The 141,743-nt window shown below is 50.6% G+C and overlaps 3 protein-coding genes across 3 annotated transcripts; all 3 read left to right on the forward strand.

The window, feature by feature from the left end:
* Positions 1 to 319: 319 nt before the first annotated feature.
* Positions 320 to 6,096, forward strand: COQ7 (coenzyme Q7, hydroxylase). The gene is made up of 6 exons (XM_004586784.3): positions 320 to 489; positions 2,168 to 2,346; positions 3,918 to 4,032; positions 4,372 to 4,511; positions 5,419 to 5,487; positions 5,875 to 6,096. Exons 1-6 carry the CDS (start codon positions 417 to 419, stop codon positions 5,950 to 5,952), a joined length of 654 nt encoding a protein of 217 aa, XP_004586841.2. The 5' UTR covers positions 320 to 416; the 3' UTR covers positions 5,953 to 6,096.
* Positions 6,097 to 20,933: 14,837 nt separating this feature from the next.
* On the forward strand, positions 20,934 to 25,301 carry ITPRIPL2 (ITPRIP like 2). Its single transcript, XM_004586785.3, has one exon. It carries the CDS (start codon positions 21,734 to 21,736, stop codon positions 23,339 to 23,341), a length of 1,608 nt encoding a protein of 535 aa, XP_004586842.2. The 5' UTR covers positions 20,934 to 21,733; the 3' UTR covers positions 23,342 to 25,301.
* Positions 25,302 to 54,668: 29,367 nt separating this feature from the next.
* On the forward strand, positions 54,669 to 118,674 carry SYT17 (synaptotagmin 17). Its single transcript, XM_004586786.3, has 8 exons — positions 54,669 to 54,823; positions 58,818 to 58,835; positions 59,467 to 59,615; positions 67,296 to 67,444; positions 69,282 to 69,901; positions 94,295 to 94,415; positions 96,050 to 96,205; positions 118,469 to 118,674. Exons 1-8 carry the CDS (start codon positions 54,809 to 54,811, stop codon positions 118,663 to 118,665), a joined length of 1,425 nt encoding a protein of 474 aa, XP_004586843.2. The 5' UTR covers positions 54,669 to 54,808; the 3' UTR covers positions 118,666 to 118,674.
* The last annotated feature ends 23,069 nt before the right edge of the window (positions 118,675 to 141,743 follow it).

The following is a 141,743-nucleotide window of genomic DNA, read 5'->3' on the forward strand; positions in this document are numbered from 1 at the left end:
ACATCAGAAAAATAACGTGTTCTCTGTAAAAAATCAGAAAGTCGCTTGAGGTTTCTACTATTTTAAAGAACATCTAGAACATAAATAGAGAAGAATCTGCTTCCATAAGTAATTTTCTGATAGGCCCGTCCGCTTTCCTAGGAACGTAAGGAAGAAATCTCCATACCTTGGGCATCGTGGACGTAGCAATTTAGCATCATTGCCGTGGCAACTGCAGGCTCCACCACGTGATTGACGGGACTCCCACCCAATATATTTTTGGCATGGGTCGTTTCTAGCCAATAGAATGGAAGCAAAGACCTAATGGTGACTTGGGCGGTGACTTGCGGCTTACTTCTGCCAAGCGTCATCAGCTTGAGCCACGAGCGCGATTGGCCCACTGTGCCCGGCGGACTGGCTGCTCGGCCGTCCCCGCGATGACTTGCGCTAGGGCGGCGGCGGCTGGCGGCCTGTGGCGGCTGCGCCCTGGCGCCCGGCGACCCCTCCCAGGTACAGACGCGGGTGTGTGTGGTCGTGCTCCGCGCTGGCCCGGCGTGCCAGAGAATGTTCGCTCGGTCCTTGAGATCGGAGAGGTCGCGGGGAGGCGTCACAGCCCTGCGACCGGTTGCGTGACGCCAGACCTGGGGGCGGGGTCACTTGAGTGGCGGGTTCCTCTCCGGGGGATGACGTCTTCGCAGCGTTAAACGCTTTGACGTCACGGGAGGAGGGGTTGGCATTCTGGGCTGAGGAACGGTGTACGATGGTGGAAGTGGGGTGTCCCCGGCTGGGTGACACCGAAGCCCGGCAGCCTGGGCTCGGGGTTGGTTAGAAGTGCGGGTCCAGGCGGCCCGTCCCTGACGTGCAGCAACCGGGAGCCTCTTCGGGTGGTTTGACGTGCCCGGGAGGGAGCCCGAAAACAAAACCAGCCGACCCCAGGTCGGGTGCTGGCGACACCCACTCAGCTGCCCCACAGGGGCGTCAGACCCTGCGATCGCCAGCTTTCACCCACACAGCCTGTTGTACATTCCTATTCCAGTGCGTGTTTTCCAGTTAAATCCGTGGAAACAATACCCATGATCCAAGGTATTCTCGAATACCTGCCGTGGATAGGCATAATTAAATGCCGCACCACAACGCCCTGTCCCCTCCTCATCTACTTACCAAAGCACTCAGGTCTTTTTTTTTTTTTTGTAAGATTTATTTTTATTGAAAAAGTCAGATATACAGAGAGGAGGAGAGAAGATCCTCTCTCCGCTGATGCCCCAAGCGGCTGCAAAGGCTGGAGTTGAGCCAATCTGGAGCCAGGAGCTTCTTCCGGGTCTCCCCTGTTGGCGCAGGTCCCAAGGCATTGGGCCATCCTCGACTGCTTTCCCAGGCCACAAGCAGGAAGCTGGATGGGAAGCAGGGCTGCCGGGATATGAACCGGCGGCCCCAATGTGGAATCCCTGCACGTGCAAGATGAGGATTTTAGCTGCTAGGCTACGGCGCAAGGCCCACATTCAGGCCTTCGTAATGAAAGAACCAAAAATGTGTACCCCGCATGCATCTTCCCTCTGCTTATTTTTCTATGAAATACAAGTGAAAAGAAGTACCTGGAAGTGACATGGCTGTGAGCTGTGAAATACGTTAGCAAATGATTCCTGTGCAGGTTGAGGCTGACTTTGGGAACTAAGTACCTTTTGAAGTCTCCATTTCTCCATCTGCAAAGTGGACCCTGCACCTGTGGGAGACTGGAGGAAGCTCCCGTCTCCTGGCTTCGGGATTGGCTCAGCTCCAGCCATTGTGACCACTTGGGGAGAGAACCAACGGATGGAAGATTTTTCTCTCTGTTTTTCCTCTCTGTAGATCTGCCTTTCTAATAAAAATAAATGAATCTTTTAAAAAATTATGGGGAGGGACCTGGCATTTTTAGAGCCGCCCAGGGGCTTCTGCGATGCAGCCTGGCTTGAGAAAAACCTCCAGGAGGGCTTAGTGCTGGACACAAGCTCTGCTCCTGCCACTGTAGCACATGCGATCTGTGTAGATTTAAAGTGTGTTCACCCTGCAGGGTGAATGAGTGCACTCGGGTGTCCCTCTGGTCACTCTGTGCCAGCTCATAGACAGTCTCTGTGCTCGGGCATTCCTTTCTTCCACCTGGGAAGGAAAACCCCCAGTCCTTGCAGAGAATGACAGACATGTGGTGTTGCAGCTTGCGGGAGAAGAATCGGCGTGAGATTCGGCAGTTCGGGAATGACCTTGGACAGCGTCAACCGGGCGGCCGTGGATCGGATCATCCGTGTGGATCACGCTGGGGAGTATGGTGCGAACCGCATCTACGCGGGGCAGATGGCTGTGCTGGGTCGGACGAGCGTCGGGCCCATCATTCAGGTGGGTGCTGGTGTGCTGGCTCTCACAAACAGGTGTCCCTGAGAGTCCTCGAGAGGGCCGAATCGCAGAAGGTCGCTAGCTGTCTCCCAGGGGATGGAATTGGTTTGGAGGAGAGAGGGAGAAGCAGAAGATTAGAGAGTTGTGTTTCTGTAACAAAGGTGGAGAAGCAGATGCACCATGGACTGAGGGTGTTACCATATCCTGATGGGGCAGGCAATGATGAAACAAAGGGTGAGCATCGTGTCACTGGGTCTTTGCACTGAGAGCTCGTGGCACCCTGTCCTGGGCAGTGCCAGGCAGCAGGTGTGTCCACTTTGTGGTCTTGAGGGCGTGGATTCACATCCTGTCCTCTCCCCCAGCCTTGATCTGCCAGACAGACTGGAAACACCTCCCCGCTTGGGTTTGAGTACAGAATACTTGAGCTGGTACCAGACAAGTTAGTGCGCATCACATTGTCTGCTCTGAGTCCCTGAGCGAGTGCCATTATCTTTCTGGCCCTCCCTTGGTTCATCTTTGTTATGGACATAGCTATCATTTGCCCTCAACAGGTGGCTATGTGGCCTGGACAACCTGCCTAGCAGCTGGTTGGCTCCTGGCACTTAGGAGGTGGCCACTAATGTTGGCTGTTGCTGCCCTCCTTTGCCTTCAGTTATAAATGATAACATTCTCAAAAGAAATGACACAGCAGGGCCTGGCACGTAGCCTGGTGGCTAGAGTCCTCACCTTGCATGCACTGGGATCCCATGTGGGCGCCAGTTTGTATCCCGGCTGCTCTGCTTTGTTTCCAGCTCTCTGCTTGTGGCCTGGAAAAGCAGTAGAGAATGGCCTAAAGCCTTGGGACCCTGCACCTGCATGGGAAACCTGTAGGAAGCTCCTGGTTCCTGGCTTCAGATCAATGCAGCTTTGGCCATTGCAGCCATTTGAGGAGTAAACCAGTGGGTGGAAGATCTTTCTCTCTGTCTCTCCTTCTCTCTGCAAATCTGACTTTCCATCAAAAAATAAAATAATAATAAATGTTTTAAAAAATAAAGGAAATTACACAGCAGCTAGCATTCTGCCTCTCAGGTCCAAAGCAGGTTCAGTCTCATTCCCATGTGTGCGCTTCTCTTGGTTGTTGAATGGGCACCTTGTGGGCCCCAGGGACTGGCCCTGCTGGCATTCCTGTCCTGTGTTGAGATCCTGGACTCTCCTGCAGCTTGTTGGCACTCTCTTCTGTGTCAGAGGTTCCTTTGGGTCTGATGTTTCACTTCACTTTTTTTTAATTAAAAAGAAGTTATTTGGACCCAGGGAGAGATCGCTCATCCACTGGCTCGCTCCCCTGAAGCCCACACCAGCCAGGGCGGGGCCGGGCGGAAGCCAGGAGTGCTATAACCTAGGTCAGGTCTCCCCTGGGGGTAGCAAGCACCCTCATCCTTAAGCCATCTCCCGCTGCCTGCATTAGTGTGCGTATGTATACAGCAGTTGTCATTTTTCCCATTTCCCACTAGCTTCCTGTGTGCCTTGGCATCGGCTTGCTGCGTTGCAGGTGGCCTCTGTGAGTTATCACGTGTTTATCTCTGTGTCCCTTGCAGAAAATGTGGGATCAGGAAAAGGAGCATTTGAAGAAGTTCAACGAGCTGATGGTGACGCTCAGGGTGCGGCCGACTGTCCTGCTGCCCTTCTGGAATGTGGTGGGCTTTGCGCTGGGTACGTAGGCACCTGTTGAGCAGAGTCCGGGCAAGCCCAAGCCTGGGAGATGAATCCATCAGGTACAATGGGGGCAGTTGCTGCCGGTCTGATGGTGTGACTGCGGGTTCTGTCCTGAGCGGACCCCAGAGGACATGTGGCAATAGCTGGAGACACGTTTGGTGGTGATGGGTTAGGAGATGCCGCTGGTGTCGAGGGGGCAGAGGTGAGGGAAGCCATTAGACATCCCACAGTGCCCTGTGCCTGCACTGATGACACAGCAGTGACGAATCCAGCCCCACATGTCAGTGGGGCGAGGACTAGCTGTGGACCTGACCGCCCTGGGCGTGGCCATTTCAGGGGCAGGCACGGCCTTGCTGGGGAAGGAGGGCGCCATGGCCTGTACCGTTGCCGTGGAGGAGTCCATAGCTCATCACTACAACAATCAGATCAGGACGCTGATGGAGGAGGATCCCGAGAGATACGAGGAGCTCCTACAGGTAGCGGACCGTCCTTGGGAAGGGAAGTGGAGGACCTGCAGGAGGGGGGTGGGGAAAGTGGGTGAGAAGAGGGGGAGGGGAGGTGGGAGCACCTCATGCTAAAGGCGAGTGAACAGAGGCACAGAGAGGGAAAGCTGTGAGCCCTAGTCACACAGCTGGGGCGGGGTTGGGACTAGGACTACTGCCTGCTGCACTTGGAGCTGCCCATGTCTGTCACTACACCCCACATCCCAGGCAGAGTGTGCAGAAATTCTCTGAGCATGAACCCTTCAGGTTAAAAAATGGATAGTCTCTGATTTTTTTTTCACATCAAATAAAGCAGCAGGTTTTTTTTTTTGTTGTTGTTTGTTTGTTTGTTTTAGTTTGAGAAAAGAGAAGAGAGTGAGTTCCCTTGCACTGGTTCCTGCCGGGATGCTCGCAGTCACTGTGACGGGGCAGGGGCCAGGCACTCCATGCAGGTCTCCCGTGGGCTAGCAGGAGTCTAGTCTTGTCACCTGAGCCATCACTGCTAGCTCCCGGGGTGCTGGAGTGATTGGCAGGAGCCAAGTATTGAACCCAACTATTCCAGTATGGGATACGAGCATCCTAACTGACATCTTAATTACCAGGCTACATGCCCGACTGTTTCTTTTTTTTTCTTTTTTAAGGACAGGTTGGTAGACTGGCCTGCAGCAGACCACCTCATAAATAAAAGTTTTATTGTAACAGTCCATGCCCACCTGTTGGCATGTCTCCGGCTGCCACCACAGGGGCAGCATTGAGTGGTGGCAGTGGTCACTTCTCACTGGCGAGGCTTTGAGTATTTATTCTCCAGCCAAAGCCTTGCCTGGGGCCTCAGCTTGCCCGGTGAGCCTGCCCAGCAGGTGAGTTGCCACATGCCCCACTCTGCCTGCCCCTATCTGACCAGGTGATAAGGAAATTTCGGGACGAAGAGCTGGAGCACCATGACATCGGCCTGGACCATGATGCGGAACTGGTAGGGACCTGCTTGCTGCTGCCCATGCCTGGGATGCCGTGATTCGAGGGTTAGGGGTGGCAGGTGTCTGTCCTGGGAAAACAAATCTTCAACCTGGCAGTCAAAGGGAGCAAAGTGGCCAGGCGGCTTTAAGGAAAAGCCAGCAGATGCGTTACTCTGGGGGTGGGGGTGGTCTTCTTGCTGATTGACCCCCCCAGATCCTCCTGCCCTTGTTTCAGCAGGAGGAAAAGCCTCCTGCCCGTAACTGCCCCCCCCCCCGCCACATTAGGGTAAATTGGTTCCCAAGTGTCACTTCTCACCCAATCCCTGCCCGGCTAGCCCCCCCATTATCCCAAGTGAAAGGTGACACATTTCTCCCCGGCTCATTCACCTCTCGCCGTGCCACAGGCCCCAGCCTACACCGTCCTAAAGCGCATCATCCAAGCCGGCTGCAGCGTGGCTATATCCTTGTCAGAAAGATTCTGAGCCGCATCCACTCGGGCCTGTCGGGGCAGATGGTGACAGCCGCACAGAGAGGGGACGTGTGCAGTTTGCACTGTATGCATTTCTCTTTGTCTCTCCTTCTCTGTGTAAATTTGACTTTCCAATAAAAAATATATCTTTTTTTTTAAGTGATTTATTTTTTTAAAAAGTGATTTATTTGAAAGGCATTACAAAAAGACAATGAGAGATGTTCCATCTGCTGTTTTACTTCTCAAATGGCCGCAAGGGCCAGGGCTGGGCCAGGCTGAAGCCAGGAGCCTGGAACTCCATCCAGGTCTCTCACATGTGTGGCAGAGGCCTAAGCACTTGGAACATCTTCCACTGCCTTCCCAGGTGCATTAGCGGAGAGCTGGACCAGAAGCGGAGCAGCCAGGACTCAAACTGGTGCCCATGTCAGTGTGTCAGACCAAGGCTTAATCCAAACTTTCTAATTTTTTTTTTTTTAATCTCACCATCCTTCAGGCCAGCAGAGAGTGTGGAAGTCCTGCTCTCATGAGCTGCCCGTGCTGTCTTGCCTGCTGCCTCCCAGCTCAGTGTGCAGGCTTTGCAGCCGGGAGCTCTAGGCCCAGGAAGGCACTCCCAGGGCCCTTGTTCAAAGCCCGGATTTGCTGCTGTTTGTCTAGCGTGTGTCAGAGCAGAAGGCTGTTTTTGTGCTTTCCAAACAAAGCCAGGAAGATTTCCTGAAATCCCTTTTGATTGCTTTAATTCCAAGACAGCTTGTCCTCGTGTGTGAACAAGGGGATATTGTCTCTGACTCCTTTCTATCATTCTGGGAAACGTGGTTCTAGAATTGGACAGCATCCGAACCGAGCCTGGGTTGTTACTTCAGCAAGCTGCATCGTTCCCAAGACACGATTGGAGCCGTAGTCTCCTGGCCCGTGTGTGATTCCCTGGCCACGCAGAGGCTGGCCTGTGTGGGCTAGTCGTGTGCTGTCCTCTGGGAGCATGGTAGGAATGCAGGACTTAGGGCTGCTCTGAGACCTACTCAGCATTTTAGCCAGAGGTGGTCATGGGCGCTTCAGGCCACACAGTCCTTGAGGTGCCTCTGTTTGCTGCAGCTTCATTTTCCGCGCCTCAAGCCTGGGCTGTACTTGGCAACTTGTTTGTATCTAAAGAATATGTACTCCAGACTGGGGGCCTTGTAATGAAGGGCAGTGTCTCTGACTCCTGACTCGGCCAAGTCTAACCTGTGAGGCGGTCACCTCTGGCGAGGGCTGTGTCACAACAGCAGATGGCATCACGTGCCAGGCACGCATGGTGGGAATGTGTGAGAGAGCTCTTTGTTGTTCTTGTTGTTACTGAATTTATTTTGGCTCATGCTTCTAATCTAAGGTTTAGGGACCACATCTGGCGATAGCTTTGTTTTGTTTTTAAAGATAGATTTATTTTTACTTGGAAGGCAGAGTCAAACAGAGAAGGAGAGACACAGAGAGGTCTCATTTGCTGGTTCGTTCTCCAAATGGCCAGAGCTGAGCCGATTTGAAGCCAGGAACCTCGTCTGGGGCTTTTCCCCACGTAGGTGCAGGGCCCAAGGACTTGAGCCGGCCAACCTCTGCTGCTTTTTTCCCAAGCCATCAGCAGGGATCTGGATGGGAAGCAGAGCAGCCAGGACATGAACAGGCACCCATATGGGATACTGGTGTAGCAAGAAGAGGCTTAGGTGCACAGTTGGTCCCTTATGCATGGACGGACCTCTTTGAACAGAAATGCCTGTGGACCATTGGGGAGGAGCTACTGGTGGGAGACATTTAACCTCGGAGCTCACCCGGGCGTCCCTTTAAGAACTTTGGACCCGGATGAATTGAGAATGGGAAAAACAGGATCTTTCCCAAACCACTTGACTCTAACGGGCTCTTCCGGAATGTCCCGGGGCTCAGAGTTCGCCCCTGCTGAAAAGGCGCCTCCAGGCCTCAATGGCTGTGTCCTTCCTTCTGCCTCCTGGGAACACACCCCAGCCGGGACAGGACCCCAGAGGGCGCCCGCGTGCAGAGAGCTGAGCTCACCTCCAGCCAGGCCGCCACTGGTTTCCTGCAGAGGGACCCCGCCTCGGCAAGAGGCTAAGCCTACCAGCTGAGCTCTGGTCCTGCAGCGTCCCTTCATCGCAGCTGAATGCAAGCGGAGCAGCGCCGGCCCCTTGCCAAGTGCGCAGTAGCTTTCTGCGCTGCACACTGGACTTGGGCATCCTGACCTGGGGGGAAACATTTGGGTTTTCAGAAGCAAGAAGAATTGGGCAAACCCCCGGAGGCCGACTGTCTGCCAGGAGGGAGTCCTGAGCAGCAACCAGGTCAGAGGGCAGCACCGAGTCTCTGCTGGGCTGGGCTCCTGCGCCCTGGCACACGCGCCTTCCCCTTGTGCCTGAGCCTCCTGAAGCCTTTTTGCAAATTGCTTTCTCTCTCAGCTGAAACCATCTCACATCCTTCTTTCCTCGCGCCCCAACCTTGGCTGCTTGCCTCTCCTTTGCCTTCTCTTTGCACGGTCACTGCCTGGCCTCCTGACAGCCAGGCAGTGTGATCCTCAAGGTCAAGTCCAGCCCCAGGTCTCCAATGAGCAAGCCCTGTATTTCTGCTAACCAAGTCCAGTAGACTCAGAATGCATCAGGATTACTAAAACGTGACTGGCCCTCTTGGTCTCAAGGTTAACACACCCAGAAATGTTTGGATGAGAGTGTAATGTGGGGAGGGAGGGTCAGCCTTGGCAGTGGCCTTCCCTCTTCTGTCCCTCTGCACCTGAGCCCAAACCCAGCCATGACTCACCTTGGCAAATGTCTAGTCCACAGCCAGGGTCAACTGTTCTCCTTCAATGCTTTTGTGTGTGTGTGTGTGTGTGTGTGTGTGTGCTTCATCTTCTGAGAATTCTTCCACTCCTTTCCGTCAGTTGTTCTTGCAATAAGTTTTTAATTTCAATTCTATTTCTAGGACTAGGCAGAACTCCCCAGTGCTAAATGCTGTATTTTTTTGAAGGATTATTTTATTTTTATTTGAAAGGCACAGTTATATATAGAGGAGGAGAGACAGAGAAAGAAATCCGCTATTTACTAGTTCACTCTCCAGATGGCTCCAATGGCAGCAGCCTGGAGTTTCTTGTGGGTCTGCCACATGGGTGCAAGGGCCCAGGCACTTGATCCATTCTCCATTGCATTTCCAGGCGCATTAGCAGGGAGCTGGGTTGGAAGTGGAGCAAATGGGATGCATGCTGGTGCTCAAATGAGTTGCTGGACGGCAAACATAGCTTTAGTGTGCTATGCCACAGTGCCAGTCTCAAATCCTGCAGTTGTTAATTGGATATGTGTATCAGAATAAACTCTTGATATATACACACATGGTCCACTCCACAGATATTTTTATCCTGATTCTGCCTGTTGTTGTGTGGTTCTCATGCCTCCAAGCCTGCTTCCTGGGCTGATTCAAGATCCCTTTTCTATCCCATTTTCTTCACTGAACTCTTCTCTGATGTGACCAGTTCATTCAGAGCTGTGACAACTGGTAACACATGACCGCAGTGTCTTCAGGCAGTGGAAACTGTGGCAAAAAAGCACAGTCCCCATTCTGGGGAGAGGAGGGAAAAAACAGCCTTCGTGCACTATTTTCCATGCCTCATTTCCAGGCGGCCTTCTAGTCACTACAAAACCACGTGGAGTTTGCCACCTGTCACACTTCCTGGAGGTGGCTCTGTGTGTGTTTCAGTAAGATCGCATGGGTGTTGAAAAGATAATTATCCCTGTCATTCACCTGACTGCTGTGAAGGCACACAGCGGAGAATTTGGCACATGACAGTCACACTCCTATCTTTTTCTTTCTTTTAAAAAAAAAAAAAAAAAAGATTTAATGGGCTCAGCAGCGTGGCCTAGTGGCTAAGGTCCTCGCCTTGATCCCATATGGCCGCTGGTTCTAATCCCGGCAGCTCCACTTCCTCTCTGTCTCTCCTCCTCTCAGTATATCTGACTTTGTAATAAAAATAAAATAAATCTAAAAAAAAAGATTTATTTATTTTTATTGGAAAGTCAAATTTACAGAGAGAAGGAGAGACAGAGAAAAAGATCTTCCATCCTCTGGTTCACTCCCCAAATGGCTGCAGTAGCTGGAGTTGGGCCAGTCTGAAGCCAGGAGTCTCCCACGTGGGTGCAGAGATTCAAGCACATGGACCATGCTCCACTGCTTTCCCAGGCGTATTAGCAGGGAGCTGGAGGGAAGTGGAGCAGCCGGGACTTATTCGAACTGGCGCCTCTATGGGATGCCAGTGTCACAGGTGGAAGCTTTACCCGTTGTGCCATAGCACTGGTCCTGGTCAAACATTACTTTGCATGTGTTTGTGTGGGTGGTTCGGGATGAGTTTAATGTTTAAGTCAATAGATTGAGTAAATCAAATCGCTGTCCCTAAAGGGGTGGAACTTACCCCATCAGTTGAAGGTCTGAATAGAACAAAAACACTGAGCAAAAGAGAAATCCTCCTGTCTGAGTAACGAGAGCAGGGCCATGGGTCTTTCCTGACACTCTCTCTCTCTCTCTCTCTCGCTCTCTCTCTCCCACACACACTTCCTGCATTCCCCCACACATTTCATGCATTCCTGTTTCTCTCTCTCTTTCTCATCTTCTACTGATTCCATTTCTCTGGAGAACCCTGACCAACACAGGATCTCCGAGGAAAGATGAGTCAGTGGTGGGAGTTTCACACTGAACTCTTAGGAAAATGTTAAAAATACAGGGCAGACAGAAGGAAGTCATGGGAAGTGACTGGCTTTGGCGGGGTGGAATGGGAGAGGAAGTTTTTTTCCCAACACACTATTTTAGTTATTTTTAGCAGTTTTTTCCCCAGGGACACATTTATTTAGCATTTGCTCCTAGAGTTCAGAAGTTGCAGCCCAAATCCTGCCTCGCTTTGAGACGTGAAGTGTTCGGTAGTGACCTCACTGAGGAACCAGGGAGACAGTGGGAACATGTATGGTATCGGGAGGAGGTGTCTGTGTGTGTTGATGTGATGTGTTTTCTGTACCTATCAGGCTCCTGTCATTGTAACAAACACCCAAGAGGAGCTACGTGGGGAGGAAGGGGGTGCACTTTGTTTGTAGCTTTGGAGACTCATGTCCAAAGTCAGGCAACACCATTAGTCTGGTGTCTGATGAAGATAGAACTGGAAGTTATGGGCCGGGTGCGGTAGCGTCGTGGGTAAAGTCCTCTACTTAAACGTGCCAGGATCCCCAGCATCCCTGCTTCCCATCCAGCTCCCTGCTTGTTTGTGGCCTGGGAAAGCAGTAGAGGATGGCCCAAGGCCTTGGGACCCTGCACCGATGTGGGAGACCCGGAAGAGGCTCTGGGCTCCTGGCTTCAGACTGGCTCAGCTCCAGTCATTGCAGCCACTTGGGGAGTGAATCAACGGCTGGAATATCTTTCTCTCTGTGTCTCCTCCTCTCTGTATATCTGACTTTGCAATAATAATAATAATAATAATAAAGAACTGGTAGTTATGTGGAATGTATGAGGAAGACCAGTGATGCAGCAAGCCAGGAAGGAAGAGAGAGAGAAGCAGAGACTGAGACAAAGAGAGAGAAAGAAAAAAAGTTTGATCTAGACATAAATAACCAAGCTTCGCCAAGAACCACCTTCCCGGGGCATGTGCTGCAGCAGCATCAGAGGGCTCCCCCACTAGCCCCATCTCCCAGACTCCAAGATGGAATCAAGTTTCGACCCCTTCACCTATCAGGCCATTGCTTTGGGCTTTAACCATTCCCAGGGGCCTGGGAGCCAGGTCAGGTTCAGCAACAGCATCTTGTACCTCCATATCACACAAAGGTGACCTGGAGGGAGTGAGGAAGCGGGGTCTGCCAAAGCCTCATCCTCAGTGTTTCTATATGATTCCATTTGTCAGAGCAAGACTTGGGTAGAAGAGGAATGGGAAGAGAGAGAAACAGCCCCTGTCCTGGGCAGTAGCCGTAGGAGATCCAGGAAGAAAACTCTTGGCTCCTGGCTTCCGGCCAACTGTCCCACTTCCGTGACTTTTCTCAGGAGTGAGTTCGAAGTGGATGTTATGGTGTGCCGCCTGTGTGTACGAGCCTTTCAACCATCAGCTCAGTGAGGCCCGAGGGCTTTGTTTCATCCACTAAGTGTACCCCACGCGTGGGACACACAGTAGGTGGCCAAGCAGCGGCTGTTGAATCAGTGAATGCTGAATGAATGATGTATAATGTGCAGAAATCCCCTCTGCGGGACCAGGGTCGTGCTGTTAGCGGGATGCACTGGAGCCTGCCTCTGTCTGCCGCATTTGCATTGTGTGCTGTTCCCTGGGCAGCAAGAATGTTTGCTTCCTCCTGCGTACGGTATGGACGGGGCATCCCACTTGGATGCAGGTGAGGGTTCCTGGGGGACCCCTAAAGGACAGTTTTCATGCAGGGTCAGAAATAAAACACATCAAAGCAAACCCGCAGAGATAAGCCAAAGGCAAGGGCATAAATGGCTCCCTGCAGCCCTCTAGGGCTGAGAGGCCACCCTCTCGTGCATACAGTGCCCCGCGGGCCCCTCCGGGCTGACCTTTGGATAGTGCTATAAAAAGGCAGCCAGAGTCACGGCGTCTTTGCTCATAATGCTTCTTCAACCCAGGAGGAACATAATGAAGGGCTTTTGTGTTCAAGTGCACGGTGCACATAGGCCGCTTGGGGTCTGGCCACGCTGCTGGACAGAGCCTAAAGTGAACAAAAGAGCAGAAGCTCTGGGCAGCCTGGCATTGCCAGCGCGGCGTCTGCCAGGTGAAGCTCAGCACACCACTCCCTTCCGCCCTGCCCCACATCCTTTGTTTTTTAAGGTTTATTTTATTTTTGTTGGAAAGTCAGACATACAGAGAGGAGGAGAGACAGAGAGGAAGATCCTTCATTGGATGATTCACTCCCCAGGTGGCCACAACGACTGGAGCTATGTGGATCTTTGGAGCCTCCTCCAAGCCTCCCACGCGGGTGCAGGGTCCCAAGGCTTTGGGCCATCCTCTACTGCTTTCCCAGGCCACAAGCAGAGAGCTGGACATGAACCAGTGCCCATATGAGACCCCAGCAGATGCAAGGAGAGGATTTAACATTAGGTCGTCACACCGGGCCCTACATTTTGAACTTTAAAAGAATAATTATTTATGGTCACTTTATTTGGAAGGCAGAGGGACAGACAGGACTAAATCTCCCATTCTCTGGCTCATTCTGCAAGTACCCCACCCCCGCCATAGCCAGGGCTGAACCATGCTAAAAGCCAGGAGCCAAGAACTCCAGTCCGGTCAGAGGCCCACCATCAGCTGTCTCTCAGGGACGCAACAGCAGGAAGCTAGAGACGGAAGTAGAGGAGCTGAGACTTGAACCAGCCTGATAAGAGTAGCAGGTGACTTCTGAGTTTTGAAATTTGTTCTTTTCCCAGGAGAGTGCTCAGGGGCCTGACCTTCCATCTTAATGCAGGCAGTGACTGGAGCCACAGCTCCCAGCCAACCCTGTGGTCTTGGGAGGAAGCCATGGGGAGCATGTAGTTCTCTGGGGGGCTAAGTGAGAATGTTCAGTAGAACGTCCACTTACAACATTTCTGACCTAACAACGGCTTACTGAGACACAACCTGACTGTGAGCTGAGATGCACCTGTATTCCAGAGCCCAGCGATCCCCATCGTTTCCTTACAGTCCACATTCATCCAAGTATTTCCTTCCGAAAGGTCTTCAAGGTACAGACGGGCAAACTGGAAACACTGTGGTTAGGCTGAGGGGTGAGGCTTCCTGAAAATTGCTGAGATTTCATTTCTGTTTCTGGAAAACCTGATAGATCAGAAGTGGCTGCTGAAGGCCGATGAAAGAGGTGGGCAAACCCAGGATTACACCAAGTGTAACTAACTAGAGGGATTTAGGACAGGCCCTGAGAGATGCTGTGTCCCTGCACCTGCACTTAGGAGCGAAGGGTCAGTAGCTTCAGCTTGGCCAAGGTGGCGGTAGCTTCAGCTTGGCCAAGGTGGCTGTAGCTAACCTAGGTGCACCTGGAATTTCTCCAGAAGCATCAACATTCCAGGCATTGGGTAAGGCACATTCCAGGGTCCTCCCAGCAAGACCAGCCTAGCAGCTTATCTTACTGACTTGGTTTCTTTCCTATGGTTAGGGGATGCCCTTCAAAGCCATCTGAAGAGCGAGAAGATGGTAATGCCCAGGTCAGGCTGAATCCCTACACTGATGTGATACGCCGGGTCAGGACTGTCCTCCTTCTTCTTTTTAAAAAAAGATTTATTTGTTTGTTTATTTTACTTGAAAAGCAGAATTACAGAGAAACAGGCACAGATCTTCCATGTATTGGTTCACTCCCCAAGTGACTGCAATGGCTGAGGCTGAGGCGATCCAAAGCCAGCAGCCAGAGCCTCTTCTGATTCTCCCATGCGGGTGCAGGGGTCAAGGACTTGTACCATCCTCCACTGCTTTCCCAGGCACATTAGCAGGGAGAACGACTGGAAATGGGGCAGCTGGGACTTGAACTGATGCCCACGCCCACATGGGATGCTGACAGCTCAGGCAGAGGCTCAGCCTGCTAGAACATGATGTTGGCCCCAGGGCTGTCTTTTTATATCTCCTTACTTCTGTCTCCGGGACTGGGCTGTTTTATTAGAAGGATAACCAAAGCTGGCCCAAGAGCTCCAGCAAAATGCAAGGCAACACCTGTTATGAAGAAGAGCCATTGCCATTATTTCAGGGATGGGCTTTGGGGTGCTTGAGGAAACCCAGAAAGGGGTTAAGGGGACAGAGGTCTACAGTCCCTTGAAGGTGCAACTGGGGCCGCAGGAGCCCTTGCAGGGAGGTCCCCCACGTGCCTGTCACCTTAACCTGCGTTGCTGGAAGGTGGTCTTGTTTCTTCACTTTGTGGGCATGTTGTGGGGCAGAGAGAGAGAAAGAGAGAGAGAGAGCGTGCACAAAAAGTAATGTGAGGTTATGTCTTGAGGAGGATTCAGAGTCCAACCTCATGTAAATGTATGAACCCCAGCGTTGGAGTTTTGTGGTCCTAAGAAGTTGGAAACTTAACCGATGAAGGAGTGTGGGAGGTGGGCCTGGTGGGTTGGTGCACACCCTCAGAGGTGTTTCTTACAAGGGCTTTGCTTATGAAGCCTGAATGAGGCCCAGGTGTTCTCGCCCTGCTTCCTGGCTCAGTGGATAAGCCTTGTTGAGCCTGACTATGCTGCACCATTGCCAACCTCAGCAGCAGCAGCAGCAGCAGCAGCCAAGCCAACGAGCCGGTCTTGTACTGTACACTACGGTCTCGTACACACTACCCGTCCCTTCCCTTCATGAGCAGCCTGTGTCTGGACTCTTGTAGCAGGGGTACAAGGCTGACTAATGCGTGCAGGTAACCTCCTTCACCCCTTTACTGCAGGTGCTGGCCCGACAGCATCTCACCCCAGCACCTCACCATGCTGAACGCTGACAGTGTGTCTGATTTGCACAGCTGGTCTTCTTGGCTTCCTCAGATGTGCGACTCATGACACTTTGGCTTTGATGTTGGAGGAAAAAAAAAATCTGACCTCTCTAGTCCATGAGAGGCAGAATATCAATTTTCAGCATGGCAATTTCCTGATATTTTTAGTGTATTGTTTTCTTCTCCAAAATGGGATGGAATATCTCTTTCCTAAGCATAAGGAGAAATTGAGTGAATTATTTGGGCAGTATTCATAAATCCAATACACAGATTGTACCTTTAGTGTTTAGCTTTACTGATTTCTCTCACCTGGATGCATCCATCTACCCCTCTGTGCATGTGACTTGATGGGACATTTCTGAACACTTGACCCCGAACCCCACAGCATACACATCACTCATGAGAGTCCAATATGTGCTCATGATACTTGGAGGGAAAATTTGGATGCCGTGAAACACACATGTCAGGAAGCGGATCACTGAATGAGTTTTGACAAATGTGTAATCCAGACCCATCCGCCTGCATATGCGGGGTAATGGGAACCAAACACAATTTGCTGCCAGTTTGGAGATGTCCCTGCCCCGAGAGATGAGACCTCATTGTGCAAAGAGCTTTGTGAAAAATTCCCTTCATCCATCTTCTTTTGCTCCGAAGAATGTAGGCCAAAAAAAAAAAAAAAAAAATCACCAAAATGAGCCCAGAACTTTGGACATGACTGGCTTGAGGCCATGTGTGACATGTGGGAGAAATGGGTTTGAATCCCAGCTTTCCCGCTCTTTGTCTACATGATCTGGGGCAATGATGGTATCTTGCCCATGCCTTGTTTCCCCTATGTACAGAATGGGGAGAAGACAGAGCCTAACTTGTGGGTGTGTTCTGCGCTGTGAGGGCCTGAATGAGTAGCCCACTGTCTGCAACACTGCTTGTTGTTCAGTAAACACTCAAGGTGGGCTGACCCTGAATAGCACAGCGCAGGCAGAGGACAGGGAAGGGACGGTCTCGTTTCTGACATTTCTACCGCCTAGACAGGGGACTTGATGATCTTAGGACCCACTTACTCCTGAGCCTGCTGACCCCCTAGCAAGATATCTAATAATGACTGTCAAAATCCTCCCCCATGACATCACCAGTTGATGTCAGCAGGAAGCTGGCATCCAGAAGGAAAATGACTCAAACTTAGAAGCACAGGAGGGGGTGGAGATTGGGTTCTCAGTCTGTGCTGGCTTTACAGTGTGAATGCCATGCCTTGAATTTAATAGTGCACTATTTTACTGGCACCAAATCACAGCGGAGGCTCCTTAGCTCTCTCGCAGCCCTTCATCTTGCCAGCCCCAGGCTCATCCTTGACTGATGTTGTTTGCATTATTCATGACTCCTATGCAGCCAGTGGCCTCTAAAAGGGAGATCCGAGAAGAGCTGTTTCTGATGCAAGTCTCTGTCATCCAGGGCTCTTCGCTGGACACGTCTGCATTCAGACTTAGTCTTTCCTTTTTTCATTCAGTCACTCATCCAACAGTTAGTCTCCAGGTGCCTGTAAGATGCACAGGGAACTCACACTCAGAAATCCCAACCATGTGCTTGGGGATACAGACGTTTAATGAGAAGTTGCATAAATAGCTCAACACAATGAACAGGAATGACCCAACAGCAGCCCATGGAGCAGGTCCGGTTGGTTGGCTCGGGTGATAAAGGCTGATGACCCTCTCCCCATGTCGACCCTCTTTCTTTTCCACAGTAGGAAAACACTTGATGTTTAGTAGAACACATAGAACCCAGGATCATGACTAATTTCTCAGTCTCCTTTGCTGTGATGTGTGGCCTTGTGACATGTCCTGAGATTTCTGCAACATGTTTCCATGCTCTTAAAATAGGGGCCCACGGCCTGGCATGGTGGTCTAGAAGCTGAAGTCCTCGCCTTGAACGCACCAAGATCCCATATGGGCAACGGTTCTAATCCCGGCAGCCCCGCTTTCCATCCAGCTCCCTGCTTGTGGCCTGGGAAAGCAGTCGGGGGCGCCCCAAAGCCTTGAGGCACTGCACCCGTGTGGGAGACCTGGAAGAAGCTCCTGGCTCCTGGCTTTGGATCGGCTCAGCTCTGGCTGTTGCGGTCACTTGGAGAGTGAACCATCGGATGGAAGATCTTCCTCTCTGTCTCTCTTCCTCTCTATATATCTGACTTTGCAATAAAAATAAAGCAAATCTTTAAAAAACAATAGGGGCCCAGAGTGGGGCACATGGAGAAACTGTGAAGATGCCGCTGGGAACGCCTGCGTCCCAGGTCCAAGGCTCTGCTTCAGGCTCTAGCTTCCTGCTGATGCTCAGGCAGGTAGGCAGCAGGGATGGCTTGAGAGCTTGGCTCCCTATCTCTTGCATAGCAGGCCTGGATTAAATTCTGGGTACTTGAGCTTCAACCTAGCCCAGCCCTGGCTGTCGTGGGGGCATTTGGGGAATAAATCAGTAGCTGGGGGATCTCTCCTTATCTCTCTCTCTCTCTTTTTCTCTCTCTCTTACTTTTTTTTTTCTAAAGATTTATTTGTTTTTTATTACAAAGTCAGATATACAGAGAGGAGGAGAGACAGAGAGGAAGATCTTCCGTCCGATGATTCACTCCCCAAGTGAGCCGCAATGGGCTGGTGCGCGCCGATCTGATGCCGGGAACCAGGAACCTCTTCCGGGTCTCCTACGCGGGTGCAGGGTCCCAAGGCTTTGGGCCATCCTCCACTGCTTTCCCAGGCCACAAGCAGGGAGCTGGATGGGAAGCGGAGCTGCTGGGATTAGAACTGGTGCCCATATGGGATCCTGGTGCGTTCAAGGCGAGAACTTTAGCTGCTAAGCCACGGCGCCAGGCCCTCGCCTTCTCTCTCTTACCTCTGCAAGAAATAAAAATGATATAAAAATGTTTGTTTTAAATAAAGATAAATAAAAATGTTTGTTTTAAAAATGAAATAGAAGCCCAAAGGAAAGACAGTACCAAGTGTAGCACCTGATTCATTTTCTGATGGATGCTGCTGTGACACCTGGAGTCATGGCAGCTGTTTTATATCCAGAGGTGCAGAGAGCTAGTCTGCAGAATGTAGAGCAGGAAGATGGAAGGAACCTGACACCAAGGTTGAGCCACTGCATGAAGTAAGCATGGAGCCATGCCACCTCCAGACTTCCTGTTAGCCAAGGTTGTAACATGCCCTTCCTGCTTAAATGGGATGACTCAGTGTCTTCTGCTGCTTGCAGTCAAGAGCATCCTAAGAAAACCACATGATAGAGTGTGTTGTGATGTAACTCAGGATCAGCTCTCTAGTTCATTTTGTTTTTTATTTATCTTTTATTGGAAAGTCAGATTTACAGAGAGAAGGAGAGACAGAGAGGAAAGATCTTCCATCTGCTGATTCACTCCCCAAGTTGTCACAACAGCCAGAGCTGAGCCGATATGAAGCCAGGAGCCAGTAGTTTCTTCCAGGTCTCCCACGCGGGTGCAGGGTTCCAAGACTTTGGACCATCCTCTGTTGCTTTCCCAGGCCACAAGCAGAGAGCTAGATGAGAAGTGGAGCAACTGGGATACAAACTGGTGCCCTTCTGGGATCCTGGTAGGCACAAGGTGAGGATTAAGCCACTAGGCTGCTGCACTGGGCCTTCTCCGGTTCATTTCTCAAGCACTTTCTCCATAGCACAGACCTCAGAACCACTGAAATCCCAACCATTCTCTTTCATTTCTTCAGACCTAAGTGAGCAGCTCAGCTGATGTCCCCTGTCCTCTCTAGGAAACGTTTTGACAGCCGACCCTGCTTCAGGGACCAGCCCAGATCCATTTGGCCACCCTGAGCCTTGGCCCCTTGCCTTGTTTCCTTGCTTTCTGCCCTGACCTTGAGGTCATCACCTAGTCTACGGCTTCTGTGTATTTATGGCTTCTGCTTACATTTGACTTCTGCTTCCTCAGGGCTTCGATGTCTCACTCAGGCTCTGCCAGAGGATATCACCTTGGGTCACTCAGTCACCACCTAGCTGGCAATGAGACTGGGTGGCGTTAGGTGGCATTGTGGGTCCCCTTTGTTACCAGCTGTCCTGATCCAGACACTTAGAGGCTGAAAGAGTTGCCTCTTATCCATGTGGGGAGTTTGTGTCAAGACTCCTTGTCGATGCCTGAAATTGTGGGCAGTTACGGACCCTGTTTGAATGCCCTGATTGTCACAACTAAGCGCTGTGTGCCACGGCTGTGACTTTGGTTGTGATGCGCACAGCAAGCACAGCACACATTTCTTTTTCCTTCTTGACAATTTCACCTGTGCAAGAGTCATTCTTGCCCTCTAGATCTGCACAACTTCAGCCCAAGATGCTTTTTTTAAAATAAGATTTTATTTATTTTTATTGGAAAGTCCGATATACAGAGAGGAGGAGAGACAGAGAGGATAATCTTCCATCTGCTGATTCACTCCCTAAGTGGCCACAATGGCCGGTGCTGAGCCTGTCTGAAGCCAGGAGAAAGAAGCTTCTTCCAGGTCTCCTATGCAGGTGCAGGGTCCCAAGGCTTTTGGGCCATCCTCAACTGCTTTCCCAGGCCACCAACAAGGAACTAAATGGGAAGTAGAGCCAGTGGCACACAAACTGGTGCCCACATGGGATCCTGGTGCATGCAAGGCAGACTTTAACTGCTAGACTACTTAATTTCCAGAAATGACTCCTAAGCCCCGAAGCTGGGAGCTGCTTCCTCTGTCACCACCAGGGAACTGGCGCTGGAATCTGGGCTCCTGTTCTATCTGTGGGTTGCAGAGCCATCCCCCTGGAGACCAGCCATACTAGCAAAGCAGATGTCTCAGGCAGCTCCTGTCCTTGTACCAGGGAATACGGGACTGTGTTTTGCTTTTCAGCTCCTGCAGCTGAGGAAGCCTCCCTGTGGGACAGAGTTGGGATGAATGTCCAACGATCAGAGTCACAGTGTCCCTTAGCAGAGGAACAGTGTCCTGCTCCTGGAATTCATGTGCTCCTAGACCATGTGTGATTACATCATCTTGAACAGCTTCCCTGCACTGCTGCTGATTGCCATTCATTCACGCACTCAACAAAAGTCTATAGAAGTGCCAGGCAGGCATGGCTCAGGATACTGGAGATACCCAGATAGATGCCCATGGCAAATTCCTGGCCTTTGAGAACCTCTTCTCTTGGTGAGGAATAGAGGTGCTCAGAAATCAACCTGCTTTCCCAGAATGCTCCCTTCTGTCCCCTAAAGCCCTTTGCAGTGTGAAAGAGGTGAAGCCCAGGGGTCAGAAGCCCAGGTTTGGAATCAGACTCACCAGCTGTGTGGCTTTGAATAAGTTCCTTAACCTCTCTCAGTCTCACTTCTGATATTAAAGCAAACAACAATAACAAAAAGCACACATTCACCCTTGTTCTCTTACAATGGCAGTGGAGGCAGGCAAGGGCAACAAGCCTTAGAGGGTTTTTTCAACCAATCCAGATTACTTCAGGAGGAAGCTCCCTGTAATAAAACTCAGAGTCTCCCAGGCCTGCCATCCCGGGGTAGGGCCAGCCAAGTTCCCAGAATGGTGTGTGGACAGTAGGTGCTCGGGAACCCCGACTTGAAATCAAAGAGTGGGGCTAACAACGCGGGACACTTCCGTCCCCTGGTCCTGCCACGCCACCACCACGAGGGGTAACCCGGCTGTAGGCACTGTTCTTCCTCCTCCTCCTCCCAGCAGGCCAGGGCAGCTCCTGGCTCCTGGGCCTCCCCGGCCCAGGCCACCGCCCCAGCATCGGGGCTGTTCTGCCTTCGGGGCGGGGAGGCCCGCGGGAGGCTGCATCCAGGCAAGTCCCTCCCGCCGCCTGGCGTGGCTCGAAGGCGGAGGCCTGGCAGGGGCCGCCCCCGCCGCGCTCTCAACTCCAGACTTCGGCATTTCCTCCCTCCCCGCTAGCTGGCGCGGCCTTCCTCGCCTCCCCCTCGGAAGAGGAAACTTAGGGGGCTTCGGGTAACGGGATCCACCGCGCGAGGAGGGGAGCAGCCGGAGAGCCGGGAGGGCCGCCCCGGGAAGGAAGAGGAGGCGAGCCGAGCCGGGGCTAAAAGCTGGCCGAGGACAGCGCGCCGGAGAGGGCCGCCGAGTGGGACGCGGCACGCCCTGAGCGCAGGGCGCGGCCAGGAGCCGGCGAGTGCAGGGCGGGCCGCAGCTGGAAGGAAAACTTGAGCTGGGAGAGGAGGAGGAGGCCGAGCTGGAGGAGGGCGTCTTCCCCCGGCCCTGCGAGGGGGGAGTCGCCGCTGCGGAGACCAAGGAGACGGGGACAGCCGGGCCGCCCGGGCGTTGCGCGCATGCTGGGCCGGGGGCGCTGCCGGGGCTGGCGGCCTGGGCTGCTGGGCCACCCCGGCCCCGGACGCCCAGGATGTCAGTTCACTACACCCTGAATCTGCGCGTCTTCTGGCCTCTGGTGACCGGCCTGTGCACGGCTCTCGTGTGCCTCTACCATGTCCTTCGTGGTAGCGGGGAAGCCCCGGCCGAGCCCCCAGACGGTGCAGCCAGCGGTTTCCCGCTGCTCAAGGCCATCGTGCTGCTGCTGCTGGGCTACGTCCTCCTGCGCTGTCGCCACGCTGTCCGGCAGCGCTTCCTGCCCGGGGCCTCGCGCGTTGGGGGCCACTCCACCTTCTCCCCGAGGCCCTTCGAAGAGCCGGGCCTCGGGGTCTTGCTGGGGAGTTACTACGAGCACGAGGTGCGCCTGTCACCGCACGTGCTGGGCCACAGTAAGGCCCACGTGAGCCGGATTGTGGGCGAGCTGGTGCAGGCTGGCCGTGTCCAGGGGTCTCCAGGCACCATCCCCAGAGGAGCCCTGGCCTTAGCCTTCCGCGGAGACTTCATCCAAGTGGGCAGCGCCTACGAGCAGCATAAAATCCGCCGGCCAGACAGCTTCGACGTGCTGGTGCCGCTGCGCCTGCCCCCGCTCGTGGCTCTGGAGCCCCGGAGCCTGGGTCAGGAGCCCGAGCTCGCCCCGGCTTTCCGCAGCTGCTTCGTGTGCGCCCTCAAGGCTCCACCGTCGCCGTCAGGGACCTCCGGGAACCAGTGGCTTCGGGACTGCAAACCCTTCGCAGATGGCTTCTGCGTGGACGTGCGTGGGCGGCGTCACCTCTCTGCCACGCTGGTGCTGCGCTGGTTCCAGGCACACCTGCAGCGCTCGCTGGCCACGGTGCGCTACAGTCTGGAGGGGCGCTGTCGGGTGAGCCTGACCCCCGGCGGCCTGGAACATCCGCCCACCTTGCACATCCTACCCTGCCGCACCGACTACGGCTGCTGTCGCCTCTCCATGGCCGTGCGTCTCATCCCCGCCGTCCATCTTGGAGACGGCGTCTTCCTTGTGGTGCCACCACCATCCCCCTCGCCCGGCGGGCCCCTGGCAGAGCTCCCCGGAGGCCTGCGCGCGGAGGCTCTGTGGGGTGTGAACACAGCACGCCAGGAGCAGAAGCTGCTGAGCTGGCTGCAGGAACGGGCTCCTCCAGGGGCCTGCTACCTCAAGTGCCTGCAGTTGCTGAAGGCTGTGCGAGACCTGGGCGCCCGCGGGCTGGACCCCATGGCTGCCGCTCAGTGGAGACGCATCCTGTCCTCCTATGTGCTGAAGACGGTGCTGCTGGCAGCGCTGCTGCGCGACAGTGGTCCTGTAAAAGACTGGGACGATGCGCACCTAGGAGAGTGCTTGGAGCAGTTGATTGAGTTCCTGAGAGGCTGCCTGCTGCGACGCCACACGCTGTTCCACTGCGTCCTGGGCCCTGGAGGCACGGCCGCCGAGGTGGGCCCCTTGCCAAAGGTGCTGCGCGAAGCCGCCCCTGTGGACCTCCTGGCAGCCTTCGACAGTCACACCCGGGAGCTGACCGCAGCACGCTTGCTGTCCACGTGGCGAAGGTTGCCCCAGCTTCTCCGGGCCTACGGGGGTCCCCGCTACCTTGCCAGGTGCCCTCCACCCCGGAGTCAGCGTACCCTGGGGTTCCCGGAAGGTGAACCCTAAACCCTGAGGGCACCTCCTCCCACCCGCAAACCGGGCTCCCAGTGGGTGGGAGGTCAGTTAAATCCTAATAAGCTGCAGAAAGTGTGGGGTATTTGGGGGGAGGATGCTTCAAGCTTTGGTGGCTTAAGTGTCTCTCCGTGGCTTCACCGTTTAGTAGAGTTAGGCCATCTTCACGCCCACTGCAGTGTCCAGAACCAGCTAGGGAAATAACGGCAGTGCAGTCACTAATTTGGCCCAGATGTTGGTGTGTGGGGGGAGGTCTGGGTAGAAGATCCCGCTTGTAGGGAAGTAGAGAGAGGAAACTGGCTGCAGGCACCTGTCCCCTGTCGGGTTTCAGGCACAGATTGTTCTGCCCCATCCCCCCTCAATCCAGTGTTTCTGACATAATTCCTTGCTAGGTACTGCGCTCCTGAATGTTTTTGTTGTTGCTGTTTTCATTTTTGTTTTCCTAAAGTGATTCTTCAGCCCCAGCTGGCCTGGAAGTTCTTCTCCAGCACTTCATGTTCTGAGGCATATAATTTCCACTCTCTGCATTCATATTCATGTCTTTTTTTTTTAATGATGCAATCTTGGGCACCTGGCCGGACTGTGGACCATTATGTCACGTGTGTTGTATGACCCCAGGGGACTCAGTGGCCATGCTGACACAACTGGTAGCACTTTATTCCAGTCAGCGCTCTCCCGTGGTGGTCATTGCTGGCGCCCGGAGTGTTGCCTATGTAAGACAGGCCAGCTCCATTTCCTGCTGGTTTACCCCCACCTCCAGGCCACCAGCTAACAGGTACTGCCGTCGGTCCACACCCGTTCACTGAGCATGCACCGTGTGAGCCAGCCAGCTGCTGTACAAAGTGACACACTGTGGAGACAGCGCCGCCAAAGGCATGCAGCGTGCTGGAGAAAGACGGGTATCAGTCTTCGATTGTAAAGATGTTCTCTTCAGAGCTGCTTCTGGCTGGAAGCAGAAGCCTTTGGTTTGGTTTGGTTTCAGCAGACCTCTTGGCTGAGTAGGTTCTCCCTGGCTTTAAGAAGCAGTACAGGCAGTGTGGGTTGCCCTGCCTAGCAGGTGGGCACTGCTCTCTGTCAATGCGCACTGCTGTGTAGGGGGACAGAGGGTCTCCTCCCCCGCCCCAAGCCTTACACCATCTCCCCCGCAGATGCTAAGGGTGAGGAGCTAGCCCACATCGAGCAAAACATCTCAGTGTGAGAGGCTCCAGGCTGGCTGGCCAGTGAACTCCCTGATGGGCCAGCAGAGGAAGTGAATATGGCTAAGGGCCAGGAGACCGCCCTGGATGCTCGCCAGCTGTCTTTGGGCGGGAATGTCCCCAAGCTCAGTGTGCCTTGCGACTAGGAGGAGCCCTGTGGGAAGACTGTCCGGATTTCAGACAGCTCATTTCTTAGCTCAAGTTCAGAAGGGCCGGTCTTCGCCCTTTCTAAGCATTATACTTTGGGATTCTTTTTCTGTTTTGTTTTGTTTTTCTCTAAAACAAGACATGTACTTCCTTTGCCTCTTAAAGGTAAAATTTGGAAGACAAACATGGTTAGATGAACAGGCCCATCATTTAATTTCCAAGCTGTTTTTTTTCCTGGGGGGTGGGGCAGACGACTTTAACCTTTTTTCCTTGAGGAGGCTCTATTTGGTACCTGTGGGAAATCATTGTGAAGAAGTCATTGATAAGGCATCCCTCTCATCAGGGCTGCCTGGATGCCTGTGCCCCTTCTGGCCTAGGACCAACAAACACCTGCGAATGTTGTGCTGGCTCTTAGGGGTTGTTTTGGGGAGTGGTTCCCCCTGCCACCACAAAGGTCATGCCTAGCTTTAGAGGCCACTGTTGAGTTTTAAGGTACCGCATGAAGTAAAGCAATCAGTCTGCCGACTTCTTGCAAAGATCTAAACTGCACAGGTTTTTTTTTAAGCTTACTTTTTAAAATGAGTGCCAAAGTATATCGTATATGTATGTGTGTGTGTGTGTGCATATATATATATACACATATACATATATATTCTGTATCTCCCCGTATTCTGCCATGACTCCTGTGCAGTTATTAAGCTGGCTGCATTCGGGGGTAATGATAAGAAGCTTTAAAAGCTGAGTTTTCCAAATATTTCTGACTTGATGGCTTCCTTTTTTTTTTTAATCTTGATATTTTAAAGTATAAGTCTGGTAACATATCATTATTGTAGTTTATTATTATTATTATTATTTGTTTCAGGTTAATTACCCCAAGCCTCATCCATCCTCAAGATTCTTTAAGTTTTATTTTTTTAAATTAATGGGCATTGTGTTTGTGATTCTTTTTTCTAAATATTAATGTTTTATTTAAATGCCATGTCGAGCAATTGTTCTGTATGTGGTAACCAAAATGTAAGAGATTTTTGATCAATTTTGGTCCATGTGTAGTAATTCAAAACATGTACTGTGTACAAATTGAATAATATGGGCCTATTAACCAGGCGTGATGGCCGACTGAGGCACTTCAGCTAAACTCAATTTATGTCCTGTTTGGGCTGCATCATGTCCTTCATTTAAATGTACACATTTTTGATGTGTGATTGGTACTGGAAACTCTTAATTACAAATGTTCTTGTACCAAGAAGGCTTATTGTTCATCCAGTGCCCGAAGAAAACATTTTGGGGAAGATGACTCAGGCGTTGGGAGGCGAATAGCCTGCAGTCCCTCCCCTGGCCAGGCTGGCCAGCCTCGCAGAGCTCTGGCCCCGGGGGTGGAGAGGAGGAGATGGGATCTTTTTGCAAAAATGAAACTGAAGCTGAAAGAAAAGGAGGGTGCGAGGCAGCCACAGAAATAGGAGGATTTTAGGAAAGCAAAAGGGAGATAGGAGAAGGGCACGGAGGGGAATTGTACGAGGGTGTGAGAAAGGTTTGGGTGAGGAACCACGTTTTTTTTTTTAAAGTATGTGCTATTTCCTGCCAGGGGTCGCAAACTCAGCAGCCAACAGAAAAAGGGGTGGGATGAGGGGGAGTAAATTAGGAAAGGGGTGTGTGGGTGGGGTTGCCTGTGCCTGCCTGCCGGCTTCATGGAGAAAAGGAGAGAGAAATGGTTAGAAAACATAATTTTTTAAAAGGTTAAATTTGCTGATTTTTCATCGGATAACTAAAAGTTATTCAAAACACAGGGTGTACCAGATAAAAACCTGGAGGCCACCAGTTTGCGACCCCTACCTTACACGTAGGTGAACTTGAACTCCCCAAGTATGTATACGGCTATCTTTTCTGTGACAGATATGGTGGTATTATATATAGTTGGGGGTGTGATGTTTCAAATCTTCTCCATCCCTCAGGCTTTATTGTAGAAAAAAAAAAAAATTAACCCAGCCACAGCTAACACTTAACTCACAGGTCCCTCCAGACCCACTCCTGCCAAACTGCCTTGCTATCAGTGAGCACAGATTGGTGATGAGGAAGAATTGCAGAGCAGTGCTTCTGTTATAGTAAAATTCATCATTATTGTTCATTTGGGAGCAGTGGTGTTCTAATCTATACTTTAACCCTCGCTGGTGCCTGGGAGCCCTAGAGGAGCAGCACCAAAGTCTTTGAACCGAGTGTGCCAGCCTTGCGCCCTGCTCACTGCCAAGCACACAGATCTGATCAGACATCCTTGACTGTCTCAGTTGCTTTCTGACTCAATGGCTCCTGTCGCCATGGGCTTCCCAGCACTGGAGGAGTTAATCCAGCTCACTGCCAAAGCATCTCACTTACCCTCACCGGGGTTATCTGTAGTATGGCTTTGACCTTGGTGAAGTCCTTCTCTCATCTCTCATCTCCCACATGAAGGAAAATTGTTTTTCCCTCTCCAGTGGTAGAGAAAATGAACCTCATGCATGAACAATTCAAGAGGGAAACCAGTTCAGTGTTATCGTGGTGGTGTGGGTTGAATTTTTTTTTTTTTTTTTTTTTGTGATTGCTTGTCTATTACTTAGACTCGGCTCTTTTTAAAATATCTATGTAGCACATGATTGGGTGGGACTAAAGCAAGTATAAGTTGTAAGAGGGTGAAGAATATGGGAACATAGACTAAAATGTGCAGCTAGATGATTTATAATCTGGTTTTTGCAGTATCAGAGAATCAGGAATAATTTAGTGTCTTTTGCTATAAAAAAAAAAGTGCCTTGATTCAATCGCTTGACTTACAACATTCCTCCTATTTGATTATAATTTTGAATGTGTCTTCTGACCCCAAACTGTGTATTATCAAAACAGAAGTGTTGTTCCAATAACCGAGACCAAAGAGCTCATCCAAACGGTATAGCTGCTACAGCCTGTGTGATTCTGTATTTCGGAATCGCACCATACATCCTTGGCCCAACTGGCCAAGGCCTGCCATTCGTGTTCTCTTTCAGGTTGGAGTCAATTTGCACTTTCTCATCATAGTGGTCATTTAGGGACCTTGTTCTTTTATACATACATATATATATATTTGCTGTATTAATAAAGAAAGTTGGAAAAAGCTCTGGACTGAACCACAGACTTGGGGATGGGGGAAATTACTGGGGTTCTGCATGTGGTATGGGGGAGGACAGCTTTGCCAGCCCTGGATGGCAATTCTTTGCCCAAACCTCACCTGCTTGTAGTGGGGTGCAGTTCCCGTGCTGGAAAGCTGGGGGTTTTGACTGTTTTGGCAGAATTGGCCCCGTGTGCAGGTGAGAAATGATGCCAGGTCAGAGTGTGCAGGTGTGCGGCCAGGTTCCAGCCTTCAAGTTTCTGTCCTTACCTGGAAGTGCCAGCCCTCTACCCTTCCTCTCTGCACTTCCTTTTCCTATGCACCCCTAGCACAATTCAAGTCTTGGCTAGTGGCTTCTTCCTGACTCAAGAATTTGACCCAGAGGTTTCTGAGGCCCACAGGCCCGCTCAAGATGATAAACCCTGCAAACAGGAAAACCCACCAGGCTTCAAGTGGGATGGATCTTGGAGAACCCAGTGCAGTGTTCACAGCCTCAGGGGCCAGGCAGCCGCGGAAGGCACCTGCAGCCCCAGGGCGCTTGTCCAGGGTAAAGGGCATAGTTAGCTTCCTTTTCCACCAGTCTTACAGCCCTTGGGTCCTGGGGACACACAGCATGGTGGCCACAAGGACATGGCTTTTCTCCTCAGCTCCCACACAATGAGAGGGGCCGAGAACTGAGCGTGTGTTTGCATGCAGTATAGCGTGTGCTGCTTTGGGCAAACAAACAAGAAGCACTTTCTGCCGCTGAGGACTGTCAGGGAAGTGGGCTGCTCGGAGGAAGTAGCCTCTAGGTTGAGATCCAAAGGCGAGTGTGGAGGGGCTTGGTGAGGGGAGTGGCTGGGACACGCAGAGATGAGGGGAACTCTTCAGTGTGGCTGGAAAGTGAAAGCAAGTGGGAGGGAGGAGGGTGGGGAAGGTGCTGCTTGAGCCTGGCCCAGCCCTGGCTGGGGAGCCATGTGGCATGTGAACCAGCACACAGAGGATAGCTCTGCGTGTTTCTTCTTCTTCTCTCACTGTAATTCTGACTTTAAAATGAACAATTTTTTTTTTATTAATTACATTGCATTATGTGACACAGTTTCATAGGCTCTGGGATTCCCCCAACCCTCCCCGTGCCCTCCCCCCATGGTGGATTCCTCCACCTTGTTGTACTATTACAGATCAAATTAGTCAACGTTCTTTCTTTGCAAACATATACCAAGCATAGAGTCCAGCATCTTATTGTCCAGATAAATTCAACAGTTTCTTGGGGAGACCATCTCTGGTCTGAAGGTAGAGCTGGCAGAATATCATCCCAATAAATTGAAGGCCCCAGGACAACATCAACAACAATTTACAACATTATGAAATTAATTGACATGGTATTGAGTAATCAATATGTTAAAACCCTGCAAATTCTTAACCACATCCTGTGACTACTTCATTGACATTTCAATTTTTGTTTATACACGGAACCGGCTACTATACACCTTAAAGTGGCTATAGAGTACTATTCAGCTGTCTCGTGTTTATTTTCACAAAATGAACAAATATTAAAGAAAGAAAAATATCTCCTGTCCAGCCATTCCCATATCCCTACCGTTTGCAAAGTGGTTCCCATTGAGGAGAGGTGGGGCTTTCTGACTTTCTTATCAATAGGATTGGCTGCAAGGGACCTGAGGCTAAATACAGGCCTAGGCCTCCAGAGACCTCCCATTCTCACTGCTGTCTGGGAAGGCTTCTGCCGCTGTGTGAATGGCTAGCTACTGCTGATGGACGGGCAGCCATGTGGCTCCACGGATCCTGTCCCCACACCGACCACCCAGCAGCCGTGAGCTAGTTCGACCTCACTGTCCTCACTGTCCCTGCAGTGACCTGATGACTGGGGAAGCAACCAGGCCTAGCCCACATCAGCAGAACCACCTGTCGGCTCACGAACACTCCGTTTAAAGTCACCGAGCGGGTGATAGTTGTTGTTCAGCAATAACTGGCCGATCTTGGATGTGCTGTGGTTTGAACCCTCAGAGGTGGTATATTGGAAACTTACTCCCCAGCACAGCAGTGTGGAACAAGTTTTTTTTTTGTTTGTTTGTTTGTTTGTTTAAAGATTTATTCAGTTTATTACAAAGTCAGATATACAGAGAGGAGGAGAGACAGAGAGGAAGATCTTCCATTCGATGATTCACTCCCCAAGTGAGCCGCAATGGGCCGGTGCGCGCTGATCCGAAGCCGGGAACCTGGAACCTCTTCCAGGTCTCCCACGCGGGTGCAGGGTCCCAATGCATTGGGCCCTCCTCAACTGCTTTTCCAGGCCACAAGCAGGAGCTGGATGGGAAGTGGAGCTGCCGGGATTAGAACTGGCGCCCATATGGGATCCTGGGGCGTTCAAGGCAAGGACTTTAGCCGCTAGGCCACGCCGCCGGGCCCGGAACAAGTTTTTAATTCCATATTTTGTTTTAAAGCAGAGACAGAGGTCTCTCATTTGCTTTCACTTCCCAAACACCTGCAACAGCTTTGGCTGGGCCAGGCTGAAGCTGGCAGCTCCAGGCCTCCCTCGTCTCCCTCATGGGTGTCGGGGCTTCAACTACTTACGCCACTGGGGCTTCTTCTTGGGGTCTGCCTTTGCAGGAAGCTGGAGTCAGGAACCAGAGCTGGGATTCCAAACCAGGCACCCCGATGTGGGATGCATGTGTCTTAACCTGCAGGTCACACAGGCAGACTTTGGTACAGGAGCATGCTTGATGACCCAAGTCACCTGCCCTGCAGTGGACCCAGGCTTCTTCTCACAGTCGTTGAAATGCTTTGGGGGAGGTTGGTTTACTGCTAGACAGTTGAGCTGTGGTGCTGCCCCGTCTTCATGCCAAGTGTTTACACAGCTGCTTGGAGACGTGCCTGCATCTACCTTTGTCTTGTAAATGGAAGCTGTTAGAAATGAGAGTACTGACTGACAAGATGCCTCGGGTCTCAGATGTAACCAACCGAGGTAATGACTCAGGGTACCTAATGCGCTATGCATGGCCTGGGCCACGCTCACTGGTTTAAACCTGTGAGGGTGTATTCAGGTATGAAGGGGAAGAACAGCAATCCAGAGTCTGAAGGAAATCGCATCTGTTAGCAACACATTCGGGCACAATTTGTAAAAACTTCCCCTAACTTCAACAAACAGGGGCATGTTGTGTCATGCAGCCGGGAGCCTGGAGGTAGAGAGCCAGCAGCCAGGGAGGAATCAGGGCCCAGGGATCCTGCTGCAATCTCAGGTGCTCATGCTTTTGGCCGCACGCCCATCAGGCCAGGAGCCTCCCTTGGGTACCACAATTCCAGGCGTGGCCACTGTGTTTAGGGAAAGGAGTAAAGAGAGTGGATTTGGGAACTCAGCAGACTTCCTCTCACATCTCATGGATCAGCATCATGTCACATGACCACTTCCTTGTTGCAAGGGGAAGAAGAGCCTGAAACATGGCCCGTAGTGACCCTGAGCAAGATGTGAAGGAAGAATGGGCATTGGTGGGTAGGTAACAGTTTAATTCAGAAATGCTGGAGGTAAGTAACAAGATTATGCCAAGGGGCTGGTGTAGTGGTACAGTGGAGGCAGCTGCTGCTTCCAATGCCGGCATCCTGCATGGGAGTGTTGGTTCTGGTCCCAGCCGGTTCACTTCTGATCCAGCTTCCTGCTCATGTGCCGGGGACAGCAGCAGAAGATGGATGGCTCAAGGACCTGGACCCCTGCCACCTTGTGAGAGTCCCAGATGGAGTCCCAGGCTCCTGGTGTTGGCCTGGGCTAGCCCTGGCCATTACCGTCATTTGGGGGACACACCAGTGGATGGATGATCCCTCTCTGTCTCTCTTCCTGTAACTCTTCCCTTCAGATAAACAGATGAATAAGTAATAGATGAATAAATAACTATTTTAAAATAAAGATCACATCAAAAAGTGAGAAATTAGGGGGATATATAATTCCATAATTATTCATTCCTACTTGCTTAAACCTTGGCAATCAACCAGGGCTCCATAACTGATAAGGCTGTGATCTCAGCTCCACATTTGGAAAAGTTAATTTGTTTGAAACCTAGTCCCCTCATTTGCAAGACAGGGGTGCCAATTCCTCCCTACATCGGTACCCTGGGAGAATCTGAGAGCAGCACATGTGCGATGGAGTAGCTGTGTTCTCCGGGGAGCAGTGCGCCCCCATCTTGGGAATAACTGGACGAATCCCTGTAAACAGCGGTCATCCTCTGGCACTGTACCCAACATCTGCCTGCCACCAGCTTTCTTCCCGAAGGAGCTATGAACGAGTCTGTGTTGTGAATGCTTGTAGGGTGAGTCCCCGGAAGGAAGGAAACACAGAGAGAGCATCAAACACCCCTAGTTTTCTCTCTCTCTCTCTCTCTTTTTTTTAAACTTTTGAATTATGTCATTTGCTTGCAAATGTTCTGCCTAACTGAATTACCCTTGCTTGACTTCCGGGTAGAAGGCGTAGGCGAAGGTCCCAATTTAGTCCATGATGTTGGGCTGGCAACTAAAAAAACTTGCTTGGAAGCCCCCTAGAATTGAATTTGAGGCTTCAGAGGATGCAGCCGGGCATGGGCCAGGCTCACAGGGCTCTGGATGGTGTTAGAATGTATCCAGGACCATGAACCGTGGACACAGGCCACATGGCGCTTCTGGGAGCTCTTGGCGGAGTGCCGGTGGCCTTGGCAGCATCTGTGTACAGCTGTCAGCTGGGGAGTGGGAGCTTGTGTGGTGGGGACAGACGGGTGAAGGGGCCATGGTGGCAAAGGGGAACAGAATCTCCGCGTGGGGTTCCTTGGCCGCACAGCATTGGGGGGCAGGCTTCGGGGGGGGGTTAGCTCCCCCGGCAGTTCCTCTTTTCTGCGATTCCAGCAAAACGGGAACCCTAGTCATCCTGAAACCAAGCAAAGAAAAGCCTCTCTTTAGAGGAAAAATGCCCTCACTCTTCTTGGCTTCACACCAAAGACAATGCATTAGGGAAATTCAAAAAGTTCATGAATTGCAGAACTAAAAGAGAAGTGTGTTTTGGTGGAAAAAAAAAAAGAAATGAATGCATTGACTTCTTATGCTAATACTATGTATTTTAGTTAAAATTTTTTTTTTAATTGCTAACTATTTGACGGAGGGGTGGGGAGTTCCCATCTGGATTACTCTCCAAATGGTCCACATGGCCAGGACTGGCTCAGAACTTAATCCAGGTTTCCCACAGGGATAGCAGGGGCCTCCTGCTGCCCCCCAGGACGTCAGCAGCAGGAAGCTAAAGCAGCAGTACCAGAACCCAGGCACTCCGACCTGGAGCGCAAGCATTGCCAGCAGCGCCTTCCCCGCTAACCCTAACAGCTTCCCCCAAGATGCATTTTCCAAAGACCCCCCTGCAATGCCTGAGTCCAGGGCTTTCGTTCTTTTTTTTTTTTTTACACCAAAATGGACATTTTAAAATTCTGCTTTCGGTGGATTTCTGCGGTAGCTTGTCCATCAGATGCACACTCTCTGCAGGCCTACCTGGCAGTCTCGCCCACCTTGGTTCACCATCTCCTCCCTCTGCTCTCGTCTTCAGCGGGCACTTAGATCAAAGTCCGTGGAGACACCTCCTGGTAGAGCAAGAACACAGACCTGGGAGTCCGGCTGCTGCCAGGCTCGGGCCAAAAGCTTTTAAGAACTTTATCCCTTTGGAGATTTTTATCTTAGTGGTTTATTTAATCATCGGTCTCCTCGGATTAGGAACTATGCCTCTAATGGGTGATGGTGGAACCTTATCAAAATGAAACCCTTAAAACAGTCCAACCATGGAGACAAACGGTGAGGGGAAGACTTCAGGATCTTGCCTGGCAAGAAATTGCAGCTGAAAACACTGCTGTGTATTTTATGCAGAAAATGGGCAAGGATTTTATTTTTCAAAAAAGATTATTGGATCCGGTGCCATGGCCTGGCAGCTAAAGTCCTTGCCTTGAACGCACCGGGATCTCATATGGGTGCCGGTTCTAATCCCAGCGACCCTGCTTCCATCCAGCTCCCTGCTTGTGGCCTGGAAAAGTGGTCAAGGACGGCCCAAAGCCTTGGGACCCTGCACCTGCATGGGAGACCCGGGAGAAGTTTGTGGTTCCTGACTTCGGATTGGCCTCAGCTCTGGTTGTTGAGGTCATTTGGGAAGTGAATCATTGGACGGAAGATCTTCCTCTCTGTCTCTCCTCCTCTCTGTATATCTGCCTTTCCAATATAAATAAATAAATCTTTTAAAAAGATGTATTTGGAAAGTAGAAAGTCATAGATACAGAGAGATCTTCCAAGAAGGTCTCTGGGAAGAGCACTGGCTCTTTTCCCCAGTGCTGATGACAGCCAGGGCTGGACCAGGCCAAGCAGCTCCATCCAGGTCTCCCCTGTGGGGGCAGGGTTCCAAGGATCTGATCCATCACCTGCTGATTTGCAGGGAGCTCATTAACAGGAAGCAAAGCCGGAACTGGATCCTGGGTGCTCTGGTGTGGCTGTGGGCCTCCCAAGCAGCATGTTCCCTGCTGTGCCAGACGCAGGCTGAGACAGAGGCCGGTTTCTAGGACCCAGGAGATCAGAGGGAGCTCCCTGCAGCCTGCGGGGCTAGGGAAGGCTTGCCTGGTGTCAGGAAGTCCGGTGCTCCAGTCCACAGAGCTGGGGGGGGGGGATGATGCTGGCCCGTGGCCCGTGACTGCAGTCCTAGGGGGCAGTGCTCACACTAGCCCCATTTCCCAGACAGGGAAACTGAGGTTCAGCCAAGAAAGGCCAAATGCCCCAAGGCCATTCAGCCGAGAAGTGCTACCAGGAATCTGAGCATTTGAGTCCACGTCTGCCAGAGAACACGGGTCACTCATGAGTTCCTGGCCCTCCTGCACCCAGCCAAGAGGTGAGTCATGCAGGAAGTGGCCGCCTGGGTCCCAGAGCGCAAACTCGGAATGAGACCAGCACAAAGATGTTTACCAATGGCCTGGAAATGCCACCCGCCCCCACCTTCAACCCATCTTAAAAACTACCAGAATCTTTTTTTCTTTCATTTTTTTTTGTAAAGATTTATTTTGTTTTTATTACAAAGTCAGATATACAGAGAGGAGCAGAGATAGAGAAGAAGATCTTCCGTCCAATTATTCACTCTCCAACTGGCCACAATGGTTGGAGCTGAGCTGATCCGAAGCCAGGAGCTTCTCCTGGGTTTCCCACACAGGTGCAGGGTCCCAAGACTTTGGCCCGTTCTAGACTGCCTTTCCAGGCTACAAGCAGGGAGCTGGATGGGAAGTGGGGCTGCTGGGATTAGAACTGGTGCCTCTATGGAATCCTAGTGTGTGCAAAGTGAGGAATTTAGGCACTAGGCTGCCATGCCAGGCCCGGGATTCCACATTTTATTCAAAGAGTGGAAGAGGCACTCCGGGCCTGGGGTGTGTTCAACTTTCCAAACTCCTTCCTCAAGTGGTCATGTCCTCATTTTGCCCAAGTTTCCATGGATTAACTTAATATGGTGTCCAATCTTCTTAGCCTTCTTCCAACCCAAAATGAAAACTCTTGTAACAGCTTCTCTAGGGAGAATATCATATTTAGGTATCAACACACACTCTCCCCTCCCTCATCCTCTCTCTCGTGTACACACAGTTACTGGTACTGCAGACCCCAGAGCGTGGGCCTCTGACTGCAATGTAATTTCAATGTCAATTTCCTTCATTCCCTTTATGGTTAACATTGGACTGGAGTACAGAAATAGCTCTTGTCATCTTGGCTTCTGCCCCAGATTCACCTCGCGTGCATGGGGACACACGATCTGCAAAGATAAACAGGAAATCCCTTCTGGTCTGGGAAAGTGGAGTGGGCCTCTGTTCCCCCAAAGAGCTGAGGCTCAAGAAAGCTAAGTGTTATGGTGGATGGGTCCAGGAGGCCCAGAGCTGAGCTCAACCTGCCTGCCCACAGCCCCATCTGGGAACAGTCACAATTATGTTCTCTCCTAAATGCTTCATGCGAATAGACTCCACTCTGAAATTAAGGTCGGACAACTTGGCGCCTTTTATCTTTGACATTCAATTCCAGGTGATGCTGTGTCTTTAAATGGTACTCCACGATACTGATGCATAGCTTTTACTTTGCCTATTCAGTAAAAATAGCTGGATGAACAATTTCTTTTAAGTTAATGCTAAATGTCGCTGGAACAAGCAGATCAATGGACTAGAACTGTGAGAGGCAGAGAGGCAGAGAAATGAAGAGACAGAGAGCTGGCTGGAGCTCTCTCATCCGTTGGGTTCACTCCCCAAAGGTCTGCACCAGCCTGGACGGCTCCAGGTTGAGGTCAGGAGTCAGGAACTTGAGCCAGGTGTCCCACGTGGCTGGCAGAGATCGAAATCCTTGTGCCATCACCAGGGGTATGTTTGCTGAAAGCAGGAGGCAGGCTGGGTGTTGTTGAACCCAAGCACTCCAACACGAGATGTGGGCGTCTTAGCTGCTGTGCTAAAAGCCCACCCCCTAGAAATTACAAAATAAATATTACATACCATTACTTTGTGTACGTTAGAGATAAAAAGTGATAAAATACAAATCCTTATCACATAAAAGAAGACTAATATCAGAGGCAGGGTGTGATTAGGCATTGGAATTAGGTCTCACTCTGGACTTTTTAGCAAAGCAATGAGAGAAACACCAGGCATCACCTTTCTTGTTTTCTAATCAAAGGAAAGCACATATCCCGAGCGGAGATGGCTCCCCAGGCCTGGTCCTGAAAGGAGCACCTGGGAACAGTTCTGCCTCCCAGTCACGTTTGTACCTCTGATCTACTTGGCTTTCCCTGGTATGCGGCTGTCTGGCTGACTGCTCACTGTGTGCCAGGGACTCTGGCATGCGCTGTATGCTGGCATGTACACTCTTCCTATTCCCATTTCACAGCCAAGGAGACAGAGGCATGCAGGGCTGTGGAACAGGCTGCACACAATCCACAGGTGAGCAGGAGTGGGATCATGCATAACTGGCCCATGTTCACACAGCTGGGCAATGCCAGAGCTGGGATTCAGGCTACAGAATCAAGTGACCTTATACATCTTTGACAAATGCCCAAGCACATATTGGGACACTCAGAAGAATGATGAAGGTTTAAGAAGGGTAGGTCAGACTTAAGAAAGAAGCTGACAGGGTCCGGCGGCGTGGCCTAGCGGCTAAAGTCCTCGCCTTGAACTCCCCGGGATCCCATATGGGCGCCGGTTCTAATCCCGGCAGCTCCACTTCCCATCCAGCTCCCTGCTTGTGGCCTGGGAAAGCAGTTGAGGACGGCCCAATGCTTTGGGACCCTGCACCCATTTGGGAGACCCGGAAGAGGTTCCTGGTTCCCGGCTTTGGATCGGCGCGCACCGGCCGTTGCGGCTCACTTGGGGAGTGAAACATCGGACGGAAGATCTTCCTCTCTGTCTCTCCTCCTCTCTGTATATCCGGCTTTCCAATAATAATAAATCTTTTTAAAAAAAAGAAAGAAAGAAGCTGACAGTCATGGGCTCAGCCCTGCCTCTTTGCAGCCCAGTGACACGGCCGGTTACTTAACTTCTGAATCTTACTTTCTTTACCTGCAGAATGGGTAGATAAGGGCCTCAATGTTAGGTAGTGTTGCTGGATTTCAGTGAGCTGATGCTTGGGGAGCATTTAGCACCTATCCTGGCAGGGAAGGTGCCTATGGATACCAATTTCCACCAGGGTCAAGGTCAGATGCTCATCAATTCATCACGAAGGCTCAGTGAGCCCCAAACCACCAGCTCTGTGCCTCAGGTAGCCCCTCACTCCCTGTTCCTACTTTTTCCTCCTCTAGCATTGTCTCCCCCAGGTCTGACTGTCCTGGGCTTGGGTCAGCCAGCCCCCTTGGAAACAACCAACTGGCCCCAGTCACCAGTTGTTTGCACAGCTCTGACAGCCACTTCCACAGCCCCACCTAACACTAAGTCCTCTGTCTGCCAGTGGCCTCAGCGACCATCCCTGGGCCTTCTGTGCAGGGCAGGGCAGGGCAGGATTTGATGGGTGAAGAAGTGGGGACTTGGAGGGGGTCCCGTGATCCCCTAAGGTCACTCAGCTGAGCAGAACCAGGTGCTCTGGCTGCGCGTTCAGAGCCTTCACACTGTATCCTGCCGCAGACAGGGAGTTCCTGAGACCCTTCCCGGAAACAGTTAAGAGTCAGATTCAGGAGAAGCACATCTAGAATTGGCCGAGAGAGTGGAAAAATAACAGAGAACCTGGCTTTTCTCCCGATGGGGCCACCGCCCCTCATCTTGTCCCTCCAATCCTGTGGTCCTCTGCGTGTCCTCTCTCACCTAGAAGTGGAGCGCTTGGCTGGCTCCTGCGTCCTCTCACTGTAACAGATGGAATTGTGTTCTCACCCACAATTCTCCTTGTGCGGAAGTCTTGACCTAGGGGGTCTCAGAATGTTACTGTTTTTGGAGATGCAGCCTTGTAAGGGTAATTAAGGCAAACCAAGGTGTTACAGGTGGGCTGTAATCTAATTCGACTATAATCCCCATGAGAAGAGATATGCGCAGGCACAATGAGGAGAGTGAGGATGGCCACACTGGAACACAGACGCAGAGCAGCTGTCCTTAAGCCAAGAAGAAGGGCCACGCGAAGAAGCCTCCTGTGACATCTAGCCCCTAGACTTTCGGCTTCCAGAACCGTGAGAAACGCACCTCTGTGGCTGAAGCCGCCCACCCACATCCCCTCCCCTCAGGCCAAGGTATTTTGATACACAGCTGGAGCACACTGGCGCCCTCAAGCGTTCATGCACATTTTTGTACAACTAACCTCCTGCTAGTCTTTGCTGAACTCTGCTGGCTCATTACTCACTCACCCTCCCCTCAACGGCTGGGGCTGGACAGACCAAAGCTGGCATTCCTCTGGGTCTCCCATGTGGGAGGCAGGTGGTCCAAGCACTCCAAGTACTCCTTCCCAGGCACATCAACAGGAAGCTGGCTCAGCAATGGAGCAGCCAGGACTTGAACGGGCATCTCAAGTGGTGACTTAACCTGCTGTGACCAAGGCCTGTCCACCGCTTCATTTTTTTTTTTCTCTATAGCACTTCCTACTGTAGGGAAATTCATTCTGGGTAAGCCCTTTCACTCCCTCCGGCCCTGACATTGCTACCTCAGCCAGGCAGGACAGGGCTGGACTTGGTTCTGTTTTGATACCACTGCATCCACAGAGCCCAGAACAGAGTGTGTTCACAGCAGGTGCCTCATCACTGTATTCTGAATGAATACAGTCACCCATTTCCTCAGCTATGATTTAGGGCCGGCAACTGTGCCAGTGGCTGGAACAGACCTGGAGACTCGCATTACCTGATCTCCCAATGGAGTGAAGATAGTAGAAGTCAGAAACTCCGACCTGTTGACACTGAAAACCTGAGTCGACCCTAGGCTTGGTCCAAAGGAGAGGGGCTCCACCGTGTTTGCTTTGGGTGGTAAGTGTGTCGGGGAGAAGCCTGCCACCTTGGACATGGGGTGGATGGACTTGGTGTGGGGTCCTGGTGCAGTGGACTGTTAGCATAGGTGTCCCTAAGTAACAGAGCCTTGGAACATGAGGACAGAGGAATTCATCTCCTCTCATTTACAGGGGTTCACTGACCCTGCCTTGTGGGAAAAGGATGGATGATGACACGACTTTTCTGATGTGCATCCAGAGAGGCAGCAGCGATGGCTCAAGCAGCTGGGTCACCTCTGTGGCTCCTGGCTTCAAACTGGCCCAGCTCTGGCTATTGTGAGCATTTAGAGAGTGGACCACCACTCGTGAAATCTCTGCTTTCTGTTTATCTACCTTTCAAATATATTTTTTTAAAAGATTTATGCATGCATGTTTAAAGAGTTACAGAGGAGAGACAGAGAGAGATCTTCCATTTGCTAGTTTCCTACCCAGATGGTTCCCATGGCCAGGGCTGGGCTCGACAACCACAGCCAAGAGTCAGAAGTTTCAGGCCCAGCGTAGTAGCCTAGTGGCTAAAGTCCTCACCTTGCACCTGCTGGGATGCTGTATGGGTGCTGGTTCGTGTCCTGGCTGCTCCACTTCCCATCTAGCTTCCTGCTTGTGGTCTGGAAAAACAGTAGAGGATGGCCCAAAGCCTTGGGACCCTGCACTCACGTGGGAAACCTGGAAGAGGCTCCTGGTTCCTGGCTTTGGATCAGTTTGGCTCTGGCTCTTGTGGCCACATGGGGGGTGAACCAGCAGATAGAAGATTTTTCATCTCTGTCTCTCCTTCTCTCTGTAAATCTGAGTTTCTAATACAAATAAATAAAGCTACAAAAATATATTTGCAGTCTTTTTGGTTGCAAAACATAAAACACCCTATCGACACTCCAGAACACTCTGTGACTTAATTTCACCAAAAGCGAGGGCCGCCTCCATGGTGACATTCAATGTGTCCCCTCTTCCGCATCGGGGACCCCGAAGGACACTGTTTACTGGCTGTGCACCTGCTCTGAGCTGGCTATGACCTTTTCGTCCATATCTGTCTGGTCCCCAGAGGGATGGGCCCTGTGATTGCATTTCCCCAGCCTGGAGTTTAGCTCCACAGGCAACCTTCTGTCATTTGTCTGTCTCATGGGTATTATTTCTTCTAAGAATCTAATTAGGATCTTTTCAAAGAGTTCAGCCGGGGAGCAAGGGAATTAGATATGACTCAGAGAGTGTGCTGCCCAAAGCCGAGAGAAAACGCGAGCTGAACACCCACTGATGTATTCAGGGATTTATTCCTGACAATGGGCCTTTTTGGTGCCAGCTTCTGCTGGGAGCTGAGACAAGTGGATGGAAATGAAAGCCCTTCTGACCCCCCACCAAACCCTCCTCCCTGAGGAATTTAGCACACACCGCAGAGCAGCGCCACTTTCAGGGAAGTAAGTAAATGCATGGCACAAAAGGCCATGTATCCACCAAGTCCTGGTCTCGTTTCGAGTTTGGGGTGCTGGTTTGGGGGGAGGGTAGAGGAAGACTATTTCACAGCTGCCCAGAGGCTGGGAGAGGCCGTGTAACTAGTTCTAATCAAAGGGCTACAGCTGTAGTGGCCCTTTTGTTTAGACAGGGTACAATCTTGAGCCAGCTTTTGCCTGCTTGCAGGACTAAGAATGCAGAGGCCGCGGTGTTTGATCTTCTCTTAGACCGAGTGGCCACATGGAGCAGAGACGTCACTGTCACTCAGCCAGCTTCATTTAGATTGCATGAGAGTGGGAAACTCACCCTTGTTCTCCACAGCCACAGAGATTCCACGATCATCCAACGTAACAGCCTCACTCGACTAACATGAAATCTCAACTTGAGCCCCTAATCTGAATGGCCCAAATGGGTCTCTGGCGACATGAAGAGTGCCCACCGCCCTGCAGGGATGGGATAGGTTGGAGACTGAGAGGTCCAGGCAACATCGAGACAGCAGGAATTACCCAGCTTCTGTGAAGCACTGCTGGGGCATTGAACTTAAATTGCTTCTTTTTAAAAAAGAGGTTTATGTATTTCATTCATTTATTTGAAAGAGCGACAGAAAGATGAGAGACAGGGGGAGATAATGAAGGAGAAATAGGCAAAGCGAGTGTAATCGCTGCCTCACTCCCCAGATGTCCACAACAGCCAGGACTGGACCAAGAAACCAGGAGCCAAGAACTGTGTCTGAGTCCCCCACGTGAGTGGCAAGGACTCCAGCCCTTGAGCCATCACCTGCTGCTTCCTAGGCCCATGAGCTGAATCAGCGGCACAGCAGCCAGAATTTGAATCAGCTCTCTGATATGGCATCAGGGGGGTTGCAAATGGCAGCTTCACCCACTGCACCATGATGCCCATGCAAGCATGGATTTTACGAGCCAGTGTTGTTCCTAGAGTGGAGTGTGTGTGCGTGGGGGGGTGGGGGGAAGCAGGGAAGACAAGCTATGCCCAGGCTCAACTTTGGAGTTTGTTTTTTAGACCTTCCCTTCCTGCTCCACCCCACGCCCACAGCCCCCCAGGGAGCCCCACACAAAGAACAGCAGCTTGGCTGGAATCAAAACACTTCTCTATTAATAGTTGAACTTTAGCCTGAAAGTCACCAAGATCAAACTCCTCTTTAAAAGTTAAATCAGAGCACTTAGTGTAAATGCCAGACTAAAGCACACCACCCAATCCACGACTACAAATTTTAGGCTCTTATCAAGCCTTAAATAGAGGTCCCAGCCCAGTGGTCAGCAGTATGGGATGTGTGAGAGCTGGGGGGTCCTTAGATCAGGCCAAGGAGGTGGGGGGCTGAGCAGAACGGCAGCTTCTGCCGCACAGTGACCCCTCCTGCCCTCGACACCGGGCCCACAGCATGTCTAGAATGCTGAGGGAGCTGCTGAGCCCCTTCGTCAGCGAGAGACACTACCAGGTGGCAGGGCAGAGTGTGGCCAGGCTTGCCATCTGGGGAGTCCTCCTTGCCCATAAAAATGAATACACAAATGACAACTCAAGCACCACTGGTGATCAACCAAGTTCCATAGTCTGATGGGAATTTATTCCTGCTTGGCCCAAATTCAGAATAAGTACGCCAAGAAGTAGGGGAGGGCCCAGTGCGATAGCCTACTGGCTAAATCCTTGCCTCGCATATGCCAGGATCCCATATGGGCATCAGTTTGTAGCCTGGCTGTTCTGCTTCCCATCCAGCTCCCTTCTCGTGGCCTGGAAAAGTAGTGGAGGACGGCCCAAAGCCTTGGGGAAACCAAGAAAAAGCTCCTGGCTTCAGATCGGCTCAGCTCCAGTTGGGGAATGAACCAGCAGATGGAAGATCTTTCTCTCTGTCTTTCCTTCTCTCTGTGTATCTGCCTTTCCAATAAAAAACATGTAAATTGAAGAAGAAGAAGAGGAAGAGGAGGAGGAGGAGAAGGGGAAATAAGTCATTTGTAGATAACTTTGGCCAATTCATGGATAACGCTGTGATTATATTACAGATTAAGCACCTGATATTAACAGCTAAAGCGATTTTCCTAAAGTCACAGATAATTAGCAGTCAAATCACATTCCAGCTGATTCCAGAACTTGAGCTTTGAGCTATAACGGAATATTGACGTGCAAGAAGAAAGCGAGAACACTCAAGTCCTCAAAGATGTGAGGATCACCCTTTGCAAAGCTATGCTAACAGTTTCTAAATCAGTTGAACAATACTTGAAATTTGTATACATTTTTCACTTGAAGCAGTGTCTTTTTTTTTTAAGACATAGCACTGTATGATCATTTATTCTGAACAATTAAAGAATGTGTATTATGAAAAATGTGTTGGGGTTGGCACGGTAGCATAGCAGTTAAAGCCATTGCCTGCAATGCCAGCGTCCTGTATGGGTGCTGGTTTGAGTCCTAGCTGTTCCACTTCCGATCTGGCTCCCTGCTATTGACCTGGGAAATACAGAGAAGCATGCCCCCAGTACTTGGGTCCTTGTGACCCATGTGGGAGACACAGAAGAGCTCCAGGCGCCAGGCTTCAGCCCAGCCCAATCCTGGCCATCGCCTATGTAGGGGGCAAACCAGACACAGAAGATCTCTCGCTTTCTCTGTCTCTTTGTAACCCTGACTTTCAAATAGATAAATAACTCTTCAAAGCAAAACCTCTTCATGGTGCTCAAACTCCTCTGCACCAAAATAACTGTATCTTTTAATTCCGTTTTTCCACAGTTGAAAGTGCTCTGGGATAATTCTGAGTCTCTGTGTCTATAGTAGCCTGTGTGTAGCACCCCCTAGAGTTGTACAGGACACAACCAGCTCTGCCACGGAGTTGAAGCTGCGTGCACCTCAGTTCTCTCAGGTGCAAATTGAGCTGATTGTATTCAGATGAGCCGGAGGTCCCTGTGAAAACTTGCTTTGCTTTATGAGGTGCAGGAAAAGGATGGTTCTGAAATAGCCCCCCTTAATATTTACAGTCTTGGGCCAGGCGCAATAGCCTAGTGGCTAATGTCCTTGCCTTGCATGCACCAGGATCCCATATTGACACTGGTTCATCTCATGGCTGCTCCACTTCCCTTCCAGTTTCCTGCTTATGGCCTAGGAAAGCAGTTGAGGATGTCCCAAAGTCTTGGGATCCTACACCTGCTTGGGAGACCTGGAAGAAGCTCCTGGCTTTCGATTGGCTCAGCTCCGGCCATTGTGGCCATTTGAGGAATGAACGAGCAGATGGAAGATCTTTCTCTCTGTCTCTCGTTTTCTCTGTAAAAAATCTGTCTTCCTTCCCAATATAAAAATAAATAAATCTTCTTTTTAAAAATCACGTTGGTTTGGCAGTCTTTGTTTCTCCCTGCGGTATCATCTAGATTTGGACAGAATTTGACCATTGCCAAAGACACGCGGATACAGCCTGGGTAATCCCTCGTGTGTGTGGTCCCCAGGGCTCCGTGGGGCTGGCCATGGAAGGAAGAAGCAGCACACGGGGCGAGATGGCTACCCTCTGTCACATGTGTCACCAGAGGCTTGCTCATCAGCTGTCTCATCTTGGACCACTCCCTGAACGGCTTTGCCTCTATTTTTCTCTGGAAAAGTGGGGGCTTGTACCCCAGCCTTACAGTGTTGTGAGATGGTACAAGCTCAGGTGTGTGTCAAGTTGGAAAACAGGGCCTTGTCCAACAGGGGGGACTCGAGACACAGATATAGTCACTAGCCAAGAGCTCTGAGGACTGGGTCCCCACCCCGGAAGCTGGCCGCTTCACGGCCTTCATTCCTATCCCACAAAGAGTACTGGGGCAGTTTATTGGCAAAGGTGAAGGGAGACACACCTACGTTGTGAAATACCTTGAGGCTATGATGTTGGCAGGTGTCCATCTCTGCCTCCTCTCTGAGTTCTCTGGTCTTGGGGATATTTTGGACTTGGGTTTGTAGACAGAGGCATGTTTGGTTGGATTGTTTCATGTTTTAGTTTTCTTTTTTCTTTTTTTTTTTTTAAAGATTTATTTATTTTATTACAAAGTCAGGTATACAGAGAGGAGCAGAGACAGAGAGGAAGATCTTCCGTCCGATGATTCACTCCCCAAGTGAGACGCAACAGCTGGTGCGTGCCAATCCAAAGCCGGGAACCAGGAACCTCTTCCAGGTCTCCCACGCGGGTGCAGGGTCCCAAAGCTTTGGGCCGTCCTTGACTGCTTTTCCCAGGCCACAAGCAGGGAGCTGGATGGGAAGTGGAGCTGCCGGGATTAGAACCGGCGCCCATATGGGATCCCGGGGCGTTCAAGGTGAGGACTTTAGCCGCTAGGCCACGCCGCCGGGCCCCATGTTTTAGTTTTCAACAATGGAAAAAGGGGAGCTGGGGGTAGAAGTAGGGTGTGCAGAGGGATGGGACAGAAGTTCTGGAATTTTCTAGGAGTGATAAGAAAAAGGTGTGTGTGTGGAGGGGCACGAAACAGGTATTTAGAAGGACCCTGTGCTTGCTTGGAGGCATGGCTGTCACTGCCTTGAAAGTCCAAAGATGTCAAATCAAGGGCTTGTATTCATATTTTATACCGAGCCCTGTGGCTTATCCTGCACATGCCTGAAAGTGAGAGTTGAAAAGGATCCTGTGCTTGGCTGCCTACCTTTGTGCATCCCTGGGAACTGCTCCCTGGGGGCCACAGTCCAGCCCCCAAGCGCCAGCATTTGCAAGTCCTCTTGTTTAGAGAGAAGAAGGGTAGGGGGGTGACTGAAGAAGGAAGCTGAGGGGGACAGGGCTTGGGTGCACTGGTTAACACGTGGCTTGGGACAGCTGCATCCCTGGTTCAAGGCCCGGCTCCACTGCTTCGGATCCAGCTTCCTGTTCATATGCATGTTGGGAGGCTGTCAGGGATGGTTCGAGTCCTTGGGTCCTTGTCACTTACAGGGGAGACCTGAACTGAGTTCTAGGCTCTTGGCTTTGGTCTGGCCCAGCCCTAACTGTTGGTGGCATTTGGGGAACAAACAAGTCGATGGAAAATCTCTCTCTCTTTCAAATAATAACACAAAGATAGACAATAATTAATAATACTAATAAATAATAGCAAATAATTATAAAGCCAAATAAACTTTAAAAAAACAAAGGGATCTGAATGCAACCACATAGATATTTCCCACAAGCACCTGTTAAGTTGTCCCTTATGACCTTGGTTGCCCTGATCACAGGACATCTCAACTCACGATTATTCTGCGTGAGAGAATAATAGAAGCTCCCTGGAATTCCTGTCTTCTCATCAGCTTACTTCTTTTGTGGGAACTGGCCTTCTCTCGTTCCATATGTTTCTGGTGGGGCTGCCAATCACGGCGCGCTGCCTCCAGCCACGTCTGGGCATGTGATCCAGGCGGTGCCAATCATACTGCTACCTCCCCTCCCCCACAGCTCTGATGAATCCAGCGTGAGGCTTCCGGAGGGGCCACCGAAGGTGAGGCTACCTCCAGCCTCTTTTGATTGCATTGAAATGGAAATTGCAGGGCACCAAGAGACTAATCAGACTGTCCCACTTTCCTCCCATCCCCTGTGGTCATCAGGCAAGATTTGGCTCTTGCTGTTCTTGCTCCCCTCGGGCATGTGGCATTTGTCAAATGCTCCGATGGACAGCCATCCCTGGAGCTGGTGCAGTTGATTTAACGACAAGGTCAGGTGACAAAGAACCCTTTGGAAAGGTCAGAACACCACGGTGCCTTTCATTGCTTCACCCTGCAGAAATGCAGCCAATTCACTGCGTTAATCACCTCAGGTGTAAACTTTATCTGATTTGGCACGCAGGTGCACGCTTTCAATAGTTTGTCCTAGGAACGTGTCTAAGAGGTGGGGAAACATAATTCTCAGAGAGAATTCCTCGGTGTTTCCCAAACATGCTCCAGTCCTGGCCAGCACCCAAGGGGTTTATCCATTCCTCCACTGACTGGCATGTGGATGTTTGCCTTGACAGTGACTGTTCCTGGGTAAGTCTGTGCACAGCAATGGCTCTTCAAATGTTGCTAACTCCTTCTTCCCCACAAAGGAGATGGCTCCTGGAATGGCACACCGGCCCTGTGAACCTGACCCAAGAACGTCGAAGAGACAGTTAAAACTCACCATCCCTAAGCAGGCCACATGGCTTTGGTATCTCAAGCTCTATATGAATTGCCCCATATTCCCCTTAACACAGGAAGGAACAAGACCCAAGTAAGGCCCATGGCCCCTTCCTGGGTGGCTGGAAAAAGCACTTTTCTTGTTGGGGGTTGTTGCACTGAGAAAATGTAAAGGTAGCACCCACTAGAGGCATGGGTCCACTTGTATGGGGGGAGGCTGTGAGTAGAATTCATTCATTCACTCATTCATTCATTCAACAATACCAGAGTGTATCAACGATGGGCTGTGCACTGTGCAGCAGGTATAAGCTTGTGGAAGAAGCAGACAACCTGCCCCACTTCCCTGTTCTTAGAGCTTACTACTACTAGTTGGGGAGACAGACCACGAGACATGACAAATAGAAGATACAGTCTACAGTGCCATGTATCACAGAGACAAATAAAGCAAGGCAGGGAAGTAAGGATTTTCCCAGGATTCAAGAAGCATCTACTGAGTTCCTCCTAAGTGTAAAAGACGTGGGGACACTAGAAAATGACAAAAACTGAAGCGGACAGCGAAGCTACTCTGGGCATGGTTTAAAAGGAAAGAGGGAACAGTTTAAAAGGGCTTTGCTGATTGCACACAGGGCACAAGCGAATATACATGCAGTGCATCTCAAAAGAATATTTCTGTTAACGACAGGCCATGGGTATACAAGGGTGGTTCTGAAAGGTTCTACCACCTGCCAACGTCACCACAGACACTGTAGTCTGTGTAAATTACACCTTGATACTCGGTACAACAAAAGCAGCCAACACCGTGTTTCTTAGGATGGAACCCTGTGTGAAGCAACATGTGGCTGTGTCTACACATATCTGTGAGGACTTTATGGCTTCTGAGTTGAGCAACTTGAAGAGAGAAGGTAGTTTGAGAGGCAGGCTTAGAGGGTACAGGAGGGCAGGCTGAGCATTTAGTTTCAAAATGCAATTTGTTACTGTTCCCTGCACAGGGCTGCTCTGGAAATGGCCAGGAAGACGTGACTGTTGTCGGCCCTACAGGCTGTGCAATTGGCCTCACCCACACAATGCTGCCAGTGCCTCATGAAGGCATCCATAGAAAATGCATGTTCCCAAACAAGCGGATTTACTGAAACAGATGAGCCACCAATTTGGCCAAGGGTAGCAAATACCTTCCTAAAAGGCGGAAAAATGGAACTGCCTCCCACACAGGGTGTCCTGTGGCAGTGGGGGTGCAGGGTGGATTTCTGTGGGTAAGCTAACGAGAAAACATGGCGGGGGAGAGAGAGAACGCGCGCAGTAGAGTTTGAGGCCCTGAATCCAGCCCTGAGCTGTAGGCACAGCAGTTCCTGCTGTAGACTCAACCAGGGCAGCCAGTGAGCAACCATGACGCTGACTCCCTTTTGCGTTTTCTGCTACATGGAAGTCTCTAGAAAGCAGACAGCTGGTCAAGGGAGAGCGAGGGCCAGAGGACTTGTCATGCATGTCTGATGCATCCAGCCAATCATCGCAGGCCCCGGTAACCATCACAGTGGAGCTGATGACCGGGGGAAGGGAAGGGACACAGCAGTGTGCCACACAGCAGGCATGATGCCAGGAGCTTCCAATTCCAACCTGCTGGCATGCGCATGCCCACTCACTAACGGAGAGACCCAGTGATTCACAACACCAGGTGCTCCTTCCCACCTCCGGGAAACACAGAGTCTCTTCCCTTGTAAATCCTGAGAAGGCAGGTTTCATGATGCTGTTGTCGCTTGAAAGCACACCAGAGCTGTCGTGTTTGTTCCTACCCCAGTGTGCCCTTCAACTACTGCGGTTCAATCTGATCTCCAGCCTCCTGGCTGCGGCCAAGAGAGTGAACAGGTGGCCACCAGCTTTCTGCTAATAACCCCTCATATGTTTGCAGCCCGTTATTAAATCGCCCTCAGATTTTCCTTCTTGGAGACTAAATAATTAGCTACCCTTTGCTGAATCATGGGGTGGAAAGGATTTGACTGACTGTAGCTACCAACCTCAGCTGGGAGCAGATGGAGTGGAAATGCTTGAACCAGTGTGGGGGCGTCAGGGAGCATGGGGGTTAGGGATCTCAGGTGGGGGTTGGGGGAAGCTTTTAAAAGCCCAGCCTGTCCGACTTCTTCAGTTAAGCAAGCCCCTCGGGAGCAATGCCAGCAGATGGCAGGCAGCTTGAAAAGAAGTCAGGTAGCATGCAGGGACCAGCTGGAGGTCAAGCTGCGCCTACCCCCCACCTCACGCAGCCTCCACCGCAACGCATTCTAGCTGGTGGAGCGTTGCTCACGGGGTGGCCCGGCTTGGTGGTGCACATCCTACTGGGTAGGAAGCACGTGGATGGTACCCAGGAGATGTCCTAGCATGCTAAGGTCCAGGCCACCTGCATCAGCATCTCCCAGGACACTGGATAGGAACGGAGACCCCCAAACCCTGCTTCTATCCCTTTTAACCCAAGACTGTTTCTTGGTCTCAGCCATGAACTACAAGGGGAAAAGATTTAGGGTAAACAGGGCACCTGGTACACTTATTAGTAATAATAGCAATCTGTTTGTGTGATGTGTATGTATCGATACATCTATATAAGACTTATTTATTTACTTGAAAGGCAGAATGACAGAGAGGAAGAGTCAGAGAAATCTCCCAGCTACTGGCTTACTGCCTCAGTGGCTGCAACGGCCAGTTCTGGGGCAGTCGAAGCGGGGGGCCACAACGCCAGTTTGAGCTCCCCCGTGGGTGTCAGGGGCCTACACACTGGGGCCCTGTCTTGCTGCTTTCCCAGCTGCATTAACAGCAGGCTGAATCCAAAGTGGAGTAGCTGAAATGCGAACCAGCACTATGCTATGGGATGCTGGTGATCTAACCTGTTATGTCACAATGCTGCCCTCTGTACTATGAAAATATATATATATATATATATATATATATATATATATATATATATAAAGTGGAACATGTGGTTGGCCTTGCTTCAGATGCCTGCATCCTTCTATCAGACAACGTGGCATGGATTCCTGGCTCTGGCTCTTAATTCTAGCCTGCTGCTATGGCAGACACTGGGAGGTAGCAGGAGACGGTTCCAGGAGTTGGGTCTCTGCCACCTGTGTGGGAGACCTGGATTGAATCCCTGGCTCTTTAGTTTGACCCGACCCTGGCCTGGCCCTTGCAGGTATTTAACAGTAGGAACTCAGCTTTTGTCTTGTGTCTCTCTGTCTCTTGAGTAAATTTTAAAAAGTAGTAATAGCACTTGTCATGCACCTCTTTGGCATCAGGCATGGTGCTGTGGTTGTGTTGAACCCCAGTCATTCTAGAACAGTGGCTGTCAGACTCCCATTCACTGAGGAGGAAATGGGGACCATGTTGCTGAGGGTTTAAGTGTTGGAAGCACAGTCCCCACAGTGGTGATGTTGATAGGTGGTGGAACCTTTAAGAAGCAGGGACTAGCAGGAGGTCTTTGCTAACCCCTTGCCTCACTCTGGCTTCTTGACTTCCCCTGCGGTCCCTCCCTCTTTCCTGCAGCCCCTCTGTTGTGATGTCATCTGTCGGGAGGGCCTTGCCAGAATCCACCCAGGGCAGGCACTGCACCCTTAAGCCTCCAGAACTAGAAACCCCATAAACCTCTTTTCTTGATAAAGTACACAACCTTGGGTATTTCATTATAGCATCAGAAAACAGACAATGTCACATCCATTTTGCAGTCAAGAAAAACTGAGGCTTGCAGAGGTCAAGAAAGGTTGTCCCATCCAGGTTGCATAGTTGTGATGCGGGCAGGGCAGGGCTGGAAGGCTAGCTATGCCCCTGGCAAGGGTCCTACTCTTACATGGGGTGACTCGGTCATGTCGTTCCTGATTTTAGACTTGGTCATCACAGGTGACTACCCTTCTGAGTTCACATGAGCTATTTAATTAGCCCAGAGACTTCTTACTTTCCTTGGCATTCAGAACCACTGCCCACGGTTCCAGGGATAGCTGATGGGCTCTGAGTAGCATCTTCGGGAAGCTGTATAATTAAAGCTGACTTGGGAGACAAGTGCCAGTAGCCAGGAAAGCAGAAATAGAAAGTCACCTGCCCACAACCCGTGTTGTCCCTGTGGTGGCAGGCGGCCACTTGTGCATCATGGCACTGTTTAATTATGATTGGTGATATGAGGGCTGGGATTTGGACCACCCTACCTGCCGTGTTAAAGAAGAAGGACACTGTTATCATGTGCACGCATCTTCCACCCGGGACTGGGCATTCCGGGGAGGAAAGAGAGAGGGCCCATTGTTTTTAGAAGCTGGAGACAGACAATGTTAGAGCAGGTGGTTGAAGTCTCATGCCCTGACTCTGAATGTCCATGTGAGCAAAGCTGACTCCCAGAACCGTCTCATCCGCCTGGTGGCAGAGCCAGGTGCGTGACCCACCACACCTGTCGGGGCCTGCTCTTGTCTTCCAACCCCCTTTTCCTCAGAGCCCCAGTGCCCCCTGCCTTCCCCATGACCCTGATGGCATCATAGCTCACAATGCCTGCCCATCTCTGGTTGCTTGGTCCTGGCTGACCAGAACAGAGTGCTGGGTCCCCTGGACATGGCGGGCTTGTGTGTGTGTGTGACCTTAGCAGGACCCACAGTTTTCTGTAAGATTCAATATTAAGTTTATATAAAATATATATAAATACTTAAACTTTCTCTGACCCTCGTGCTAAGTACCCCCAAAGGCTCCTTGGTCTCTCTGTCACTGCCTGGGTCACATGTGACACCATACATATGCCTGCCTTCTGGATGTGAGGCTTCTGCACTGAGTTCTCTGGAGGCGCTGGCTGCTGTGTCCCAACAGGCATAGCAGAGTGAGTCGCTGGGCGAGGCCTCACACCGGGACAGATTGGCAAAGGCTCCCAGAGCCCAGCATTCTTGGAATCCAGTTTCCAAAAGACTTTGGACATTGTTCACTGATTTTTCATTCTCTCTTCATGCGACGGTGGTACAACTGAGACGTCTTTAAATATATGCTTATTGATTTGAAAGGTACAGACATGGAGACAGATGAATCTTCTATCTGCCAGCTCACTCCCCACATGGCCTGTACCAGACAAAGCAAGGCAAGACTGAAGTCAGGAACCCCAAACTCACTCAGGAGGCAGGGACCCACTACTTGAAGCATTACCTGCTGCCTCCCAGGGCATGTAGGGTGTGGATCCCCGACGTGAAAGCAATACACCCTGAAGTGACCGCAGGCATCCTCAGTGGTGTCTGCCATGCCAAGCTGGACTCTTACGGGTGGGCAGGTCTGCACTTTTACCTTGGCTCTGTCCCACTCCGCCTATGTGTATTGAGTGAACCCATTTGTCTCTGAACTTCTACCACATCTGTCCACCTGGGGGGGAGGGGAGGACCTGTAAACACGAGGGAAAGGGCTCAGCCTGCAGTCAGAGCCGCCTGACTACAGAGTGGGAGTGGCCCGCGGTGGGTGGCTGTCAACTCCACCCAGAACTCACTCAGCAAACACTTCTCAGGCACTTCAGCAGCGGCAGGTGCGTCACACGCAATTAAAACATTTGATAATAGCAAGTGGCAGACTGTGTTCTTCCCATTTAAGATAATCCCCCTTGGGGGAAAGGGTGCTTAGTCTTCCTCAGACAATTTCAGGTCTTATTAAGATGCCAAGCCCTCAGGGTTCACCCACCTTCCACCAGGATCAGGAATTACACAGCAGCCTGGGGAGGGCTAAAGTTTAGTTGTCTGGCTTGGGGCCCCAACCACTTTGGGGCTGTGTATTCCACTAGCTTATGTCTCCCTTATCTCTTTAAAGAAAGAGAGAAAGATCCTATTTCACTGCTGCTGGCAAATTTAAAGACTGAATTTATGCAAAGGGCTGGAAAGAAAAAGGAGAGTAATGACTAGGGCACTCCAAAAAGCTCATGGACAGGGGCTGGTACATTAGCCTAGTGGCTGAAGTCCTCACCCTGCACACACTGGATCACATTAGGGCGCTGGTTCTGATCTCAGCTTTTCTATTTCCCATCCAACTCCCTGCTTATAGCATGGGAAAGCAGTTGAGGATGGTCCAAAGCTTTGGGCCTCTGTACCCACATGGGAGACCCAGTAGAAGCTCCTGGCTTCGAATTGGCGCAGTTGCAGCTGTTGCGGCCACTTGGGGAGTGAATTATTAAAAGGAAGATCTTCCTCTCTGCTTCTCCTCCTCTCTGTATATATCTGACTTCGCAATTAAAAATAAATAAATCTTTAGAAAAAAAAGCTCATGGACAATGGAACTCAAAGATGTGTGTATTTGGTGTACAAAATGTAGTTTTTTCATGATGTGTATTTTCACAAATGCCTTTTTTTCCAGAAACTTTTTCAAAAAGATACTCCCCAAGGAGTACCCAACCAGCAGATCTCCTCCAGAAAACCCACTTGCCACCCCTTCTCATCAGGGCTGGAGAAGAAAATTTTAGGAGTGCAGGGCCTGGGCAAGAATGCTTTGTCTCTGTGCAGTGCCAGCTGGGGATGGCGCCATCAGTAGCTCTCCAGAGGCAGTGAGAATTCAAAGGCTTCGGACACATCTCCGCGGCACCTGCTTCTCTCTGGCAGGTACACCATGTCCAGGACAGTCCATGGTCTATGAGGGTGGAATGAAATAAAAGTGCTCAGGACGAGCTGGGCATGTACCTGCTGCCTTAGAAAAGCTTTCCCCGCTAGGTGCTACGAATTAAACATGTCAACCCCCCAAGTGCACACATCTGTCCCATGGTTACACACCATCTATTTGCCTAGGGCTATGACACCTCACGTACACCCCATCAAATAGCCCAGACGCATGAGCATATAAGCAGGGCCGAGCTTTTTTTTTTTTTTTCCTGATGAAAAGACAAGACAGGTGCTGGGAGGTTAAAAATGTAGAACTCTGATAAGCTGGTGACCAGCGGGGCGTTTGCAAAACAACCAGCTGAGGGCAATGTTCACCCTCAAATCCCTCCGTGGCGAGCCAGTGCCAGCTCCGCGGCCTTGGGCAGGCAAGCCTTGGTCGTGGAAGGTCCCTGAGGATGCCTTTGGGTGCTGCTGGGCGTTTCCAGCCACGCGGGCAGGAGGGAGGGTGCGTGCTGGACACGCCCCAGGCCGCAAGACTGCTGGTGGGCAGTATGAGCCGCCTGCGGGTAGAATTGCGCACGAGGTACAGCTAAGACGCTGGGTGGCGCTGCCGGGCCGCCCCGCGCAGGACCTGTTGCGTCCTGGGCGCAACTCCGGCAAGTGCAGGGGTGACGACCTGCTCCGGCTCTGGGAGAGCTACCCCAGCAGCCCTGGCCGCAGAGCCCCTCTCTCGAGGCGCCCTATGCCCGCCTTAATTTGGGACTCGAGTTCTCAGTTTCAGCGCGGTTCTCCGCAACCCTTCTAGGCCCGACGGGTGGGGCAAGACTAAAGTTTTCCCAAACCCGGTTTGGGGAGAGGGCTGGATTGCCAGGGGGACCCTCCCAGCCCCAGGCTCCAGGACTGGTGATTGTACTTCCCCGCCGGCCTTGCATCCCTGCCCCACTACTCCCCTGTGCTCTGCTTTCTGGAGGCGCTAGTCCTCGCGCCGGCCAGATGGGCTGACCCGTGCACCGTCCCCTCCCACCCCGGTCCCCAGCCCGGTTCCCTCCCCCGCCTCCCGCGCGCCAGAGCCCCTGCATCTCCGGCCCAGCCTGCGCCGGGGTCTCTGCAGTCCCCGCGGCCGCCCGGAGCTCACCGTTCAGGCGCCCCCTCCTTTTCCCAGCCTCGGGAACACCCCGGGGCGGGGTTGGGGGGAGCCCGGGCCGGTGAGGGAGGCCACGGCGGGGACCCTGGACGCCCCACGTCTCAGAGCTGGGGAGGCAGCCCCGACTCCGGGAGCCGGAACGCAGGGAAAGGCAAGGACGGGGCGGCCGGCGGAGGGGCGGGCGCCGCTCATCAGCCACTCCAGTCACGTCTGGGGCCACCCGGCTGGCTCTTTCTTCTTCACCTCCCTTTGCCTTCTCCCCCCTCCCACGTTGGCGAGGGCAAAGTGGCTGTGGCGGCGCCATGCCCGGGCCGGAGTGAGTGCGCGAGGGCGAAAATGGCGTACATCCAGGTAGGACTGAGGCTGAGGGGCCAGGTCCGGGCTGTGGGCGGGGGTTTTGAGGGGGGGGTGTGTGGAGTGCCGCGCCCCCTCCGGTTGCGAGTGCGCGTGAGGGAGGGCACCCGACAGGGATTCCACAAACTTGTCAGGATAAAACGGGTGCCCGGGCGCAGGCAACCTGTGCAGCTGCGGCGGTGCGCCCCGAGAGGAAAAGCTGGGGACCCCCCCTTCACCCTCGGACCCTGGGCTAGTGGGCCCTAGGCGCATTGGGCGCCCTCGCCTCCTGGGGGAAGAGTGGGGGGGTGGGGAGGACTTTTCTCCCCCACTCTGCCCCCCTCCCCACAGCACCCCACCCCAGGGGAGGGGCCGCAGGGAGGGCGGCCCGGGGCGCGCCAGCTGCCGTTGCCTTGGTGACGGCTCCGGCTAATTGGCCGGCGCGGAGCGAGCTTGAGGCAGCTGTTCCGGCCAGGAGGGACAAGGACGTTGTCTCTCCCTGGCCCTGGGTGCCGAGGGCGGGGGTTGCGGGGCGGGGGTTGCGGGGCAGGGGGGGGGAACCCATGGAGGCTGGAGGCACGCTGGGTGGCTGGGTGAGGCCAGCCCATTGCCTCGGGGCATCTGGATGCTACTGGCCCTGTCACCTTGAGGAAACTACCCCAGAATCCTGGAGTTAAAATCGTTTGGAGCAGCTGGTTATTTTGAGGGGGGGGAGAGGTGGTTCCTGTATGCGGAGGGGAAGTGGCAGCAGGTCAGCGCCAAGGTCACGGGAGCTGCTAGTGTCTGGGGCTGACTCCTTCCAGCCGGGCAGAGAAGGGCCACCAGCACCCACGTCCAGGATTCCTTTGTGGCACCCCACCCTCTTTGTACCCTGGGCCTAGCACATTCCCTGCTTTTATTTTGTGGGTTGGCTGCCTGTGGACCTGGGTCTCTGTCACCTGATGGAGCCTGCAGTTCCTCCCTTGGCTTGAGTTCCATGGACTGAAGGTCACCCTGGGCTGACCACGCACTGTGGGCTACGTGTTGTTGAGAAGGCCTTTAGCAGTCACTCAACACACAGGCAGGTGCCTCTTACCTGGCGCCCTGCTGAAGGCAGTGGAGTAGCAGGGCAGCATGATCAGGGCATTGGGAGTTCTGAGTGACCACCTGCTACACAGAGAACTTGAACTTGCTTGTCCAAGGGTGTGCAGCCAATGGGATCTCCAAGGCAGATACCTGAGGCTGGTCTCTTTCTAGAACCATGTAGAAGCTCTGTCAAGTGCTACGTAGTGATACTCCTTCCTCCCAAGCTCACGGGGCCTCTGTCCCAACTAGTCCCTTCTAACTTTAAGCAAGAAAGCGACCATGAAGGGCCAGTCACTGGTGCCTTATTTGTAGAGAGCCGTTTGAATGTGTACAAATCGATCTCTTTGCACCAACCAAGAATCTCTTTCTTTCATTCAGCTACTTTAAAAATGTGCCAATCATTCTTAGTTTGAGGGCTGCACATACGAGTTACGCCGAGTTGTTTTGTCCCGCTTGCTTTCTGGTTCACGTGAGTTCTGCTTAGCTGGTCTCAAACACGGGAACCCAAGGGACCCAGTGGGAGGAAGGACTTGGTGAACCCCAGGGGTTTAGTGTCTGTCCTCTTTTCTGTCCATGTCCTCTGGGGTCTCTTTGTTCCCCAACACTTGCCTTAAACCTGGGCGTTTGGCAAGCTGGTAGGTAGTTTCTCGTGGGTGCTTGTGGTGGCCTCATCCATGTTCTTTGTGGTTTGGTCACGTTCGAGCCCAGGAAACACCTCCCCGAGCCACGCTAGTCGGTATGGGTGGCCGTGGGCATGCTCTTGCAGAGCCAAGCACATTCTTGTGGACGTATATGGGGTCTCCCGTCCCGAGGGCAAAACTCCAACACGACGTGATCTCTTCACAAAGCTTTATTAATCAAGCAGCATACATAAAGTAAAAAGAACAGAAAATCCAAGCGCAAAGTAAAAAGGGAGTAGCCACAGCATATTGTCCTTGAGCGTCAGAGAGCGAGCGAGAGCGCCGTTCCCCCAATCCTCACAGAATATCCTCTTTTCCAGCCAATCCACTTAAAGGTCACCAAGGCACGCAGTGAGCACACCAATCATAACTCTGATCACGCGTAGCACATGCGCCAGGCATGCGGCTACGGCCCAATCAGATGAGGCACTTCCTGAAACGTGTTCACCGCCAAGCTCCGACAGGAGTAACGGTCTCGGCCATCTTAGGGCAGGGCACTCGTGCAGTGCTCCCAACAGACGTGTCTGGGAGGGCTTAATTTGAGCTGCTTTGTGTGCAGCTCTGCCTGCTAGGACAATTCCTTGTGCCTGGCAGCCCCCCCCCCCATATTCTCTTAGGGGCACAGGGAGGGCGTGTTTGGTTTTGTGTTGTTGGCTCCCAGCCTGATAGCTCCTGGGTAGGGAGCCAACCTTCCCATAAAAAGTAACCAAGACTCAGAGAGGCTGCTGACTTGTCTAGGTCACACCAGTGACGGTTGGGATGGCTCATCTGCGCTCAGGACGGTGTTGCTCTTGTACCTCGTCCAGGTCTTGTTTTGTGCATGGCTGGAGTTTTGGTTTTGCACAGAGTTGATGATCAGTGCCTTCAATGATTTGAAAGGTTTCACGAGCCGTGCACCACCTGTGCCATATTGACATAATCATTTTCTAGAAGCAGATAATGAGGGGGGTGCACTGTGGCATGGCAGGTTAAACTCCCCCTGCAGTGCTGACATCCCATGTGGGCACTAGTTCAAGTTCTGGCTGCTCCACTTCAGATCCAGCTCCCTGCCAATGCACTTTTGGAAAGCAGCAGCAAATGGCCCAAGTGACTGGGCTCTTGCACCCATGTGGGAGACCTAGAAGAAGCTCCTGGCTTTGACCTGACCAAGACCCAGCAGTTGCAGCCAATTGGGGAGTAAACCAGCTGATGGAAGATCTCTCTCTCTGTGTCGCTTCTTCTCTCTCTGTAATTCTGCCTTTCAGATCAATAAATCAATCTTTCAAAAATCCTATTAAAAAGAAACTTTGTTGTATTACCATAACAGGAAACCAGGGTCACATGAGAGAAGCAGAAGGCAGCTGGAAAAATCAACACATTATTAAATTCTAGCTGGATGTGGTTTTCTCCCAGGCTCTGAGCTGGGGTCTGCTTTCTTTGTTTAAAAGGCTGGAAGCAAGGTTACAAATCAGCAAGTGTTCAGAAAGACATTAACACGCAAGGGGACCCAGTTAAAGCTTTCTCCCTCTTGAAAAAGAACTGAAACAGCCAGGAATTTTGTCTCTCCTGGTTCCAAGCTCTGAGTTTTAGTGGCACCTGACCAGGTGCTATCCTGACTCTCAGTGAGGATGATGAGAGGGAACCAGTGCCTCGGGGACCTATGAGAAGGAGATGGGGAAGGAGGGGTAGGGCCAGGAGGAGAGAGGAGGTCCCCCTCCCTTCCTCACTCAAGTTCTAGATCCTGGCTTCCTTTCTGCTTTCCCCCACCTGTGGGTGGACTTGTGAAACTCCCCACCGGCAGTCACCATTGGAGCACAGGCAGGCAGTGGGAAGGTAGGGTCTTGGGGAGTGTCGGGGAGCCAGGGGATGTGGGGTCCCCGAGCCTGCATGTGATGCTGCGTCCCGGGGTCCTGTCGGACTGGCCCCGGGGCTATTTCCGTCTAGGAAGGTCTGCTTTCCTCAAGTGTGGCTGCGTCGGCTAGCATGACTGTCTGTCTCCCCCACTCTGATTCACTACAGCATACGGTGCAAATCGCATCGAGATGCTCAAGTTTACTTAGTGCTGGTTAGCCGGGGAGCTACCAGCAGCCCTGGAAATAGCAACACCTTGTTAGCAAGTCAGCTCCCTTCCCAGGATGGTAAGTGGAAAAGATGCAGGGTGCTTTTTTTTTTTTCTTCTCCTTTTGTGAGTTGCTGGAATATTGCTAAACTGGTCTTGTTTCTCTCTTTTTGTAATCCCTTCGCCCCGGAACGTCCCTTGGCCTCGTCGTGCGTCTGTAAAAGGGCAGTTGGAACCATTAAACGAGGTGGGTTCCTTGAGAAGGCTGTTCTGGTCTGGTTTTTGATTAAGCCATGTTGGTCTCTGATTCGGTGGTGGTGGTGGGTGGTCTTCCATGGGAGCTGTGGGGCTGTGGAGCTAGATACTGGGGTCCCCTTGTTTCTACTGAATGGAGGCTCCCCCTCCCCTAGAAAGGATACCTGTTGACAACTTGGGGTATCCTCGCCACTCCTACTTGTCTGATCGGCTCTGCCTTTATGTCAGGGAGATTACCTTTTTAAAAACCGTTCTCTTTGCTTTCAAGAAGATAAAGTTAATATTCGTTGTGCTTGGAGAACATATTGTCTAGCCCTCCTGTTGTTGTCTAAACCACCCACGTGGCTAGAGAGAGGCTCGCGTAAGCTGTAAAGTACCTGCAAATGTTTGTGCTGGCTATGAAGGACTCCTGCAACTTGGTGTTTGCCATCTTGGTGCCTGCAGTGGGTAAACATAAATGAAAAACATTTTGTTCTGAGTGTTCGGCCATGGAGGCACAACTCCTGCATGTCTCTCCCTCTCTGTTTTAAATTCTCTCAGCTCAGACTGCTTTGTAATTGGGAGTGTTGTCTTCTCATCTGCCCTGTCCCCTCCGCCCCCCACCCGCCCCGCCACGGCCTCAGGGTTTTCTTTCCAGAATCTCCAGTCTGCTGCTGTGCAGGTGGACTTGCCGGCACTGCTGCCAGAAGTGCTACGAGTCCAGCTGTTGCCAGTCGAACGAGGACGAAGTGGAGATTCTGGGACCTTTTCCTGCACAGACCCCGCCCTGGCTGTAAGTCAGACCAGCTCACCAGCCAGCTGCACGTCTCTCGGGGCTGTGTGCTTCCTGAATGGGGGGATCATTAGTAAGCTGGTAGTGGGGTCCACAGCAGGATTGGGGGAGGGGTGGGGCAGGAATGAAGGCCAGGACGGAGCTGTGTTCTGTGGTCCTCGTTTCGCTTGGCAAGCCAGTGAGACCAGCTGGTGGAGTAGCTTTCAGTTCGTTTTCTATTGAGCCTTTGGAGACTGTGAGCTGTGCAATGCCTGGCTAGGGGCACCTCTAATCAATGCTCATGTCATTCCAGTTGGAAAAAGAAATCTTTGCCCATCAGTGTTCTGCAAGGGATGTCCTAACACCCAGCCCGGTGCCTGCACCTGCTGTAGATGCTCAGTCAATATTTGTGCCTGGAGGAGTGGGTGGAGTGAACAAACAAGGGCCGTTTTGCTGGTCTGCACGAGAACTCGAGCTCGGTGGGAGCAGCGCGCTCTCCCACCCCGCGGCTCCATCCTGTCCTCCGATGCTGTTTATGTTCTTCTCTCTGGCATCTTTCATTTTATTTCCAATTTGCTCTCCTCACGCGCCCGCATACAACATCTCCATCTGCCAGTAGCTCAGATATTTTGGGAACACAGTTTTGAAGCTTTTAAGCCATGTGTCTGGTCCATCTCTCTGTGGCTGGGAGAAGGATGTGGGCAATCCACAGGGCCTGAGCCGGGAAGGGCCTGGAAAAAAAATATTGGGTCCAATTGCTCTTGATATTGCTAGGTAGGCTGGAGCTCCATGGCTGGAGTGAGGGAGGGCCCTGGGCCGGCTCAGCTCAATCCTTGGGTTGTGTGGTTCCGGCAGCCTCCGGAGCCAGGGTTTTCCCTTCCAGTTGGAGGGCGTGCCTCTGTCTTCTGGTGTGCTCTTCGCAGAAGCAAGCTTTGAGTCTGTCCATAGCCAAGTGAATCAGGGTCAGGCAGTGTGAGTGCAAATCCTATTTCTGTCTGCTACCATTGACAAGGTCTGTGACCATGAGCATGTTGTTTGATCTCTGTCCCTCACTTTTCCATCTGTAAAATGGGGTGATAGAACAGATGGTATTTATCTCATAGGGTTGTCATTGCAGGGATCGAATGAATATATATATATATATATGGAAAAAGCATGAAGAATCCTCAAAGTTGATGGTCAAATGTGTATTGTCCCCAAAGTGTCTGTATTTCAAAAATTTGGACGAAAATTATCTTTCAATTCCATTTTTCATGAATTTAAATGTACATATATAATCAAGTTGTACTTGAAAGGCAGAAAGACGTGGAGACAAATCTTTTACCTGCTAGTTCATTTCCCTGTCCTGTACCATCCCAGATGCCAACAAAAGCCAGGACTGGGTCAGTCTAAAGCCAGGAGCATAGAACTCAGTCCAGTTCTCTTAGGTGGGTGGCAGGGACCCCAGTACTTGACCCGTCACCTGTTGCCTCTTAAGGTGTGCATTTTCAGGAAGCCAGAATCAAGAGTGGAGTATCAGAATTTGAACTCAGGCACTCTGGTTTGTGAGGTGGGCATCCCAAATGCCCACCCCTTCACAAGAGTTGCAAGTACAGTGGGCCTTAGGCGTCTGCGGAGGATTGAGTGCAGGGTCCCTGTGGATACGCAAGTCTCTTCTATACCACAGTGCCGAGTTCCGCACCCCCCACCCACCTCCTCCTGCAGATAATAAATCACTTTTCCTTATTACTTAAAAATACTTCATGCGGGGCCCGGCGGCGTGGCCTAGCGGCTAAAGTCCTCGCCTTGAAAGCCCCGGGATCCCATATGGGCGCCGGTTCTAATCCCGGCAGCTCCACTTCCCATCCAGCTCCCTGCTTGTGGCCTGGGAAAGCAGTTGAGGACGGTCCGACGGTCCAATGCATTGGGACACTGCACCCACGTGGGAGACCCGGAAGAGGTTCCAGGTTCCCGGCTTTGGATCGGCGCGCATCGGCCCATTGCGGCTCACTTGGGGAGTGAATCATCGGACGGAAGATCTTCCTCTCTGTCTCTCCTCCTGTGTATATCTGGCTGTAATAAAATGAATAAATCTTTAAAAAAAATACTTCATGCAATGCAGGTGCTAGATAAGCAGCCACTTTCCTGTTTTGTCTAGGAAGTAATGACAAGGAGGAGAGTCTGTGCTGTATGTGCCTGCTTTTCCTTCAAGCTTTTTTGCCGTGTGGATGATTCAGTTCACAGGTGCAGAGCCCGCAGATGCGGAGGGCCGGCCATGCAGAAGCGTGCCGGGCCATGGTCAGTAATCATGAGCGGTGTCGTGCCCTCTGTGAAAGGGGTTTAGGGAAAGGATTTCAAGAATTGTCGCAAGAAGTGTTGAGATGTATGCATAAGGCGCTTAGCACGGTCGGAAGAGCTTTGTGCAGACTTTATCTGAGAGCGATAGAGATTCTCACTCGGTGGACGAAGGACCATGGGAGGCCACCCCCTTGGCGTTTCTCAGCCGAAGCTTGAATTCTGTAGGCGCATGGGGATTGGGACTAGTTGGTAACATCAACTCATGAATCAAGGGCTTGTCACCGGAGAGGGGGCTGGTGATGGGAGGGATGCGGGTTTGCTTTGTTGTGGTGAACAGAGCTACGTTTCATGAACGTATGGCCAGGAAACGGGTCAGATAGCTGATCGTGCACTAGGTTAAGCAGTAGCTTGCAATGCCAGCTTCCTGGAATCGGAGTACCTGCTCAGGTCCTGGCTGACCTGCTTCCAGTCCAGCTCCCTTGCTAATGCCCTGCGGAGGGCAGCCGATGGCCTAGGTACCAGATCCCTGCCATGCACCTGGGAGACCAGGATGGAGTTCCTGGTTCCTGGCTTTGCCCTGGGTCAGCCCTGGCTGCTGTGGTTATTTGGGGAGGGAAGCAGTGAATGAAAGACCTCTTTTTTCCTGTCATTCTACCTTTGAAATACATACATGCATAAATCTTTTTCAAGAGAGCTAGTTACCATTTTTCTATACCTCCTTTGGCAGATTGGCTCAGCCCCTCTGCTGTCGTTAAGATCACACTGGCAAGCTCGCCAGCTCCCTGAGGGCAGAGCTTTTTTGTGTGTCTAGTTCACTCTGACAAACAGCTGTCAATCAACTGACAAGCCTATGGGCAGAGACTGGATGCCATAAGAGGTGATGGGAATCGCAGTTGGTCGCTATTTGTTTTGGAGTGCAGAGCAGGTGCCATGTGCTATGCACAAGGCCAGCCAGGGTCCTGTCACCTGGGCAGGCTTTAACTCTTGTCTGGGAAGGAAGGCAAGTTCAGTGTGCCCTGCGTTGTTGGTTCTGGCATCAACTTTGCTATGGGAAATTACGATGATGACTTCAGGCATAGCTGGATTTAGGGGTTCCATTGAGATCTTTGCCTCTGTCTGTCTCTTGTATTGGCCTCATTCTTGATGGTAGCACTAAACTCCCATCCCATCAGCTTCACTGCATAATAACCCCAGAAGGGCCTGGCGCGGTAGCCTAGTGGCTACAAGTCCTTGCCTTGAATGCGCCGGAATCCCATATGGGCGCTAGTTCTAATCCCAGCTGCTCCACTTCCCGTCTAGCTCCCTACTTGTGGCCTAGGAAAGCAATCCAGGATGGCTCAAAGCCTTGGGACCCTGCACCTGTGTGGGAGACCCAGAAGAGGTTCCGGGCTCCTGGGTTCAGATTGGCGCAGTTGCAGCTGCTTGGGGAATGAATCATCAGACAGAAGATCTTCCTCTCTGTCTCTCCTCCTCTCTGTATATCTGACTTTGTAATAAAAAAATAGTAAAACAACTCTTAAAAAAAAAAAAAGCCTAGGAACCACTCTCATGGGCCTGTCTAGGGTTTTGGGCCAACTATGAGTGACCTGGTCACTCTCCTTTGGAGAAACTGATCCTAGGACAAGATGTATTTCCTGCTCCCCTGGAACCAGGGCCAAGGTCATGACCATCTGATGCCCCTGAACTAGTTGATAGGCCCTGGTCTGGCAGACCTTCTTTGTGAGGGGTTAGGGGTGTTGCAGCCTCATGCGGTGTGTCTGCTGTCATGGTCACCCGGAGCAGCCAGGGGCAGTAGGCGGAGGAGTGGATGTGCCTGTGCCAGTAGCAGGCTTCATTCAGAAGATGAGGCAGTGAGTTGGCTCTGGAGCTTGCTGGCTCCTATAGTGGACAGGTTGGTGTGTTGGAACCCAATAGGAGGGAGAGGGCCCGAGAGGTATGACAACACAGGTGGACAGGCCAGTGAAAAACCTTCAGGGGTGTCCCAGAGCAAATGCTAGCATGAGCCTTGGGATTATTCTCTGATAGCAGCGGAGACTTGTAGTGGATGCTGAGAAAACCCTAGTCGGGTACCCGAGGCTGAGTGCTATGGTCGCTTGACTGCTATTCCCACACCGCAGGGGAGGACCTTGCACTTTGTGCTGGCTGCTAATCTTTTGTGCAATGAAGGGACTCTAGAAATCCAGGAGCTGGGACCTCCTAGAGGAAGTGGCCTGGAGCTTTCTCAGCAGGACCACAGGACTCCGAGTGGCACCATTTGTGTGGTGGCCATGTTGAATCCCACCAGCCAGGCTGTGCAGTGCGTAACCTGAGTAGCTGTGTGTGACCTTCATGTTTTCTGTGATGATCCAGATCTCTCTGGGACCCTGGGAAGTTGGCTGCACTCCCTCCTGGCATTTAAGATAAAAAAAAAGAAATGGTAAGAGAAAGCTGTCAAGCAGAGGCACATCAAGTGCATCAGAAAGCAAAGTCACAGCTTATGTTTTCCCCAGATTGGTTTACCAAGTGGGCAGCTGCATGTTATCAAACAGACAGGCAGTAGAAATGTCACGGGCTCTGCAGCTTGGCTCCTGCTGTGGCAGCTAGGCCATGGCCCTGGGACTTGCCTCTGCACTGGCACGTGGCAGGTGTCTGGGCATGTACGTATGTACTCTGTGTTGTCCTGCAGGTATCACCTCTACTCCTGTCCTGTGGGTCCTGGCTTGCTGTGGGTGGGCTGGGCCAGGCTGAGGCAGGTCTAGGACATGGCACCACCAGACCGGTTTCTTCTGGGGACAATGCCAGAAAGACCCTGAAAGAAATAAAAGAAGACTTTCCTCTGTCCAAGAAGCATTGTGTTGATTACCTACTGTGTTAAGGTCAAACGGCATGCTGCTTGCTCTCTAGGGTTGGGCTTGACAGTCACTAGAGGGGCAGATAGGTGACCCCGTCCTTCCCTGGGGCTGCCACTGACTGTCTGGGAGTGGACTAGAAGTGGCTAACAGCCTGGGGTGTGGCAAGGCACACAGCATGGAGCCCTGCACCAGGCACGCACGCACATAGCAGGTGCTCAACCCAGGGTACCTTTGGTTCTAGCAAGTGCAGATGCTGCCACTGTGAAGTGTGTGCTGGGGAGGGAGGAGGGACAGGGCCTGCCCCCAGAGAACTGTGATGCCAAATAGATCAGTTAAGAACCAGGGAAATGGTGGTCCTGGGAAAAAGCGAGAACAAAGCTGGGGCACTTTAAGGTGAAGGACGGTGTGGGGAGCGGCTGACCCCACGTGTATGTTAGGTGGTCACAAGATGGCGGCTGGTCGAAAAATTTTCTGTCTCTCTTTGCTGTTTTTCTTATGCTGGCGCAGGCCGAAAAATTCCTGTCTCGGCCGCTTTTTTTTTCCCGTTCGCTTTTCTATGCTGGTGCAGGCTAAAAGTTTCCCCGTACAGGCCACCACTAAAAACGCCGAGACTGAAAGTTCTTCCCATATTTCTTCCCGTTTCTTTATCTTCCCCGAACGGGCCACCAGAATGTCGCCGCCCTGCAGCGACACTAAAATGACGAGGAATTTCAAGGAAAAAAAACAGGAACCGCCACCGCGATTGGCGCGCGCGCACACACACACGAGCAAACACATACACAAACGAATGAAAACGGAGGCAAGGGAATGAGCCGAACGAAAAGGGTTTTTTGCCGAAAGCGGGCTGCTTATATATAGTTCTCCACCAATCACTTCTGCCCGTGGGTCCACTGGGCACTGATAGGCCAGCAATCGCATTAGCCTATCCTGTTTACCTGCTGGCGAGAAAAATCCCGCCTCCTGGCCCTCGGCCAGCCGCCATCTTGTGACCACCTAACATACACCTGGGGTCAGCCGCTCCCCACAGGACGGCACCTGAGTGGGGGATGCAGGCAGGTAGGTGGGTCCCAGGGAGTCAGCATGTGGTGGTCCTACCTCCCTGGGAAGATGGGGTAGTGTTGGATTCAGTTCTCCTGCCCATCATGTTTCATCGGCCACCTTCTTCCGCCGGCAGACCAGGAGCAGGAAACTGGCCAAGATTCTGCCTCCCACCCTCCAACCCCCACCCTGCTGCTCTCCCCAGCACTGAGCAGCAAATCCCTTCTTGTCCTGGCCATGGCACCGCGTGCTTGCCAGAGCATCTGCTCAGCATCCTTTGATACTCAGAATGTGTCTGCAGACCGACTACCCTGTGGATTCCACATCTTTCAGGACAGAGCCTCCCTGCAGACTTCAATGTCAAGCTGAGGGCTGTGGTTTGGGTCTAGGCAGTACAATGTGCAAGCCTCGAGGGTGGTGGGCAGCGAGCTGCTGTGGCAGCGACCTCTTGGCCACTTGCTGGTTTCTGCTCTTCCCTCCAGTCAGCACCCTTCCCTAGCTTTGTGAGCCCTGGAGGATCTTCCGCCTCTACCATAACCATCTTTGAGGTCTTGAGCCTGCCCCAAGCAGGGCTGAATGTGCCTGACAGGTGTTCACTTGCTCAGAGCACTGTGTAAGGTGTACAAATCCTCAGCGTTTCTCATCCTCACTGGGAGTGCACCGAGTTGTGGTCGCCACTGATTCAACTCGGAACCCCGTCCCTGAATCATTGGTTCTCAGATGCAGCCCTGCCACTCAGAGAACGTTTGAGTGGCAGTTGTTATAGGATGTTGTTGAAAGATGTGCAGTCTTTTTGAGACACGGTGATGGCTGAGCTGGCAGGGCACTGTCACCAAAAGCCACTTGCCAAAGTTTAAATAAGCGTAAGCAACCACTCGGTCCAGTTTTCAGACTGAAGATGGACGAGTCTCCATCTTCACATACTTAATGTGGCGCCCCCACGTGGCAGTAGCCTAACATTACACAACCTTCCTTCCCCGAGCTGCTTTGAAACAGCAAATCCTTGACAGATGGGTGAACATTCTTGCAGGATCCTGCATGTTGTTTCATGTTTTGTACAAAATGAAACATCCTGGAGAGTTCAAGGACTCCTACATATTCCTTTACTTTTAAAGGTTTATTTTCATTTATTTGAAAGGCAGAGTGACAGAAGAGAGACAGACATTTTGTCTGCTGCTGGTTCACTCCCCATATGGCTTTAAGGGAGCCTAGTCAGGCAGAACCAGGAGCCAGGAGCTGCATCTGGAACTCTCATGTGGGTGGCGGGAACTCAAAGACTTGGGCCATCTTCCACTGCTTTTCCAGATGCATTTGCAAGGAGCTGGATTGGAAGTGGAGCAGCCAGGACTTGAACTGGCTGTGTTCATATAGGAAGCCAGCATTGCAGGTGCCCTGCAGTGCCGGCCTCCACACTGTTTTAGAGCGATGTTGTTGGAAGTTGCCTGATGCGGGTCTGAGAGCAGGTGTAATGTGGGTTTCACCCTCCTAGGCAGAAAGAACCCCATCCTTGGGCTCCCCTCAACAGCCACTGAGGGATCTCCTCCTCCTCCCACAGGGTGGCCAGCCGGAGCAGTGACAAGGATGGTGACTCTGTCCACACGGCCAGTGAAGTCCCGCTCACCTCACGGACCAGCTCCCCGGATGGGAGGCGCTCGTCCTCAGACACATCCAAGTCCACATACAGCCTGACCCGCAGGATCTCAAGTAAGCCTGTCTGCCGCGGCCACCAGGGGACCTTGGCGGGGAAGAGTGGGGAAGGACAGGCTGTTGCTGGGGAGGAGGTAGTGTGGCGGAGCCATTGGTAGTCAGGGTGGCAAGGAGACTTTGGCTAATGTCGTTGGTCCCCAGCGCCACCCTTGAACGTCCTTCAAAAAGTTTATGGAAAACAGAAGGCTGTGTTTATTCTGGTTCTGGCATATTTGCGGTCCATGTTTTTCCTCATTCACGGTTCCATGACCTTTCTGAAGTCCTCCTTAATCTGTCACTTCTATTTCTGAGAAGTGGACATTGCCGTGTGGTCCAGCAAGGTGTGCTGACCCAGGTGACCCAGGGCCCTGGTGGGTGGTGTCAGAAGTTGACTAGTTGTTTTGATGCATGGACAAATGGCATCTGATGCTCTGGGGAGTGGCACTAGGGCGGGTGAAGTGAGGCGGGGGACTGTGACTAACTGGAAAGCTGATGCCCCAAGACAAGAATGGGTGGTTGGTACTCAGTCTAGCCCTGAGAGCCCAAGATTGCCCAGGCTTTCCCAAGAAGAATCGACAAGCTGGGTGTTTATATGAAATCCCCTTGCTTGTACACCTAAACCAAATGCAATTATGCGTCAAATTTGAGTGGGAAGGAGAAAGAGCTTTCCCGACCTCTTTCACTCCACCAAAGGACCTGCCCTGTCTCACCCAGTTGATGTCTGTGAGGTTTACTTAACAAGGGGAGAAAGCTTAGTATTCACACGACTATGTAGATGCAAATAATTAGTATCTAACACTTCCTGGGATAAGAGACAGATAAGAGACAGGAAGTAACAAAAATACTATCCAGAGATCAACGAGTGCAAGAGAAGGTGTTGCCAACTTGTACAGACCTCAGTCTCTCCACCTGAAAAATGGAGTGGCACTCTAGACAGAGCTCCCCAGTACTACAGCCATCAGCCCCTCGGAGCTGGGGAACACTGGGGGAACCAGAGGTAGTTCACACCCAGAGGACTGCGAGAGTGAGCCACACCCTGGGCTTGGAAGACAGTGTGGGGGAGAAAAGAGAATTCAGGGTGTCTTGCTGAAATGTGTTTCTATTGGTTACTAGCTGTGATGCTCATCCTTTGGATTGGCAGCGAGCCTTCCAAAAGTTCCTGGAAAATGCAGCTCAAAGAAGAATTTCTTTTCATGCAAAACCTTTAGCAAGCCATACATCACTGGGTCAGAGCTCGCCCATCCCAGGAATCTTTTGAAACTCTCTTGTTCTCCAGATCTGGGGATTGCGCAGGTGAAATGACTTAGCATGTGCAGGAGGGGAGAATGGGACCCGGCTCCTGGCCACTGTGGTATTGGGAATGGTGATGCCCGTGCCACCATGCCACCTCTCACAAGATAAATTCTTCCTGGGAGTGCAGGCAGCCCCTTGGTAGCCCACAGATTGTGCAGCTTCAGATCCAATCAGCTAGCTGCAGGTGGAAGATGCTTCTGGAAGATTGCATAGGGGTTGTTCACGTACACTAAATGGGACAGCTGTTGACATGGCCTTTCCATGGCAGTAGGCACTGTGAGGGACCTAGAGGTGATGGAGAATCTACAGTGTGCCTGAGTTATCCAGAAATGCTACCCTGTTTGCTACCAGCCATGGGAGTATCGTGTATTGGTGGTGGATTTGACATTCTTGAGTGGTCCCTGTGAATACCGAGGGGCAAGGGCATTTCAAAGCGTGGCATGGTCCAGAGTCTTGTGAGACAGAGGGAGCAATTCTGTGACCTGTGATCCATCTCCTGTCCCCCACCCCTGGCGCTCAGGCCTACTTCTCTAGTTCATTGTTATTTGTGGCCATTGCTTAGGTTTGGAGACAAGGCGGCCCAGCTCCCCACTCATCGATATCAAACCCATTGAGTTCGGCGTGCTCAGCGCCAAGAAGGAGCCCATCCAACCCTCGGTGCTCAGACGGACCTATGTGCCCGACGACTACTTCCGTAAGTTCGAGCCCCGGCTGTATTCACTGGACTCGAGCAGCGATGACATGGACTCGCTGACGGACGAGGAGATCTTGTCCAAGTACCAGCTGGGCATGCTGCACTTCAGCACTCAGTATGACCTGCTGCACAACCACCTCACCGTGCGGGTGATTGAGGCCCGGGACCTGCCGCGCCCCATCTCCCACGATGGCTCACGCCAGGACATGGCGCACTCCAACCCGTACGTCAAGATCTGTCTGCTGCCCGACCAGAAGAACTCCAAACAGACTGGGGTCAAGCGCAAGACGCAGAGGCCCGTGTTTGAAGAGCGCTACACCTTCGAGATCCCCTTCCTGGAAGCCCAGAGGAGGACCCTGCTGCTCACGGTGGTGGATTTTGATAAGTTCTCGCGCCACTGTGTCATTGGCAAGGTGTCCGTGCCCTTGTGTGAAGTGGACCTGGTGAAGGGCGGACACTGGTGGAAGGCTCTGATCCCTAGCTCCCAGGTAAGGGCTGAACTCCCAGAGTCTCCTCAAGAGCTTAAGGAGGGGCGGGGTGGGAAGAGTGATAAAAAAATCAGCCAACATGATTACTTAGATGTTCGCTTATTTTTGAAACCACGTGGGGGCGTTTCATGGGTTTTGAATTTGAAAATAATTTCTGGCCTGCAAGAAGTCACACACACACACACAATATGGCAGAGATCCCTGTGTTGGCTGGTGGTAATATCTCACAGGACCATTGGACACGAGCCAGCAAACTGACACCCCTGGGATCCTGCGAGGTGTGATCACACATTACACAGGTATAACCCTGGCCCTCCCTCGTAGGCAGGTTGTTTGTCCATGCTGCTGGGTGATTTGACTGGGAGAATGGTTGTCTTGGTATAAAACTCAGTCATTTTGGCATTTGGATATTGATGTGATGGGTTAAAAAAAAAAATGAAAATGATGTAGGCTAGAGAACAGGATGGTGTGTGGATGTTTTGCAAGCAGCTCGTTCCATTGGCTTCCTTCCCTTGTCCAGCCCAGGGAAATGTGGCTGCATAGAAAACCACCCACGGACCAGCCTGCGTCTCCGGTAGCTGTCGGGCATTCCTGCGTGTTGGAGAAGAAGCGTGCATGCGCTGCGGGAGGAGGGGTACGGAGAGCGCGGGTAGCCAGGCGCAGGTCCCTGTGGGCCATCTGCGCTGGGGATGAGAGTCAGGCGAGATGAAGGCAGGGTGTTTCTCAGAGCTGTGCATCCCCCTCCAGGGACTGGGGCAATCCAGCATCACTTTAGAGGGTACAGGTTTTTTAAACATTACTGGAGGAGCTGTCCCACTGTCAGGGAGCAGGAACGGGATGAGGGGACAGCAGTCTGCCTAAAGTCAGGAGACTTACCCCTGCCCTAGTTTGCCCTCCTAAGAAGACTCTGAGATAAGAGAGTCCTTGATGAGGCAGCAGCAGAACAGGCAGCCCTGAAACACCAGATAGTCATAAAGGCACATGTCATTGAACTGACCGTGTCCTTCTGTAGGGTGGGCAGAGGCAGACCCACCACCTGCTGGGGAAACAGGGAGCCCATGCAAAGCTGTCCCACACAGGGCTGGGAGCACTGGGACATTTAACCCCAACTCCTGGTGGCATTCATTGATTGAGGGCTGTCGGGAGTTGCCCTGCCTATTCCACCAGCTTCCACACGTGCAAAATATAACAGGAGCTGGCAGCTGATGGATGCCAAGCTCCTGTGTGTGCTGGAGTGATGAGGGTGAGGAGGTGGCAGACACAGTGCCTCTAAGATCCCCCCTGGCACCCTAGGCAAGTCCTCATGCTAGGCCGTCTTCCTAACACACCATCAAAGTATGCTGGGTGCTTTCTGTGTATTGTCCTGGGTATTTGATGGCATAGGGTTTTATCCTGCTTCAACCATCTTAAACAAGTGGACCCACTGGACAAAACCAATCTCATCTTGCCAAATTCCCTGCCTTTCCCTGTGTGGAAGGTGCTGGATACACCCAGGTGTCCACACACTGCACCTGCTCTGGGTCTCTGCCCAAGAACTGTTTCCACACAGTGGCTAACCATGGCAGTCTCACCCTCCCTCCTTGCCTTCCCGCATGATCCCAGGGGATGGCTTGGTGTGCACCTGCACACACAGAAGTGGGAGATGGAACAGTGTAGAGAGGGGTGGGAGTTGGGGGGTTAGGAACAAAATATGACACCCCCCCATTCAGCTAAGAGTTGCCCTCTCATGGGGAGCCCTTGGGATATCATGTGAAGGAAGTGGCCTTGGCCCTACCTTCTCACCACTTCTTCATTCGATGACTTTTCCTGAATGTAAAAGACCCCAAAGGAGCTTATGGAAAAGCATCAGTTTGGAGGTGACCGTTCAGGACCAGGTGACCCCATAAGGCACGTCCGTATGGAGGAGAGAACCAGAGGGAGAGATGGACGATGGAAGGGAGGGGGAGGGAGAGAGAATGAGAGCGAGCAAGCAAGCAAGTGAGAGAGAGAGAGAACAGTAGAGAACCCAAGTCACCCTCCAGCTCCACACTCTGGTGGGAGCCACCCTCTATGGGCCACCCCCAGTAACCTAAGCACCTGCCAACAGATTCCATCCTTAGATCGAGTCTCCACCCCTCACCCCTCATCCATGAGCAGAAAGTCTTCGGTTTCCGCAGTTGGCTGGAGTCTGGGGGAGGCAAGTCCTACTCAATGCACAGCCTCGGGCTAGCTGTGGGGATGAGAGGAGGCACTCTGCTTCCGCACAGGCCTTGGGTGCCACCGTCATCTCGGCCCTGTAGTTGGGTAGTGACATCTGAACAGCATTGGGCAGGACCAGAGAAAGCCTGTACTAGGCTGCTTCAAGGATGAAGGAAGACCCCCGGGGGAGAGGCCACACGTGGGGAGGGGCTTCTCACCTGCCTGGAGGTGGCGCCTTCTGGAAGCCCAGCAGCTGGCCTTCTGGGGGTGAGCTCATCTCTCTCCCACTCTGATGTCCCAGGTGATGGCAGGCTTATCCCCAGCAGGAGGTTATGACTTCTCCTCCATCCTGTGAGCTACAGGCACTTCCTGAGTCCCCAATGTACTTCTGAGTGCCCAAAGGATGCACACCATTGAACTCTTCCTGCCAGGTGGACCCTGGGGGTCGCTCACCTGGAGTTGTCCTGTCTGTCCCTCTGGGGCCTATTACCTTGTCGTCTCTGCGGGTTAGGGTCTGGCTCTTCCCTGGTGGCTGTGCTCTGCTCCTGGGCCTCACTCCTCATGCACACGGGTCTTTCCTTACAAGGGCTCACGATCGTTCATGACACTTGGGTACATCTGTCAGATACTTGTTCTGTCTCTTCATCCCTCTTTATTACTCTTTTTTTTCCCCTGGAATTTCTGTTATGTGCTCAGGTTTTCTGTGTAGATGAATCAGCTAGCTGACTGTCATGCCATTCCGTGTCGAAGCACGGACAGGACAGTGAAAAGCAAAAACGTTAACGTGGTGTGCTACGTGCAGGAGACCAGGGAGTGTGAAGATTGGTTTTTATTAAGAATGGGCAAATCTGCTCTTGAGAATCCCTTGGCATGTCCAGAGTGGAGATGGAGATCTGGGTGGGCGATAAGGTGCCAGGCGGGCAGGGTATTGGAAGCAGCTGTTTCGAATGTTGATGAACTCCACCTCGGAAGGTTGCGTTGTTGGAGTGTGTGCCGTGTTACCTGCAGCAGCTGGGTGCTTTGTCATGGAAGCACATTTGTTTGGCTCATGGTTTTGGATGTTACAAGTCTTCAAGTTGGTTTGCAGGCTCTGGTAAGTCATCCCCCTTCTCCTTCCCACTGCTACTCCCACCCATGGCTGCATGGCGTCTTGGCAGTGGCATCGTGGTGGGACTGTGTAGGAGGGGAAGCGTTCACAAGGGGAGATGGGAAGCTAGAGTGTGGGGTGGGGTCTGTCTTGGGACCTCCCACTAAGCCCCACCACTTAAAGGCCCCACAAACTCCCAGCATGTAAACCCCTTTTGGGAGCACGCTGACCCTTTCCAAGTCTGAGCGGTAGCTTTCTTTGAATGCCAGACTCCTATACGCAGGAGGACAAAATCCTCCTGCAGAGACCCATGGTGGGAGTGGACACCTTGTGCCTGCCCTGTGCCTGTTCTGGAACTTGTGATCTTTATTAGGTTTCCTGGAAGCAGGGTGGATGACCATCCCAGAGCTGCCTTCTAAAACGCTACAAGCAGCAGAATGCTACTGTCTCCAGTGCTGGAAGCCAGAAGGCCAGGGTCAAGGTGCTCACCTTGGGCACGTGCTCCCAGGATGACTGCTTCCCAATGGTGCTCTGTTGCTTGTCTGGAAATCCTTGTCTGTGCTTGGCTTGCAGCTGCTCTTGCCCGGTCTCTGCCTCTCTTGCCATCCAGTCTTCTCCTCCCTGTGTGTTAGTGTCATCTCTTAGGTGGACACCAGCCGTGTTGCACTTGGAATCCCCAGTGTGACCTCATGATACTTAAACCATTGCTTGTGCAGGTACCTTAGTCCTAAGAAAGGTCGCATTTGGAAGACCTTGGTGGTTAGGATTTGATTACGTGTTTTGAGGGGGACACAATTCAACCCTTCAAAGGGGATGAAAAAACCTACAGTAGAAGGGCAAAAAATGAGACCAGGCAGGTAAAGGGGAAGTCTGGTGAGGTTGTGTTTACCAGTCAGGCCCAGGCTCAGCCTGGTCCGTGTTGGGGAGCGCCAAGTGTTCACAGACATGAGCTGGGAGTTGTTCCTCCTCAAGGCAAGGAAGATGGCCCTTTGCAATCCCGTGTCAGCCCGTCATTGTCTCAGAACCAAACTAGGGAACCTTATTTTCAGCTGGCTGGTCCTGGCTCCCTCCCAATAGCTCCCATAACTCTACAGTGATGTATTTGTGAGCTTGGAGATTGTTAGTTTTTATTCACAATTAAGTTCTTACGTGCAGCTAATTCCCGCAGCCAAGTCCTCTTTTCATGATACGTTTACCGCAAGCCAAAATGCCAGACGCAGTGAGGTGCTTAGGAGGTCCTTTATTCCAACAGGGTGGGAACAGGAGCAGGGGTGGAGGCGGGGAGAACGAAAAGGGAAATGTCTCGTGCCATGGTGGCAGGATGGGGGGCTGCCAGGGCAGGGGAAAGAGGCAAGATGAAGGAGGACAGGGGAGAGCCAGGTAAAAAGGGAAGGGGACACACGTGGAGGCTCATTTTATATAACCCAAGTGAGTCTGGTGGGGGTGGGGGGGTGGGGAATTGGTTGGGAGGGGCTGTGGGCGGGCCACAAGGGATTGGTGACTGAGATTTTTACAGGTGATGGATAAGTGGATGGAGATTAGGGGAGAGGCCACAAGAGATTGGTGGGTGAGATTCTCAGGTAAGACGCCATGAGGTTACATCTCATTGGAGGATAGCCAGAACGGCCCAAATTTTGTAAGCCCTGGCAAGTGGAAGTAGGAAGTGGCGCCTGGTGCAAAATGGGATGTTCGAATCACTTCTCACAGAGATGTTTTGGGGTTTGAGGGGGAGGGAGGGTGCTTAGGGCACTGAGTAAATAGAGAGCTGTGATGCTACACAGAGCTTAGGGGACACACACACACCACACACACACACACACACACACACACACACCAGGGCAAAACTTAAGAAACCTTATCATGGCAAAAGGGAAAATGAAGAACAAGGCAGGATGAGGGTTGGGCTGGTTCCCGTGGGTGAGGGGAGGTTTTCAGAGAAGACAATCGTTGGGATGAGGGAAGAGCCAAGGAGTGGAAAGTCTGGGGCCAGATGTCCAAGTAGCTGCCTTGTTTTCCATTCTCTGTGCGGACAAGGAGAGGCTGATCCTGCAGAAAGACTCCCACCAGGAAAGACAGGCCTGGGTGGGAGACAGTGTCAGGTGCGGCCATTCACATATGGGTCATCGGCAGTTTTGGTAGAAGCTAGTGTCTTGCTTTCACCAATTGGGTTTGCCAGTTGAGACCAAAGGGGAGCTACAGTTGTGTGGAAGTGTGAAGACAGAACTCTCCAGCATCTGGGCTTTGGCCTGCCCTCCAAGTGGACAGGGACAGAGTTGCTCCTGAGGTCTGTTTCTGCCTTCTGTGTCTTGGAGGACCCATGTGGAAGATGAGCAGGTGGCTTTGCAGGGCCAGCGTATGAGCATTCTCCGGCAGCATGTCCCATCTGTCCTGCGCCTTTGAACACTGCATCTTTGATCTTGGCATTCAGGAAATTGGCAGCTAATGGAGCTATGATGACATTTTTTTGTCTTTTTGAAAAGATTTGGCTGGAAGATAACAAAAATAATGGCATAGAAATACAAAATGGGAGAAGTGATTGACATGGGCAGGAAATGATACTGCTTGCTGTGAGATGTTCTGCCCATGCAAATGGACGGAGGGTCATTTAGAGGGCTCTGTGTGTGGACCATATTCGCTTTGTAAAGTTTGGTCTTAACTGTAAAAACACATATGAAATTTACCATCTTGTCTTTTAAAAATATATTTATTTATTTTTATTGGAAAGGCAGATTTACAGATAGACACAGAGACAGAGAGAAAGATCTGTCTGCACCCCAAGTGGCCTCAATGGTCAAGGCTGAGCTGATCTGAAGTCAGGAGCATCTTCTGGGTCTCCCACGTGGGTGTGGGGTCCCAACACTTTGAGTCAGCGTCTGTTGCTTTCCAAGACCAAAAGCAGGGAGCTGGATGGGAAGTGGAACAGCCAGATCATGAAGTGGCAGCCATCTGGGATGTCAGCACTGGTAGGCAGAGGATTAGCCATTGAACGATCGTGTTGTCCCCTGCCTTGATCATTTTTAAGCATGAGGTTCAGTTAGTTCATTTATATTGTTTGATGTGTTCATCGCCACCATCCACTTAAACTGTGTGTCCATTAAACAGTTAATTTGTCATTCCACCTTCTATCCCCTTACAATCCCCACTCTGCTCACTGTCTCTATGCTTGGAGGTGGAATCCTACAGAGCTTGTTTGACTGGCTTCTTTCATTTAGCATCCTGTCCTTAGAGTTCATTCCTGCTGTAGGGTATGTCAGAATCTCTTTCCTTTTTAAGGCTGAATCCTATCTGACTGAGTGTATGATGTAGTTTTGCGTGTCTCCATCAACAGACCCTTGAAATGGTTCCATCTATTTGCAATTGTGAACCATGTATTATGAACAGGGAGGTATAGGTAGGTGTCTCTTGAATCAAAATTTTCTGAGTTATAAAAATATCAGGGATGGAGGCAGTTTGTTTTCTCTGGAGATCACATGACTTTGGAAAGGAAGGTCGAGGTGGTGGCCAGATCCGAAGCCCCCTGTACTGCCGGAGACTCACAGAACTTGGGAAGGATGCGTGCAGGTGTGTGATGATGCGCCTGTTGAAGGATTCAGCTGAGTGGTGGTCTGAACGATGTTGCCCCTCCAAACCAGTGGGTCGAAGTCCTAACCCCCAAGGGGTGCTGCTAAGGAATGAGGCCTTTTAGAATTAAGTCTAGAGGGCAGATTCTCCTCGCCACATGTGGAAATTAGTAACCTTGTTCTAGAAACCCTGAGAGCTGCCTCGAATGTTCCACCAGATGGAAGCAAAGTGAATAGGTGTCTCCTACGAGTATTCCAGCAGACACTGAATCTGCAGATGCCTTGATTTTGAACTTCTCAAAGTTCAGAGCGGTGAGACATACATGTTTGGTGTTTATAAGCCACATAGTTAGGGCAGTCTGCATGGGCATAAGTGGAATAGTGCCACCGTCTGCAGCTTCACTTTGAAATGCTTTCAGTGCAGCTAGAGTGAGGGCTGGATGGGGTAAGACAGCGGTAGGAAGGGTTCTGGGATTATTGATAACCCTACATTGCAGAAGTTGGGAGACGTAACTGAAGGTGTTCACTGGCCAGCTTTTCTGTAGTTGGAAATGGTCAGAAGAGAACTCTGGGGAAGCAAAGGGCAGAAGGAAGCATTGGTACCATTGCTGTGGTCTTAGGGACAAAAGAGGCGGTGATGAGTTAGGCTGTGGAGATGCCGAGCGGCTAGCTCTGGGGCCCAGTTTGAAGACACAGTCTTTGGGGCTGAGGACCATTGAAATCCAAGGGACTTCCGCAATCCTGGTCATTCTAATTAGCAAGCATCTCAGTCACCCCGGAGCCCCCAGGGGGAGACCTCAGGCCCCATCCTTACTAATTCTTGGGCGGAGGTGCCAGAACTTGCACTTGACCCTGGGTGCTGAAATTCTAAGACAGGCGAGTGCTGAGCCTCATTCTGAGAAATTTTGGGTGACAGGCAGGAGTGGGGAGGCTTGATGCTTAGAGCTGGGCAGACTTGGGTCTGAAATGAGCTCTGTGGTGCACTAGCTGGCTGGGTGACAAGTTAATGCAAGTTATGCCCCATGCACAGGTCCCACTGGGAGTGTGTCTTCTGGAACTCTTCTGGAAGGAAATCACTCACATTGGAGTGTTGTTTATTATTATTATTAACTTTTATTGGAAAGGCAGATCAGATTTACAAAGAGAAGGAGAGACAGAGAAAGATCTTCCATTTGCTGATTCACTCCCCAGATGGCTGCAATGGCCAGAGCTGGGCCAATCCGAAACCAGAAGCCAGGAGCTTCTTTCGGATCTTCCAGGCAGGTGCAGGGTCCCAAGGGTTTGGGCCATCCTTGACTGCTTTCCCAGGCCACAAGCAGGGAGTTGGATGGGAAGTAGGACTGCTAGGATTAGAACTGGTGCCCATATGGGATCCCTGTGTTTGCAAGGTGAGGATTTAGCCATTGAGCCATCATGTTGGGCCATAGGAGTGCTCTTAGGAGGCCATAGAGATAGTGCTGGGTCACGTCAGGGTGGAGGATCACATGTTACAAAGCCAGGTCGCTCCCTGCAGAGGTTTGTTTGCTTTCAGTCCACAAGAGGAAAATATGTTTTGTCAGAAGTGATATTTGCAAACCATAAGGCTGGATTTGAATGTTTCTGAAAATTTCTGTGAACGGAGCTTGGCCATGACTGAGTGAGTACCCACCAGACCTTTGCTGCCTTGAAATTCTGGGCCCTGTGGCTTGGAAGGTGGTAGCTGTGCACATTGCTGGTTTTTCTGATGCCTGTCGACCCACAGGGATGTCATCCTTGGAAGTAGTTCTCAAGGGTTCAGTGCAGTAGCCTAGTGGCTAAGTCCTTGTCTTGTACAGGCTAAAGTCTTTGGCCTCCTGTTTGGGGCCTGGGAAAGCAGTTGAGAATGGCCCACAGCCTTGGGTCCCTGCACCTGCATGAGAGACCCGGAAGAAGCTCCTGGCTTCAGCTCGGCTCGGGTCTGGCTGTTGCAGTCACTTGGGAAGTGAATCACTGGATGGAAGACCTTCCTCTGTCTCTGCTCCTCTCTGTTTATCTGACTCCCCAATAAAAAATAAATACAGCTTTAAAAAATTAAGTAAATAAAAAAAGAGAGAAGTGGCTCTAAAGGCAAAGGCTTGAGTTAAGGTATTTTGTTTGGGGCTGGTGCCAAGAAAAGAGTGGGGATGAGAGGAGACCAGCAAAGGGTGTGTTATCAAGCAAGTTCCCACTGTGGGCAGCTGGAGTTTAATGCTGAGGAACTCACTGTATCCTACCCAGGGGTGGGGGATCTGGAAGCTTCCATCATTGGCAGTATGTTCTGGGGCCCTACCTGGGGTCCTACTTCATTGGACCTTCCAGCTTGCCTTTGGGACCTCAGGGACCCTGGAGAGTCCCAGGCAGAGAGAGAAGCAGGGCCACCCACAGGAAGGTCAGCAGATTGACAAGGTCAGGGCCATGGCCTGGGGCAGGTGCCTCCACTGAGGTTGAACCTGCTATTCCTGCCTGGGGACACAGGCAGTTCCACACTTTCCCCTTGTCTCTGCCCCTCCCTTCCTTTCTCCTTTCCTCTCTTTAGGACCATGCCAGGCTTCACTTCCTGTACGGGCGCCCAGTGTCAGCGAGTGGCCCTGTTAGCCAGCTCTCAGCCTGTGCGCTGTGAGGAATGCAAGTGGTGGTTGGGGTGTTGGAGGGGTGCTGGTGACGGGGGGGCGAGTTGCGGGGTGGCAGGGAGATCCCTGGGTCTCCTACTCAGTCATTGCCTCCCCCTCCCCCATCCCTCTACTTCTTCTAGCAGGTGGAGGGAAGCTTTGCTTCTGCCAAGGGCAATTTGCACATTTATAACATCCTTGCAGGACCCTACAAAATGGTCTACTTAAAGTTGAGCCTGCTATAGATTTCCTGAGTTTCAAGTTCTGCCTCTGGTTGCCTTGGCAGGACCAGCCTGGGTGAGGCCCACAGGCAGGTGGTCCTCACCTCTCCCTTACAGGGGCGAGGAGGCTGGAGCAGGTAAGTACCACAGAGCCTGTCCTAGGGCCCCCGTGTCTTCATGCTCCTTAGCCTTGGGCCTGGCAGCAAGGACTGGGGTGCACAGCACCCTCAGACTGGTTCCGTCAGACCCTGGGGAAGAGTGGCTATGGAATCAGCCTGTGTTTTTGTTTTTGTGGTTTTTTTTTAAAAGATGTATCTATTTATTTTTATTGGAAAGGCAGATTTACAGAGAGAAGGAAAGCTAGAGAGAAAAATCTTCCACCTATTGGTTCACTCCCCAAGTGGCCACAACAGCCAATGCTAAGCTGATCTAAAGCCAGGAGCTTCTTCTGGGTCTCCCACACAGGTGCAGGGTGCCAGCACTTTGGGCCGTCCTCTACTGGTTTCCCAGGCCAGAAGCAGGGAGCTGGATGGGAAGTGGAGCACCTGTGATACGAAGTGGAGGCGCGGGATCCCAGTGCATGCGAGGCGAGGAGTTAGCCACTGGGCCATCACCCTGGGCCGATCAGCCTCTGTTCTTGTTTGGTCCTGCTGTTGGTAGCACTTAGGAGCAACTCAGTAGATTTTTTTAATTGAATAAACACCCTTGTGTATAGAGCGTTAGTGTTAGTTTAAGTGAGGCTGAACCTGACCATTTAGCAGCTATGTGAACCGGAGCCAAATCCCCACCTGTCCACCAGGAGTAAAGCTCACTGCCAGGGAACTGGCAGGGCCGGGGTGTGAAGGCAGTGCTGGGTGCCTCTTACACAGCACTTGTTATGGGCCACATTCAGCCTGGGGCTTTTTTGTACTGAGTACAAACACTTTGTCCCCTTGTGTATAGGAGGGAACTGAGGCTAAGTAACCTGCCGAGGCCACAGAGCTGGCACCAGAGTCCAGGCTGTCCGGCTGCAGGGCTGTGCTCGTAGCCCCTGGACACCATGGTACTGCCCAGCATTGGTCAGGTGAAACCTCTGGCAGAAAATAGTCACTGAGTGAGTGGGGACTGGGACCCAGGCACAGAGGATGCAAGGAGGAAGGTAAGGAAGGACAGTAACAGGAAGGGGAGCGGATGGTGAGGAGCTGGGTTGATGAGGAGCTGGGATGGCTTGGCCTTCAACTCCGGTGTGTGTTTCAGTATCTGCTGCCTCGATCTCACTCTCACCCAGGGCAAGACAGTGTGTGGGATATTTAGGTATTTTTAAAAATGCATTTACCTACTTGTTTCTAAAGCAGAGTGGTAGAGAGCCAGGATTAGAACCGGCGCCCATATGGGATCCCAGCAAGTTCAAAGCAAGGACTTCAGCCGTTAGGCCACCGTGCCAAGCCCATAAAACAAGCGCACTTTAAAGACACTTTGAGATTCACAAAAAAGTTGAGAGGCAGGAAGAGTTCTCCCGTCCCCAGCCCCATGTACGGCTTCCCCATTGCCCACATCCCCTGTGCGTTTTGTGTGAAAGATGAGCTACCCCAACACGTCACCTTGGGATTCGGGATAGTTGGAGGCAAAGTTACTTGTCCATAGTGCTTTCTTTTTCTTTCTTTTATTTATTTATTAAGATTTAATTAATTTGATTGAAAAAGTTACAGTGAAGGAGAGAAAAATATATCTTCCAATGGCTGGTTCACTCTCCAAATGACTGCAGTGGCCCGGGGCTGGGCCAGACATAAATCAAAGGCCAGGAGGTTCTTCTAGGTTTCTCACACTGGTGACAAGGGTTCAGGGACTTGGTCCATCTTCTGCTGCTTTCTCAAGTGCATTAGCAGGGAACTAGATTGAAAGTGGAGCAGTCGGGTCTTGAACTAGCACCCCTAGTGCCAGCACTGCAAGTGGAGGCTTCACTGGTTACGTTGTGGTGCCGACTCCCTGCCATGCTTCCATGACAGGTTTCATTTTGTAGTTTAAGCCAACAACGTTGCACATCCTGGAACTGTCACTGCCCAACGTCTGTACCAAATCACTCACTGGAAGCCCAAGTTCAGATTCAATCTTGACGCTTCTGAGATGCTCAAGTGCATTTGATGTGGTTTGAGTGACCCTGGATGGCCATTGAGTCTGAAACATAGACTCTCAAACAAGAGAACCAGCTGCTCTCTGAGATTTCCTGGAGCGTTTAGCATCCTACATGGGATAGAAGCAGTTTTTCCTGTAGCTGACATTCCCGGAGGGCTTGCTGTGCTGCAGAGGCACTGGGGAGCTGGAGGGAAACAAGGTTATTACCGTCCATGAGCCTGTGGCACAACAAAATAGGAGGAAAGGTGGTCACTACCTCAAAAATGAAACCAGAGCCTTACCTCACACCGTACACCCAAAGCAAATCCAAACAGCCAGGGAGGCAGGGGTGTTGTTGGGGGCAGGCATGTGTGTGTTGGCACGTAAGATGCCTTCATTCCACATCAGGACGCCTGGGCTCGATTCCTGGCTCCGCTTCTGATTCCAGCTTCCTGTCAGTGTGTACCCCGGGAAGCAGCAGGTGAGGACTTGTGTAATTGAGTACCTGCCGCTCACATGGGAGACCTGGATTGTGTCCCCAGCTTTGCTTCCAACCCAGCCCTGTCCATTGCCATCATCTGCGAAGTGAACCAGCAGATGGGGGTGCTTGCTCCCTCTCCCTCCCTTCTTTTTTCTCTCCTCTGCTCCTCTCTCTGCCGCCTCTCAAATTATTTTTTAAAGTTCATGGAAATGTCTATTATGAAAAAAATAACTCATGAATTTTAAAATGTTTTTGCACCCGAATCAACACACCTTTGGAGTGGATTTCCCACACACTTTTTAAGATAGCCTTGTACATGTGAAGGCCCAAATGTTTTCAGTCTTAGAAGGAAACAAGGAGACCCCCTTTAGGACTCTAGCGTAGCAGAGCATCTCTTTGGAGTGATTATGACGTATGAACTGTGAAGGGAAACATGGTACCTCCCAGCAGCTGAAAACGAGGAACTTCTGCTGGATCCGAAAAGATGGTAGAATTCCAGGTGAGCCTGACGCTGGTGGAATGCATTTGCTGGCCTGTCTGTGAGTTGGCCGGGACTGTGAAAACAAATGGCTATGATCCAGTGATCCAGCTCCCTTCATGCTTCTGGAGGGTGCAGAATCCTTTCCAGGCCTGTCCCCAGTGTTTGGTGGTTTCCTGAGCCCTATGCCTCAAGGAACCTCCACCTTGTCCTGGTGTTCTCTCTGAATGCCTGCATCCAAATTCCTCTTGTTTTTCTTTAAAAGGCAGACAGACAGACAGATGGCTTCCATCTGATGGTTCACTCCTGCAAGGCATGCAACAGCTGGGCCCAGGCCCATGTGCCCTATTATCCCGTGGCCTCATTTTAACTATCTGCCCAAAAGAGTTCTCATTCTTGGGGTACTGGGGTTAGAACTTACACATGAATCTCATCCCTAGCAAAACATAACTGCTGTATAACTAATCTCCAAAATATGTATAGGCCTTTTGACACATGAGTAAGAGAAAGACAAATAACACACTCAGACAGGTGTGTTGAGCTGTTCTTGCCGCCTCTCCTACCTTCTCCCCTACACACACATCCCATCTAGGAATGCCTAGGATCGAGTCCCACCTCTGCTTCCAATTGACTTCCTGCTAATGCCCCTGAGAGGCAGCAGGTGATGGCCCGGTCCAGTTCCTGCGATCCACGATCCATGCAGGAGATGTGAATGGAGACTGTTGGAGACAATGTGGCAGTTTATATCAAGTGGCTGGAGAATACTTCCAGTTCCAGGAGCCAGGAGCCCACACTTGAATTTTATTAGAAGAGCATCTGTTACAAGAAGAAAATTGCTTGATGTAAGTCATTAAAAATAACTCAGTATCTAACATTAGGAAAATGGTTAACAGATCAGTTGCTGTATTTCAGCCTAATGGGGTATTGGCGGTGGATAGGCAGAAGAATACCTAGGGGAGTGGGCATTTAGTCTGGTGCTGAAGATGCCAGGGGCCGCACCTGTGTCCCACATCTGGGTACTGGGGTGTTGTACCTGACCCTGTATCCTGACTCCAGCTTCCGGCTAACACCCATCCCAGGAGGCAACAGCGATGGCTCAAGTGCTTGGGTTCCTGCTAGTCACGTGGGAGTCCTGGATTGAGTTCTGGGCTCCAGGAGCTCCAGCTCCAGTTGGCCAAGCTCTACCCAGCCAGTTTTTCTGGGTATTTGAGGACTGAGCGAGAGAAGGGGAGGACTGTCTGTCCGTTTCTTTCCATGTGTCTCAAAGACCTACATGCACACACACACACACACACATACACATAATGATATTTATGATATTTCTCTGTAGGTAGTAATATGAGAAATGTAAGTTTCTCTGAAAAGAATTTTGAGATGTGCCCCTGTTACCCATGCTGCTACACAAATACTGTTCTGCGTTCTTGTATTGGCAATGAGTTGGGAAACAAACTTGTATTGTGAAGGAAAGAAATGAAAAGAAAGCATTTGAGGGTAAATGCTGAGAATGTTAGAATTACAGGTGGGTTTTTCTCTTAAGAAACCTGTTCTAATTTTAAATGTTGGTGAAGCTGGATGGGAAGTGGAGCTGTTGGGATTAGAACCGGCATCCATATGGGATCCCGGTGCATGCAAGGCAAGGACTTTAACCTCTACGCTATCGCACCAGACCTGATTTATTTATTTTTTATTGGAAAGCAGATTTACAGAGAAGGAGAGGCAGACAACTCTTCTATCCACTGACTCACTCCTCAGATGGTCACAATGATCAGAGCTGAGATGATCCAAAGCCAGGAGCCATGAGTTTCTTCCAGGTCTCCCATGTGGGTGCAGCAATCCCAAGGACTTGAGCCGTCTTCTGATGCTTTCCCAGAGCCTAAGCAGGGAGCTGGATGAGAAGTGGCGTGGCTGTGGAACCAACTGGCACCCATCTGGGATGCAGGCGCGGCACGTGGAGGATTAGCCTGTTGAACCACTGCTGTGGTCCCCTAGCTTCTCTTTTTATAAGCCTCGAGTTTTGTGCTAGATCACATCCCCTCTGGCACTGCAGCCCTGTCTGAGCACCTTTGGTAAGAGCAGATGCTGTCAAGTTGGAGGTCTTCCCCCAAATGGCAGGTGCACTCTCTGTGACAGCTGAGCCCCCTTGCTGAGATGAGCTGTGTGTTGACAGAGTGCTTGACTGTCTGCCTGGCAGCCAAGAAGCAAGGCTTATGGAAGCAGCAGGAGGGAGAGAGCTAAGCTTGTGCTTCCAAGGCTCTGGGCTCTAGCAGGTGCTTTGACCTTTTCAGGTCTGGGTGAGACGTGTGAGCCGCGGGGCGAGGCCCTGGGCTGCACTTGACCTCTTGGGGAAAAGCTCAGCCTCCTCTTCCCAGGAACAATTTGTTCAGGCAGGGATCAGATGTAGGAGGAGAGGATGAGTCATGTCTGGATTCACAGGTTTGCTTCAGGACTTGCCGGCTGGGGCTGCATGGATGTTTAGGGCCGTGCATCCTTTGTTAGGGGACGGGGAGGCTGTCCTGTGTCTTCTGCACCTTGCAGGAGGTTTGAGAGCACCTTTGGCCTCTGCCCATTCAATGCCAGGAACATTTTCTTCCCACTTCAGTTGTGACAACCCAGACGGTCTCTAGACACTGCCAAATGTCTCCGGAGGCCTGGAGGGGAGGACCAAATTACCGCAAGTACGAGGTATCAGCGTTCCCCAGCCATCCATGAATTTTATGAACCTCCTGGGACAGGGGCACATTGAAGAGTTACTGGATGAGGTGGTGCTGTTTATTTTTTAATGATTTATTTATTTTTATTGGAAAGGCAGATTTACAGAGAGAAGGAGAGACAGAGATTCTCCAGCCACTGGTTCACCCCCTCCCCAAATGGCTGCAACAGCCAGCACTGAGTCAATCTGAAGCCAGGAGCCTCCTCTGGACCTCCCACATGGGTGCAGGATCCCAAGTACTTAGGCCATCCTGCACTAATCTCCCAGGCCCCAAGCAGGGAACTGGGAACACGAACCGGTGCCCATATGGGATCCCAGCGCTTGCAGGGAGAGGATTAGCCAACTGAGCCATCACACTGTGCCACACTTATAGCTTCTAAACTATCAGAGGGGTGGGGACTCAGCACGATGGCTCAATTGCCAAATCCTCACCTTGTAAACACTGGGATCCCATGTGGGCGCCAGTTCGTATCCCAGCTGCTACACTTCCCATCCAGCTCCCTGCTGATGGCCTTGGAAAGCAGCAAAAGATGGCCCAAAGCCTTGGGACTTTACACCCACGAGGGAGATCTGGAAGAGGCTCCTGGCTTTGGATCTGCTCAGCTCCAGCCATTGCAGCCATCTAGGGATTGAACCAGCAGATGGAAGATCTTTCTCTCTGTCTCTTCTTCTCTCCATGAATCTGATGTACTTTTCCAATAAAAATAAGTCTTTAAAGTTAGCACCAGGGACATCTACTAGGCGTGGTGGCGGAGGCACCCACCTCTTGTATGGAAGTGCTTGGGGTTCAATTCCCAGCTCCAGCTCCTGTGTCCAGCTTCCTGCTAAAATACACCTTGGGAGGTGGCAGGCAATGGCTCAAGGTATTGGCTTCCCTGCCATCCACGTGGGAGACCTGGATTGCATTCGCAGCTGCCAGCTCTGGCTCCAGCCCAGCTCAGCTCCTGCCATTGTGAGCATTTGGGAAGTGAACCAGTGTATGGGTGCTTTCTCTGTTTCCAAAAGCAGTAAGTTAATGAATTATTTAGCATCAGATGCTTCTAGAGAAGAAGGACTGGAAAGATACCAATTCCTTGGACCCTCTGGTGTCCGAGTGAATGGTCCATTCCCAGGTGCTGTGCCTGCTGGGGCAGAGACCCTAAGGGTAGTGGGGATTCTCCCAAACTGGGTCAAGGTGAGATGCTGAGACCCCCCCACCAAACCCTGAAAATATGGTGTCTCTCACCCTACCTCGTTCAAGAGAGTATCCAACTTGAGCTGAAGATCCCAGCATTTGTTGGAATTTCTCAACAGTTACTTCAATGTCCTTGCTGAAATGTCAAGTTCTTACCAAAAATAGATTGCTCTCCTTTATTGAAGTGGAGGTGGAGAGGAGGGCTCACCAGCTTCTAGCGGGTCTGGAGCGTGCACCTGTGGGACCTGCGAGGGAAGCCAATGTTTTCTCTCTCCACGTTAACAACTTACAGAAGCGAGGAGGGCAGCTGAGTGTGGGTAGTGTCATTGGTAAGCAGAATCCTCACTAACTTCATTTTAAAATCTGAATCATCTACTGTCTTTGACTATTATTAAAAACCAATACCTTGGGGGCTCGGCGGTGTGGCCTGGTGGCTAAGGTCCTTGCCTTGATCCCATGTGGCTGCTGGTTCTAGTCCCGGCAGCTCCACTTCCTCTCTGTCTCTCCTCCTCTCAGTATATCTGACTTTGTAATAAAAATAAAATAAATCTAAAAACAAACAAACAAACAAACAAAACCAATACCTTGGGACTTTATTATGAGGTGGAGAATTTCAAAGTCAAGAGCCTCCAGCGGGGCTACAGTGAAAGGATCCGTCCACATGGAGTACCCCTCCTTGCGGCATTTGCCAGACAAAATCTTACTAGTCTTTGAAAGTTGACTCTGAGGTTGCCTTCTCCATGCAGCCTGCTCAGGCTTCATCTCTCCTAAGAACGGGAGAGCCTTGGTTTCAGTTCACATGGCTCCTTAGCCCCTGGACCTTCCTGAGTTCTTAAATTGGGGTGCAACTTACATCTCATGAAGTTAATCAATGTAGAGCATACCATTCAGAGGTATTTATTACATCCACAATGGCATGTCACCATCGCCTCTGTTTAATTCCCAAAGGGAACTCTGTGTCACTCCGCAACGCTCCCTGCTCCCAGATCCCAGCGACCACAAATTTACCTTTGACCTCTATTGTGTATGTCTCATAAGTCTAATTATATGCTCTATGATCTGCTGTGTCTAGTTTCTTCCACGTATCATGAGTTTTTATAATTTTTGTTTATATGTTTGCGAAACAGAGTTTTCATCCATCGTCATCCCAAATAACCATGATGATGGCTGGGGTTGGGCTGAGGCCAAAGCCGGGAGTTGGGAACTCAGTCCAGATTTCCAGCAGTGATGATAAGAACTCAAGTGCTCAGGCGTTCACCTGCTGCCTTCCATGGTCCACAGTAACAGGATGCTAGGGTCGGGAGCCGGAGCTGGGATTCAGACATGGGATGTAGATGTCTTAGCCACTAGACCAAATGCCGTCCCTAACTAAGCATGTTTCTAAGGTTTCTTTGTATTGTAGTTTCTTTCCTTCACCAATCTCGTTCTGCTGTATAGATAGACCATATTTTTGCTTATCCACCTGTTGGTGAACATTTGGGATGTTTCCACTTTTTAGCTACTATGGTAGTGCTGCTGTGTGCACTCATGTATAAGCCTTCGTCTTCTCTTCTCTTGGGTGCATCTCCACGAGTGTGCCTGCTGGTTCCTGTAACTCTGTTTAACCTTTGTATGGACTGCCACACTGTTCACTGCATCGGCCGGACCATTTGGCATTCCCACCAGCAGTGAGTGTGTAAAGGTTTTGATTTTCTCTCTTCCTCTCCAAGCACTTATTTTCTCTCCATGTGTGTATATTTTATTTTTGTTATTGTCATTCTAGTAGATGCACAGCTCTTGAAATTTTTATTATTTTTTTTTGTATCTTCTGTCCCTTTAAAGACTGAATCTCTTGGAGTCTATAATTGTGTCTTCCTTTCCAGCTACATGGTATAAGAACACATGGGGGCACTGAATTTAAATCCTCTGTGGGAGTCATGATCTACAGCCATTCACATGCTGTCTTTAAACCTAAGTTCACTCCTCTGGAGTGTCTGAAGGGATGAATCCCTTGCTTGGGACTGGGCCTGGCCTAGGGTCACCTCTCAGCCTAGGTTTGCTTTAAGGGTCGTAGTGGCCCTTGTACCTAGGATCCAACAAGAATACATATCTGGGCCCGGCGGCGTGGCCTAGCGGCTAAAATCCTTGCTTTGAATGCCTCGGGATCCCGTATGAGCGCCGGTTCTAATCCCGGCAGCTCCACTTCCCATCCAGCTCCCTGCTTGTGGCCTGGGAAAGCAGTCGAGGATGGCCCAAAGCCTTGGGACCCTGCACCCATGTGGGAGACCTGGAAGAGGTTCCAGGTTCCCAGCTTTGGATCGGCTCAGCACCAGCCGTTGCGGCTCACTTGGGAAGTGAATCATGGATGGAAGATCTTCCTCTCTGTCTCTCCTCTCTCTCTGTATATCTGGCTTTCCAATAAAAATAAATAAATCTTTAAAAAAAAAAAGAATCCATATCTGTTGAAAACATCATCTAACCCATCAATATTGCTCAATTAGCCCTCTTTATTTTCTGCCATCTGTTCCCTGACTCCAGACTTGCAAATTGATCACCCTTCAGCTGAGGCAGAGAGAGTGGCCGGATCAATGGGCAGGCCTTGCTGGAAAAATACAACAGGGGAGCCGTAGGGCTGGGGTGGGCGGGCAGCGAGCATGGCAAACTTCCAGCCTGCAAAGGGGAAGCAGGAAGAAAAGAGCTTCAGCTTTTTAAAAATGAGAATCGCTGTGCCTTCTCCAGACATACTGCAGGGGAAGGGAATAGTAGCTCTGTCCAATCTTGAGGGCTGCAGGAAGGACATGGAGACCCCATGGGGGTTAAGGGCCCAGGATATGAGCTTCTTTTCTATAAATTGATTTAATTTTATTTAATAATTTATTTATTTTTATTGGAAAGGCTGATTTATAAAGAGAAGAAAAGATCTTTCATCCACTGGTTTACTCCCCAAATGTCCACAATGGCTGGAGCTGAGCTGATCTAAAGCCAGGAGCCAGGAGCATCTTCCAGGTCTCCCATGCAGGTGTGAGCTTTGGACTATCCTCTGCTATTCTCTGCTGCTTTCCCAGACCACAAGCCAGGGGGGTGGATGGAACTGTAGCAGTCTGAACTTGAACCCATATGGAATACTAGTGTCATAGGCAGAGACTTAGTTTGCTATGCCCAAACTTGCCTATGTTTTATGATCCTTATGAGAGGCTGGGTTTGGGCAGACTCTGCCAGGGGCACCCACTGAGCAGCTTCCTTTGGCTCCCATGGATGTGTCTAGAAACTCTTGCTGCTCTCAAGTCAGGCTGGCCTTGCCTTTGGTATTTGCTCACCTTCTGCTGGTTCCTCTCTCCTCGCTCTTTGCCTTGAACTGGCTTCTCCCTCTGCCTGCTCTGTCCCATCCCCCATTTCCCAGGATTTATCTTTCACTCCATTCAGGATCCCCTCAGACACCCACCGCCATCTCGGAGAGTCCTTGCTTGCCCTAGGGCTGTCCTCCACTGGTCACCATTTTCACCCTGCCTAATACACCTTGTCCTCCTCTTTAATGTGTGTTTAAGTGTCAGATGCAGTCATCCCCAAGCATCCTCAAGGGGTTGGTCCAGGGATTGTTCCCCCAACCGCACCCTATCTCCATCAGGGACACCAAAATCAAGGATGCTCCATCCTTTAAAAGGGCTGGTATTTGCATAGATTACATACATATCCTCATGTAGACTTTGCTTTTTCTTTCTAGAACTATGGACAGGATTAGGTGTGGAAAAGAATATGCCAGTGGTTCTCTGTCTGAGACAGACCAGACTGGGAGCTCCAGTTCTTGATTATTTCTAGAAAAGTCTGGGTGAATCGTTTCACTACTCATAAGCCCATTTCCAAAGCAAATGGGAGTGATGAGCAGAATCATATTTCTTGCAAGTGAACTCTGTCTTGTTTACTGTCCTCTGAAGATGAAGTGGGGCCTCGGGCGCTCTGGGGAATGACAGAGGCAACCTTGACTGTTGTCTCACATAGAAGAAGAATTTCCACATGGGCAGGACCTTCTGTAGACTTTAATGGTACCGAAAACTCTACCGGCCATGTAAGTCATTGTTGCACTGTATTGTTTAGGAAGGGACAAGACCCCAAGTCCGTGTGTGTTTGTTGTGGGCTGTGGAGTTGATTTACATTCCTTAAGCTGAGCACTCAGGAATCGGGCCTAAGGCAGTAGCACCTAGCCTTTGCAGACTCATTGGTGTCCTATTGTCCTGTTGATGGGCTTGGGGGAAAGAGGAGGTAATATGGTAATAAAGAGGCTTGTGGAGGACGGCTCGGGGAGTCGGCTCCCAGCACTTGTAACACCATCATGGTCTCCGTGTGTCGGTGCTTTTCGCTCGGACATTCGCCGTGCCTACTACGCCGGCTCAGCTAGCCGCGACAAATGGCGCCATAACGTGGGGCATGGCACAGCGCAAAGGACGTCCGAGGGACCCCTGGAACTATGAAGGTAAGGAATTAGAAATTAAGGAATTTTGAATTAAGAATTCGGAATTTGGGAATTCTGCAGGGGCATAACTGATTTAATCCCCAGACCCTCTCCCTGTGCTAGGGCACGAGGGACAATCTGAGGGACCCCTGGAACTCTGGAGGGGCAAATTAATCTCATCCCCAGACCTTCTCCCCGTTCAGGGGCACGAGGGACAATCTGAGGGACCCCGGAAATCCGGAGGCAAGTTTAGGATTTAACTCTAGAGGGGCAATAATTAATTTCATCCCCAGACCTTCTCCCCGTCTTGGGGCACGAGGGACAATCTGAGGGACCCCGGAAATCTAGAGGCAGGTTTTATAATTTTTGCAGGGGCATAAGTAAAATTTATCATGGGGCAAGAACTCTCTAAAATACAGGTAATTAAGGGAATCCGAGATCTGCTCCAGTCACTAGGCACCGACACTAAGCTTAAGGCCTCGCAGAGTTTTTTTGAAACTGTCTGCGACGTATTCCCATGGTTTGCTTTCTTTGTAGTCATCTTTTTTCTCTGGCGCTTGCTAAATATTGGTTGGTCATCCCGTCAAGCAGTGATGGAAGCCCGCCGTAAGAAATTGTCTGTTAAAAGTAGGAGACAGCTACAAACCAGGGTAAATAAGGAGAAGGAGCCCCAGACAAGACAAAGTCTGGAGAAAGTGCGCGAAGGAGATTTGTGGTCCTCTTCTGAGGAGGATGAGAAGGAAAAGGATGGAAGTGAGTTTGCTGAGGATCCTCCACCTGTAGAGCGTGTGCCAAACAAAAGTCCCTCTTGGACAGGCACAGAGCTCTCTGCGCCGCCTGAGCCACTGGCGCCATCATGTCTGAGCACAGTTGTAAAAGGTTTACAGGAGCAACTTCAGCGCCTCTCCCTTCAGTTGAGGCAGGAGCAGAGTGGATGCACTGTTGGGGCTTGTGCTGGACCCCCGCTTTCAACTTCTCTTTCAGCTGTGGAACGTGCGGTAAAGCAAGCACAGGAGCAGGGAGACCCTGAGGCAGCTACCCTTGCTAGGCGCTTTACCTTCCCAGTAGTTGAGATAGAGAATCAGCAGGGGCAGAGAATCAGACAGCACCTGGCACTGTCCTTTAAGGACATAAAGAGTCTGAGGGACGCTGTTGCCACATATGGTCCATCGGCCCCCTTTACTGTTTCCATGATTGAAGCCTTAGCACCTAACAACTTGACTCCGGCCGATTGGAAACAGCTCTGTAAGGCTACTCTGGATGGGGGCGATTTTCTAATGTGGAAATCTGAGTTCTTTGAGCTTTGCCTTGACACAGCACTGCAGAATACCCAGGCAGGCTTTCCTGAGAGAAATCATGATATGTTGACAGGAGAGGGGAATTTTGCTAATGTACAGGATCAGATTAATTATGACCCAGGAGTTTATGCACAGACCGCTGCTGCTGCAGTGAGGGCCTGGAAGTCTTTATCACCAAAGGGCTCGCTACATGTACATCTCTCTAAAATTGTCCAAGGCCCGGACGAGCCTTACCAGGCATTTGTAGATCGCCTACTGGTAACTGCAGATAGGGTATTTGGTGATGCAGATCAAGCCATGCCTTTTGTAAAGCAATTAGCATATGAAAATGCCAACAAGTGGTGCCAGGAAGCAATTAGACCTTGGAAGCATGAGCCCCTTAACACGTATCTTAAACTTTGTAAGGACATTGGGAAAGGACAGATAATGGGTGCAGCCATTGCAGAGGCATTGCGTGGTGGCAAAACCGTGGGCTCAGGAGCTCGCCCAAAAATAAGTCTGCTTTAATACAGAAGGGGGAATATGTTGTGGGCTGTGGAGTTGATTTACATTCCTTAAGCTGAGCACTCAGGAATCGGGCCTAGGGCAGTAGCACCTAGCCTTTGCAGACTCATTGGTGTCCTATTGTCCTGTTGATGGGCTTGGGGGAAAGAGGAGGTAATATGGTAATAAAGAGGCTTGTGGAGGACGGCTGGAGGAGTCGGCTCCCAGCACTTGTAACATCATCATGGTCTCCGTGTGTCGGTGCTTTTCGCTCGGACATTCGCCGTGCCTACTACGCCGGCTCAGCTAGCCGCGACATGTGTTTAGTGCAGTTTTTAAACAACTTGGCGTGTGATGCTTTGAGTCGGTGGATGTAGAACCTGAGGCGAGGAGGGGCTGACTCTAGGCTCAGTGTATACTATTTTTAGGAGATTTATTTATTTACTTGAAAGTAGTAGTAAAGAAAGAGATTTTCCCACTTGCTGATTCACTACCCAAATGGTCACAGTAGCTAGGCCATGTGGAAGACAGGAGCCAGGAGCCAGGAGCCAGGAGCCCCATCTGAATCTCCCATGTGGGTGAAAAGGACCCAGATCATTAGCTGCTGCTTTTTCCCAGGCACATGAACAGGGGGATGAATTGCAAGCGGAGTAGGTGGGACTCCCACTGCATTGTCATCATGTTTAGAACTTTTACACTTGATCTTAGCCAAAAGGTCGAGAAGCGATGGTTAGAACTTTTAAAAATATATATATCCAGCTAATAATTTTCTAAATAAATGGATGAAAAGTCATTGGACAAGCTGGCAGTAATTCTTACAGCTAAGTGATGAACCTAGGGGAGAGGTTATGCTGGAATGTATGTTTGGACATGGCTGAAATTTTCTGTAATGATTTTTTAAAAGAAGCCGAAGGTAGGGAGTGCAGCTGCTGCTTTGTGACATGTTGGTAGTGCGCAGGCGTGCACTGTGCTGATATGACTTGTCTGCAAGTGTGGTCATGTGGACATGAAGGGCATGGGGTCAGGACTCTTTAACAAGTGATACCACTGTGTCGGGCACTGCCGCAAGTAGGCTTGTGTTGTGTCTACATGTTAAGAATGGTTTTTTCACCTAGAGACTGAATTGGTAGGGTCTTGGATATCCCACTGGGAAGTAAAATAACGTAGTGGTCAAAGTTCTTGCCATCAGCCTCGCTGGGTCTAACTGCCAGCTCTGCTCCTTTCCCAATGTGTGGCCTTGGGCAAGTTATTTAAAGCACTCTGGGCTTAGTTTTCTCATCTGTTAAGCTGCGCGAAAGCTAATACTCTATAGCATCAATAGATAGATTGAATTAGCTAATCACTTATCAGGTACTTAGCACAGAGCATGGCATGGAATATTTAGTTTTGATTTTTTGGTGCTTTTGTTAAACATTGTAAGATCAGAAGTTTCTAATAATCATTGGAGGCAAAGGCTAAAAGAAATAATTGAGACACCCACTATCAGGTGATCCACACACCAGCAACTCAGGTGGAAGCGACGGGAATCAATCTCCGATAGAGGGGTACAGATGCAACCAAAGGGAACGCACATCTTCCTGACGCTCTCCTCTGCCCGCAGAATGAGGTGGAGCTGGGGGAGCTGCTGCTCTCGCTGAATTACCTTCCCAGTGCCGGGAGACTGAATGTGGACGTCATCCGAGCCAAGCAGCTTCTTCAGACAGATGTGAGCCAAGGTTCAGGTACGACACAGGTCTTTCCTTCCTCCACAGCTTTAAAGGGGCAGGTGGGTTTGGTCAGGAGACTCGATTATCATTTTCTGAAACCTGATTGCTACAGAAGACTCTCTGTGGTTACTCAGCCTCCCGAACCAGGATGCTGGTTCAAAAGGGAAAATAAAATATCAGATAATTCTTAGGGTGCAGCAGGAACGCTCTTTAAATGGGAGGAGAAGGGTTGACTGAGTCCAGATGAGCTACTGAAAATCTTTATAACACCCCTACTAGCCTGGATCAGGTTACTTGCCTTTCCAAACACTGTGTCTGCAATACAGACTCTGTGCTCTAGGTGCCAGTAGTGTGCAGAGACCATGCTTCCTCCTCCGCGATGTGGGCGGGCCACCCACACAACCCGAGGATTTTCGCAGCTCATTTTGTGTGTGCTGTGAATCTTTATGAGTCCTAGCCCTGAAATGACTGTTGTAGTTAGTGTCTGCTGTGTGGAAAAACCAATTCCAACATGACTTTTAATAAAGCAGAACAGATTCCATCCCATATGGATGCAGCTTCTCCCGTGACAGCACAGGATGTTATTGTGATCCGTGGTCCCTGGATCTCCTCAGCTCAGAGTGGTGGAAATAACTGCCTTTTCTAAGTGCAGTAACAAAAATAAATTACTTTTCTGTAACATGACAGCTGAAGCTAGAAGATATCTCACATTGTCCAAAGGCACTTTACAAAAACAGGGGTATCAAGGGAGCCAGTGGAAGGACTGTATCAAAGTCGTATCAATAGGACAGCCAGTTTGATAAAAATGATTAAGGCTTCTGATGTCAAATTGCCTGATACATAATCTCAATTTCACAGTTTGCAAATGGAAATTACTTCACCTCTGTATGCCTCAGTTGGCCTCAATTTCTCCATCTCTGAAGTTGGATACAATAATAATATTCATCTCATGGGGTTGTTTAAATAGATACTACATAACGTACATGAATCCCATTGTCAGATGACCCAAGAGTGATGGCTGTGGCTGTGCCATCCCTGCTCTCTTGTGCTTAGCTGCTCACTCAGCTACTTGCTGACACGGTAATGGGTCTCTTGTGGCAGAAAACCAGGACAGACCCTGAGTCTGCTACTTCTTCCACGAAACAGATCTTAAACAAATCATTCCTCCTCTTGAGTCTTCAGTTCTCTCATAGGTAGGATGAACATGATGCCTGAAATAATTATTAGACGGCTGAAGGAAGAGAGGAGGGAATGAACGGATGAGCAGACGGAAGAGAAAATGATGCATGAGTCACAGATGGATAGATGGGAGGATGAAGAAATAAAAGGCAGGTGGATGCGTGGACTGACGGAGGGATGGATCAGTGGACCAATGGATGGATTCATGGGTGGAAAAGATGAATGGGTGATTGGGAACTTGGTTGGATGGATAGCTGGATGAATGGAACAAAAATAATGAAAGGATTGGTAATGACCTCAAAGATGGGTGTTTGGATAGGTGGGTCAGTGGAGGATGGAGGGACTGAAATAGGAAAAGTTGAATGGGTAGATGATGGAGGAACAGATTAATGAGTAGATACATGGAAATTGAACAAATGAATTGGGTCTGATGATACCTTATAGTCTATGCTGCTTTTTCCAATTTCCAGATCCCTTTGTGAAAATCCAGCTGGTGCACGGACTCAAACTTGTGAAAACCAAGAAGACATCCTTCTTAAGAGGCACCATCGATCCCTTCTACAATGAATCCTTCAGCTTCAAAGTGCCCCAGGAGGAACTGGAAAACGCCAGCCTCGTGTTTACAGGTAGGTGGCAGGCCCGATCCAGAGGAGCCCTGGCTGAGGCATGTCTTAGAGCGGACATGATGAAGAGCTTTATGTCCAGCGTTCAACCATCTGGACTTGCATCCATTTGCCATCTGTGAGTTTGGGTGAGAACCCTAGAGCCGTGTAGTGTAACAAACGTGCACTCTGGAGCCAGATTTCCTGGTACTGCTGTGTCATGTGTGGGACTGTGGGCAAGTTCACAACTCCTTGGAGCCTCAGTTTCCCCATCTGTAAAATATGGAGAACGATACTGCGTGTGTCCCAGGTGGGGTGGGAAGAGCAAGCCGTCTAGGACTTTGGAGTGGTACCTGGTGCCTACTCAATACTCGCTCTGTCAGGTTTGGTGATGATGACGATGATGATGACCCAAATTGTTTGCAGTTTAATGAAGAAGCATTTGAGAAGGCAGGGCCACCTGGCTCAGGAGGAAGGATGTTGAGGCTTCAGGTAGAGGCTTCAGGTACCACTGTCTAGTAGAATTTAATCCATTTTCCCAGAAAGTCATTGAACCTGTTGTTTATAAGGTATATTAGTTATCTGTTGCTGCCTAACACATTGCCTCAATATTTAAGAATGCTGCAGAACCCTCCGCAGAAACATTTGCAGCTAGTTTCAGAGGGCTTTTTGAACCCCTATATCCTCTATAGTCACCCCAGACTGACACCTCAGACTGACACCCTCATGCACCTCTTAGGTGAGCTCCAGCGATTCGGGTAGACATCACCAGCCAGGGATGCTGGCACCTGCTCCCATCAGAAAAGGCCTATGCTCTCTCTCTCATGTAAGTTGAGATCTGGGATCCTTAGCTTAGGAACTCATGCTCCTCAAGGTCAAAACCTATTGAAAATATCCTTCCTGGAGAAGGAACCCTAACCATCCACTTTGGTCAGTGATCTGGAACCCTGGCTGTATTTTAGAACCCCCTAGGGACCTTAAATGCCACCCACGACCACAAGCCACACCCAAGGCACTCATCCACCTGGATTCTCCAAGCATCTCCTGCCATTCCCACCCCCTTATCAGAGGTTTTGCTTTCTGTGGCTTCACTGGTTCCCAGTCACCTGTAGTCTAAAAATAGTAAATGGAAAATTCCAGTAACAGGAACTACATGCCCATGACTTGCATTATACATTATATTGTTATAAATGTGCATTAAGAGATATTATTAAACACTTGCTCTGCCTAACTTATCAATTAAGCTTTATCACAGGCAGGTGAGTGGAGGAAAAAAAACGTATCTAGGACTTAGTACCTTCTGTGGTTTTAGCATCCTCTGGGGGTCTTGAAATGTATGCCCATAGCAAAGGGGGGATGCCACTGTGCATATACAGAGCTATTTGTTTATGTTAAGGTACAGTGAGTGCCGCTGGACCAGGCAGAGTCCACAACTCCATCAGTCTCCCACATGGGTGTCAGGGATCCAAGTACTTGGGCCATGACCTGCTGCCTCTCCAGATGCATCGGCAGGGAACTGAACTGGAAACAGAGCAGCCAAGACAGAAACCAGTGTTCTGGTTTGGAATGCTGGTGTGTAAGTGGCACCTTAACCTGCTGTGCCATGATGCCAGCAGCTGTGTATACATACTCTTTTCTTTTTTTTTTTAAGGATTTATTTACTTTTATTTGAAAGGCAGATTTATAGAGAGAAGGGGAGAGAGAGAGAGATTCTTATCCTCTGGTTCACTCCCCAAATGGCCACAACAGCCAGAGCTGAGCTGATCTTAAGCCAGGAACCGGGAGCTTCTTCCAGATCTCCCATATGAGCGCAGGGTCCCAAGGCTTTGGGCTGTCCTCTCCTGCTTTCCAAGGCCATAAGCAAAGAGCTGAGTCAGGAGTGGAACAGCCAGGACACGAACCAGTGCCCAAATAGGATGACAGCGTTGGTGGGTGGAGGATTAGTCTGCTAAGCCAGAGTACAAGTCCCTGTCTATGTATATTCTTAAAGCTCGTCAGAGAGTTCTGGTGCTCAGTCAAGATACAGAACCAGAAATGCACCCTGAACCACTGTGTGTAGTCGGAGCCACGGTCCTCCTGATTGCAGTCTGTGAGGTTCTAACGTGCTTTGTTTGTCAGCAGAAGAGAGCGCTGTCACCTCCGGGCTGAGACTGTGTAACCAGCCCATTAGCATGTTTCCAAACACTCCGTATCAACAGTGGGATGGAGCTGCAGCTTCAGCGTTTGCGAAGAAGCTCCAAAGCCCGCAATTAGCCAGTGGGCGGGGCCTTCTGTCACGGCTCCCTTCCTGTGTGGGAGGAGGAGTCTCCTGCAGTTTGCAGTCAGGTGATTTCTGCTGCTGAAGTTTACCAAGATGAAAGGCGGGAGCTTGCCAATTGGCTCCCAAGATGGCAACGCGTTGTCCAGAAGCATTCTGGGAAATGCAGGAAGGTTTTACTGAATCAGGGTCAGGCAGAGCTGGCTGCCAAGGTGACTGGGTTGACCCTGGAAGCAGGGAAAAGTCAAGAAAGGAAGGCAGGAAGGAAATGCAGCTTGGTGGCGATGGGTGTGTTTTGATGCATCCAATGGCCTATTCATGTAAAAACCAGGGGCTTCTGGCACATGCTACAGCATAAAGCAGTCTTGAAGACATCATGCCAAGTGCAGTCAGCCAGCCAGAAAAGGGGACTCCAGGGGAGTCAAGACAGGAGAGCCAGGCAGGTGGTATTTGGCACAGTGGTTAGGGTGCCTCGGGAGGTGACGGTGGATGACTTGAGTAGCTGGATCTCTGCTACCCGTAAGAGGGATCTGGATTGAGCTGGTTTCGAGGCATTTAAAAAAAAAAAGCTAAAGTACTGCAACGGGAGCTCCCTAGGACCCAAGCCTGGCACAGGCACAGGAGCCTGGCAGGCCCTGGTGCTTCCCAGGAAATGAGGACACTGGGAGGGAGGACAGCCCAGTGGTTACAGCCCAGGTACTGAATGGGGTTCCTGGTTGTTTACTTGTGGTGTTATCTTGGCACTTTCTTCATTTTGTCTCAGTTTCCTCATCTGTAACCTGGGGACAATGGTACTTGTCCCAGGAAGTTGTATCTGAGCCCACATGGTTGGCATCCTGCACAATATGCTTTATGGCTTAGGGCCATGCTACTTCAGTATCAGCTGTTAGTATGTTCGAAAGACACCAGGTTCCTGCAGTCTGCTGCCTCTGTGAGGTTTGTCTGAAGGAAGGCGGGGTCATCTTCCGGTCCCCAGCTCTCCCAGGGCTCACTTTCGTGAAACCTGTCATGTCAGAAGTTTCCAGGCCTCCTTCACCACACCTCCAGGCCCACTGAGAGGCATCAGGCGATCTTCCTTCTTATGGCCCATTTTGTGAAGTGGCAGTGCTGGTGGGAGGAGGGGTCAGGTGGCAGGGGTGGGAGGGAAGTAGGCTCCAGGTCCCTGCAGGAGTTGCTGACAGGTGTCAGTCACTGCTGGGTGAATTTGCTTGAGTGCCTGCCTGGTTCCTGACACTGTGTTGGGTGCTAAGGACCTATGAGACCTGTGTCCTCAGAGCTGAATTCTAGTGAGAGCACAGCTGGGGAGTCATGTGTGCCACACCAGGAACTGCTGAGTTGGGGATGGGTGTTAGGGCGTCTGGGGAGGTGACTCATGAAGGATGAAGGGTACTATGCAGCTGGGAGGGGTGCAGGAAGAGGAGAGAGGTCAGACAGGGCTCTACCCCAGGAGAGAAGCTGAGGCACCGTTGTATTTCAATCTGGGAGCTAATGGGTGGCACGGTGGACCATTCCCCACTGGCCTTGGCATAGGCTTTACGGGGGGCTTGTTGGTAGTAACCAGAGCCAGGCAGCCACAGGAGTCTGAAGAAGGGGACCCAAGCCATGGCTGATGTTCTAACCTTTCAGCCAACCCATGGCATCTCTAGGGGTTGTCCAATTTTCTTTACTATAACAAAATGCCTGAGGTGGGCTACTTGGTAAAGAAAGGTGGCTCATTTGGGTTCATGGTTCTGAGGTCAAGGTTTAGGGGCTTCATGTGATCATGGCTTTCTCACTCAGGGGACACAGAGCATCCCCAGGGAGATAAGCAGCGTGTGTGTGTGTATATACACAAGCATGTGTGGCTTCCCCTAATGAATCTATGAAATCCTGATCATCCCCAAGTCCTCACAGCCAGTCTCCGCCCTCTCATTACCACCCTATGTGGATTCAGTTATAACACACAGTTCCTAAGGGGCAGTCATCGCATGTCCAAGCCCAATGACTGTGGCATCTGCAACTCCCACGTGCATAGGAGTCTTCCAGGAATTTGTTAAAATGCAGATTCCACCACAGGAGGCTGGTGAGGGGAGCCTGATGGGGCAGCAGGTGCAAGCAACACTGAACAGGTGCGTTTAAGTTAAGTGACAGCCGTGTCACGTGTGTGAGTTACAAGGAATCAAATTCTCCAGCGCTGCCTGCTCCAACCATGTCTGTATGTTGGTATTATTTGAAGATTTTTTTTTTTAAATCTTGATGCCAAACCACCCAGCCTGGAGTAACTGAACCAGCCCCAGCTTTGACTTTTAGGGTTTGCCAGAGGGAGGGTTGTCATTTTTCAAAGCTCTTCAAGCAGCTTCTGGAGCAGGCTGGGCTGGCCAACCTTTGCCTATGCTGTCTGCTTGGAGGCTGCCCAGGCCCGCCGTGAGAGTGAGTTTCCAGGCACCTGCTCTGTTGTCTGTAATTGCCAGGCTTTCTGCAGCTGTGGCGTCAAATTGGTTCATCAAATCTGTAGGGAAGATGAGATGGCGGTGGGGGGGGGATGCAGCGGGGGCCCCCAGGGGTTTTGAAGGTCAGTCACCTCAGCTCTGTTGCCTAGAAAGACCCTGAAGAGCTTGGGGGCTAGTGGGGAAGCTGCGGATTTCCCACAGGGAAAAGGGGTCAGGAGGCCATTCCAAGAGCAAGCCATGCTGGGATATGAGGAGGAGGAGAAGTGAGGAAGAGCGGGGTTGGGGGAGGAGGATGCACAGCCCTCACCATGTAGGAGCACACCCTGGGGTTTGCATCATTCACCAGCTGCCTAACCTCAAGCAAGTGCCCACCCCCACCGCAGGCCACCCCACAGGGCTTGCTCTCATGTGAGATGTATCCAGTCATCTCTGCCATGCGCACTGAAGACCCGCCAGCATGCGGAGCTTTCCAGCCCAGAAGTGACCACTTGAAAACTCATGTTGGCCACCTTGATCCTCGCAGGGTGCGTGTGAGAGGGTTGAATGCTTGAACGTTGATGGCTCTGCTCGGCTGCCTCACCAGCGGCTCTCTCCTCATCACCATCACCCCCAGAGCTGCCAGCCAGCGCAGGTGTCGGGGAGCCAGGGGTTGACAGCAGGAGAGTCGGGTCAGAGCCAGAGCTGGCAGTGGGCACTCGGCTCCAGTCCCAGAACCAGCCCCAAGCAGAGTGCAGCAGCAGCACAGGGAGACCGTGCCCATGACCCAGGGTGGAGGCGGGTGGCCCCAGCAGCCAGAATAGGGAAGGGAGCCAGAACTGAGCTGTCTGCCAGCTGCACCTGGTGTGCCAACGAGGGCGTGGAGACTACCAACAGCAGGCTAGACCCCTCCCTGCATCCTGACCCCTGGGGTCACCTCTGAGGGGCAGGCACTGCCAAAACTTTGGAACCCCGGGCGGACACTGGCCTAATAACACACAAACCAGAGCTTGCACTCTGAGCCTCACCTGCTCAGTTGCCTGTCGAGACGGAACGCTCAGCAGCTTCATGAACTTCCCACGAGACCCAGAGTCTCACGACGTTGTGTGGGCGTGCCTCGCTGGGGCATGCCTGATATGGATCATATTTCCTATATCCTGAGAGTTTGTGGCAACCTTGCATCAGCCGTTCAGTTTATCCTAGACATTTTTAGCAGTAAAATATTTCTGTTTTTTAAAGATTAATTTATTTTTGTGCCCGGCATGATGACTTAGTGGCTAAATCCTCGCCTTGCACATGCTGGGATCCCATATGGGCACTAGTTCATGTCCCGGCTGCTACACTTCCTATCCAGCTCTCTGCTTGTGGTGTGGGAAACCAGTAGAGCATGGTCCAAAGCGTTGGGATCCTGCGCCCGCGTGGGAGACCTGGAAGAAGCTCCTGGCCTTAGATTGGTTCAACTCTGGCCAGTGTCAGGCATTTGGGGAGCGAATGAAAGCAGAAAGAAGATCTTTCTTTTTTTTTTTTTTAAAGATTTTTATTTTATTTTCATTACAAAGTCAGATACACTGAGAGGAGGAGAAACAGAGAGGAAGTGGAGCTGCCGGGATTAGAACCAGCGGCCATATGGGATCAAGGTGAGGACCTTAGCCACTAGGCCACGCCGCCGAGCCCAAAAGAAAGAAGATCTTTCTATGTCTCTCCTCTCTGTAAATCTGCCTTTCCAATAAAAGTAAATAAATCTTTTTAAAAAGAGAAAGATTTATTTATTTTTATTGGAAAGGCAGATAAGGTTTACAGAGAGAAGGAGAGACAGAGACAAAGATCTTCCATCCACTTGTTCACTCCCCAAATGACCTCAGTGGCTGGAGCTGAGCCGATCCAAAGCCAGGAGCCCAGAACTTCTTCCTGGTATCCCACATGAGCTTAGGATCCCAAGCACTTGGACCATTATCCACTGCTTTCCCAGGCCAAAAATCAGGGAGCTGGATGGGAAGTGGAGCAGGTGGGCACAAACCGGTGCCCACATGGGATGCTGCACTTGAAGGTGGAAGATTTGGAACCTGGCCTGACATTGGGTTAAATAGTTTTATTCAATCATTAAATCACTGCTGCAGACCTGGTAAAAATGTTTTTTAGTGAAGGTATGTTCATTGTTCTTATCAACATGCTATGGCACATGTCAGAGACAGTGGTATAGTGTAAGTAAAACTTTTTGTTCTTTTAGTGATTAATTTGAGAGAGAGAGAGTTCTGTCCACTAGTTCACTCCCCAGTGTCTACAGTGGCGGGGGTGAGGCGGGGGCGGTGATGGGCAGGAGTAAAGCTCGGAACTCAGCATCAATCCAGGTCCCCCTGGTTGGCAAGGACCCAAATTTTGGAGCTGTTACTTGCTGCCTTCCAGGATACACATTAGCAGGGAGCTGGAGCCAGGCAGTGTCATACGGGATGCAGGCATCACCAACCAGTGTCTGAACTGCCAGCCCAGATGCCCAGCCAGAACACAGCCTCCTGTGCCCTTGGAAATGAAAACATCCGTGGGACACATTTTATTACAATTTTTGGTTCATTGCAGTGGCTGGGAATTGTATCTGCAGTACCTACCAAGCTAAACCTCTATTCAAAATGTACCCAGAGTAGATTTACAAAGAACCCAGTCCACACACCCCAATCACAAGATGGCATGGGTACTGGAATTATTACGAGGCTTTCATCCAATGGCCCACAGTTGTGTTACAATGAAAAGATACAAATTAAAATTAACCAAGGGAGGAAACGACAGCGCCACCTTCTGGTCTCAGCGTGTGATGAGGCACACAGCCCAGCCAGCCAGGCACGTTCCCGGAGCGTTAGCATCTCACTGCGGCTCCAGCACATGCAGCCCAAGGGGCTGGACTGAGACCCCCTTTCTAAGTCACAGTACTACAGGGTCCCACGGAAAGCCCTCCACCCCGCCTCTCCGCAAGTAAAACACTCCCCCTAGGCCCTCTAGGAGCTTCAAGACCACCTGCCAGGAGTTGGGGGCAAAGGACAGACCTGGGTCTGGCACAGCTGTTCTTCCCTGTGCACGAGGGAACGTGCGCAGCCCTCCAGCCCATGAGTGGGTGAGCCCAGCTGCTTCGGGAGTCCGGCTCCATGCTAAACCTGCGCCATGACATACATGCATGGGGCTCACCCCGGATCTCACTGAACACAGACTCAGGGAGTGCAGGGCAGTGCCTGGGCATCTGCATTTCACGTGTCACCGAGATTTGTCTGAATTCACAGCAAGAAGACCCTCCCCTTCTCAGCCTTCTCACATTTCTCCCAGCACAGCCAGAGCAGGGAGGTCCGTGTGAGATAGCAGGAGGGGTGTGTGTGTGTGTGTGTGTGAGTGTATGTGTCAGGAGATATGGAGGGTTCCAACAGAGCCTGCAGGCTCAAAAGGCTGGGATTTTTTCCAAGTTCACTGAGAGATCTTGAGGGTTTTGACTGTGGAAATGATAGGTCTTGGATGATCTTGCAGTCTCCTTTCAGCTGTTGAGTGGGAGGCACTTGTAGAAGAGCAGGAGGCGAGCCTGCCAGAGGAGCCCATGGTGTTGGTCCGGGAAAAGTGCTGGTAGCTGAGAGCAGGAGGTGGCCGAGGGTTGGGTGCAGCCAGCAGGACTCAGGATGGCTGGGATGCCAGGACCCAGTGCCTGGTTTGGCGAAGGTACTGAACTCTGTAGAATCAGCACTTCCGATCTGTAGAGCTCAAGTCCCGCTTCCTGGACTGTCCTGGGGACAAACAGGATGTATGTGACATTGTTCAACACGGGGGGGACTCAGTGGCTGGGGCGTTGAACCTGGAAGTGGGCAGAAGCCAAAACTCCAAACAAAGCAGGCAGCAGGTGGAAGTGGGGACCTCAGGGATTCCCCAGGCAGAATCTACTGTGGCACCCTCACCCCGGCTTCCCTCCTGTTTACTCCAAGAGCTGCTTGAGGCTGCCAGAGTCTGCCCAGGCAGAATACCTTGGCTGGCTCTTCAACACTCATTGTGAAGTTCAGTGGCAGATTTGAAGGCCAGGCCTCCCTGGGGTTTTGATTACATTGGAGTGGCTGTTCTGTGATATTGGTACCTTTTGCAGGAGCCTTGATCCAGGCTAGTCCCCAGGGGCCAGTGCATCAGGGAATTAAGGATTTGCCTTACCACATGTGTGTCCCCACAGGGCCCGAACTAAATGGTGCGGGGCAGTAGAGCTGATCAAGCTTGGGTCACAGCCTGGCTTTGTGTCTCAGTGCTGGCAAAATGGCCTCATGAGTCAGGTAGCCAAGGCCAGGACTTGGGTTGGTTCAAGAGCGAAGGTCTCGGGCAGGCACTTGCACAGTAGTTAGGACACAGCTCGGGGCACCTGCAGTCCATATCAGAGTGCCAGTGTGCAAGTCCCAACTCCACTTATAAGTCCATCTTCTTGTAGATGTGGATCCAGGGGGCAGCAGTGACAGCTCCAGTGTTTGGGTTCCTGCTGAAAGTGGAGGCTTGGATCAAGTCTCTTGTTCCTGGCTTAGCCTGATCCAGCCCTATCTGCTAAAGTCAACTGAGGATTGAACCAGCAGATGAAGGATCTTTCTCTCTCTCCCTCTGCCTTTAAAATAAAATAAAAATTATCCAATGAAATTTAAAATATCTAGCCGTCTATACAAATGTGGTTTTGTTTTTATTTTTTAAAAAGAAAGTCTGAGTTACAGGGCAAGATCTTTGTTGGTTCAATCCCCAGATGACTGCAACAACTGGGGTTGGACCGGGCCAAAGCCAGGAACTAGGAACTTCTTCTTGGTCTCCAACATGTGCAGCAAGGGCCCAAATGCTTGGATCATTTTCCACTGATTTTCCTAGGCCATTAGCAGGGAGCTGAATCGGAAGTGGAGCAGCTGAGACACAAACTGGTGCTCATATGAATTGCTAGCATTGTAGGCAACTGTTTCACCCACTATGCCACAACACCAGCTTCTATTACCCTGTCCTGAGTGTACCCATCTAGGGCTACCAACCAACAGGAACAGGCCTAACCTTCAAGCCACCAGGGCCTGCAGGGGACAGACTCTAATATCCCCTGCCTGCCTTCATTTCAGACGTTACATTGCAGTGGAACTAGCTGCAGCTTAGAAAAAAAAAAAAAAAAAAAAAAAAAAACAGGCTCCCAGAGCTTGGTTGCAATATCATTTGAGCACAACCTTCTGATCTCTTCCAGCTTCTATTTTCATCTGTCAGCTTCATAATAAAATCTGTCCCAAGGTTCCTGCAGTGTCCAACAACAATAATAGTAATCACTTCTGTATAGCACTTCCTACGCATCAAGTGTTTCTCTTGAACCAACTCGTTGACTCCTTATAGCAACGCTCTGACATAGGAATTGTTGTGATTATCATCTCATGGATGGGAAAACCAAAGCAATGATAGGATAAGTAGCTTGCCCAGGAGCTGGTATTCAAACGTTGACTGTCCAGACAAGAATCTGGGATCTCAATCACTGGTTTCTATGTCTGAAATATTTCTCCAGCCCCTGCTAGGTTGAGGTGCTGCATCAGTTGCTGAAGAAACAGTGGAAAGTTATAAATGATCCATTGTTCCATGATTAGGCAATTGAGCCATTGTGCCGGCCCCTGAGCGTTATTTTATTAATGAAGGTGGGGCGAGTGCTGTGATAGCTCAGCCACAAGTCTGTCTGTGGTTTAACTCGCCGAAGCTTCTTGTTTTCTACGTGGCCTTTGATGCCCACCCTGGCCCTGGAGGGACACCCGTGGGTGCTCTCTCTGTCCTGAATCCACTCCCTGCCGGAGAAGTAGCAACCTCCCTGAGGAAGTCCTGGATGAGTTGACATCTAGAGGTCCCTGGGCCCCTGTTGGAAGGGTATGAGAGACCCAAGGGCCCCGGGCACTCCGCCTCTCTCTCTAGGACCCGTCTGCCTGTAACAGGCACCTCCTCTGCCGCCCCCTCACTGACCTGCTACTGAGGCTCCTCCCTGCACGGACAGCACCTGCACAGCAGTGGTCCTTTAGGCACACTCCTCCCCCTGCCACTGGGGCCACACACTTTCCTCCAATCCAGCTAAGCCATCAATCCACCTGATGTTTTGATTCTGAAGCCCCCACCCCTAAACACATGAGCAGGATGTCTTGAGTTCACCCTGGGCAGATGGGGGAATCTGCCATTGGCAGTTCCCTTAAAACTTCAACAGGTGTCTGGTACCAAACTCTGGAGACATCTGTGGTGTACATTTGCCCCCCAAGCCATGGCAACAAGAACAACTTTCTTTCACACGTATCCACTGGGGGGAGCGCAGGTAAAAAAAAGTGCAGCTCTATAGTGACACATTTACGCGTTTTCTCATCCATGTGCTGAGTCACAACAGATCTTCAGAAAGTCGCTCTTCCACCCATATGTCGCCTTCATAAATGCAGTTTTCCATGTGGCTCCATCTTCAGATAGAGGTACAAAGGAGTGAGCCTGCAGCCAGCCCCTGAGAAACTCCCATCTTGGCTTGCTCTCTTGAGGAAGGGGAAGGGTCTTATTGAAGCCCACTGCCATGTTTCTCAGGAGCCCCTTCCAGTGGTCTTCAGCTTTCTCTCCCCTGACTTTGGTTTTTAGCTCTCAGGCCCTCACTCACTTATCCTTCCCACTCATTCCCCAAGTCACCTGGTTCCCTGGCCCTGGGCATCTGCCTGGCTCCTGGGGGTTCACTGGCTTTCTTTTGGAGTGCATGACGGAGGAGGACAACTGTGATGTTGGTGACGGGAAGTTCCACTGCTCATACTGTTCCCTCAAGGCAGAGTCCTTCCGCCTTGGTGCATGTTGACATTATAGGATTTAGTAAGCCTCATTTGTAGGGAATCACGCTGCCTGTTGTAGGACATTGAACTGCGTCCCTGGGGACTAGCCACCAGATGCCAATGACACCTCTCCCTCTATATTCTGACAATAAAATAAGTCTCCAGATGTTGCCAACTCAAGGGGAAAACTAGTTCCCTCTGAAAGGCGTTGCCTAAAAGAATCCAAATAATTCCCTTGCATCTAGCATGGTCTGCAACCATGGCAATGGGACTCCACCTGGGGCGTGGTGCTGTTGATGGGGTAAGATGCCAAAAGGCAAGGCAAGCCATAGCGAGTGATCCAGGACGTCAGGGAGCCCACACCTTCCTTGCTAGATCTCCTCCCTGCACCAGGATCCTGGACTGTTTCCACCCTGTGGCCAGGGCTGGTCAGGGCTCCTCTGGGTCCATCCCCAGAAAGGAGGCCCAGGATGCCAGTGCATGCCCAGTATGTCCAGAAAAGGTAATAAAATAGCAATCAGAACAGACCTTAACTTCAGATTGTTGTTGGACTAAGTGATTTAGTGTACCAAGGCAACATCGGCTCAGTGGTTAGGATGCTGCTTGAAGCACACACATCTGGTGCCAGAGTGCCTGGTTCAAGTCCTGGCTACTCTGCTTCCAATACAGCTTCTAATGCACACCCTGGGAGGCCAAAGGTGATGGCTCAGGTCACCGGGTCCCTGCTGTGCCTGTAGTTGAGTAGGATTGGACTCCGTTCCTCTAGGTTTTGCCTGACTTAGCCCAGGCTGCTGCAAGCCCTTGGGGAAGTAGCCTGCATAAGGAAAATCTTTTTGTCTGCTTTTCAAGTTAAGTGAATTAAAAGTTTTCTAAGAGTCATTTATTTATCTTGAAAGAATCAGAGAGAGGGACCTTCCATCCACTGGTCACTCCTCAGATGGCCACGGTGCTCAGCGCTGGACCAAGCCAAAGCCAGGAGCCAGGAATGTATTCTGGGTCTCCCGTGTGGGTGGCAGGGGCTCAGAGACTCGGACCATCTTCTGCTGCTTTGCCCAGGCCATTAGCAGGCAGCTGGAACAGAAGTGGAGCGGCCAGTATACAAACTGGAACCCATATGGGTTTCTGGTGTCACAGGTGGGGGGTTTTACCCACTATACCACCATACTGGTCCCTAAGTAAGGCAAGTTTTAAAAATATAAGAAGTATTCAGTCCTAGAAGTCCAGTAGGGGCCAGTGCCTAATAAGCAGGATGGAAGTGTGAGGTGCTAACTGTCTATATTTCCTATCAATAGTCCCTAAACACAAGACAGATTTTTCCCTGCTTGCTATTCAAATAAAGCAGCAGCCACCCACTGTGCCGCACCTCCCAGAGTTGGCCTGAAGGTCTCCAACACCGCACCCTCCACGAGGGATTTCATGGAAGGGTCTGTTGGTCCCTTTTGTCTTGTGTGTCCGGTTGACCCACTTCCCTGTGAAGCGTGCGTGCACGCGCACACACACACACACACACACATACAATTCCAACAGCCTCTGGTGTAGAACGCTTTGGCTTACAGTTTCTGGCTTTATGATGGTATAAGAACATTCCCACCACTCATTCTGGGTTATTATTAAATGAATTCTGTTTGACAATTTTGCCTAACTGGGTCAGTTTCCATGTTCTGGGCATGTTGCTGGGTAGGTGAGTCTAAGCTGTGCTGGGTGCTGGGTTAGGTGACTGTGTTTTTGACTTGAGCTATTTTCATTGTGACAGTTGGTTTAACAGGACCCCAGGGTAATCAAGGGAGCAGCTGATAATCTCTGCTCCTTGTCCTTGTCCTTGTCATCTGTGAAGGTCACCTGAGACTTTCCTTTGGAGACAAGAAAAGGAGAAACCATGCCTAGTCTTGAGTTTGAATTCCTGCAGTGCCACATGCTGGGCCGGTGACCCTAGATATTCAACTGATGCATCTCCCTGACCTACAGACTAGGGTGAGACACAGTACCTTGCCTGGTCGGGTCATGATGTAGACTAAATTTTTTAAAATGCACAGAAAGGGTTTTGTGGAGTGTTCCGTCCTTGAAACCCAGGGCCTGGCGGTGCTCATCTGGTGCTGGGATAATACAGTGATCTGATGTATCATGATGACTCTTGGAAGAGAAAACATGGAGAACAAGTTCTGAGCAGCTGCTATGAATCACAAAATGAGGCAAGAGAGTGTGAAAAACATCACCCTGAACTCACAGAGGAAACTTCTCAGAACCAAAGCAGTGTCATGGCTGAAAGGCCGATGCCAGACCTTTCTGTATCCACCCATTGTACAGACAGGGAAAAACGGAGCCCCAGGGCAGGTAGGATCTACCTGCTTTTGAAGAGAACAACTTCAAGGTTGTGGGAAAGAAGAAAAATGTGGAGTGCTGTACTCTTTGTGGGTTTTAGGAAATCCAGATCGAGAGTGGGGTCCCCCTGCTGTGAGGAGGCCTATGGGGAGGGGAGGTGGCCAGGAAGGTGGGGGCGGCCCTGAGTCCCCCTCCAACAATTGAGATAGCTCACAGACATGCTGATGAAGGGCAGCAGGGCACGGAGGGCCTAAGTGGAGACCTGAGGCCCCACAGCAACAGCCAGAATGGGCCCTGCTGGCTGGGAGCATTTGTTTTTGAAGAAGCAGAGGATTTGGGGCCAGTGTTTGATGTGGGCTCAGAACAGCAGGGAGTAGAATATGTGGCTGCAGGTCCTTCCTCCAGCTCCTGCCTCTGCCTTCCTGCCCATGCGCATCCTGGGAGGCAGCAGGTAAGGGCTCAGCTGAATGGGTTCCCCATGGAGGCCTGACTTGAGTTCCTGGTTCCTATCTTATGGCCTTGACTGAGCACCAGGTGTAGTGGGCACTGGGGGAGTAAACAGGTGGATGGGAGCTGCCTACCTCTGCCTTTATGTCTGTCTGTATCTTATCTCTGTCTCTGAGATGAATTCAGGAACACCCTAGCCCAGTGCCCAAGAGGTGGTCCACAGCCACGGTGATGACAGCGATGAGGTGTTGGGGCTCCAGCTGTGATCTGGGTGTCCCTACACTCCATCAGGCTCAGAGGTGTGTGGGGCCAGGGTTCTGGGACAGCTGGGGACCCAGGTGAGCATCCATCATTTCCTGGGGAAGCAGCTAAATGAGGAGCAGGAGCGTCTGTTCTCTCCCATTGGCAAAAAACAGGATTTTTTTTCTTTTAATTTGCAGTGTTTATCACACCCACATTCTAAGTCATCCAGTTTCCCTTCCAGAACCGTCTGCCTTGGCAAACTAAATTAGCAACTGAAAGAGTTGGGCTGCAACAGCACAGAACAAATTTCTTTTTCTTTTTTTTTAAACAGCAGATATCCACTTTCCCCTGACTCATGCATAGCACCTCAATTTTGACGGGGGTGTGAATGATCTCCTTTTACCTCTGTGGACCTCAGCCTTGCCAGCTGTACAATGGGTCAGTGATGGTGTGATAGGGACTGCCTTAGAGCAGTGGTGGTAGTGTCAGGAGATGTGTACGGTTGTCACACTAGGCATATGAGTGTGGCCTTCGGTGGAGCCCAGAACTGCTGCTCAGCATCCCGCCATGCTCAGAGCAAGCCCCTCCTGAGATGGGAGGCCTGAGTGGGGGTTGGAGCCGTGGCTCAACAGGCTAATCCTCTGCCTGCTATCTGCAACCGCCAGCATCTCATGTGGGCGCTAGTTCTAGTCCTGGTTGCTTTACTTCCAATCCAACTCCTTGCTTATATCCTGGGAGAACAGCAAAGGACGGGCCAAAGCCTTGAGAGCCTGCACCCATGTGAGAGACACAGAAGAAGCTCCTGGCTCCTGGCTTTGGATTGAATTAGCTCTGGCTGTTGCAGCCATTTGGGGAGTGAATCAGCAGATGGGAAATCTTTATCCCTGTCTCTCCTCTGTGTAAAGCTGCCTTTCCAATAAAAATAAGTAAATCTTGAAAAATTTATGAAAGAGGGCCAAGAGTGCCAAGAGGCCTTGGTCTGGGGGGTGGGGGGAGGTGATATAAAGATTTAACCAGTTCATTCATGGGACCTACTTAGCCATTGGCCAGACACACAGCAGGTGCTTAAGAAAACAGTGGCACTGCCCAGGCTCCCTGAAAGCAGGGTTGGGGGTGCCTTCCCCCAGCCTGAGTCACCATGGTGGTTGGCATCTCATAAGTAGACTGAACAGAGCAGGTGGCTGTGTGCATGCGTGCAGCTGTCTGAAGAAGGGAAACTGCCCACAGAAGGTGATTTCCCCGGGAGACATCTGTCTGCAGACCATTGAAGACGCACTGGGGTTAGGGAGAGTTCCTGGGGTGAGCCAGCCTTGGGGCACGCTGCTGCAGAAGACACCTCTAGATTTCACGGTCACCTTCCCCTTCAACTATAACCAACCTGAAAAGTTGAAGCAAAAAGTTTAAAACTGTTTGTGTTTCCTTTGACCCATTACTCAGAACACAGCAGTTTTTAAATCTTTGGGGTTTTTTTTTAGTGAATCAATTTGAGTTAGAGATAAAGAGAGATATGCAGACACACAGGGTAAGATATGTTGGCTGGATCACTCCCTGAATGTCTGCCCAGCAAGTGCTGCACTGGGGAGAAGTGAAGAGCAGGGCCACAGTGCAGGTCTCCCAGCAGGATGGCAAGAACCCGGTTCCTTGGAGCCATCACTACTGCTTTACAAGGTGGGCATCAGCAAGGGGCTGGAGTTGGATCTAGAGCCAGGAATCGAACACTCCTGCTTGGGATGCGGACCTCGTAACAGGCCTCCTGATTGCCATGCCAAGTGCCCGCCCTGACGCTGAGCTTTCTGAGCTAGGGGTCATGATGATAAAAATAAATAATCTCACAGCTCTGTGAGTATAAAGGGTGTCTGCCCAGTGTCTGCCCCAGTGTCTGCTGGGATCTTTGTGTATGTGGCAGTCAGCATCCATCCATCCGTTTAAGGTAAAACAGATGGGGAAACCAGATGACCAGGTTTATTGGAATTGTGTCTAAATCCATGAAGAGAAAATAGGCTGCCAGGGACAGCCACAGAGTCCTCTTCATGGATTTTGTGCCTAACTCTAGGGTGTCTGTTTAGATGCTTATTTGCATATTCTGGATTATAGGGGGTTTGGAGGAAGCTGCTTTAGGATTTGAGCATTGTAGCCTCTATCTGAGAGCGCTACAAGAACGTCTATGGAGATGTGTAGCATGGGAAAATCCAGACAGGGGTTTCAACAGGTTTTACATTGTAACTCTTAATGTTATTTTTTTCTGAACTTTCTGGAATACCCTCACATGTGATCCAGGATGTATTACTAACTACATTCAAATGTGTTCCTATGATAAGTAGGGCTGCGTGGAGAGGTGCTTTACAACGGACCTTGTAGTTGTGTTAGAGAAAGGACTTAAGGATCTGGTTATAAAACTTAACTTCCTTCCTGCACTGCGAGTTTTCATCACCAGCTAGCTATGTGTCTTGGTTTCTTTACCTATTAAACAAAAGGGTCAGGGGGATTCAGTCCCGTCTCTATGCCCCTTTCTCGATTCTGCATGGCTACACTGAGTTCTCTCTCCTCTCTCCAACAACCCAGGGATGGCAAGTCTTGATATTCTTTCAGGCAGCTTTGGTAACAGCAGTCATTCGTGTTAGTCAGCTTTGACTTTTTATCGTTTAAGTTTTGGCTTTTTTTTTTTGAAAGAGTGGTAAGATTGCCATGACTTCCCTCCAAGTGATTAGCAGGTGCCAAGTGCTGATGCCTGCCAGTTAGCTCAGATGGCCACAGCAGCAAGTGCCACAGTCAGAGACGCTGAATCACTCCCAGTCCCCCACCTTGCCACAGCCAGATGATTCACCCGCCAAGTTACTTTGCAAACTGGAGAAGGAGCGTAGGCTATTAGGCTTTCTTTGCATTTTCTTCCCTTCTGGCAGTTTCGATGCGGAGTCTCTAATAGCGACTAATTTTGCCTTGTATTCTTTCCAAAGTCATCTGTACTTGTTATGAGAGGGTTCAGACTGTCCACATTATGCAACTCTAGAGAGAGAGAGACACTTTTGAACAGTTTGCTTGAGCATTCCTTTCAACCCAAAGAGATGGTGTGCACAGGGACTGTTTCTTGCCACTGTTTCTTGCTTTTGTTTCCTAACAGTGTTAGAGGTTTCTCTGTCCACATGAGTAGATCTGTTTTGCGTTTAACAGTGACCTGGATGTCTACAATGTTATTGCATCAGAATGATGTGGGGGTAGGCATTTGACCTGTTGGTTAAGATGGCATTTGGGGCACCCATGTCCATTACAGGAGTACCCAGCACCCCTTCTGATTCAGGTTTCCGATAAGGAGACTGCAGAGGGTGGCTCAGGGCATTGAGTCCCTGCCACCTCTGTGGGATATTGGACTGAGCTCAGTGCTCTTAGCATTGGCCCTACCCAGACCTGGCTGGTTTGCTGGCATTTGGGGAGTGAAACAGCAGATGGGTACTTACTCAGACTGACTCTGGCTGCCTTTCAACAAAATATAATTTTTAAAAAAAAAAATCATCATTACCAGATTGAAAGCTGAGGCCTCAATAAGGTAAAATATACTCTCTGTTTCAATGCCTTCAACCAATAACTTAATCTTTTTAAAAGCAATTCTTGTTTTTTCATGTTTTGGTTGAAAGGCAGAGAGAGGTACAGAGAGCTTTTACATCTGCTGGTTCAGTTTTTGTAACAGAAGCCTGCAATAACTAGAGCTGGACCAGTCTAAAGCCAGCAGCCTGGAACCCCACGCAGCTCTCCCATGTGGGTGGCCCAGACCAGACTACCTGAGTCACCACCTGCTCTTTGCCAGCCTGCACACCAGCAGGAAGCTGGTCAGAAACAGGTAGGTAGGACTTGAAGCAGGTGGTACTGCAGGGGATGCAAGCATCCCAACCTGCACCAGATACCTGCTTCCAGAAGCTGTTTAATTGGTCCTGTGCAGTCTTAGTGCCAGTTCCTCCGAAGGGGATGACTTGGATACAGCCTGACTACTAGGAAGATGGCCTCTGGCAGCACTGGCAGTCAGAGAGTGGGAAACGGGATGAGAGCAGCTAGGCACATCAGGACGTGCTGGTGAGTGCACACCTGCCGTGCGGAGGTCCTCAGAGCCATGCTCAGCCTCGCGTTTCACCGGGAGGACTCCCAGGATGCAGGAAGGCTAGCAACAGTCACGATGACAATTGGTGATGGTACCAGCAGGTAGATTGAAGTGGGACCTAGCCAATTGAGAGGCTGTGGCCCCCAATATTTATAGATTGCATATTATTCTCTGATGGTATGGTGGTCAGAGCTGAGTCACTGGATAAAGATGGACAGTGAGGATGGAGCCCTGAGAAATAGGATTAGCACCCCTGGAAGAGAGGCTGCGAGGGCAGGCCCTCCTTCCCCTCTGGGAGGGCGTCCAGAGGCTAGGAAGTCCAAGGCATGGGCAAGCCAGGTCCTGGTGGGAACCCGCCCCTCGTGGACAGTTTCTTCTCATTGGCTCCTCAGGAGGCCAGGGCACTGATTGGTATTCACCTGCCGAAGGCCCCACCTGCCAATACTATCCATTTGGGGGTGAGAATTTCAGCTTAGGATTTTGGTATGAGGGTCATATTCAGACCCCGGACTAATCTCAGGAGATCCTGAGGCCCTGCTAGCCTCCAATAGTCTCTGTCTCCCCTGCAGCAAAGTGGGTGATTCCTGAGCTTAGGCATTGCTTTTAAGAATAAAAAAAATTGAAAATGTCAGAAAAGCACTAATGACTCTATGGGCTATGTAGCTAGAGCTGTTTGGTGCCCTGCCCAGCCCCTCAACTCACCTTGGAGGCTCCACACAGCTTCTGCGGAGAGTTTCCACCTCAAGCACCTGCAGCTGTCTGCCTAGCTGACGCCAAATGGTCCAAACCAACTGTGGAATTGATGGTGTGCCCCTTGGGTCACTCAAGACCAGCCTGACCACACGGCTCATGGCCTGTTGTTACAGAAACTGGAACACTCAGAAGACCTTGCACCACCACAGCAACTCTGTATTTCAAGAGTATCAGGCCAACAAAAGTGGGTTTATGTTCCAATCAAAGTTTGTTTACTGAAAGCAGACAATAAGCCAGGTTTGGCTGGAGGCTCTGATTTGCTATGCCCTGCTATCAAAAATGTCTTCATATTGTGACTTTGTGTAGTTACATGAGATAAGTTCCTAGGGGTTGATTTGCTGGGCCACATACTAAGACCTTTTTGTTTTGAAAAGTTACTATGAACCATTCCAAAAGTAGAACCAACTTGCCCTTCCACTAAAAGTACATGAGAGTGCTTGAGATGTATTTTAAAAAATGTATTTGGTTTTTGATTGACAAACTGCAATTGTATACAATTATGGAATACAAAGTGAAGTTTCAATCATCGCCTTTCCCAAGGAACCTATGCCAATTTAGGAATGGTGTTTCTGCATTGTCATTTAAAAAAAAATTTTTTTAACTTGATTTTCATTTTATTTAAAAGGCAGAGAGAGATCTTCCATCTGCTGGTTCTCTCCTCAGATGGTTAGGACTACGCCAGAGTCAGGGCCAGGAGCTTGGAACTCAGTCCACGTCTCCCACATGGGTGGCAAGGACCCACACACTTGAGCCATTATTATCTACTGTCTTGCAGGGTGCACACTAGCAGGGAGCCGGATCAGAAGCGAGAATAGCCAGGACTCAACAATAAGATAATCAGCACACCGTCTTCATTGCCATTCTTGAACTTTGTAGAGGCAAAGGAAGTTAGAGTAGTTTTCTCCTAGGAAAGAAGCCCTAATAAGGCCTGAAATGGTTGTGTAATAGAATCTCGTTTTAGATGGAAAGTCTATAGGGAATGGGAGGAGTAACTTATTCTTGTTTGGAGAAAGCAGACCTCCCATTTTCCACTTGATAGAGAAAAAGCATTCCGAGTGTTACCTATTAAAACACACAGGCACACACACTTTTTGTCCAAATGCATCAGAGAGATCATAAGCAATTTACTTAAGATCCCATTCCTAATATAACCCTTTTCTTGTAAGATGTTTTCATGTCAGTGAGGTCCGCTCTACCAAAAGTACAAAAAATATACATGGTCCAATTTTTCTCTGCCACACTGGCAAGCACCAGACACTCTGGGTAGAACTGATGGAGTATTTTACTTACCTTGCTTTGCACTTGATCTTCTTGTTTCCTAGGCAGGGTAGAGTAGGGTTTTGTTTTGTGACCACCTCCCTCCTGTTTTTAGCATTTGGAATTCTTGATGTGAGCCCCAGAGGGAAGAACAGAGACTTGTTAGTATTCCAGCTCTGCTTTGGACTGCATATTTTAGCTGGTTTATTTGATCATCAGCACCCCTCCTGGGGTCCAGCCTGCCTTTGCTCCACTCATGCTGAGTGAATCTGATATTTCCCCTTCTGTAGCCCTTCATTATAACACAGACACTGTCTGCTTCCACATTAGTGAGATGGCATGCTTGGACTACCCACACGCAGATCAAAAATTAAGCAGGACTTGGCCAGGAAGATAAATCAAGCTAACCATTCTCATTAGGCTTGAAAGACACAAGTTAAGCTCCTGTCGGAATCAACACAGAAGCCTTTCAAGGAGGCGTGCAGCACCTCAAGGGGGTGGGAGAAGGTGCCATAGTCGTTTCTTCCAGCAAACTCGCCCCCGCTGTGTGCCACAGAGGAAACAGAAGGGCTCTTTTATAAATGCTCAACAATCAGGAACACAGGCTCAAAATGCAGCATAGGGGTGGGCATTGGGTCTAGCAGTGAAGACACCAGTTAGGATGCCCTTATCCCGCGTCAGAGCGTAGGCGTCTGACTCCCCGCCTTTGCTCCTGATGCTAGCTTCCTCCTAAGACAGTAAGTGATGGCTCAAAGAGGTGGGTCGCTGCCACTTACATAGGAGACACAGAGTGGGCTTCCGGTTCTCTTGCATCGTGTCTGCAAGCATCTGGGGGATAAATTAGTGCATGGGTTCATTTTCCATCCTCTCTCTCTCTCGATAACAGTTTTCTTTAAAGAAGTGCCATGTTTATTTAAGCACTTACTACATGCTAGGCACAGCATGTTAAGCTTTACCCACATGATTTTTCATTGAAACCTCACATGAACTTGTAAAATATTACCAAGGTTCCCGTTAGCTCCTAGAGAAGCTGTGGCTCAGAAAAAAATGATCTCATTCGCTGTGAAGTCACTGAACACCCAAATGACAGAGCCAGGATTTATCCAAGGGTGGCTGGCCCCATGCTTAGTCTTCTGATTCTCATCCGGATGAATTGGCCTTCCAGAAGCCGTTCATTTGGCCATTAGATGGATCCATTTTGGAGTTAGCACAGTGGGGACGAAGAGCATCTAGGGATACTGCTGAACAACCTCCTAGGCACAGATTGGCCTCTGACTGCAAAGGATTATCCCATCCTAACATCAGCAATGGCATAATTGAGATCTCCATTTAACTACTTCACTAAACTAGATGGACTGCTCACTTACAAAAATCATCGATCATTGCAACTTTGTAGGCAGCGCGGTGAAACAATGGGACCTAAGTTTCAAGTTGCCTGTTGCAACTTGCTGCAGTTCTGTAACAGAAGGAACAGCCAATGCAAGACGAAGAGGTGGGACTGTGGCTGCCAGGGGCAGGGGCAGCCAGAATCCTGGCATGGCTACTGGGGAGAAGCTCATGGGTCATGGGGATGAGCTGGGGTCACTGGGGGCATTGTCAGCAAGGGAACAGACAGTATCTTCCACACAGTGGGCTCTCTGTGCTGCTGAGGAGTATCTAGACTTAACCACTGCTCTCTTGCACCTGCCTCTCTCTCTGCTCCCTCCCTGCCTCATCCTCACCTCCCCACAGTGTTCGGCCACAACATGAAGAGCAGCAACGACTTCATCGGAAGGATCGTCATTGGCCAGTACTCCTCAGGCCCCTCTGAGTCCAACCACTGGCGGCGAATGCTCAACACGCACCGCACGGCCGTGGAGCAGTGGCACAGTCTGCGGTCGCGGGCCGAGTGTGACCGCGTGTCTCCAGCCTCCTTGGAGGTGACCTGATATGACCTGCAGGGCACACAAAGCTGAAAGCTCACGTGTGAGGAAAAAGGGGGGAAAAAAAAGAAAGAAGAAGAAGAAAAGTCACATCCTCTTATAGCCACACCTGCCAACTCTCACACTCACACTGGAACTCTTCTCAGAAGTGAGAGGATGCCAACTGTAGTTCATAAAATGGCCACCTTCAGTGAACAAGGACTGAGAACTTTCCAGAAGCCCCATCCATCTGTCGTGAGCTAATGGAGGCTCTGCCATGGGACTTATTGGCAGTGCCTCTCATGTTGCTCCCCCCGACTCCTAAATACGCTTTCAACCTTCAGGCTGGTGAAGAGGTCTCCCAAATGTTGCCAAGCTTCATCGAGACTCAATGTGTGAAGTTTGGCCAGTGTGTAGGAGTCCTGTCTTCCCCACTCCCAAAACACATACCCCTTGGGAAGCTTCTGTAACTTGAGGCTCCTCAGACCCACTCCCTCTTTCCAAAGGTGTAAGTACCTTTGTCTTCTCCTTAGTAAATGTGATTAATAGATTAGCCTGTCTGGAGAAACCAATGGCAACAAAAACTATTCCAGTGTAAGCAACCTCCCTCCACTTGGCTTAACTGTCCTGTGTTAGCTTATTCCATGGACTCGTGTGTGTGTATGAGTGTGTGCTCATGTGTTCACCCTCACAGGGGAACACACTTGTGTGTTGCCCGTGTGTCTTGGAGAGCCAGGGGATGGGCCAGGACCTGCACCCAGAACCCCCACACTTCTGTCTGCCTCTCCCATCTGGTAAACCTTCCCCCAGTGTCCTCCTGTCAAAGACCGCCCCCTTGGGAAGTGGTCGTGTGTGTATACATCATGAAAGTTGGGCGTGCTAGAGCAAAAGTAATTCTTTTTGATCGAGTCATGGTGAGTGTGACCCATAGAAGACCTGGATTTCAATGGCAGTACGTGCTGTGCATGGGCACCTCCTTCCTGAATCATACTTTCAGGGTGTGTGTACCGCTGTCATGTCTCATATGCTGAGGAATTAGTGTAGTTACTCTCTCCCCCTGCCCCACCTGCTGCTGCTGTATCTTTTCCCACAGTGTATTGTCTGGCATAAGGGAGGGGGACTATATGAAAATTAAAGGTTATTTATTTGTGCCATGCATTCAAGATTATCTTTATCTTCAGGAACCTGGGAGGCAAAGAATGAGAGGGTATGCCAGCTACCCCTACAGGAAATAGCCAACCCAATTGCTCAAAGCAGTGATGTTTATTATGTTTGTGTGTCTTGTTGATCAAAACTTTAAACCAGGTCCAGTGGGAAGGCTTATCTCTATTCCAACTGGGACCTCAAATGGACAAATGGAGAGCAGGGGGTGGAATCTTCTGGAAGGTTCTCCTCCCATGCATGGTGGTGGGTGCTGGCTGACAGCTGGGAGCTGGAGCTCTCTCTGGGTAGCTAGCATGGGCCTCCTCACAGCATGGTGACAGGGTTCCACCGACGTCATCCAGGAGCAAGAGGGAGACAGGTGCATATCCTGTGTATGCTCTGGCCTCAGAAGTTCTGTAGCATCTCTTGTGGTATAAATCTTGAACAGAGTACCCACAAACTCCTGTTCAGAGAAAGGGAAGGGATCACAGGAAATGTAAGGGAAGGAGAGCTGCCGTAGGAAAAGTTTGTGAGATGGGTGCTGTGTAGCACGGCCACCTCTTGGAAATACAGCCTGCTGCAGCGTGTATAGTCAGGCGCTAGCCTTCCTGGACGAATGTATTAATCGGAAGGCTGTTGGGAGGACTCCTCCAAAGAGATGAGGGCTCTTCACTTACAAGTGAGAAGATGAATACAAACAGCAAAAGAGTTGTGGCTTCAGGTAGGGTTGGATGCAATGGTTCGCGTGAGGCCATTGGGCCTCTCTTTGTCACTGTCTCATCTGAATAGGAATTGCTCTGTTCCGAGAGCATCCAGTGGATCAGTAACCCATCGGCTCAACTCCTGAGGACTGCTTCAATCACCACTTCCTGGTGATTTCCAAGATTGAATGAACAGCTCCTTCCTATCTTGCCCACCATAAGAAGCTTGTGTTTTTATTTAGCTCTTCAGTAGCAGCTTCCACCTATTGGGGACTTGCTGCATGTTGTGCTAAGCCAAATGCATGCACCTGATACCGATATTGCAGTCTGTCCTCACCACAGCCATGTCACCGAGGAAAGTCAAACTCCCAGGCCTCGAGGGGCATGTTTCTGGCACACCGAGCCTGGCCAGAGGACGGTTGAGTATTTGCTGTGTCGCCCTGACTCAAGCAGTGAACTCTAGCCAACGATCCCAGTCTGATTCTTCGCTGTGAAGTTGTCCAATTGTTCAGGGTAAGACCCATTGTTTATTTAGCTTCTTATTGGCCATGCTGTGCTCAGAACTTAAAGCTCCATGCTGTGGTAGCTTTGTCACTGCTGGTCACCTTAGGTACTGCACAGAGAAACCTCAGGCTTGGGTCCCTCCAGGACCTCCCATGAGGGAGTGAAGGTGACCTGAGGGTCAAAAGGGCAAGAAGCAGGACTGGATGAGGCTGAGTTCTCAGCAAAGAAAAGAAGTTCTCTAGAGAAGAACTGCCTTACTGTGGCTGAAGAGAAGAGGATAAAAGTGCATGTGAACAAACAGCATGAGGGAAGACAGGTGCATGAGAGAGTCATGACTCGAGATGGGGTAGTGGGACGGTCAACGCCATAATTCAGATCTTAGCCACACCACTCCAAAAGGTGTGCCCTGTATGCCCTGCACCAGCCAGCCAACTCCTCTGCACCCCAGAGTCCCTCAAAAGCAGACCCTGAGGCAAGGCCTTGGGCACAGATGGTTGGTTTGGGAGATGAGCCCAGAAACACAAATGGATGAAAAATTCAGGGAGAAAAGAAAAAGGGAGATGGTGCTAATTAGCACAGCGGGCAACATGGGATCATGCTGGGAATCCGTTTAGAACACACTTGAGAATTACCACTGTTCAGGGTGCGAGAGGGGTGTTTCAGTGCTAACCAGCGTTGCCGCTGGAGGTGCTAAATCAACACCTCAGGACTGCTACGTGGACAGAGTGGAGACATGTCAGGTGAGAGAAGGAGATGCAGGTGTTTGATCAGGTGAACTGTGCATGCTCAGCCCGGCCCGTTGAGCTGCAGGGAGCCCAGCAGGACAAGGAGTGGGAAGTGGAGCCACCCCAGCATCTTCCATTCTCACTGGTAGTAACAAGAGACAGACCAAGATGAGTGCACGGCTCAGGACATCTTGTTTAGCCTGCATCCGACAGAGGAGAGCTTCACTTCCAGGAACGAGGCAGCCAAGGTTTGATCGGGGTAGTTGGTGAGCAGGCAGTGGAGACGGAAGGCCAGCGCAGGCCTCTGGCTGCACCCTGTGATAGGTTGGATTGTGTCTTCAAAAAAATGAAAAGAAAAGGAAAAAAATTATCTGGAGTCCTAACCCAGCACAGGCCCTCAGGAGGTAAACCTACTGGGAGACAGGGTCTTCAGAAAGGTAGTTAGGAGAGAGCTTTAGGGTAGATCCCAACCCTCTATGACTGGTGTCTTGTTAACACATGGAGGGGGCTTTGCACTTGGAGAAGACGTGGAGAGACCCGGAAGCACCAAGCAGAGAAGCTGAGGCAGATCTGTCCTTACAACCCGCAGAAGCAATCAACCCAGGAAGTGGGCCTTTAGCCTAGTGGCTAAGATGCCCACAGCCTACATCAGAGGACCCGGGTTTAATTCCCACCCCTGGCTCCTGGCTCCAGCTTCTTGTTAATGTAGACTTTGGGAGGCAGAGGTGATGGCTCGATCACTGAGATTCCTGCCACCCACGTAGAACTGGGTAGAGCGCTTGCTCCTGACCATGGCCCTGACTCAGCCCGGACCATTGTGGATAAGTGGGGAATGAACCAAAAGATGGGAGTGTACACACACACACACACACACACACACACACACACTCTGACTCTGTCTCTCAAATAAGATGTTTAAAAGATTTAAAATAAGGCCTAGCACAATAGCCTGGTGGCTAATCCTCACATTACATGTGCCAGGATCCCATATGGGCACCAGTTCATGTCCCAGCTGCTCCACTTCCTATCCAGCTCCCTGCTTGTGGCCTAGGAAGGCAATGGAGGATAGTCCTGTGCCCATGTGGGAGACCTGGAGGAGGCTTTTGGCTCCTGGCTTTGGATTGGCTCAGGTCCAGTTGTTACGGCCACTTGGGGAGTGAACCAGAGGGTGGAAGATCTTTATATATATATATATATATATATATATATATATATATATATATATCTGCATTTCCAATAAAAATAAATAAATCTTTTTAAAAATGTTTAAAATGCAAAGGACCATCAATCCTTCCTACACCTTGACTCCTGACTCCCGGCTTCCAGAACTGAAACAGTTAACTCCTAATGTGATCAACCACAGACTGAAGATATTTGACAAGTGGCTATATCTGTACTGAGCACAGCTGGACTTGGCTTCTTGTCACTCTTCCCCCACTACTCACCTGCTGTTGGAGTTGTCTTAGGCAGTGCACATTGTCTAGAGATGACTGAAAGTATGCAGGAGGACATGCATAAGTTCTCTGCAGATACCACACCCTAAGTAAAGGACTGTGGGTTCCACAGGGGGCCCGGCACCCATCCCCAACAGGTGTGGCTAACAGCGCTGTGAACTGCCCCATCCACTAGCATTCCTGCAGGCCAGATGTGACGCTGAGCTGGAGGATGCCTGCTGTCTTCATCAAACTCCTGGCACAGCCCGGGGGGAGGGGGCTGCTGTCACCAGGCACACAGCAGGGACACGTCAGCATCATCTGCCTCTCCACCACCAGAGTTTGTTGGGAGGGTGAAGGAAGGCCTGGGTTTCCATGGAAACCGGGACTCAAGGTGCCCTGTCGTGAGCTACCCACTTGTTTTAATTGGCACCTCCTCCTCCTCAAGTAGGAGAAGAGACATACAGGCCACTAGGTACACTCTTCTGTTGGGTGTAGAAAGCCAAACGCAAGCATTAAAGGTGGGCCAGGAGCACTGCGGTTGGAGTTTCTAACAGAAAACAGCTTCACTTCTGTTTTCCTGAGGCCACCCTGAGTCCTCCTGTGGTGTAGATGAAGAGGCATTGTCCCCAAAGTGCCCCAGGACTCCAGCCCATACCCTAGAACTTGACCGATGCTCCAGACCCCTTCCCGGCCCTACCCAGCTGGAGATCACTGCCTGGAAGGAGCATTCCTGGCTGAGTGGCCCGGCTTCCACCCCTAAGGAGAGGGCTGCCTCTCCATTTTCAAGTTATTTGAAAGCCACAGCCCATTCTCACTGGCTCACTCACTAAATGCCAGTAACAGCTGAGGCTGGACAGGCTGATCAATCCAGATCTCCCGGGCAGGCAGCAGAGGACCCCCTCCACACACACATACTGTTTGAGCCATCACTGGCTGCCTCCTCCTGTCTGCCTTGGAAGGAAGCCTGGCATCAAACCAACACACTCCATAAGGGACCTGGGAATCTTGGCCACAATCATAACCATTAGGTTAAATGCCTGCCCCTCGATGCCTTTTTCTTCTATGTTCAAAAATACTTAAAAACAACCCTGGGATGATTAGTAGGTAAAAACTAAAAAAATTGCACTTGGAGAAAAAGACAGCAAGACAATGCCTTAATGATCGGAATTGGCTATCCTTTGGACAATTACTTTACTACCTAAATCTGCACTTTCCTCTGCAGTGTTTTCAAAGGTTCTAGAATAATCTAATAATGGCTCATGACCTCCAGCCCCATGGGTTTTGTGGGGGCATCTCCAGAAACAAGGAGCCCTCAGTCTCAATAATGTGGCCCTCCCAGTGTGCCATGTAAAGGACCAGAGACATCTTCTGCTTTGCCAAAGGGAGGCCAGGGTGCTGGCTTTACAGGATCCACTGTCTGAGAGCAGAGAGTCCTGAAGCCTACAACTTGCTTGTGCCTAAGAGTCTGGCTGGTATTTCCATTGGGCTCTCCTTAAATGTGTCTAAAAACACATGTGTATTTTCTATTGAGGAGACAGAGAGGAAGAGAAAGGAGGGGAGACACACACACACACAATTGCTATCTTCTGGTTTACTCCCCAGCTATCTACAATGACTGGGGCTGGGCCAGTTTGAAGCCAGGAGCTGGGAATTCTATTCCAGCTTCCCACATGGGTGATGGGACCCAAGCACTTGAGCCATCACTTGCTGCCTACCAGGGACTTCATTGTCAGGAAATTGGATCCAGGAGCCAGAGGCAGGAATTAAACCCAGGTCCCCTGACATGGGGCTCAGGTTCCTTAAGAAAACATAGTATGAATGATATCAATAATAATGATTACAACTTACATTGATCTTTTGGTATACTGGGTATAATTCTAAGCGCTTTCCATGGATGTGTTTATTTAATCCTCAAAAGAATCCAATGGCAAAGATAATATTTTTTAATCCCCACTAAATTAAAGCTAATAAGACAATACCTTGGAGCTTCCCATCAGGCCACAGTCAGTGAGCTGTTAGAGCTGGGCACCATCTTGCCCCACAGGTGTTTCCCTAATTCCAGGGTGCCTGTGCTTACCCTGGTGGGAAGTGTAATGATGGAACAGTGACCTGTCCTGGCTCCATTTCAGGCATATTTCACCCACCCAGAGCCTGGACTAGCTCTGTGGAGGAAATCCAAGGGGCCCGAAATGGGGAGGTAAGGCGGTCAGTAGATCAGGGAACTTGCTGCCAACTTCCCATGAAACATCTTCTGGGCTTTAGGACCAAGGCCTGTCCCCCCTTCGCTCTACTTCCCCTCCAGCTGCCACCATTTGATGGTCAGTTTCTTTTTGGCACTCTGTTAGCGGGAAGAAAGAAGGAAAGAATGGGCCATCCTTCAGTCTGTAAACCCATGCTGCCCACATATTCACACACTCTGCCATCACCAAGGAACCTTGTTAAAACACAGATTCTACATGAGGGGGCCTGGGAGCCTAAGAATCTGCATTTCCAAGAAGTTCCCAGAGGCACACTGATGCTGTCCTTCCCAGCAACCCGCAGTGGGCAACCCTCCCCAAAACGTGCCTAGGAAATTCTGGAAATTGCCGTCCTGGTGCCAGGACTTGCCAGGATCAGAGGCATTCAGAGATGTGGCTGGTGCACATAGCCTCCCTACCAACTTCTCAAAAGGTTGTCCGGTAGATGTGATATTTGATTCCCTATGTGTCTTTATTCATTGAATGCTACCTCCAGTGCACCTGCTTACTGCATGCTAAGTCACTGGAAAGGAGGGAATGATCAATACAGACATCTGTGAGGGCAGGATCCCAGCACCGAACAGTAGCTGACAACGATGTGTGAAGATCAAGGTGCAGGAAGCTCTGGGAGCTCTTCTCTGCCCTCCCCAAAGTAGTCACCATGCAGCCGAGACTCGAACAGAAACAGGCGCTGGCCGGACTGGCCTCGGGAAGTAGCTGCCGGGGAAGTGTAAGAGTGTGAGCATATTGGGGGCAGAAAGTCAAGAGGGGTGAGCAGCAGGGACAAGGTTCCCACAGTTCCCACAAGCAGTGGGTAGCCCTGCAAGGTGAGGTGAGGTCAAGGTCTTCCAAGGCGGAGGGTGAGACGGGCAGGAAGATAAGCAAGTGGTTAAGGAAGTCTTCATGAGAAGTGGTGGGCAGGAAGGGAAAAGAACAAAAGGAGAGGGGTGTTCAGCGGGTGGGAGTGAGTTTGAAAACTGATCGGATTACTGGAGAAGAGAAAAAGAGAAGGAAAGAGAATGTAGGCCAATATCCAACAACGCCAGAAAATTCTGGCCAACTCCTGCCAATTTTGTCTAATCTCATCTGATCCTGCCTGTACTATTCGATGTCAGCTAAAACATGTAGGGAAGAGAGACAGGGACGGAGTGTGGCAGCTTGGATCTGGAAGCAGATAAGGAAAATCCTGGACTTAGTAATAATAATAATACACTTGGTTTTCTAAGATGTTGACATTGCAAGAAACTAAATGAAGGGTATCCAGGAATTCACCATGCTATCTTTGCAGCTTTTCTCTAAATTTATTCTAAACATTTTTTTTTTGGAAGCAAAGGAAAAGAGAAGACAAAAGAAGCATATCATCTGTGAGCTGGAGACAGGAAATCTTCCCCAGATAATGTCCACAAATGTCTGATGAAATGGTCCAGACCTCCTTTTAAAGGAGAGCTGAGTAGCAGAGAAAAGAAGTTGGGGGGGGGGGTGTTGAAATAGGGCAGGGGGCGTCCCCTGCTGAGCCCTGAGGGGGGAGGTAGCCACGGCTCAGTCTTTCACACCTACACAGAGGCAGAAGGTAACAAAACCTGCCTAACAGGGAGATTGTCCAAAACTGAAGACACACGTTTATCTGGGACTAGCATAGCCCTGGGAAGACACACACCTAAATTAAATCATGTGTGCATTAGACATGAAGGCAAGGGGAAGTTTTTAAAGGCAAAATGAATCCTTGGCTATAATCGTCCGTAGCAGGGTGATGATTAAGCAGATATGCTTGGGCAGGATTTTCTGTGCAAGGTTGCCCTGCCCTCTGTGTGAGGCTATGGTTCTGGAAGATTCTTCATGATAGTTCCTGTTATCATGCCTGTGAATGTGAGGCACCTCACTGCCCCACTGGCTTTGTATTCCCTGAATTTGTTTTAGCCTTTTGGGGCTGAACACGAGGAGTTCCGTTTTGGTTCTGACAGCTTTCAGCAAGGTGAAATCTGAAACACGGAAGCAGGGCTCTGTTTTGGAATAGAGACTTGGCAGGAGTTCCACCTTCATGAGAGGGAGGTCGCAGGCAAAAGGCCTGTTGTTAGAGAGATGATAGCCCAAGTGAAGGAGCGAGATGCTAAACTCCCTTTCCACAGCATCCTTTGGTGAAATCTGTGGAAACTCAACCTTACTGGGATTTTAAGCCATGAGCTTCTAATAGTAGTATAGTTTAATTCATTAAACCAGAAAAGGGGTCCAAACTCAGATGTGTGGGCTACAGTTTAAGTTTTGTTAAGGAAAAGGTAAATGAGCAGGTGTTTGGCATAGTGGCTAAGACGCCAGTTGGGACACTCACATCCACAGTTCCGTGAGTAAGTTCTTGTGCTTCCAACTTCCTGTTAATGCACACCTTGGGAGGTAGCAGGTGATGGCTCAAGTCGTTTTGTCCACGTCACCTACCTGGCAGACCTGGGTTGAGCTCCCAGCATCATTCAACTAGTACATGAGAGTGCGCTTACGAGCTCTCTCTCTCTTCCTTTCATTTCCTCTCTTTCTGCCTCTCAATTCAAATCAGCAGATAAGTAAAAATTTCACAAAATTACAATTACATTATAGAAGGTCTGTTTTTAAAAAGAAAATACAAATAAGCTAGAAATGTGGGTATATGCTGTGATGTTTTTTGCTGCTGGATGTGGGATCATTTTATATTTTGGGATTCCATCCTCCATCTAGGATAGAGTAACTAACTCAACTTGGGCACTTGGGGTCGTATTGCTCTTTGCTATAGATGTCTAACACCTTCCCTGGCCTCTACCCACTGGGTGCCAGTAGCACCCACTTGTGGCTGTGGCAACTGCAATGTCTCAGTGTCCCCTGGGGTTGAAATCACCACCCACTGCTCGAGGACAACCAGCCATTCCATTCTTTGTAAAGTTGAAGGATGCCTGGACTGTGGGACTGATAGATTTACCACTGGGATAGTCCTGGATACAGGAGGGATGGACCATTCCACTTCTGTGTCTAACATAAATATTTAGGAAGCCAAGTAATGTTGGGGTGGATGGGATTGGGAAAGTGAGTTAACCCCAGCACATGCTGTCTGTCTTGTAAACCACCCCATCCACTCCTGGGTAAACTTGGAGAAGTTCTTACCTATCAATGTCATTAGTTACAAACCAAGAGGAAAGAAGGTGAGAATGACTTGTTGTTTCCCATCCTTGCTAAGGGGGAGGTGATTACTCTCAATGTGGACCCAAGGGAGGGATTCAGTTGTGTCTTGGTGTAGTGACAGTGGCAGAAAGAAGAAATCCCCACTCAAAGAAGTCCTGCAGGCTCCTCAGTCAACACCACTTCAAGGCAAAGTCCTTCTAGATCATGCTCTCCACTCAGAATTGGAGACTGAGACCCAGAGAAGGACATGGACAGGCCAAGGTTACTCTGTCCTGCCCACTCTCTTCCCGTCCCACCCTGCCTGCCCATTCTATTTCCCAAGCAGAGTTGTTTCCCTTGGTTCTACAGAACAGGCTAAAGAGAGCAAACCCTACATCAGCAGGCTCCAATTTGGAGCTTGGCATGTGTTGGAAGAAATTTGGCCAGGATTGACCCAAAGGGTTGAACTGTACCAAGATTAACTGGCACAGCTGTTGTGTCCCGGTCAAAAGGGCAAACCTAGTGGCTCTAACCAGCTCTGAAAAGCGTGGCTTTGAAACTGCCTACCTTGCATAGCTCTCTTGATGGGAGCAATTGTGCCTTTTTTGCTCTCTAGCCACACACACACACACACACACACACACACACACACACACACTCCCTTCTGGCTTTGCATATCAGTATATTCACTAGCTCCCTGAAGCCCATCAGACAGGCTGCTGGCCATTCTCACAGCTGTTGATGTGCTGGAATGACATGTCACATGGACTTGGGGAATAAAGACTTCGGAGCTGGGAGGCCTTGGTCCTAATTTGTCTCAGCACTGATTTGCAGGATGATTTGGGTGAGCCCTTCACCCATTCAAATCTCAGTTTCCCTACATGACCTTGGCACATCATGATGCTCAGCAAGTATGGTCGGTCCACCGTTTCATGGTTCCAAGAGCGCAGCCAACCAACCTCTGCACTGGCCTTGAAGGCCAAGGTTCCATGGACCACCCAGGGGCCCCAAGGATTGGCTAATTTTGTACTCAAGCTGGGAGGGAGCGTGCCAATATCTCCAGGCAGACGGAGCACAGATATAGGGGGTGGAACCCACACCTGGCAACCACATGCTAACCGCATTCACCCCTGCCTGCCCTCTCAAATGGGCCCACCAATTGAGGCAAGGAAGGTTCTCCATATGCTAACCTCTCCCGGTTACATCAGCAGTGTCGTGGCTTTCCAAAAAAGCATCTCTTAGGCAGCTTTCCGAGGGGCTGAGACTTGAGAGAATTTCATTGTCTGAAACACAGATTTTTTTTTTTTTTTACTGTGTTCGTTTTCGGAATTCACCACAGATCCTGAGCAGCCATAGTTCAACAGGGCCAAAGATATAAATAGTAGTGACTAGCTAGTCAAGATGCGCACATGGGGAACTGTGCACTCTCCACAGAGAGCTCAGAAATGCAAATCGAAATGAGATCCCCTTCCTCGCTTTAGAAAATCTGCCAAAATTTCCATGCAAGTGACAAGACTCTGAGCCAGCCAAGGGCAGAAGGAGATGAGCAGGCTCAGATGTGACCGTGGGAGTCTAAATGGCTTTCAGGAGACAATTTAGCAAATTGTATCAAAGCCTTTAAAAAAAAAATCTGTCTTCAGAAAATCATCATAAATGCCAAAAAAGCTTTATGCACAGAGCCACTCATCTCAGAATTAGTGTAATGCTTTTTTTTTAAGTAATGTAATTATCCAGAAATAAGGAGATGACTAAATAAACTCTAGGGGAGTCTCTCAGGAGCCTATTTAAGGAATAATTAAAAAAAAGGTTTACAAGAATACATAATGGCAAGGGGGGAGGCATACACTCTTTAATTTGGGGGATCAGAACACACTCAAGTATGGGGAGCGCAACATAAAAATATTCAGATTTTAAAGTCGTCACACACATGTGACAACATGAGGGAAAGGGTGCCACAAATGGTGACAATTTCCCAGGTGAACATATATGACTTTTGCTGTTTTGTGAAATGCAGGTACATGAGTATGTGTTTGAATCTCAAGCACAGAACTGTACTTATCACAATAGGATGTATTTTATTTTCATGCTTTAAAGTATTAGGGGATTTCAAAATGTGCGAAATGGAGTAAAATAAAAATTATATAATTTTTTTATTTGGAAAGGCAGAGTTACAGACAAAAGGAAAAACACTCAAAGACACAGAAGAGCTTCCATCTGCTAGTTTACTCCCTAAATGACTACAATAGTCAGAGCTGAGCCAATCCAAACTGGGAGCCTGGAGTTTCTTCCCTGTCTCCCACATGGGTACAGGGGCCCAAGGCCTTGAACCATCCTCCACTGCTTTCCCAGACCATAGAAGAGAGCTGGATTGGAAGTGGAGTAGCCAAGACTTGAAGTGGTGCTGATATGGGATGCCGGAGTCACAGATGGAGGATTAGCCTACTATGCCATGGAGCTGTCCCCTAAAAGCTAAATGTATCCTGGGGCAAAACATTTTGGAAATCCAAGCACAGCTTCTTCATAATACATCTTTTCATGGACTTTCTGAAGATCCCTGGAAAGCATATGGGTTCCCAATGTTTTTTACAGCCAAACACAAGTTTCTTTTAAATTCATTTTCAATCCACTTTTTGACATACCTGCACATGTGAGAAGTTGTGGAGACACTGTCCACCTCGCCACCCTCTCAGCCGTCTGCCTCCTCTCTGTCCCCGGCCATCACAGAGCTGCCTCAGGCCCCATTCTGCCCCCTCTTCTGGATGGAATTCCAGGGCCATCTTACACTGTTCTGAATCCTCCAAGCTGGCCTCCTTCCACAGGTGAGCAACTCTTCCATCCTTCCAAGGGCAGTCGTGCACCTGTTTGGGAAACAGACATTTCTCTCTGGCAACTGAAATTAGGGAGGATTTCATTTTGTTTTTATTGCTTACATTTTTATTTAATAGGTTGTTTTCACTTTAAAGAGAGATAGATGAAAGGATAGAGATAAAACAGAGAGGAGAGAGCTTTTACACCTGCTGGTTCCCTGTGACTCTGCAAGGGCCCACAGCAGTGAGGCCTGGGCCAGGTTGCAGCCCTGATCTGGAAACTCAGTCTGGTTCCCTCACCTGCTGCCTGTAAGTACCTGCTGCCTCCAGAGATGTTCATAGTAGGAATTTGGTTGGAAGCAGAGAAATCAGGACCCCAATCAGGAACTCCACTGTGGGGTCTGGGTGTCCCAGGCTGTGTCAAATGCTTTCCCCGAAACGACTTTTTAACGAGCCAATTTCTCATGGAAATTATCCGTGACAGTGGGAGGCCAAACAGGTAACAGCAATGGTGAGGAGTGTGCAGAAAGAGCCATCCTTGTAAATGCCAATTTTTTGCTCTGTATCATAGGGAGCTTGCCTGGCCTGCGTGTGATGACTACAACAGAAGGGATAATAACTGGCATTTGTTTGCTAAGCATATCATGTATATCATTCTCTCCAGTCCTTTGAACCATGGTTGAGAGGTATCCTTATTTTACAGTTCAAGAAGTATTGGCTCTGTAAAGGTAACTTGTTTAAAATTATGCAACTGCTACACGGGAGAAGTGGGTTTTTTTTTTTAAAGATTTATTTATTTTATTACAAAGTCAGATATACAGAGAGGAGGAGAGACAGAGAGGAAGATCTTCCATCCGATGTGTCACTCCCCAAGTGAGTGCAACGGCCGGTGCTGCGCCGATCCAAAGCCAGGAACCAGGAATCTCTTCCGGGTCTCCCACGCGGGTGCAGGGTCCCAATGCATTGGGCTGTCCTCAACTGCTTTCCCAGGCCACAAACAGGGAGCTGGATGGGAAGTGGAGCTGCCGGGATTAGAACCGGCGCCCATATGGGATCCCGGGGCGTTCAAGGCAAGGACTTTAGCCACTAGGCCACGGCACTGGGCCCTCCGCAGCATTCTTGACCATCTTCTTGAGCTGGCGGCAGGGCAGGGCAGGGGAGGGGGAAGTGGGGAGAGTGCCAAGTTTTCCACTCACACTGAGGCAAGGGGAACGGCAACCTCCCACAGCCAAGGCACCCTTTAATAAGCCCCTGTCCCCAACAGCCAGGCACACCCAAAGGCGAACTTCCCCTTCATAGGAACCCACACGTTGCTCCACACCCCCTCTGGAGTCGCTGCTGTTTGCTTGGCAATGAGCACAAACCCCCGCCTGTCACAACTGGGGCTTGTGGGGAGCATTCATCTGCATTAATGACACAGCAGATCACCAGGGGGTGAGCCCCCAGCTGTGCTCTATGGGCACCTGCTAGAGACGGGCAATGCCCTGTGGGAGCCCTCAAAACCTCCTCCTCCGCTCTGCCCTCTTGCACGGGGAGCGGGGAGGGTCTTGGCAGCTGGCACCTCCTGGGTAAGCCTGCTGTGAGTCATCCATAACCAGCTCCATTAACTCGTCACCTTTCATCCGCGCAGGCCTCCCGTGGCCAGCCCATGTTCCCCACCCTCTCTCCTGCGGTAGAGCATCACTGAATCCCTAGGCTGGAAGGGGAGAACACTAGAGGCATCGGAACTTCACACAGGAAGGTAGAGCATCTTGACAAAGCACTTGATGGGGAGGAGGGGAGACCAAGAGAGGCAAGTCGGTCCTCGGTGAGCTCTGCGGTGAGCTCTGCGGTGAGCTCTGCGGTGGGCGTTGGGCAGTTAGGACGCCACTTGGGGTGTCTATCCCATATCGGGATCCCTGGGCTGGAGTCTTAGCCTGGCTCCCAGTCCAGCTCCCTCCGGAGGCGGGACTCCAGCAGGCAACAGGTAACAGTGCAAAGTTGGGAGATCTCACCCCCTTCCACACGGGCGATCCCTGTGGATAGTGTGGGGATTGGGAAGTGAACTAACACATGAGAATTTTCTCTCTCTTTTAAGTAAATAAATCTTTAAAAAGAAAACAGAAAAAAAATATGTCTATATTTCAAAACTGTTTGCACCAAAAAAAAAATTCTGTTCGGTCTATTTCTCATAAATTATTTGAAGTGCTCTTTATAAAAAGGCCAACCATGGCCTGGCCCTTGGCCGAATCAGATCCGTCATCTGTTTCTGGGTAATCCAAGGGCTAAGGACAATTTTTACATGTTTCAAGCGCGATTGATTAAAAGAAAAAACACTATATTGTGATCCATAAAAACAATGCGCAACCCAAGGGTCCACGTAGCATAAATTCAGTCTCATTGTGTGGAATACAGCCCCACTGGGTCATCAGCTTGTCTGTGAGTGCTCTCACACCATGAAGGTGGAGTTGGACAGGAGTGACAATGTGCATAGGACCCACAAAGCCCGAAATATCCTCAGACCCTTTATAGGAACGTTCCCAGTTCTTAGTCTAATAAAGCAAGATGCAATACACTTGAACTTTAGACATTTTTTATTTCAAGAATTATTGCTTTTAGATTTTCCGGAAGCCAAAGCTGTCCTATCAGAGAATTGCGGAGTGTTTAGTATTCAAGGTGTCTAAAACACGGTGTGCTGCCTAATAAGTTGAGGTCTTCCGAAGAGGCTCGTCCTTCACAGCCACGTATGTGCCTCAGCTGCTAGCACACACTTCACACAGCTAGCTGACTCTAACACAGTCAGTGATAAAGACAGAAAGGTACCACAATCCACCGTGGCGTGTAAATTCCCTATAACAGTCAGTCTTAGAACCTGGCATAGCAGCATAGTAACCTAATCCTTGCATGCAATACTGGTATCTCACAGAGGTGCCGGGTTGTATCGCAGCTGCTCCGTTTCCATGCAGCTCTCTACTTCTTTGCTAATGGCCTGGGAAAGCAAGGGAGGATGGTCCATGTCCATGGGTCACTGCAATCACTTGGGAAACCTGGGGGAAGTTCCTGGCTCCTGGCTTTGGACCAGATCAGCTCTGACTAGCGTGGCCACTTGGGCAGTGAGCCAGCAGATGGGAAATCTTTCTGTCTTTCAGGTATCACTCTGTCCTTCAAACCAAAAATAAAAATAGAGCCCAGCATGATAGCGCAGTAGCTGAAGTTCTCACCTTGCACGCATCAGTTTGGGTCCTGGCTGCTCCACTTCCCATCCAGCTCTCTGCTTATGGCCTGGGAAAGCAGTAGGGGACGGCCCAAAGTCCTGGCACCCTGCACCCACGTGGGAGACCTGGAAGAGGTTCCTGACTTTGGATCGGCTCAGCCCTGGCCATTGTGGCCACTGGGGAATGAATCAACAGATGGAAGATCTTCCTCTCTGTCTCTCCTCCTCTCTGTATATCTGATTTTCCAATAAAAATAAATAAATCTGTAAATTTTTAAAAAATAACAATTAAAAAAACCACTTTAATTTCTGCCAAAGGAGAACCTGCTTTTGCTATTTTGCTGTTTATGTTTTATATTCCTTTTCTGTCCTCACTGCCTGCATTAGTGTCTTCCTTTGTGTTTAGCTGATTTTTTGCAGTGAAATATTTGAATTCCTTTTCACTTCTTTCTGTGCACATATGTATATACCTTAGCTATTTTCTGGCGGTAACCATGGGGATTACTTTTAACATCCTAATGTTATAACACTCCAGTCTGAATTTATCTCCACTTAACTTCAGTGACATACCAAAGCTCTATTTCTATAAGCTCTGTTCTCAACCCTATTCGTTATTGATGTTAAAAATTGTCTTTTTAGCCAGCACGATGGTGCAGTAAGCTAATCTTCCATCTGCAGTGCCATCATGCAGTATGGGCGCCAGTGCAAGTTCTGGGTGCACTGCTTCCAATCCAGCTCCAGGTTTATGGCCTGAGAAACCAACAGAGGATGACTGGAGTCATTGGACCCCTGCAACCATGTAGGAGACTCAGAGGAAGCTCCTGGCTCTTGGCTTCAGATCGGCTCAGCTCTGGCCATCATAGACATTTGGAGAGTGAACCAGCAGATAGATCTTTATCTCTCCCATTAGCTCTTTATCTAACTCTTTCAAATAACTAATAAATCTTTTTTGAAAATGTGCTTTTAGGGCCTGGCTTGATGGTTCAGTGGCTAAATCCTTGCTTTGCAAATACCAGGATCCCATATGGGTGCTGGTTCGTGTCCCAGCTGCTCCAGTTCCCTTCAACCTCCCTGCTAATGTCCTAGGAAAGCAGTAAAGCATAGGCTAAAGTCTTGGACCCCTGCACCCATGTGGGAGACCCAGAAGAAGCTCCTGGCTCCTGGTGTCAGATCGGCCCAGCTCTGGTCATTGCAGTCGCTTGGGGAGTGAACCAGTGGATGAAGATCTTTTTGTGTATCTGACTTTCCAATAAAAATAAATAAGTCTTTTTCAAAAAGAGAGAGAGATACCATTTGGGAGTCTGCATCCCATTTCAGGGTGCTTGGGTCGAGTCCTTGCTCCACTCCTGAAGCACCCATTTTACCAGCACAAGGTAATGCCTCCAGCACATGTGGGAGACCTACACTGGTTCAGTCCAGCCCACTCCTGGTCATTGTGGACATTTGGGAAGCGAATCAGTGGGTGTGACATTCACGCAATCACCTTGTATTCTGCTGCCCAAAGAACTCTATGTTAGAAGAGGCTGAAAGACGACAATTCCCAGTCTCCCCTCCAGAGACAGTTCAGGCCACTGGGACGCAAGTAGAACTTACGGACCAGAGATTCTGCCAAGCTACCTGCAAGAAGGCGACTCAGAGCAGAGCCAGGCTTTTGTTCACATCTTTCTTTGTCACCCAGTCACATCTACACGACATACAGCTGTGACAGATGACCTACAGGGCTCTTGGAACTCAGCGATGGGGATGGCCTGCTGGGGATGGCAGAGAAGCAAGACAAGGGAAGCTCACTCCTTGATGATGTCATGGAATGAACCGCCACACTAAGGGTGACTTGCAAGTGAATAGCAAATTGTCATGTGGCTGAAGGCATTGTGATGCGGAGCCTTGCTCTCAGCAGTCAAGCCTTCTTGCTAGGCAACACAGTATCTGATGAAGTCTCTGTTCTCATTGTACAATCAGAGAGCCTGGAACTGCTTGAAAAATGCCCTCTGAAACAGCTTTGTTTGGGCAACAAACCCTAAAGGACATGAAAGCACTCTCACCCTGCAGCCCTTCATCCGTCAGCCTTTGCCGGCCAGTCATTCCCATCCAACTCTAACTTTAGCAAATTCCGTGACATTGACTCAGCCTCATTCGTCCTGCCTTCCAGGACCTCAAGTGGTCTCTTTATACACCAAAACAATCTCCTGAATACAGAGCAGGGGCACATTTCTGGAATGCTCAGCTCTTATCCTGGGGAGGATGGAGTGAAGAACGGGGGTGCTCTGCCCTGGCTGATGGGCTCACAGCGCTGGCTGGCTATACCCCGATTCCTTTGTCCTTCCATGGAGCAGCGAGGGGAGGCTGTGGTTAATGATTCAGATGTCTTCCTGATCACACCAAGTTATACCTGCAGTTTCCTGCAGTCCGGGACACTCGGGGCATAGGTTTGGGACACAGCTGAGCGCATCCAGAGGCTCAGGGGAGCCTCCTCCTACAATGCTTGAACATTAAGGTGTCTGGTTTCTCATTCCCAAACCTGCCTTGCATGCAAAGGATGACGTTTAAACTGGCTGCCACACAACAGTTGGAAATGCTTTGCCTCCTGGAGCTGAGAGCATTCAAAATCAAGGACTGGCTAGGCCCAGTGACTGGGTAAGCTCCAGTTCTGGCTCCTGGGGACCTGGTGCTCTTATATCTGCCATGCACACCTAAGCTAGACACTCTTGCTCTAGACAACCCTTCAAAATGCTGCAGAGTCCTGAGCCACGTGGCCTTGGCCTCCTGCCTCCCCACCTCCAGGGAGGTGATTTTCACAGTCTAATCCCAACCACTTCCCTCGTGGAGATCTCATACTCTAGGTGGCAACAAGGGGATTTCAAGAAGTTCCTGGAAAATAGGATTAAAACATAATTTTGGGGCGCAGCATGATGGCTCAATAGCTAAATTCTCACCTTGCAAGTGCCAGGATCCCATATGGGCACCAGTTCGTGTTCCAGCTATGCCACTCCCCCTCCCTGGCACGCAGCAAGATGATGGGGCCGGTCCAGGAAGCTTCTCCTTCCAGCTCCAGGTTCCACAGGTGGTTACAATGCAGGCTCTGTGTAAGGCTTGCCTTCCTTGCAGCTTGTACTGCAGCCCTGACATGAGTGCCCTGCAGGCAGCCTGGCTTCTACTTGCCAGATTAAAAAACATTTGCAGAGTAAGTTGAAAAGCTTCACTGGGTTTGTGGGTAGACATTCAGCCTAGTGGTTAAGACTCTGACTTCCCATGTTAGCAGTGCCTGAGTTCAAATCCCAGCTTCAGCTTGGTTCCAGTGGCACCCTAGGGGCATAGGTGATGCCTCAAGTCGTAGATTCCCTGTCTCCCCATGGGAGACCCAGCTGAGTTTCTGTCCCCTTGTTTTGGCCCCACCCCAGCCCCAGCCATTGCAGGCATTTGCAGGGAATGCATCAGCTCTCGCTCTCTCTCTCTCTCTCTCTCTCTCATGTGTGTGTGTGTGTAAGGATCACCAGCAGTAGGAGTTTAGGAAGACACAAAGGGAATTATAGGCTAGTGTTTATTGGATCTTAAATGTCAGGCTCGGGAGGCTGTGTTTAGCTTGATAGAAAATAGGGCCCTTGTGTTTCAAACCGCCCCTTCGCAGTAAATGGCTGTGTGTTGCATCTGTCTAGAACCTAGAATTTTCCTAAGAGCATTTAACACATAAATACAAAAACAAACGACTTATCCTGCTACGATCAGACTGAAATGACACAAGTTCAGCAGCAGGCATACGTCAACCAGGGACCAGAAAAAATGTTTACTCTCTTATCCTTTACAAAGAAAGCATTTCAGGCCCTGCCTCGGATGGTGTACCTTGGAGTGCAGTTAAGCGATTACTCTAGAACTCTGGGCTATCCTCCACTGCTTTCCTAAGGCACATCAGCAGGGAGCTGGGTTGGAAATAGAGCAGCTGGGACTCAAACCGGTGCCCATATGGGATGCTGGTACCGCAGCCAACAGCTTTACCCACTACATCAAAACACCAGCCCCTGCTTTGGATTTCTTGATGCTTCTGTCTCTGAGAGTAGGTCCAGATCTTAATGGTTCATAGGATTCAGTCAGTCCCCTTTTATCTCCCTCTTGCCTCTTTTAAAAGTAGACTGATTGCACCTGTAATTTCATCTGAAAGCCTCCCCCCTTCGCCAGGTAACCCAACCTCTGCCACGGAGCTCATCCTTATTCAGTTCCTTGGCACTCCAGGCGAGGGCGCTATTCAAGGTGAACATTAGGAGTCTCATCCGCCACAATGGATGGTGCCTTTGCTGTGCTGCAGGCGCCCTGTAAACGGTTTTCTGTGTGCTTGTTAGATCCCCAGGACAACCCCACTGGGAGAGGGGCCCCTGCCACCCCCAGGGAACCCCCAGGAGAGATGACCAGGCCAAGGTTCCAGGCCTTCAAATGACTACACTGGCACAGCTGGTAGCGGGTAGCAGCCATGACCCCTCCATCCATTTGTCTCTCTGTGTCCCTCCTCTCCTCTCAGATACCGTCTCCGCATTCACGCCTCCTGAAGAGCCCAGGTACAGTCAGCCCTGCATACACATGAGCTCAGCATCCATGGGTTCAACCACTTGTGGACAGGGCACTCTGCGGATGGGCCCAGCATGGTTGCACCCATGTTTAATGCATACAGATCTTTTTCTTGTCCAAGCAATAGCGTTTACACTGTGTCAGGTGTTAGCAGTAGCCTAGAGATTGCACACGAAGGTTACCCATGGGTCTGTACGGATACTGAGAGAAGCTGTGTGTGCGGTTATGCGAGTGTCCAGAGCGCCTTCTCCCCCTTTCTCTGTCACTGCCCCTGTGTGTGTCTCTCTTCTCTTCCCTCCCATCTCAAACACTCACAACTCCTCCCACTGCCTGCAGGCATGCCTCCCCCAAGCTTCCCGCTGAGAATCAGCCTTTTGTCAATAGTTAGAGGAGCTGGGGGTGGGCAAAGGGGCATAGGAAGCCCGACCATATTCGCTGCTCCAGGTTCCTGGACTCACGCTGTGCCAGGGACTGGACCCGGCATGCATCATCTCACTCATCCTCACAGCAACCCAGGGGCAGTTCTGATGCCATTTGACTGAGCTCAGAGAGGTTAACTTACTTCCTCAGGGACACACAGCCAGACTAGGATGGGATGCCCACTCACATTAGCCCCACCAACGGCTGGCCTTCCCCCGGCCCTGTTCAGAGCCCTCAGCTCCCCTGGCATTACAGCGAGCAGCCGAGGCAGCATGAGACCACAGCTCGCCGAGAAGGGGAGCCAGCAGGCAGCAGAAGGCCCTCGCCAGCCTTACCTCCCAACCCCCAGCTCTTGCCACCTGCTCTGTAGTCACAACAGCGTCCATCTCACCAGCTCACCCGAGCAGCTTGTCCCACTGGGCTGGCCGCCTCTGAGTCACCACACACCAGCCGATGGGGTTAAATGAATTTCCCAGCATCTTTGGGAAGGGGTTGGGTTCTGTCTCCCAAGTGAAGGACTAAACAGGTGGGGGCAGCAAGCTTGCAGGACCAGTGTTCTCTGCTTGGCCTGATGGGTAAAAAGGCTGCAGCTTGGACAGGGTCCAGGCTACAGCCTGCACTGGATTAAGGGAAAGGACTGTGGGGGCCAAACCACAAGAATGGTGCCAACATGTCCCTGGGGATGCAGCCACACAGAAAAAGCTGCCACTGCTTCAAACATAGTTTTTATGTTTTGTTTTGTTTTGAATCAAGGATTCAAATAATTTCATCTTCATGAACAGTCTGCAAAAGGAATGCTATTTGTATTGTCATTTTATGGAGGAAGAAAATAAGGCACAAAATTCCAGGTCACAGCCTAACAGGTGACAGGGCCAGGATTTTAACCCCAACCACCAGGTTCACCATGATGACACATCGTTGGCCCCTGGGTGACTGCTGAACTGTCAGAGCTGGTCTAGAAGGCTTGTGTGTGTGTGTGTGTGTGTGTGTGTGCGCGCACCCCCACCATGCATCTGAGCTGTGTCATTGCTCAGATTTGTTCCTTAACCTTAGAGCCCTCCTGTCGAGGGGACACTCATGATTCCCACGCAGAAATGCAGGCTGAAGACACCAGTACAGTCCAACTCAGAGAGAAAAGCAATGCAGAGGATCACAGAGAGGCAGAGCTGGAATCCCATCGGAGCACAGCTCTCGAGTCCCGCCGGAGCTGGCCTTCCTGCTCAGCCTGGCATGCGCTGGTTTTCAGTTATAGGAAATCCGAGGAATCTTAATGAACAGTCTAAATAGGTAACTCACAAAATCACCCTGGTGAATTTCATTAGCTCTTTGAGACTTGGAGGAGAGAGAGAAGAGGATGGAAGAGAAAGGGTTTTACTCACCAGGGTAGCTGTAATTTTCTTAAGGAAAACAGTAAATATTGGTGAGAATGTGGAGAAAGGGGAACCCCACCCCGCCTCTACCTTCTTGGCTGATGGGAATGCAGAAAAAGGACAGCCACTGTGAAAAAGTCTGGTGATTCTTCAGTAAGTTCAGGGTGGAATTACTCTAATTCCTCCTACCTCAAGACTAAAACAGGCACTTAGGGACGAATGTTCAAGGGTCAGTCCAATGGCTCAAGTGGCTGATCCTCCACCTACAAGCGCCAGCATCCCAAATGCGCAGTGCATGTCCCGGCTGCTCCATTTCCCATCCAGCTCGCTGCTTGTGGCCTGGGAAAGCAGCAGAGGATGGCCCAAAGCCTTGGGCCCCTGCACTCACATGGGAGACCTGGAAGAGACTCCGGGCTCCTGGCTTCAGGTGGGCTCAGCTGTGGCTGTTGTAGCAATCATTTGCAGAATGAAGCAGCACAATGGGGATCTTTCTCTCCTTCTCTCTCTGTAAATCTATTTTTCCAATAAATTTAAATAAATCTTTAAAAAGCAAGGTGGAGACAACCCAAATGTCCATCACTTGATGAACGGGTACACAACATGAAGGCTATCCAGGCAAGGGGACATGAATCCACTATGAAAGGCAGAGAAGAACCCAGACAGCCTGTAAAGTGACACAGACCAGCAAAGGGCTGTGTGGTGCGTGGTTCTTCCCTCTATAAAAATGCCCAAAATAAGCCCATCCAGGAGATAGAAGCAGATAGTGGTTGCCATGGCTGGTGGCGGGGTAAAATTTTTTTAAAAAAGAATTACTACTCAATGGGTACAGGTTCCCATATGGAGAGGTGGAATGTTCTGGAACTAGACAAGAAGGAAGGTGACACTGTAGTGGCCT

The sequence above is a fragment of the Ochotona princeps genome, chromosome 24 (assembly GCF_030435755.1).
Source record: "Ochotona princeps isolate mOchPri1 chromosome 24, mOchPri1.hap1, whole genome shotgun sequence".
In the NCBI taxonomy this organism is placed as follows: Eukaryota; Metazoa; Chordata; class Mammalia; order Lagomorpha; family Ochotonidae; genus Ochotona; species Ochotona princeps.

What these genes read in the sequence shown, in the direction of transcription:
- COQ7 (XM_004586784.3), top strand. Translation starts at nt 417, where the DNA reads ATGACTTGCGCTAGGGCGGCGGCGGCTGGCGGCCTGTGGCGGCTGCGC. An exon ending in CGCCCGGCGACCCCTCCCAG is followed by an intron (nt 490 to 2,167) that starts GTACAGACGCGG and finishes GTGGTGTTGCAG; the next exon opens with CTTGCGGGAGAAGAATCGGC. An exon ending in TGTGGTGGGCTTTGCGCTGG is followed by an intron (nt 4,033 to 4,371) that starts GTACGTAGGCAC and finishes TGGCCATTTCAG; the next exon opens with GGGCAGGCACGGCCTTGCTG.
- ITPRIPL2 (XM_004586785.3), top strand. Translation starts at nt 21,734, where the DNA reads ATGTCAGTTCACTACACCCTGAATCTGCGCGTCTTCTGGCCTCTGGTG.
- SYT17 (XM_004586786.3), top strand. An exon ending in CTCTGATCCCTAGCTCCCAG is followed by an intron (nt 69,902 to 94,294) that starts GTAAGGGCTGAA and finishes CTCTGCCCGCAG; the next exon opens with AATGAGGTGGAGCTGGGGGA. An exon ending in CGCCAGCCTCGTGTTTACAG is followed by an intron (nt 96,206 to 118,468) that starts GTAGGTGGCAGG and finishes ACCTCCCCACAG; the next exon opens with TGTTCGGCCACAACATGAAG.